At 42.9% G+C, this 144,179-nt stretch overlaps 1 protein-coding gene across 3 annotated transcripts; it reads left to right on the forward strand.

Moving 5' to 3' along the window:
• The first annotated feature begins 13,443 nt into the window (after positions 1-13,443).
• Positions 13,444-115,217, forward strand: RMDN2 (regulator of microtubule dynamics 2). Of its 3 annotated transcripts, none has more exons than XM_075596477.1 (11): positions 13,444-13,576; positions 15,610-16,376; positions 38,168-38,366; positions 53,151-53,253; positions 55,082-55,142; positions 89,639-89,714; positions 94,346-94,423; positions 102,831-102,929; positions 107,970-108,023; positions 108,146-108,226; positions 114,683-115,217. In XM_075596477.1, the coding sequence occupies exons 2-11, from the start codon at positions 15,943-15,945 to the stop codon at positions 114,734-114,736; spliced, it is 1,239 nt and encodes a 412-aa protein (XP_075452592.1). In that variant the 5' UTR covers positions 13,444-13,576; positions 15,610-15,942; the 3' UTR covers positions 114,737-115,217. The 3 variants fall into 3 exon arrangements, with proteins under 3 accessions (XP_075452592.1, XP_075452593.1, XP_075452594.1); XM_075596478.1 differs by lacking the exon at positions 13,444-13,576 and adding an exon at positions 13,598-13,939; XM_075596479.1 differs by lacking the exon at positions 13,444-13,576 and adding an exon at positions 13,598-13,836.
• Positions 115,218-144,179: the final 28,962 nt, after the last annotated feature.

Here is a 144,179-nt window from a genome sequence, read left to right on the forward strand (position 1 = left end):
CAACACAACGGTATCATCTATTTATTTTTTTATTTTATATATATATATATATATATATATATATATATATATATTAGGTGTATTAGTATTAGGTGATACATTTTTTATTTGGACAAGCAATTTATGACATAGGACAAGCTTTTGAGAGTTCTCCTCTCTTCCTCGGGTCAGCAATACTGATTAACAAAGGAGTCTATGGCTAAAACACAGGTTAGAAAAGCAGACAAAAATGAAATGAAAATGTGTTTAGAGATGATGACTTCCAGTGATCATCATTTTTTAGTATCAATTCCCACAATACTGTGACCATTAGTTGTAATTGGTTCAATGTATATACACCTACATTCTCTCTGAGGAGGCATTATTGTCTCCTATTGATACCACTTTATAATATAATCAAGTCCTAGTATTAATTCCCGAAATATTGTGGCCATTAGTCGTAATTAGTTTAATGTATACACACTATATATATTCTCTATGTTAGTTGATTCGTGGAGGTACTATTATTTCCTATTGATATCATTTTAGAAGCGTGTATGGTGCATTTCCCTTGTTAGGCCATTTCCAATATAGGAACCTGTGATTGGATATTTACTCTCCAATTGAAAGATCAAGACCAGGCTTTTTTATTGTAATTGTTTAATTGTATAATGAATGCAGTTTAGATATATATACCAGACATGGGATTGAGGCAGGTACACTCCTGAGAAAGCCGAACCAATCTCAGGCGAAACGCGTAGAGCTTTACCACCCACAACGTGACGCAGCTGTGGAAGAAGGCACCCTTGTACTCTACGCTTACACCTGATGTCCACTGTGAAGCCGCGACCGGAAGTGTTGACATTGCCCCGCGACCGGAAGTAGAGCAGTGTCTCACGCAAACGCTGGTGGTGATCTGACTGGAGCTCCAGAGGGAGGTGGTGCGTTGAGAGACGGTGTGGGCTTTCGTCCAGGCCGCGTAACTTATCTTTTATAAGCTGCAATGCTGTTTTAAATCTGATACACTGTGAGTGTGCATTTTATAAGTTTATATTGATAAAAGGAATTGTTGCCAGATCTGTGCTATGTGCGTTCTTCTCCCTCTCTCGCTGAGGTACATCCCCTGAGTGACGGAGGCCAGCGGTATTTCTTCGTATGCATATTGATCTCTATTGCCTGAAAACTCCCATTTTCTTGTGAATAGGAATAACACAGGAGCCAAGACTGATAGGAATATTCCCAGCACTGTTTATACTATTACACTTACAGTGTTTTTTTATGTTTTTTTTCCCCTATGCTCCCCCTGGATTGTGTGATACAAATTAGTATTAGGTGATACCTTTTTTATTTGGACAAACAATTTATGACATAGGACAAGCTTTTGAGAGTTCTCCTATTTTCCTCGGGTCAGCAATACTGATTAACAAAGGAATCTATGGCTAAAACAGAGGTTAGAAAAGCAGAAAAAAAAGAAATAAAAAAAAAAAAAACAGAGATGTAGATAAGGTGGGGTGAGAAAGGGATGTCTGAATACATTGGAAGGGTATTAAAATGGTGACAAGGAACAGCATGGAGGGGAAAGTGGATGCTGGGGGGGAGGTGTGGATAAGAACATTGGTAGAGAGGCAGGCAGGATAATTACAAACAATTGTGATAGTGTATGAGAAACCCCATATCTGCATTAAGTCCTCTTGTTTTGGTGTCAAAGAGTCTTATCATTCTGAGTTAAAACGTTTTCCGTTCTTGGGTGTGTTTAAACATTCCATTGAGGATTTTGATTTTTAATTCATTTATGGAATGATCTGGTTGAGAAAAATGAGGTCCCACTGGCGAGCAGTATCTTCCTTCTTCAAGGTTTTGTATATATATATGTAACAGCTGCTATCACCAAAGCGACAGCAAAGAAACAGCGCTCAAATTTCATCAAAGCAAAAAGTGTATTGACAAAACACATCAGCACAAAGATAACCAACGTTTCGGAAGTGACTGCGTGAGTTAGTTGGACTGGGAGCCGGCGCCGATCCACCACTGAGTGTGAGAGACTCGTGTGAAACTCTCAAATGCTTTTTTATGACTCACAAAGTGTGAGTGGGATACTTATTTAGTTCCTTTATTAGTTTTAAAATAAAAGGTTTAACACTATATTGTTTTTCCTTTTCTTTTCCCTACCCAATCCTTGTATGAGATCCGTCTGGAAGACACAATCCCTATACACAGGTGCACCGCGACTGCTGTGAAGCACTGTGAAAGCAGTGACTTTGAAAAACGGAGAGTTTCCAGCAGAGACCAAAAAGATCACCAAGCTGAGTTCCTGATCACTGAGTGGATAAACAGCTGATATAAATCCTAATTGCTGTAAGTGCATATCTCACCAAATTGATACTCTGATAATCTGACGTATTACCCTGTGATGGTTCTTTTTCTCTTTTTTCTTTCTCTCCCTGCTTTTCTTTGCGCCTAGGTCGTTCTTTCTCATGCATTTTATTTCGGCAACTGTGGAGCCGTGGACTTATGTGGCAGCAGACGTAACAGGGTCAGTTAGTATTTAAAGGGTTAATACCTCTCGTTTATAAATTGAAGTTGCAGTTTTTTTTACCAAATACTGTTTTGATATTTTGTTGGGAGTTGCGCTGTATGTTTCTTGTATATTACATATATATAACAGTGGAAGACAAATCACCAAAAAATCTACTCGCCACACAAAAAAAAATCTACTCGCCACCTACTACCAAACGTGTGCTGCTTGGGCCAATATTTACTCGCCCGGGGGTTAAATCCACTCGCCCGGGGCGAACAAATGTATAGGTTTGTCGAACACTGTATATATATATATATATATATATATATATATATATATATCTCAGAAATAATATAGCAGCGCAACACAGCAACTGAAGAGAAAGGTGATTTATTGGTCGTTGATGCTGACAAAAAGCCTGCATCATCGACCAATAAAATACATGTTTCTTCAGTTTCTGTGTTGGATCACTTCAGTAATATTTTTCTGTTTTATACCTCTCTCCCTTTACCTTGCACCACAAACGCCATATTTTTGGTACATTACTGTGTGTGCGGTCATCTTTTGTATATTTTTCTTATGCGTGCGTGTGTACGTTTATAAAAAAAATTTTATTAATAAAAGTATTTTTTTTTATGTGGTTGTTTCCTCCCCCCACCCCTCTTTCTGTGGCTGGTTTCTTCTGTATCTTTTATGTGTTATTCTGTACAGTACTGTATACAGGCATACCCCGCTTTAAGGACACTCACTTTAAGTACACTCGCGAGTAAGTACATATCGCCCAATAGTCAAAAGGCAGGTCACGCATGCGCCTGTCAGCACGTCCTGAACAGCAAAGTTGAACTCCCTACCTGTACCGAAGCTGTGCACAAGCGGGGAGACTATAGAGCCTGTTACACATGCGTTATTTACATCAGTTATGCACGTATATGAGGATTGCAGTACAGTACATGCATCGATAAGTGGGGAAAGGGAGTGCTTCACTTTAAGTACATTTTCGCTTTACATACATGCTCCGGTCCCATTGCGTACGTTAATGCGGGGTATGCCTGTATGCATTTTCGGTATGTTTATTTTAGTTTAACAGATAACATAATTAGCTGATAACCATGATGTTAGCTGACATGAAAAAAAGAAAAATTATATTCATTGTTATTTTATTGTTATTTCAAGGGTGATTGAATCTAAGGAAGCTAATTACACTTCATTTTTCTAAACACTTGTAGCAAATGTACCCCCACCCTCCAGGAGATACTTGTTGCGACTTTAGGTGTTATGGTGCAGCAAATCTGAGAGGGTTCAGGAGAGCTGAGTTGTCTGCGGTGATACAGTATGGAGACCAGGAAACGCTTTTGATGATCACTGACATTCCTCACTCGGTGCTTAGCACCTCCAGCTGTAGTGGGCTCCAGGGTGTCCAGAGATCAGTCCCCACTAAAGCACACTTCTTTCCTCCTGCCCAGCGACTGACACTCAGACAGGAGTATGATGGAAGTAAAGGTGTCTTTATTCAGCAGTCACTGTAGATCTTCCTTACAGCGGTGCATAGGGTCATCAGAGGATCCCAGGCCTCTGGATGGTGCTGGCTCTCATAGTGTGGAGCCTTAGATCTTCCTGAGCCAGCCAGCCATGAGGGCCTGGCTGGCCTCTCTCTCCCACAGGTTGAAGAGACAGGCCCCACACTTCCACTCGGTTGGAAGGGTGGGAGAGAACTAATTTTGGCACTGCCCCTCTGAGGAACCAGAAGGGGAGGCTCAAGGTCTGTACCTATACCTGATAGGCTATACACAGGCCATGAGTCACCACTACACTTCTTTCACTCAAAGGAGCATGAGGGGGGGGAGGTCAAAAGCCCACAGAATGGCCTGTCACAGCCTAGCCTGATAAGGACCTACGTGACAGGGGGAAGAGATAGGCAGAGTAGACTAACCATGTTACACACTTTTAAATAAAAGGCAATAAACGTTGCTTTCCCTGTTATCTAAATGTTGTCAGTGAACTTTACCAGCTTTAAAGTATTCTGGCACGGTCGGACGCAAAACTACATTTGCGAAGCTACAGTGTGTTCTGAACAAAGCATTAGGTCAATGCCATGAGATTGCTACAGTACTGGCTGTTGACGTACATATGAGCCTACCCATAAAGGGAAATATTTAAAGATTTTCCTTGTTCCGCATTTATGCAAGAGTAAATTCAAGCAAAGAATTGATTGTCAAGATGGAACTAAACCCACATTCATGTGACATAAGTACAGCAGGGCCCCGGGAATACGGCGGGTTCCGTTCCAGGGGCCCGCCGTATTGTGAAAATCGCCGGAAAACGGATCCGGCGATTTTCAGTTCTGTGCATGCACAGAACGGCGTTTTTGCCGTTCTGCGCATGCGCGGCCTACGGTCTGCGCGCGCAAACTATGGTCTGGGCATGAGACAACAGTCTACGCATGCGCGAAGGGTGCAACAGCACATTCTCCGCATGCGCGACTCGGAATTAAAGATGGCGGCCCCCTTCTCGTTGCCGCCGTATCAGCGGATCGCCGAAAAGCGGGGAGCCGAGAAGCGGGGCCCTGCTGTATAAAATACAGTATGTAATACACTATATAATGCAGCAAATAAAAGTACCACTTTAGTGTACATTTGCATGTCTCAGACAGATCTGCAACCCTGTCTTTCCCCATAATCGCTTGACAAACCATGCTTCCACTGCAGCCAGGGATTCTGGGTAATGACATACAAATGAGCACTCAGAGTGAGTCACTCTTTACTTCTTCTCCATTTTAACATGGATCCCTATAAGCTTATGTCTGATTTTCAGCACACCCTGGGGTTTGAGAAGTGCATAGCCAGTAAACGTACTCACAGACAACTGTTTCGAACTTTTGGGTTTCATCAGTGTTAGATTGGTTACTGGCGATGCAACGTGAAGCTGGTAAGTGGGTATAACCAAACATTAAAGAAATGATGTACATTTCTGATTCATCCTCCATTGTACTTTGCATGAAAAAAAGCTGTGTGTGCTGTGCACGCGCATAGTAAGTGAAACTTCTTTGACTTTTGTCACAGAAATTGACTTATAACGCGCGTGCTCGGCACACATGTGTCAGTGTGTCAGTCAGTGAGTATGTATGTGTTTGTTTGTGTGTGTGTCAGTCAGTGTATGTATCTGTGCCGGTCAGTGTATGTATCTGTACCGGTCAGTGTGTGTATTTGTGTCAGTCATTGTGTGTGTGTGTGTGTGTGTGTCAGTGTATGTCTCTCTCTCTCTGTGTTGTGTGAATGTCTCTCTGTGTCGGTCAGTGAGTGTATGTGTGTCAGTCAGTGTGCGTGCGAATGTGTGTCAGTCAGTGTGTGACAGTCAGTGTGCGTGCGCCAAAGTGTGCGTGCGTCAAAGTGTGCATGCGTCAAAGTGTGCATGCGTCAGTGTGTATGCGTCAGTGTGTGTGTGTATGTGTTTATTGGCAGCAGTACCAGCATCATGAATGTTGAGCGGGTGGGGGAGTTCACAGTGGGGGGGAAGGAATAGGCACATCATTCAGGGGCGGTGTTCGGTACATCACTGGGGTGTGCGTGCGTGTGTCAGTGTGTGTCAGAGTGTGCGCGTGCGTGCGTCAGTGTGTGCGCGTGCGTCAGAGTGTGTGCGCGTGCGTCAGAGTGTGTGTGCGTGCGTCAGAGTAAGTGTGTGTGTCAGTCAGTGTGTGTGTGTGCGTCAGAGTAAGTGTGTGTGTGTCATTGTGTGTATGTGTCAGTCAATGTGTGTATGTGTCAGTCAATGTGTGTATGTCAGTGTGTGCGTGTCTGTCAGTGTGTGTGTGTCTGTCAGTGTATGTGTATCTCTCTGTGTGTACCGTACGTCTCTCTGTCTGTGTCCTGCCCCCTCTCTCCTGACTCCCCCCACCCCCGACGGAGCTGCGGACCCGGGGGGCTCAGTCCGAGTCTTCTGAGCAGATACCCCCCCACCCCCCGGCGGCGCGCTCAAGCTCCCCCCTTCCCCACAACCCGGCGGCGCGCTCAAGCTCCCCCCTTCCCCACCCCCCGGCGGCGCGCTCAAGCTCCCCCCTTCCCCACAACCCGGCGGCGCGCTCAAGCTCCCCCCTTCCCCACCCCCCGGCGGCGTGCTCAAGCTCCCCCTTCCCCACAACCCGGCGGCGCGCTCAAGCTCCCCCCTTCCCCACCCCCGGCGGCGCGCTCAAACCACCCTATTCCCAGGCTGTTAGGAGCGGCGCCGGCCTCCCTCCTCCTGTCCATCGGCATGGCAGCGGGCGGGGAACGGCGCCGCTGCCAGCCACTTCTGCGCATGCGTGGCGCGCGGCATGGCAGTGGGCGGGGAACGGCGCCGCTGCCAGCAGCTTCTGCGCATGCGTGGCGCGCGGCATGGCAGCGGGCGGCGGAACAGCGGCGCCGTGGCAGTTAGGAGCGGCGGCTATCGCCGCCGCATGTGAGCAACTGGGTGCGGGTGTGTGGTAGGGTGAGGGGTGTGTGGGAGGGTGAAGGGTGCGGCGGCGATTAGGAGCGGCGCCGGCGGCTATCGCCGCCACCACATGTGACAGGGGGCGTGTGAGCGGAGCGGCGTCCATTACGTGATGTCACTTCCGTTTCACATTTCGCCCCCCCATCTATCCAGTTTTATCCCATCAGAGGTGCCACTAAAGAAGTTTCACTTCAAAAAATAAGCAGTCCATTTAACACGAGTGTAGAGTTACAAATGCACCTATCTTATACAAAATTGAGTCAACACTCCATAGTTTCCTGAGTTTCCCCGTTACAGCAGCTTTGGAACCTCACAGAAATCTTTGTAAGCTACAATTTCTCCCAACAGATTTTTATTAAAATATTTAACATTTTGTTTTTTTTCTTGTTTTTAATACCTAGAAATCATAAAATAATAATATCCAATAAACACAAAAATTGAAATACACAAAATATTTTGTAAATCTCCAAAACATTATAAGCAGACATATCTGAAAGATATTACATAAGAAGGCATCACGGATTACATTGTAATTTAGCCCCTAAGTCTACATTACTACAGTTTCAACCACTATTTAAAGCTGCAGTTCAGGCTCCCGTTTTTTTTAGTTTTTTTTTTTACTTCAATAGTTTCAGTTGTGCAATCTCTACTTACCTAAAAAAAACTGCATAGCTGCCGGTCAATTCATTCTCCGTCTATTGATTGGTAAAGTTTGGCGACATCTTTAAATATGGGGAATGTAAATCGTTGCTATAGGAAGAAGCATGCTTGTTAAAATAGAATACAAGAAAATTGGTCTTTCAAAGTTGTTTTTTTTTAAACAGAAAATGCTAAAAGTATTTTTTCTTACTACAGAATTGATTTATTAGAAAAAACACACATGCAGGATATTGCAGGAACTGCAGCTTTAAGAAATAAATCATTCAAACATACTTCTTATATCTGTGGCATAAAGGAACATTAAGCATTTATCAGATGATGGAATTTATTTCACCCAATAACATATAAGCTTACACTATGCATTTCTCATTACTCGATTAATTCCGGCTTGCAGGACACAGCTAAAGCTTCGGTCAATGCTCTGAGAATGATAAAGAGAATTGCCCATCTCCTGGCAAAAAAAAGACCTCCCCACTAGAGTTGGGCAAATTTTTTTTTGGCGGATGTGGATCAGCAGCGGATTGGCCGGTTTGTTTGGTCTGTAGATTTCAGCGGATCAATCTCGAAAAGAGTGATTTGCGTTTTGTGGATTTTTTATGAGTATTGCCAATACACTCCACGGAATCCGGAATCCGCTGACGGATTTGGAGAACCCAATCTGCGGATTCAGCAATCCGTTCACGGATTTTTAAGAATCCACCGAGTTGCTGATTGGATTCTACAAATCCATCAACGGATTGTATCCAATGGCGGGTTTTGATGAATCCGTGCGGATTAAAACCGACCAAATCCGGTTGCGGATTTTACATTGCGAAACGGATTTTGGCAGGGAAAATGCGAGAAAATGTGGGAAACGAATTTGGGCGGATTCGCCCATCTCTACTCACCACCGTCACAGTCGCCCTGGTCCTTTCTCGACTGGACAGTAATAACGCTCTCTACGTAGGAATGCCAACGTACTTTTTTTCTACTCTCCAAGCGATCCAGAACTCTGCAGCAAGACTTATTGGTGGCACCTGGAAGTTCGACCATATCACTCCTCAATTGAGAAAACTTCACTGTTTGCCCACCAAGCAAAGAGCAATATTTGAACTCCTCACTATTGAACATCGGATGCTCAATGACACAGGACCCCTCTACCGCCAAAGAAAATGTAATTTCCACGATCCCAAAACCTTCTACATAAAAATACCCAGATTCAAAAGCACTAGACGAGGTGGTCATGCCCCTTCGGTACAGGGAGCCGGGGAAGGGAATGCCCTCCCCATATCCATCAGAAACATCAAAGACCATCCCACTTTCAGAAACGGCTCAAGACTTGGCTCTTTGAAATCGCCTTTCCGAACCCTGATTGAGTCTTTGCTCCACCTGGGGAGTTTTATTGCATAGGAGCAGAGTTCGTTCTATCTATGCGCTATACAAGACATTGAGATAGATACAGTAGATAGATATTGTAATGTTGAAGGACATATCTTAGGATTGCAAAACAAACCTGTATATGTGCTTCGAAACCATAAAGTGCTTAAACTCTATCTTTACATTTGTGAAATGTTATTCTTAGTACTGTAGATGACTAGTGGTTTTAAAGTAGTAGGTTTCAAATGGGTCATGTTGGGGTTGGTTGGTATGCACTTGCTTTGAGTAAATTCTTCCTGCAGTAAAGTGGTTAGTGTTCTTTGTAACAGGAAGTCATCATCAGGACACATGGGCTGTACTCACAGCCATCAAGGCCCAAGGATAAGCAAGTTTCAAACATGTAAGAACAAAAGTGTAGATGGAAAAATTGTGATTTCAAAGCTCGGTACTTCATACGATATTTCAGAGCATTATGTGAAGATAGGACGATTTCAGGCCTAAGTAATAAAGATGCTATATTGTCTGTATACATATATATTCAGCATGTAACTAGTTAAAATAAGTAATTTAGTATTAAGTTAGAAATTATATTGGAAAATGGTTAGCTGCCTCTGCAAAAATAAGAAGATAAATCAGTCTGAAGACAGGCAGGTGTAGAAATGTTGTATGTGACTTAAGAAACTTGGTATGCTAAATGTCTGCCTAGTTGAATAGTATATGACCACGAGTTTGGAATCTAAGGTTAGTTAAATAGCAGAAACAAAAAATGATCGAGTGGACAACCGCTTGCTGTGAAAAGAAGTTGGGGAACTCACCAGATTTGAAAGTTAAAACCATCTTTAATGAAAACTACATAAAATGACAAAACTTTTCCTCCCACATGTTTCACGCCCACTATGGCGCTTTGTCTTGACACAACAACTCCACAACTTCTATGCCAATTTGTGAGTATGTTGAATACTAACGTTCACAACCTTAAACTTACGATGGAGGTGAATGAAACGAATTTGAATTTTTTGGATTTAACTGTCTCTAAACAAGCGGATGGGAGACTAACTACTACTATATTTAGGAAGAGTATAGCTACAAATAGTCTCTCACGCGCAGACAGTCATCACCCTGGGCATATAATCAGAAACATACCCACCGGCCAATACCTGAGGTTGCGCAGGAATTGCTCAACCATACAGGAGTATAAACAGCAGGCGGTTGATATGGACCTGAGATTTGCCGAACGTGGCTATTCCAAAAATTCAATCAAAAAGGCATTTAGAAGGGCAAGAGACGCATTACGCACACAGCTTTTGGGCGATAGATAACAAATGGTGTCACAAGATAACAAAATTATCAGATTTATTGGTGATTTTAATAACCAGTGGGATGGATTACGTGGCATTTTTAACAAACACTGGCACATCCTGATGAATGACTCCGATCTAAGACAGGTGCTGCAAGAGAGGCCCACCATGACCTGTAGAAGGGCAAAAAACTTAAAAGATAGATTAGTTCACAGCCATTTTACAACACAGAAACAGAGAACATGGTTAGGTGATAGGCGACCGACGGGTTCTTATCCATGCGGTTGCTGTCGAGCGTGTCCTTTCATGAAGGCTACTAAGAGTTTCCCAGACAACTTGGATACTAATGTATCAAGGACTTTATTAATTGTCTCACAGTAGGGGTGATATATCTTATCACCTGTAGATGTGGCGTGCGATATGTGGGTAAGACACATCGAGCATTGAAGGTGAGGGTCCTTGAACATCTTGGATCCATTACGTTTCAGACGCTTTATCCAAAAGGACTTAATGAGGGGTACATCTACTCCCCCTTTCTGTGATACCCCCACCATCTCTGTTTTACTGTTAGGCGATATATATTCCCCTTCTCGCGATCCACTCAGGCAGACCAGCAGACCTCCTAACCAGGAGTACTATGATTAATAGTGTTATCAGGGGATCCGGGTATACAGTTGGGGTCTTATACTCCACATGACCGTTTTGACTCCTAGAGGCGGTCATATAATGCTCATACATTTCTACATCCCCATACACCTACTGGCTGACAGTGAGCCTATTTTATAAGAAAAATGAGAGGGTATTCCGTACGGATACCCAGACATTTACTCTATGCACCACCACTAGTAGGGAACAACCTCTATCTGTACCCTGCAGGATCTTTATTAAATCCATGGCATATTGCTTTCGTTAATTATATGAGGTCAATATGATACTCATTACTGCCCCTCATATTGCAAACAGCAAGAGGGTCCTCAAAAAAATGTGATACACTTATTTTATATGTAGACTATCACTGGCACACAAAGTGTTAATTTCGGCCTAAACCGTAGCCAGGATTCATCTGCACGATTCACCTCCCGTGGTGCTGATTGGCCCGTTTGCAAAGCCACTCCTCCGGCCGATTTACATAAAGCACCAGTGAGGTGGCTTTCTTTCCACTCCTCCTTACCTTGATAAAGCGCAGGCCCGCGAAACGATCGTAGGTGATTTTATGATGTCACATCCGTGACTTCATCAGAGAGCGCGGGGCTGAGAGTAATGTGTGAGCAGCAAATAACACGGATGCCAGGTTGTATACTGCTGAACTAGGGTTGCTGCAGTGTATGATAGCTTGAACTGCAGACTTGTCTTGCTGACACTTTAATCTATGCACTGATGATAGATTGTATCTTCATTAGAGGTTATAGTGTCGGGACCCTATATATGGGGGGAGCTTGATACTGTATTTGATACTCTAAGCATGGATCTACAGTATACCCCCACAAAAAGGATGCAGTAATGGTGTGCCTGTATGTACCCACAGATTCTGGCAAATATATGTTCTGACAACTTATGTACTGCAGCGTAAACTCCCCTAGGGAGGGACATCACGTGATAGCCTATATATATATATATATATATATATATATATATATATATATATATATATATATATATATATATATATATATATATATATATATATATATATATATATATATATATATATGTTGGGCGTGTTATAAGTCCTATTTGTGACTGAGTCATTTGTACACCTCATTTGGCACGAGAGATTCAGTGCCTGATAAGAGGGTTTATACATAGGATTGTTATGATGCATTAACAACAATTTAGATATTTGTTAGCTGTGTTCTCACAGTAACCTATATAGGATCACATTGCTCACTCCACTCCCTGTACCCACTCCCTGTTTCTTTTAATATTTGTATTAGTCTTTGCATAAATGTTTATTAAAAGTATTTTAACTGTATTTCACTAAATGGTGTATGGGGTTTACCCAGGGATTGAATTCTTCCTAACCATTTATTAGTATAGGGGAGTGCAAATAGGAATTCTTTTGGGTTATTCTTTAACCCTCTCCCGTTTTGCTATATGTACTTGGTTCCCGTATGCACCCCTTATCTACACACATATTATTTATGTATATTTGGAGAGCGGCAATACCCTCTGTTTCATTATATGCTCTCTTAAACATGCAGTCTGTCTTCTCAGTTTTTAAAAATACATTTCATAGCGTAGCCTTTTAACAAACCTTTTTTATGCTGGCTACAAAGCTTCTGCTTTTTCAGTTTCATTTCTATGTTGTGGTTCTTATATATTGTAAATTGTCAGCTTACAGTACACTGGCGACACACTTTATTCGAGCTCGGCTAGTCCCACGAATTCGGGTATACCCGGGTGTATTGAGGTTTGTGACTGTTTTCTGCCCGAGTGCATTGAGGTATTTTCCAAGCAGGGATTGAAGCATTTTATTCCCGCTGGCTGCAATACTGCACAGTATATATATATATACTGCATTACAATTCATGAATTTATGCCATCTGGTAGACACGCGAAGCATTGCAGCCTATTAAATCCTAATCATTATTATTTAACAGATCAGCCGCCCGTCAGCCAGGCATGAACCCAGGCTGGGAAGGCAAACGCAACGGGGCTTGTCAGAGGTGAGGAGCGGCGCATTCCAGATATCTGCCAGGTACATACTGGGTATTTGCTCGAATAAAGTGAGTCGGTGCAGTACATGCACTTTTACAAAAGCTGTCATGTCTACTCATAGAGCAATGACAATAATGTATGTGCAATGATATGCTTGCTAATAATTACAACATCTGATTGTTCTACACAATAAGCTAAAACTTCACTGTCAGCGCCCATAAAAGAGAGGTCCTAATGCAAGACATGCTGATCTTCTCAATTTCTATGTAGGAGGGTATTGGATTTGCACTACATGGATCCTCTATGCTAGAGAGATGTTCATATTTTACATGCAGAAAAAAATCTCAGAAGCTTTTAAAAGAACCCTCTGACTTGCATACAGAGCACAGCCACTGGAAACACAGGTTTGCATTATGCATCAATGTCACCTATGATATGAAACAGTTAACCATACAGTGCACAGCAGCAAGATAAGTAAAGGCTGCAGCTCAGCGTGTCCTCAGTGTTGCAGAGGGGCGGAGCCTTCCCTCTCCCGGAACTAATGTTATGTGAATCCTGTGTGCCAGCTGAGGCCGTGTTGACTTTTCAGTGCACAGCGAGATGTCAAATAGGACCTGCAAGTCTGGGGAGCCCCAGGGAAAGGGTGAGAGAGCAAGAGAGAGAGAGTGTGCGCGCGCTGTATATAGTACACACAGTACATAAACAACGCCATATTAATATGGTGGTAAGGGTTTGACACCTGAATACAATGTTATGTGCTCAGCTTATTAAGTGGCAATTACATTTCATTTTTAACTCGTGATGTGCTTTAAGAGATAATGCCAAAGGGAGAAACTTCTTTGTGGAAGGATGTGATAAAGATGACCCCATTGATCTTGGTGGGACAATTGATGTATAGCGAAGGTGATTCTAAATGTGAGGGGGTGATTAAGTTAGTGTCTCAGGAAAACTGCTTCTTGCAAAGGGGGTATTTGTGCTGCCAGTGAAGGTGACTCTCACAATAAAGGTGAGATGTATGGGAAGGGGTTAACAATACATCTTTGTGTATGTTAGAAAGGTGGTGCATTTGTCTGCAATTAGGTTTTACAGATGTTGACTTTACAGCAGGGAGAATAAAGCTGCAGTATCTGGTGGTGATGGTGCCCATGCTAGGATATTTACACCATGGTCCTTTACCTGCATACAGGGTAATCATGGCTTTCGGACCTGGCGCTGCCAGATGAGAAGTCGACCCATGTTTTTTTTTTAATGCGTTCTTAGATTTGGCAAAGTGCATGGCAGGAATAGAAATCTCAGAAGTACATTGTGTTTATCTTCAAATTCAGGTCACTATACTGTAGTAGTAAGAAAAAAACTTTAAATACTGCACATTTTGTTAACATAATATTGTGATAGTGTATTCTGTTGTATTTTTAATATATGAAATATTTTCTATAATAAGTTTGTTAATATTGTGGGGCATGCTGTATTGAAACACTGCTGCCTAATTCATATAATGCAAACACTGGGGGTATGCACAAAGCAGTGATAAGTGTTTTTAAGTGAGATAAATGCCTTTATTTCTCAATATTGCGTGCAGCGCGATTCACAAAGCAGTGATAACAATGCAGTATCGCACTTAAAAGGCTTTTTATCATCAAAACACAGTCATTACTAAAAAAATTGCGCCATAAAGCATTTATCTAACTTAAAACACTTATCACTGCCTTGTGCATAACCCCCACTGTCTTGTGTAAAGACTATTATTTTAAATGTATCCTTATTACTAAAGCATCAAAATGAGATGTTGCTTTATTTATTAACACAGGTGTAAATAGCAATGGATCCACTTTAGTGGGCCATGTTTGGGTGATGATTTGCGCCAAACTGTATAATATATATTCTGACCAGAGTTTTGTTTGAAAGACTTCTTTAATATATGGATTCTTATTGCACAGTGACATGTCACTTCTAATTACTGTATAGATTTAGTACAAGAAAATACAACTTACATGCACTCGTAACCACTCCACGTAATGTAAGGAAATAAATACATACAAATCTCTGCCATTTTCTTGGGGTGTACATTCTAGCATACATTTACCCACATCATACTGGTTTTCTTCAAATCATACATTTGAGTACATAACCTCATTTACTAATATTTATTTCCTTACATTACGTGGAGCGGTTTCGAGTGCATGTAATTTGGGGACTTTCTGACCCACCATCTGGATTTAGTGACTTTCAGTATTTTCTTGTACCATATATATTTCTTCCCCTAGTGCACCATCCACTCTTCACTTCTATTGGGAGTGCTGGTATCCACTTTGTTTGTAGCTGTATAGATTTAGAGCTGATTTCTCTTATGGTTGTTATATAATCATTTTTTTTCCCATCCTCTTTAAGGTTTATTAAACATAGATCAGTGAAAACAGATTTCTATATTACAGACACCATTTAACCTTTAACCTTCAAATGTGTTTTCTGTGCCTCAGTGGTACACATTTTAAATAGGCAACTATAACAATATCTGGAGTTATATATGAGTTATTTGTTTTTTAAATTTGGCATAGTGTTTAATTTTTAGTTGCCAATGATAAAAGCCTCCAGCTTTGAACAAGTTACGTTTTCTACTTTGACACACTAAGAATTGGTTACTAAACAACTTGTCTCCTGACCTTTCTGACTTTGCAGGTTTAATAAATGCTTTGAAGCTACACACTGGCACTGTGACTTTGAACCTTTGACAAGTGAGATGCTGCGTTACTGAGGATTGACACTCCTGTGTTTTCTAAGACAGGTGCTCGCTTGACAACAATCTTCATAAGCAAAACATCACACGGTGCAACGTTGTCTAATCAATTTAAGGAACAATGTGGCCTTGTACTCTACATGAGCTCTGTCATTCACTTCTGTCTATCCATTAATAAACCACTGGACTGAAAGAAAGATGTTAGTTATGTTGCGTTGAAATAAAACTTCAATTTTTTTTCTTCGAATAACTTGAAAAGTGAAGTTACAAGAAAAATGTCTCACTCCGAGAGTAAAGGCTTGTTTTTGGGGATGCTGGCTGGAGCTGCGGGGATAAGTTTTGCTTTTGTGTGTTGGAAAAAGCTTGGAATACCTGGATATTTCATAGGTTTGCCTGAGAGGTCTTCCGTGAAAGACTCCAGTACGTTTCAGAACAACCAAGGGGCAGTCATGGTTCTGCAAGGGAGACAGCTTCAGATGTTGGAAAAGCTGAGCAGCTTGCTGGAAAGTGTGAAAGAGCTAAAGGTGGAGGTGCAATATCTAAAGGACACTATCCCTAAACTGGAAGAGCAAATACGAGATGAGCTGAAAGGGAAGAATGATGTCCGTAGGATCAGCCCCCAGCATAGAGCAATTAAAAGGAAGAAAAGTGAGACCAACAAGGGTGCAGTGGAATATCCCAGCTCTGAGGAGGCAGAGAGTGAAGGAGGGTGAGTCGCAATCTTAATATATAAAATCGAAAGGTTGGTACTAGCTGTGGTGAAGGAGGGAGTCAGGAGAGAAGGGGGGAAGCCTGAACAGCTGTGAAGAGGAGGGGAAGGGAGTTGAGAGGGAGGATGGGGGAGGCAGAACATTACATCACGGGCAACGCCGGGTATATCAGCTAGTATGGTATAAACATGGAATAAACCAGCTGAAATAACTTGTGCTGTATTAATGTATGACCTCTTTTGAATCGATCATTCCCTTAAATATAATATACCAGCCTTCAGATTCTTTATATTAACCAGTGATGATTAAAGGACAGGATCTGTTCATTAATACTGCTACCCCCTGTTTCTGTTTTTTTAGAGTTATAACCTGAATAGTTTGTTAGATGGATCTCAATCTTAGCGTTTCTTGTGTTCAGTATATTTAAGATGTCTTCTGAAGTAATGCGATGTCAAGGATGTAGATTTTTATGCAACATTGGTACTCTTCTTTATTTATTTTTTTATTTTTTTTACTCCTTTTTATGAGTTCACACCTCCAACATTGAAAGAGGAAATCCTCAACATTACCTTATAATATATTGCTCAATTTTCTGGAAGCTCTTACTCAACTTGTAAAAAATCGGTGGCCGTGGGTCTAACACCCACAGCTTGGCGTACCAACCTAGGACCACCAAACCAACAATGTTCATGGCATCCAAAATATTATTTTCCCTCCACTCCACGATCAGAATTAACAGGTAAAACATAACAAACGAGGAATAGCCCCACATATAAGACTGGAGAATTTAAAACTTGGATGTCTGAGTACTGAGACCACTGTAACCGTCCATAACCAGCAAAAACTACTATCTTGCTGTATGCTCCATTTTTGAATAATCAAGAGAAGTGATTAGGAATGTTTTTGAAATTGGACTGGATCTTTTCTTCAAAGGAATAAAATATATGTTTATCTATGTTTTTGCAGTCATACTAATTGGTATAGTCTCATTGCAGCTTGTCTTATATTAACATACAGTATACATGAGATCCCAGCCTTCCGTGCACCTTTTAGTCGGATTACATTATAGGTCAAACATTTGTTGGTATAGTTCAACTTTTGACAGTTGCAATAATCTTTTTTTCTTAATCATAGGAATCAAATCAAATGTCTTAAATGACTTTAGTAGCAAAGACACAAAATATAACTTATTCTTATTATTCTTCATCTTTTGCTCATTATTCTTCAGTTTATTCAAATATCAACAGAAAAATCCTTGCTTGCTAAATTGTGAGGAGTTGATACTGAGACTCAGGAAAACTGCCGACAAACTAACGTGTCATTAACTTATGTTGCTATAACAAAAATCTGCAAAAAATGCAATGTTTACAGCACTTTTCTATCCATGAGCATCTGACAACCAAGCAAGAAACTGGAAAGAAAAGGGCTTATTTGCACAGCTCTCTGGTAGTATGCATTCTCCACATCTACGTATGCAGCTCTTTCAAAACAGGAAGTTTTTGCTCTTCAATTCTGTATCTCGGTTGGGGGCCTAACTACATTTTGTCTGCCCCCTCTTAGCGAATATACTCTCTTCTGGCATTCACTGTATATGTACTGTACATCGTTAATAATTTTGTCTTGCCTATTTTCTTGAAATTTGCGGTGTGTACTGTACTATATATTTCCTTGTCTGGAAAAGTTGTAGACCTCTCAATGTGAGAAGAGCTTGGCAGTGTAACCTTTTGTCTCTAACATTATTATGGTCCCCTTGTGCTTATCCATGCATAGGACTGTGACTGTGCTCATCTCTGATCAGGAAGCGGACCCGCAGGGCTGAGGTAGGGATGCCAATTAACCGACCAGATCCCAGGGACAGAGTCCTGTTAGAGTATCCGTAGCCGGTAAGCAGGGGAAGGGTCAGGGCAGGTGGCAGAGGGGCAGAATTCAGGGGACAAGTAAACGGTCAGGGCATTCGGAAGGCAATATCAAAGTTCAGGAGGTGGCTTGCCATCAACCACGATGTCCACAGCAGCCAGGTAAGGGCAGGTTCCAGCCAAAGCCTGGACAGGAACCCTTACAGTATACCACCCCCCCCCCCTTTCAGGAGAGACCTCCGGGCGATCAGAACCTGGCTCACTCAGTGATCTTGGTGACTTTAAATTGTTTCGGAAATGTCTAGGACAGGTACAAGACTTGCGGAAATTCCGTTTGAGTACCCTCTCTGGGGCAGAAAGCAGTGGTACTGCTTGTCTTGATACGCAGAATGCATCATAATATGCCTCAGGCACAGATACAATCCTCTTGTCGAGGTCCAGTTAGACATCGCAACTTATCTGTGACAGTTGAGGTGATGAAGTAGCTTTCTGCCGTGGGACTGGGCATCAGCAGGAGGCCAGCACCCTGGGGCAGATGGGCTTTGGAATGCATCAATACAAAGACCAGGGAATCCGTGAGCAGTAAACTTGACTTTGACGTGGGAGCCTTGGAATCTGCCGTAGATACATCAGGCTCTGAAAGAGGATCAATGTGCAGAAAACTTGTCTCTACCATGGGGCCATCAGAATCTGCAGAGGAGGCACCAGTCACTGAAGGGCAATCAGAAAGAAGTACACCTGTCCCCACAGTGAGAGCTCAGGAAATAGGAATGGGTACATCAAGCTCTGCAGGGAAGTCCAAGAGTGGTGCATTTGTCTTTGAAGGAGACCCCATACAATCAGGAAAGGATATGTCAGGCGCTGCACAGGGATCAGTAAGCAGTAAATCCATCTTAAAAGCGTGAGCCAGGGGCAAGTCCAGCAGCCAAGCAAAGCAGTTGCACAACCCTAGGGCTCCGTGCAGGACTGCGGGGAATCGGCCTCAAAAAAAATGCACAAAACTCACCGGAAAGTCACAAAAAGCTGTCACACAGCAGAGGAAGACCCTCTCCGTGTGTTGTGCGGCCCCGTAGTGACGGATCAGATGTGCAGCGTGCGCAGACCTATGGGCAAAAGACCAGATCCCCAGAGTCTCCCCCGACACTGAAGCCAAGATGGCCGGCAGGCACAAATGAAGGGGGCCTGACTCGGTGGCAGGTTTCCTGAGACTCCGGTCTGCAAGGGAGGTAGGGGGTGAGGCAGCGAGGAGCCGCCTTGGCGGGAGTCCCGATTCGGCGCCACAGAGCGCAGGCAGCCACCGGCTAGCGAGGCTGTGGCCGGGAAAAGCGGAGCAAATGGGGGGCGGCGATTTTGGGAGAACACTGTAATTGAATACTGCCAGCGAGCACGGGTTGCTGCTGAAGAAGCTATACATACCTTCTCCACTAAACAATACTCATATAATAGCCAAAAAATACATGCAGCTACCTGTGATATGGAATGACGTCACTTCACTAAGTGTTCTAAATGGGGAGACATCCGGTGACGTCACCTTGGATGGCCGCCTACGAGGGGAGCTCGTGAGAGCTTCCAACTTAATCCAAAGCAGAAAGTGCATCTCCCGGAAAAAAACAACAAACCTTACATCCATTAGAGGAAAATGCTTATCAGTTTACCGGCAATGGGTGGAAAAACTAAACGCTGCAGAATCAAGATTTGTCCCAGTTCTTCACTACAATGCGGTGAACTGCGGAGCCTAACCAGGACTCACAAGATTGGGCCGCCGCATGCGCGCCTTTGGAGCTCCCCCGCAAGCAGCCGCACAAGCTGCAGGACAGCACAGTGTGCAGAGAGCTGACTGTACAATATATGGAGAAGCTCTTCACGCAGATGAGGCAGAGCTTCCAGGAAGACCTGGCCGCAGCTATAAATGGCCTTAGGGCTGATATCAACAGCCTGTCTGAAAGAACGGATGACATAGAACACAAAATGGAGGATATCCTCCAAACACAATCAGCGGCAGAAGATGAAATAAATAGACTGGGACATGAGATCAACACACTGAAAGACTACCTTGAAAACCGGGAATGCAGGCAGAATTTCCAGAGACTATCGCAGCTGAATTTCTGCGCCCATATCTGTGCAAGCTATTCTGCCTCCAGGTACTGGACCTGAGCACCTAAGAGCTGAAAATGGACCACGCTCACAGGGCGCTAGGCCCCAGGTCAGAGGACCCCAGAAGAAGGGATGTTATTGTGAGACTCCACTCATACACCACTAAAGAGTGAATAATGTTTGCCGCGGAGTAATAAAGGACCTACAATATGAAAAAGAATAGCTACAGATATTTTGTGACTTGTCTAATGTCACTATTGAAAGACGCCGTGAAATGAGGCACCTCATCCAGCTCTTGAAAGATAACATAAAATACTGTAGGGGATTCCTGTTTTAAACTTATTGTGCAAAGAAACGGGAAATTTAAATCTATATCTCATCTGGGAGAAACGCATCTGTTCCTTAAATCCATTGGCCTACATGTACCAGTGTGAGGATTCAGGGGTCACGACGGCCGCAGCATGACCTCCCCTCACCTCACGTTGTGCCCGCTGCTGCAGGGCATCCCCCACGCCGGTCCCGTCTGGTCCCCGTGGTTGGGGGACTCCCTCCTCATCCCCGGATGGTGGCCGCTGTTCCGAAGGCGGCTGGGGCTATGGCGGCTGCTGCAGCTCATGGGCGCGCGCTCCCCCTCGTTATGGAGTGCGCGCCGGATCTAGTTAATTTATTCACTGCTCCTGCAGTGAGGCCCCGCCCCAACACACAGCCTACAATCATGCCCTAAGACTGCTCACCTGCATTCTGCATATCTAGGACAGCGCCATACACTCCAAAAGGTCTGCCTCCTCTTCCTATTCGCCAGCTGCACTATATAATGCCTGTCTTGCCATTCCCACATCGCTCAACATAGTCTCTGCTTACGGACGTCTATTCTGGCTCTCCCTTTGCTCTTCGTTATTCAGGTTGCGACCCGGCTTGGCGGACGTTCCTCTCTGGCTCTGGACCCGGCTCCCACTTGACCTTGCAGCTTCTCTCATCCCTCGACTACTGCTTGGACCTCGACCTCCCAGATCTCTCTCTCCCTGACCTTGGCTAACGGCAACGACTTAGTCTCTTCGGTACCGGCAAGTATTGCTACACCTATTCACACCTGGCCTGGCAACGCCAAAACACCACACTCCGGACACGCTCCTTCTGCTGTGGGTGCGTGCACATATACGTCCCCACCTCAGTATAAGGGACGAGTCTGGTCTGCGGGCAGCACCGGCGTAACATTATGTCGAGCCCACAAGACGCAGACCAGACTGACATGGCCTCCATGATGACGGCAATCTATCAACAAGTCCAGGCCCTAACTGATCAAATGGCTATCCTCACTCAACAGGTACAGGATCTTTCATTTCTGCACCACCTGTGGCCACACCGCCGCTGTCGGCAGAACCAGTATCCGCCGCGACCTCAGGCCCGAAGATCCGGCACCTAAACCGTACGCGGGGGATCCGGACGCCTGTCGGTTTTCTCAATCAATGCGACATCCAGTTTGAGATGGCCCCTCAGCAGTATTCCACTGGTCGTAAGAAAGTGGCATATGTGTTCAGCCTGCTCACAGGGAATGGGCCTCCCCGATTTGGGAACTACGTCCTCACAGATCGTATGATTGTCCGATTGACTTGGTACCTGGATACACTTTGCCCAAATCCAAATCCTACCCCCTTTCTCTGCCGGAGATGGAAGCCATGGACGAATATATTCGCGAGAACTTGAAGCAGGGCTTCATACGGCATTCCACTTCGCCTGCGGGGGCTGGATTCTTCTTCGTTAAGGAGGACGGTGTATTGACAACAGACTGAATTGACTACAGGGGACTGAACCGCATCACGGCGAAGAACCGTTACCCACTCCCACTCATCTCTGAACTCTTCGACAGACTTCAAGGTGCTAACCTGTTCTCCAAGCTAGACCTACGCGGTGCATATAATCTCATTCGCATCCGAAAAGGTGACGAATGGAAGACCGCCTTCAACAGCCGTAGCGGCCACTATGAATATCTTGTGATGCCCTTTGGGCTATGCAACGCTCCGGCGGTATTCCGAGACTTTATCAATGACATTTTTCGGGATGTCCTTAACCTTTTTGTTATTGTTTATCTGGACGACATTCTCATTTTTTCTAAGAATCTACAGGATCATATCTCCCATACGAAATTCGTACTCTCCCGCCTCCGAGAGAACCGCTTGTTTGCCAAGATGGAGAAGTGTCTTTTTCACCAGTCTTCCACCTCTTTTCTTGGGTATATTATTTCCAACAAGGAATTTGCCATGGACCCAGAGAAACTTAAAGCCGTAGTGGACTGGCCACAACCCGATTTCTCTCAAATCCATTCACCGGTTTCTAGGCTTTTCCAACTATTACCGAAAATGTATTCGCAATTTTTCCACCATCATTGCTTCGATCACAGCACTAACCCAAAAAGGAGCCGATCCTTCGGCCTGGTCACCTAAGGCAGTCACGGCTTTCAAAACTTTGTAACAAGCGTTTGTCTCTGCTCCCATCCTCCGACACCTGGACACCAATTTTCCTTTTATCCTGGAGGTAGACACCTCGGACAGCGGGGCCGGCGCAGTCCTATCCCAGAGATTTTCTCCCCAGGAGAAACTCCACCCTTAGGGAAAAACCCCCAAGAAGTTTTCTCCAGCTGAGCGGAACTATGACGTCGGCAATAGGGAACTTTTGGCTGTCAAATTGGTCCTTCAGGAATGGAGGCATCTTCTGGAGGGGTCTAAAGAGCCGTTCACAATTCTCACGGACCATACAAATCTTTTGTATATCGAGAGCGCCCGCCGCTTGGGCTCCTGCCAAGCCCGCTGGTCGTTATTTTTCTCTAGGTTTAATTTTATTTTGTCCTACATTCCCGGCACCAAGAACGTCAAGGCGGGTGCCCTCTCCAGACAGTAGTTTTCTCTCTTCAGAAGAATACTGAGTCCATCCTTCCCAAGCAAAAGATCCTCGCGGTCACTGCTTTCAAGAATCTGGAAAAGATCATCAGATCTCAAGAACACCTTCCTAGTGATCTCGAAGTTCCGAAGGATACGTTGTACGTAGACTCCAAATTTATTCCTGAGATTCTGGATTGGCGCACACTTCCCGTTCAGCAGGACATCCGGGATTCAAAAAAAACTCTGGACCTCATCCGTCGCACCTTCTGGTGGCCCAATATGGCCAAAACCATCCTTGAATTTAATCTGGCCTGTCTGGTATGTGCACGCAATGAGATACCTCATCAAAAACAACATGGTCTTCTTTTGCCTTTACCCATCCCGGAGCGCCCTTGGTCCCACATATCCATTGGCTTTATTGTCGAATTGCCTAGGTCGAATGGCATGAACACCATTCTAGTAGTGGTGGATCGGTTATCCAAGATGGCACATTTTATTCCTCTCAAAGGATTACCCTCCTCACCCGCCCTAGTCAATATTTTCTCCAAAGACATTTTCTGGATCTATGGCATACCCACATCCATCGTATCGGATCGTGGCTCTCAATTCGTTTCCAGATTCTGGAGGACCTTCACCAGAAGACTGGGCATTGCTTCCTCCTTCTCTTCGGGATATCACCCTCAATCTAATGGACAGACCGAGAGGGTTAATCAATCTCTCGAAGTATTTAAGGTGCTTCGTCTCTGACTTCCAGGATGTCTGGGCGGAATTACTTTCTTGAGCTGAGTATGCCTTTAATTCCTCCAGGAATGAATCCACTGGTGAGACACCTTTCTTTATTAATTACAGCTTTCACTCGGCTCGCCTACCTATTTCCAATATCTCCTCTGGAGTTCCAGCTGTGGATGAACACATTTCCCTCCTACAGGACTCTTTTGCTAGAATTCAATCGGCACTTCAAAAGGCCTCCCTGTCTTATAAAATCCAGGCTGACCGCTGTCGCCGACCTGCACCCAACTACAAACCAGGGGACAAGGTTTGGTTGTCTACTAAAAATATCCACCTCAAAAACCCTTCCCCTAAATTGGCACCTAGGTTTCTGGGGCCATTTCCTATCGTGGAGCAGGTAAACCCGGTGGCCTTCCGTCTTCAATTACCTCAAAGTATGAGAATTCCTAATGTTTTTCACACATCTCTCTCAAGCCGTTCATTTCCAGTCCTCTCTTTCCGGACCACACTCTGAGACCAGACCCAGTTATCATACAGGGCAACGAAGAGTATGAGGTCCAAACCATACTGGATTCCCGCCTCTCGAGAGGTAAGGTTCAATTCTTGGTCCATTGGAAGGGCTTTGGACCCGAAGAGAGATCATGGGTATCTCTTAAAGACATTCATGCACCTGGGCTTCTCAAACGTTTCCGAAAGAAGTTTCCGTCTAAACCATGGGAGGATCGTCCTGAGGCCGACCCCTGAAGGGGGGGGTACTGTGAGGATTCGGGGGTCACAACGGCCACAGCGTGACCTCCCCCCACCTTATGTTGCGCCAGCTGCTGCAGGGCGTCCCCCTCGCCGGTCCCGTCCAGTCCCCGTGGTTGGGGCACTTCCTCCTCGTCCCCGGATGGCGGCGCTGTTCCGCAGGAGGCAGGGGCTATGGCGGCTGCTGCTGCTGCTGCTCAGAAGCAGTGAATAAATTTAACTAGATCCGGCAGCGCCATAATGAGGGGGAGCGCGCACCGGATCTAGTTAATTTATTCACTGCTCCTGCAGTGAGGCAACGCCCCCAACACACACACAGCCTACAATCATGCCCTAAGACTGCTCACCTGCATTCTTCTCTAAGCAGCCTATGCAGGACAGCTCCATACACTTCTCCAGGTCTGCCTCCTCTTCCTATTCGACAGCCGCACTATATAATGCCTGTCTAGCCATTCCCACATCGCTCGACATAGTCTCTGCTTACGAATGTCTATTCTGGCTCTCCCTTTGCTCTTCGTTATTCAGGTTGTGACCCGGCTTGGCGGACGTTCCTCTCTGGCTCTGGACCCCGGCTCCCACTTGACCTTGCAGCTTCTCTCATCCCTCGACTAGTGCTTGGACCTCGACCTCCCGGATCTCTCTCTCCCTGACCTTGGCTAACGGCAACGACTTTGTCTCTTCTGTACCGGTACCGGCAAGTATTGCTACACCTATTCACACCTGACCTGGCAATGCCAAAACACAACACCCCGGACACGCTCCTTCTGCTGCGGGTGCGTGCACATATACGTCCCCACCTCAGTATAAGGGACGAGTCTGGTCTGCGGGCAGCACTGGCGTAACAACCAGAAAAGGAAAAAGAATCTGAAGAGGACCAAATGCCTTCCAGCATGCCAGAAGTGACAAGACCATCTGAACATCTGGCCAGTCAAAAAAGTAACAAGACGGGTCTGAAAACAATGTTTAACACCTGTTGGAAGACCCTTTAAGTCAAGCTTGGGCAAATTTCATCCAAATTCCTGTTTCCCGACCTTTTTATAAGCAGTTTTCTTCTTGTTCTGATTTTATCTCAGGAGGGGCGAGATCCACTCCAATGTGGAAATTACAGACCAATATTATTACTTAATACAGATGTATAACTCCATAGCAAAATTCTGGCAATAGATTGAACGGGATCCTACCAAAGCTAATACATATTGATCAAGTGGGCTTTGTCTCGGGCAGACAGGCCTCGGACAATACCCGCAAGATCATAAACATTATAGACCACGTGCACCTTTCCGATATAAAAGCGATACTACTAAACGTAGTCACTGAAAACGCATTTGATAGAATACAATGGTTATTTCTGGATCAGACCATGTTAACATTTGGATTTTAGGGCCCATTCCTAGAGGGCGTTGGAGCCCTTTACCAGAAGCCCACAGCGTACGTCAAACTTTCAGGGGGAAATTCGGACCCAATTATGATCACAAACAGGACTAGACAGGGATGCCCCTTGTCGCCACTGTAATTTGCCATATCAATTGAACCATTAGTGGCCACAATAAGAGATAATGTCAATGTCCACGGACGTCCCTCCCAAATCTCCAGCTCTTCTTAGATCAATTTGGCAAAGTCTCAGGCTATAAAATCAATAACGATAAATCCGAGGCCCTAAATGTAAGTCTCCCAGCTCTGGAACTACAATTGCTACAATCAAATTTTAACTATAAATGGAGCTCTACCCACATTAAGTATCTGGGAATTAAAATAGCGAGTTCATATGAATCCCTGTATCAAAGCAACTACCCTCCCCTTTTTGAGAAAATTTAAAAAGGATCTCCATACATGGAATAAATTCCAAATATCTTGGAAGGGAAGAATAATTTCCGCCAAAATGAACATCCTACCAAGATTACTATATTACTTCCGAACGCTCCCAATAATTATACTCCAGTCTGAGCTGAAAAACATACAAAGCCGAGTACTCCAATTCATATGGAGATACAAGCGACTGAGAGTGGCTAGGTCAGTAATGCTAGCCTCAAAAACAAAGGGAGGACTCGGAGTCTCAGATATTATTAAATATTGCCAAACAGCTCAATTTAAACAAGTAGTGATTTGGAATAATGATCAAACAACCTGCTGCTGGCTAGCAATTGAATCATTCTACGCAAAACCACTATCCCTCGCAGTGGCTCTGTGGTCCCAAGAGTCCAGGGAGACAAGTAGGAAAGTTTGACCTAGGATCAATGAGGTGCACGTAGAACATATGGTCCAAAAATAAAGTAAAATATGCATTTCGGACTTACCCTTCCCTGCTAACTCTGATCTTGAACAACCCGGACTTCCCTCCGGGATGCTCCCAAGGGCAATTTACCCAATTTCTAAATTTAGATATTCAATTAGCCGTGGATTCGGTGGAAAAGGGGAGGGTTCTGTCCTACCAGGATATCCCAAAAAAATATAAATTGCAAGATTTTCACCTCTTCAAATACTTCCAAATCAGACATTTTCTCTCATCAATTTCTCAGAACGGGAGCTTCCCTAACCTATCAAAATGTGAAAAGTATTGAAAAAAGGCACCTCCCAGAGAGGATTTGTATCGGGTATATACATGGGGATTGTTACAGCTTAGCAGATCAACAATAAGTCACGAAGGGAATATGAAAACAACCAATAGATCTGGAAATACTCAATTCATATATTGAATTTATACAGACGAGATACCGAGTCCTCTACAACTTGCCTTAAACTGGCCCGGTTACATTCTGGGTATGTGCTGGGTGTAACCTGGCTAGTTTAAGGCGTGTACCTGGGTCTTTTTGCCGATTGCCACTGGTTTGTGTTAGAATAGTCTTAAATGTGAAAATTGATGTTTATACCAATATTTCCTGTACCTGTTGTATCGGTTTCACTCTGACTCTCTCTTTGTAAAGTATAATTTGTGTATGTAGCGATGGAGGGGGCGTTGGCCGGTAATAAAGGGGTTACAACCCAGCTGACCACCCCCATCATCGTATGGGAGGCGAGGGGTTAACTTATGTTTATTTGTGTTTTTATGCCCCTGCCTCAGTGCAAAGTGTGTTTTCCCCCTGGTTACATGTTTTCCCCCCTTACAGTGTATGCACCAAACACATTCACTGGGATCAGGTCGGGAGGGAAAGGGTGAATTGTATTTACATGTTTATGGCCCTTTGTTCCCCTTCCTGCCTTTTTAATCCCCGTTTGAAGCCCGTCCCATAGGTTGCCATTGGAGCTCCATGCAAGTCTATGGAGAATTCAAGGGTTTTGGCCTAATATCAAAGAAGACCAGCAGATGGCGCCCGAGAGGATGAGCGGAATTTCTCCATTGAAGTGAATGGCGTAATGCCTTTTAATGGGGATTCCTCGAGTCCGCTCTCCAAGAAGTAGTTGGCTGACAGCCAAACCGCAATCTCCGAAAGCGGATACAATTTCAATAAAAGAGCTCTTGATCGCTAAATTGGCGTGGGAACTTGGTCACGGCCAAGTTCATTCATATTAAAATTGTAACTCCGGTTCTAGGGCAGGTAGCGGTCCACTTCTTTTTGCCCCTAGCTCAGGGGAACCTCTTTACTCAACCCCAACAGGGTCTGACGGGCAATGGCCACGGGAAAGGGTCGTGGCCGCAACGAGGGTTGCCCCATTGACCGTAATGGCGGAGAAAATCCGCTTGGTTTTAAAACACCAAGTGTGAAAGTGCAAAAACCTAAAACCCAGACCTCCGGTTCGGTAAGCACTAAAGGGCTGGGATTTGGCCACCAGGCAGTCACTGCTCCAGCATGATTGCATGGCAATTTCCAGCCCTCTCCGATCAACCGAACAGAGTATGGGCAAATGTTTAAAATGTGGTTCTGCCATTGACTCTAATGGCGGAGAAATGCAATATGTCTAACATGTGGTGTTAAAGTGATATATTGTTATCTCCGGTTTGGTGGGTCCCAGCGAGCTGAAAATTGACCACCATGTAGAATCCCCTCTGGTATGAGGGTATGGCAATGTGTAGCCCGCTCTGCCCAACCGAATGGAATATTTTATTATATATAAAATATTGTGAATTCACTGTATTTCATGCCTAGTGTAAAGCCCGCAAAAGCTACTGGCCCATACAGTATGTTAATGGTCAGGGGGCGACAGTATGTCTACACAAAGGCCACTGATCAAAGGCTCATCCACAAGGTTTGTATATACAGGGTGGAGAGAACGCAGGACATGGCCTTTCACATGAAGTGCCATAATACACACCTTTCGGCAGGTTTCCCTGGCCCAGATCCCCATCTGGCAGACTTAGCGATGCCAACTCTTTTGAGTGGGTTTAGGAAAATGGGAGCCTGACTAAGGGATTGTGCGCATGTGCCAGCTACCTGGGGGCAGGTAACAAAGTGCTTCCCACGTTAGCTGGCAAAAGGTGATTGGTTCTCAGTTATTGGTTAACAATTATCTGTACCCTATGTTAGGGTATAGAGCCCAAATCACATTAAAACGATGGTAAGCTCTATGCCCAGGGTTCGTTCATGTTCGTTCTTCGTTATTTCATCTGAATGATGCCTGGTGAATTGCTAATCTGAATCCTGATTACTTCATTGCCTCATCCCTACGTAAGTGTATATATTCTGTGTGTTATTTGTTCAACATTGTTGTTCACCTTATTTTAAGGAATACACTTTCTTTATCATATCACAGTCACATTCAATTCAACCCAGTTATTTCGTGTATATTATAACCCTGTAAGCTATCGTGACAGTGTATGTCTCAAAAACTGCAATAAAGAGATTGAAACAAACAAAAAAAAAAAGCGTGAGCCCACGAATCAGTAAAAACATCAGATACTGCAGGAAAATCAGTGAGCGGTAAACCTGACCTTGAAGTGGAAGTCTTTGAGTCAGTAAGCGGTACCTCAAACACTGTGGAAGAATCAACAAGACATAAACTTGCCTTTGGAGTGGGAGTCCCAGACTCAGGAAGGGTTACATAAGGTACTGTAGAGAAACCAATGAGGGGAAAGCTATCCTTTGATGTAGGAATCTTAGAGTCAATAATAAGTACCCCAGAAGCTGCTGAAAAATCAGCGATACCTAAATGTGTCCTTGGAATGGGAGTCCCAGAGTCCTCAATGGTTATAACCGGCACGGCAGAGCAATCAGTGAAATATACTGTATGCTTGTCTCTGAAATGAGTGTCTGAGAATAAGCAGTGGTTACACTAGGTACTGCAAAGAGATCAGAGAAAGGTACGTTTGTCTCTGAAGTGGGAGTATGGGAAACAACAATAAGTATACCAGATACTGTGGGTATTTTTATGGCATGAACTTTAGAAACAAAGATGGGGGTATCCAACATTGCATGGAACCCAGCAGTAGGGGTACTTGTCTTGGAAGAATCAGAACTAGGTATATCTAACCATGTGGGGACATCAGTGAAAGGTCTGCTTGTCTCCTGTAGTGGATGTCTGAGAATCATCAATAGGTCTACCAGATACTATGGGAAACTTTATGGCAAGGGCCTTAGAAACAGTCAAAGGGACCTCAGACATTGCAGGTGAATTAGAGAAAGGGAAACTGGACTTTAAGGCAGGAGTTTTAGTATTAATGATAGGTATATCAAACACTACAGGAGAGTCAGAGAAAGGGGAACCTGCTTTTAAATCGGGGGCCTTATAACTAGCAAAGGTTATGTCCGGTACAGGAGGAGAGTCAAAAAAAGGGGAACCTGCTTTTAAATCTTGGGCTTTATACAGTAACTAGCAACGGTTACAGCAGGTACTGCAGGAGAGTCTGCGAAAGGGGGACTTGACTTTGAAACAGGATCCTTTAGATTCAGTGATGGGGACATCAGACATTGAATCAGGAGTCTTAGACCCATCAAGGATTAAAGCACATACTGCCGAGGAAACAGTGCGATGTGTACTTGACTTTGAAACAGGAGCGGTGAAGAATTCATCTTTTGGCTCCTGAAATGCAAGGTTAGCTTGCTGAAGCGGAGGTGTAGATGCCGACGAAGAATCAGCCGGGGGTGCAAGAAGAGGTTGGTTGGCAAGGATTTGCAAGCTGGAGGTGATGGAAGTGATTACAGTGCCCCACGTAGTCAGGAAAGGGTGAGCGCCTATCCAGGAGTTGGTCCCGGAGGGACAGCCCCTTCCCTAACTCAGCGGGGTCCATCTGTGGCCTGAGCATTATGTGACGGTGCTCGTCTCTGATCAGGAAGTGGACCCGCAGGGCTGAGGTAGGGATGCAAATTAACCGACCGAGTCCGGTTGGAGATTCTGTAGTCGGTAAGCAGGCAAAGGGTTAGGGCAGGTGGCAGAGGTGCACAGTCCAGGCGACAGGCAAAAGATCAAGGCAGGCGGATGGCAGCGAAGCCGGGGTCACGGTCCGGGTTCGGCAACAGGGATTCCAAATGAACAGCCTTGCCACAGCAACAGGCTAGCCTCGATCAGGGAAGCCACAGGGATAGGCTAGCCACAGCAACAAGCTAGCCTCAGGAAAAGGGAAGCTCACGAACAAGGAAGGCTCGGCAACTAGAACCCAAGGTGGCCAGGAAAACGTATACAATGCTCATGCAGGGGCTGGAAGACACTGGCAGCTATTTAAGTCCTTGAACAGGTGCAGCCAATAATAAAATTCAGGAGGAGGCTTGTCTGCAACCACAATGTTCACAGCAGCCAGGTAAGGGCAGGTTCCAGCTAAAGCCTGGATTGGAACCCTTACAAGGACACAGCTTTAGAGCAATATTGATGTCGCAGGCTAAAGCACTGGGGCAATCCTCTGGTGGGAGGTACTAGATCCAGAAAACTTCTGTCTACATAACTCCATTGAAATAATCCAGGAAAACCTGTGCAAGACATTGATGAAGTCTTGTGTTTTTGTTTTAATATTGATTGGAACAAATGAATGGCATTGGAATTTAATAGCAGAAAAAAGGGAATGGGATTGGAAAATATGCTATAAAGGATCCTGGTTGATAGTTATAACAATCAAAGTGAAATCAAAGGAATACTCATGCACATCTAGAATCCAGTTTCAAAGCATGTGCATTTGTTTAGAATTTAGATCAACCAGATGAATAGTCATCTAAACTGACACATACAGAGATTATAATGGTGAGGTTTATGTTTCAATTAATAAAGCAATCATCTGATTATGATGATTGTTAAATTGTCTAAAATAATTTCTGTAACTTTCAGTGGTTTTAAATTTGTGCTCGCCAGCAACCAACCTCTCACTGATGGGATCCAAATGGTTGAAAAAGCTCTCTTTCGGTAGGTTTACTGGCTATGCACTTCTTTAACCCAGGCTGTGCTGAGAGCTGTGTAATACGGCAGGCCTAAAATCATAGGGGTCCATGTTAAAATGGATGAGAAGTGAAGAGTGACACACTGTGCTCATTTACATGTCATTACTCAAAATCCCTGGCTGCAGTGGAAGCATGGTTTGCTAAGCGATAATGGTAAAAGACAGGGTTGCAGACCCATCTGACATGCAAATGCAGTACAAATGGTAATTTTATTTACTAAACTTGTGCTGTAACTGTGCAAGCACCCAAGTTTTACAGTATATATGTACTTGTTTCACTTCAAATTTAAGTTATTAAATATTATGGTAGTAAATTGCCACTCCATCATTGGCTTAGTTTGTCTGGAGGTGCACACAAATCCGTTCAATAAAAGAGAGTGAGAGTGCTACCATGTCAACATCATGCTCTGGTCCAAATATCTAATACAGATTGAAATGTCATGCATCAATAATGTAGTTTACTAGTCAACATTCCAATGTTCACACTGCAGTAGGATAAGATGTGTGAACATAAAAATGTTGACTAATAAACTAAAACTTAAGCTGTGTTTGTTGATTTTTTTTGATGGGATTTTTAATTTCAATCAAGTAAATGTCACGTGAATCTTATTTGTGTTTCCGTCCTACGGACGAGAGGGTTTAATCTGAAAATATTTATTTGGTGAATTTTGTAAAAGGAACGTTTTGGCTAGAGTATAGCCAAAAAGAGAGCTCACAATTAAATGAATGGAGGAAAAGAGGGTGCAGTGGCAAACTGCCAAATAGCTGTGGAATTAAGAGGGTAGGGTTATGAATAAATAGGCCAATTTCATAATCCAGGGTAATTACTTTCCTTTTTTAAAAGGGTAGTTTTTACTAAAATGTGTAGGGTATTGAACCATACCACATCTTCCAGTGCTAAAAGACTCCTTAAACAGTATTTACTTGTATGGGTTGTGAGGTGTCTTCTGGCATCAGAAGGTGTCTGATGTCACTACACTGCTTAGTAGATATGGGTGTATCAAAATCTCATATATTTTTATATTGAAGAATCACAGCATTATGGGTAATGTTTTAAATATTTGATCTTTTGATCATATTTAAAAACAAACTGACTGTCTTTCAACTTTAGAAAAGTCTGTCATAAATGCCTAGTCTTCATTTATAACCAAATTGTGAGGTTGTGGACAGGGAGACCACAGAAAAATTGTCTATCACTTTCTAATAAAAAAACATACAGTTTGATGCCGTTCTGTGAATTGATAAACGTTTATCCTTGATCTTTTTGATGATGATGATGATGATGATGATGATGATGAATGACAATTCGCTTAATTGTTAGGAAGATTATGAGAATAGCAAACATAGAGGGGGATTTAGGAAACTTTAATAAGTGAGCTTGATAAAGCTCTGATATCCCTTATCGCTGCTTTTTGAATCTCTCTTATAGTTTATCACGCTAAGGTTCATCTTGAGACACTTTTCCCATGGGTAGATCAAACAGCCAGAGGGTGTTTGATGTAATGGCGTTGTGATCTTAACAGTGTACAGTAGTTTACAATAATCTTGTCAGAACTTGAAATTAAGTTTAAATGCAACATTCCCAAGGCAGTAGCGTTTGCTCTTGCCCCTTAACATTTTTTATTTACCATAATCCATTTTTAAATATTCTATATTATTTGGTTATTGCTAATTATCAATTAAAGAGAGAGGTTTTATATTATTCTGATCGCGTCAAAATAGCAATACAGACCTCAGTGTAATGGTATTGATTAATAAATAATCACTATTTTACTCTATACTATAGGTGTGACTAACGCCATGGTTCTTTTTTTTTTTTGTTGCACATATAGATCAATAAAAGGGTTTATTGCAAAGTAGCTCTTGGCTTCAAAAAGCCCCCCCAGAGCTGATTTTCAAAGCATTTAACAGAAAGAAATTCTTGTCATAACTATTAGTGCTGAAGCTTTGAGGGATTCCTTCCTCACCTGTATCGCCTACCACTGAACACGCACAGTATTTCTAGTGTTTATTGTAGAGTGCTTTTTTTTTATTTCTTCACTCTGCGGCCAACACAACACACCTACTGTACTCTTTAGTCATCTTCATTTGCACCGTTTTTCTTGGAAAACTGAATTTGTATAGCCTGAGAGCATACCAAAAGGATGTTACTAGTTCCTATGTGTGCATTGATTTATGTTCTGTCTCATTTAGGAAGGGATGTGTATAACGAGATGGTGTGAACCACTTTTTACAATCGCGCATTTCATCGGTTTCATCATAATACTTTGATAGTTTTCTGGCAAAATACATTTTTGGCACAACAACACAAATATCATAAAACATTGTAAACTGACTAGTCTGGCCAAGCTTGAGCACGTTAGAGCAGATTTTCGGAAGCAGAAAGGTTATGTTTATATCTGTAACAGCACTGAACAAAACTGAGTTTTAAAGAAACTGCTTTGAGACCATTTTTTCCCGTAAGGAACCCATAGGAGCCAATTGTTAAGGCATCCTATCCGTTTATCATTAGTCGGGTTTAATTACATTCCTAGAATACTGCATAGAATTTGAAATAAAATACTGCCATTATGATATCATTGTAAATGTAGTAATAATTAGGTATTTGTGAATTCTTATAATTCGTTTTTTCTTTGAGGGTAATTAAAGGCTTCTCTAGGTGACATGGCTACCGTGGCTGTGAGACTTTTCTTCTTAGGTTTATAAAAGTCAGGTATAAAGTGTCAGTAAAAACAATCACATTTTTACAGTGCCAAAATAAATTTACCATCATAAAACTGGTACATTTCTATTCTAATAGCATTTTGTGCACGTTTTCTTAGCACAAACTATTTACAGTGTTTGCAAACAATTTATCATATAAATGAGCTCATAATATGGTACCACATGGTGTTCCACTCTTACTGTAATCCACAAATGTAGGACGACTGAAATTTTACAAACTGGTGTAATACATTTCCATTCATTTTTATATTCAGAAATAAAAATAAAAAGTTCACCTTGCTTAAATAACATTGCTGAAATAGATAAAGGCAAGAATAAGTGCATATATCACACATTATTAATTACTTCATAATTAATCTATCCATTTGCAGCAATTTCTATCCCTTAACACAGCGTTTCCCAAATGGTGGGTCGCGACCCGGCACCGGGCCACGGCACCAAAATTGCCGGGTCGCAGCGAGGCTGGCCGCGCGGTGTCTCCCGTCCCCCATGCTCAATTTTAAAAAAAAATGGCGGCGATTCCCCCCTCGGTCCCGCGCGCTTGCGCAGGGCAAGCAGGGCCCGCTCCCTTCCTCCCCCCCCGCTCCCTTCCTCCCCCCCGCTCCCTTCCTCCCCCCCCGCTCCCTTCCTCCCCCCCCGCTCCCTTCCTCCCCCCCCGCTCCCTTCCTCCCCCCCCGCTCCCTAACATTCCCCCTCCCCGCTCCCTTCCTCTCCCCCCCCGCTCCCAACGTGGGATGGAGGAGGAAGTACCAGCTCCTACTGCGGCCCGCTTCCCCCCGCGGCCAGCTTCCCGAGCTCACCTCCTGTGGCACCCTCTCCCGAGCCCACCTCCCGTGCCCCCAAGCCCACCTCCCGTCCCGGGCAGCAGGGGATATCGGGGGCAGCAGGGGAAAGCGTCCGGCGGCAAGGTAAGTCACCCCACCCAGTCACTGCCTCCCACCCAAGTGCCCCTGGCCCTCTCCCTCCCACCCCAGTGCCCCTGGCCCCCTCCCTCCCACCCCAGTGCCCCTGGCCCCCTCCCTGCCACCCCAGTGCCCCTGGCCCCCCCCTCCCACCCCAGTGCCCCATGTCCCCTCCCTCCCACCCCAGTGCCCCATGTCCCCTCCCTCCCACCCCAGTACTGTACACATTACAATTCATTCATTTCTGCCATGGATACGCGAAGAATTGCACCCAAAGAAACAGAATCCATGAAATTCAAACAATAGAATACAGCAGCGCACATGAAAACGGCTCCGTGAAATGTTCGAATAACGGCCGCTGCATCCGTATATAGCTCATGCCAGTGATGTCACAAATTTGTCAAACTTGACAGCCTATGTGTTTTTCCTCTGTTAGGGCTGTTCTATACTACGCCGTGCACGCGCGCGGCAATTTTAGTTGTTGGCTGAGGTTAGTCACCTTTCTATAATGCTATAATGGTACCGCGCGCACGGCAGTGTGCGTGGAACCGGCCGACAGGGGGGAAGATGAAGAAAATAAAGATATTGCTCCGCTACCGCGCTGAAATGTGTGTGTGTGTGTGTGTGTACAATGTTAATAAACAATTTATTAAAGTATTTCTTTATTTCAAAACTTATTTAACACATACAGTGGCGGCCGCCTTTAACCTCCTGCGGCCGTTTCCACGCGATTTTTAAAATCGCGGGCAGATGCGGGCCATCTTCGGCCGTTTTGGGCGCCGCAGGCGCTTTCAATGTTAAGGGCCATTAGCGCTGTCTGGTCAATGCAGCTGACGCGCGGGAACCTCCGTGACAAACGGAGAACATCCCCGAATTTTTACGGGTATCTAGGAGGTTAAAAGGGGTCGCGGCTGTACACACACACACCTATACATACAGTACCTCACTCGCTCACAGCATACACACAAAAAGTGTGCGCGCACGGCCGCACGCACTGTAGAACGGCCCTAACTTAGTTGCTTAAATTGTTACTGCTTTGTAGAGACCGACACTTTTAATGAATTCATGTAATAATAATAACTTTGTCATCTAGCACTTTTCTACCAATTACAGTATAGCGTGCTTTACGCAGCACACAGGATTGTTACAGACACAATCCCTGCCCAGATGAGTTTACAATCTGTTGTTGGTGCCTGAGACACAGGGAGATAAAGTGACTTGCCCAGGGTCACATGCAGCACCAGGATTAGAACCAAGTTCCCCTGGTTTAAATTTGGTGTCATTGTTCTGAGAGTCGGTGTCTTTACTCACTGAGCCACTCCTTCAGCCCATAGTGGGTGTACTAAGCTTTTCCGGGGTCCCAACAAGAAAAGCTTTAATAGCCTGTCAATCCATCTGTTATTTCCAGATTTGTTTCCCATAATCAGACCAGGAATTAAATGGTCAAATAAAAAAATGTTATTGCCTCGTTTAGGGCTTATTCCTAAGTTATCCCCTATCCTCAACATTGGCAGGTTCCTTATTATACAGTATAATTGCATTATTGTCAAGTCTAAGCACATAAATGAGTGAGACTTCAGGATTCTGTGTCAGGCACAAGTGCCTGAGGGGTCGGTAACAAACTACTATGCAACGCTTTGCTGGTCCTTCTGGCACTCGGTACAATTAATCTTAAATGACTGTAGCAATTCTGGCTTCAGGGCTAAACAAACGTTTCTATGCTTATTTGCTTCATTTGCATGTCTTAGCACCTTATGTTCCCAAATCTACAATGGAGAGAATACAAAAACATAGATTGATTCTGCAGAATAATTGACATTTTTCATTTAGCATAGGATGGTTGTTCTTTTTCTCTTAGCAGTGAAATAAAGTCTAGAGGCATACAGTATTTGTTAAGCAGTGCTACTCCATAAGGCTGAGATTATACCAAGAGCTGCAGGGCGGCAGCGCTGTTCTGTGACAACCTGCACTGCGACCGAGCAGAATCTTCATTATACCAGGGAGACAGGGCAGAGGAGGCGTGGTGGAGGTGTGGCCGTGAGCAGTTCGCCCTCATTGGCTGAACCGCTCACGTGACACAGCCATCGTCCGAGAAGAACAAATTTTGAAGTCTCTTCCCAAGCGTCCGCTTTCAAATACGGCGCGCCGCGACTGTCGCCATCGGTATGAGCACTTTAATTGGTTTTATGCTACTTGTTTTGGCGCGGCACCGCTAAATGTGACACCGCGCATGTTTTTAGGTATAATCATGGCCTAAGACACCTTCCAGAATTCCTTGGTAAATATATGTCCCCTTACAGCCCATTCAACTGAATGGGCTGTAATGTGTCTTCCTGCGCAGACCGTGTCTTAAGGAGTAGTAACACTGCTTGGTAACTATGACCTTTTATGGCCTATTCACAGTCTCACAATTTATTCTTGATAAAGATTTACAATACAAGAAAATGTATTACTTTGTTTTCTTCCAGAACCTCCAACATTCTTTGATATTAAAGGACAGCAGCATTATACACCTTTCCTCATCGAGAATTTGATGTCTGAAATACCCTTTTGCCTCTCTTTTTGCAGATACATAACAGCTCACACAGATACAGAAGTAGAATCAGAAGATGAGAGAGAGAGGAAACGTCTCAATGTCCAAAGTACCAAAGTCGCAGAACAGGGAGCTGAGTTGCTTTCGATTCTCCAGAAAGCAGACACTAGTCACTGTGGTTGTGAATCAGATAAGCAGGAAGGATTCAGAATGATGCTTGACAGAGAGGAAAAGGTATTTATGTTAGAGCTGGTGATATAACTAAATCATATGTTAAGTTTCTTTGTTAGTTTAATATAAAAGGAAGCCACATTTTGTGAATATGTACACTTAACAGTAACAATGCTAATGGTACTGTTTTGTGATTGAAAGAGAAAAAAACTGCCAGCTAGGGTAACTATACAGTTATTGCGTCATTTGCTTTGGCCGGGATCTCGAGGATTGTGTCTGACTTCTCAATGTTTTGTCGGCTGCACGCAGCTGACTAGCGAGTGCATCGCGAGCGGGAAAATTTGAGTTTTGTATGTATTGTATTTATGTCTTTAGTTATATAGAGCCATTAATGTACATACTGCACCGACACACTTTATTCGAGCAAATACCCAGTATGTACCTGGCAGATATCTGGAATGCGCCGCTCCTCACCTCTGACAAGCCCTGTTGCGTTTGTCTTCCCAGCCTGGGTTCATGCCTGGCTGACAGGCGGCTGATCTGTTAAATGATAATGATTAGGATTTAATAGGCTGCAATGCTTCGCGTGTCTACCAGATGGCATAAATTCATGAATTGTAATGCAGTATATATATATATACTGTGCAGTATTGCAGGCAGCGGGAATAAAATGCTTCAATCCCTGCCTGGAAAATACCTCAATGCACTCGGGCAGAAAACAGTCACAAACCTCAATACACCCGGGTATACCCGAATTCGTGGGACTAGCCGTGCTCGAATAAAGTGTGTCGCCAGTGTAGCGCTTCACAGTAGTAATACGCGACAATCATAAATAACAAATAATATAAATAACAGGCCATGGGAATAAGTGCTTCAGACATAAAAGTAACATTTAGGAAGAGGAGTCCCTGTTCCGAGGAGCTTACAATCTAATTGGTAGGCAGGAAGAAGGTACAGAGACAGTGGGAGGGCATTCTGGTAAGCGCGTCTGCAGGGGGCCAAGCTTTATGTATCATGTGTATAGTATTAGCCACAGTGCTACTCATATGCTTCTTTAAGCAAGTGTGTCTTCTTTTAGCGTTGGCTGCAATACTCCGTAGCAATGATAAGTTGCCCATATGTGTCTTCAAATCTAAATGCAATTTAAGCCTTCAATTCTGTTATGGTGTTTTTATTTAAAAGTGCAGTAGTAAAGTATAATATAAATATTGATATCAAAAACTATATATATTATATTTCTTTCTCCATTCACTTACAATGTTATGTCAGAGAAGCGCCCATAGTATAATAGTCTAATAGTCACACATCACTGCAGTTAGTGTTTTTATTTAAAAGTACTGTAGTTAAATGTAGCGCACGTTCCCCCACCTCTTGGGAGATAAGGCGACTACTGTGCGTGTGGTGCAATACGTGTGGCTCACAGGAGTCTGAGCCTCCGATGCTGAGAGCCTGGGGTGTGTGTAATAAATATGCTAACGGCGCCTCCACCTGGGAAGGATCCTCACACAGTGGGATAGCCCCTCCCAAGACAATACAGTCAGTAATTGCGAACAAGGTATATGTAACAGTATTTACTGGACAGTAACGTATACTGAAGGAAGCATCAAAACTGGGTCATGTTTGCATAATGCGGGATTTTAATTATCCAGACAGACTGGGGAAATTAGGTTAGCATTACAACAAAAGGAAACAGGTTTTTGGGGGGTTTTAAAGACAATTATAATACCCAAATTATTGAGGAACCAACCAGAAGAGGGGCAGTACTGGATTTGGTAATATCAAACTGTAAGGATTACCGAAGTTCAGCCGCTCCGCGCATCCTCTCGAGCACCACCGTGCACGCGCGGGTTGTGTATGGCGCACATTCCTTACCAGACACGCACAGCATGCACGCGCGCCAAAATGGCGTCATCCGACGCCTGATCTTGGCTACCTATGACTCCTCGCTCCTCTCTAATCCTGAACTCGGCATTGCACCTCGACCACTCTCCACTCTCCAACCTGACATCGGCAAAAGTACCTTCTACGCTCCGGGTATCTCCTACATTGAACTCGGCAAGTATAAAGACAACTCTGATATCTATATCCCTGACCCTGCTGTCAAGACAAACCTACACTCCGGACGTGGCCCCCGTGCCTGTGGCTGGTGTTGTTACTACTCCCATCTCCGTACCGGGGTCTCGTCCTGTTTGTGGTGAGCACAGCGAGACAGTATGCTCAGCCCCACAAACATAGACCCCGCTGAGGTGGGAGAGGTGGTGGCATCCCGTGCCGCCATGTTCTCTAGACTGGAGAAATATCTTGAGCAGTCTGACCGTCGCCTAGACTCCTTACAGTAAGACCTCCAGACCCACTCAATGCAAGTGCAACAATCCTGCACACCCACCTTCTCTAACCCACAACCCACTGTCTAGCCTCACACTGTCTGAACCACGACTCCCCACGCCTAACCGGTACTCCGGAGACCCTTTAGAATGTCGCGGCTTTTTGAACCAATGCCTCATTCAATTTGAGATGACACCTTCCCGGTTCCTGGCCCCAAGGTCAAGAGTGGCATACATTGTCTCCTTGCTCACAGGCGATGCATTGGCGTGGGTCTCTCCTATCTGGGAGCAGAGAAGAGACCTTACTCTAGACATCGAACAATTAACCAAGGAGTTCAGACGTGTCTTTGACACCCCAGGGTGTGAAATTACTGCAGCATCTTCCCTTTTTCATGTTTCCTAGGGAGATCGTCCGGTGGCAAGATACGCCTTGGAATTCCGGACAATCGCCTCAGAGACGGGATGGAACAGAGAGGAACTCGCTTCCGCCTTCTGGCAAGGACTTTCGGAACCCCTGAAAGACGAGCTTGCCGCGCAGGAGCGCCCAGCGGACCTGGAGGAGCTCATCGCAGTCTGCATACGGGTAGACCAACGTCTGCAGGAGAGGAGAGCCGAGCGTTTATGGAACCATCAGGTACCCGCCAGGCCTTCACCTTTCCACTCCCTCGTTCCAGAGACACCTATGACCGAGGTTCCTGAACCCAGGCAGTTGGGTGGCAACAAACTCTCCTTCTCTGAGAAACAACGTCGCCGAACCTCCGGCCTGTGCCTCTACTGCGGCAATCCAGGCCACCTAGCCCTCCGCTGCCCACTCAAGTTGGGAAATGACAAACCCCCACGGAGTCCCAGAGGAACTCCCATGGGAGCACTTTTCAACTCTTCCATCACCAAAGAATCCCTACCCAACAGAATCCTGATTCCGGTATCCCTTCAGGCTCCGGGCCTCGCAGTGAGCGCATTCGCCTTCATCGACTCTGGTTCCGGAGGAAACTTCATTGACCAAGAATTCGCCACAAGGAACAACATCCCATTAGAAAAGAGAAAAACCCCGGTGAGATTGGAGGCCATTGATGGACGTCCCCTGCAGCCGGCCTTCATCATCCTACAGACCGCGGCAATCTCCCTGGTATGCGTACAGACCCACAGAGAGAACATCATCTTAGACGTGATCCACTCACCATCCGTCGAGATCATCCTGGGCCTTCCTTGGCTACAACGCCACAACCCACTCATTAACTGGGCCAAGCAAAGACCCATCTCTTGGAACCAACAATGCTCCACGACATGCGCAGTTCCACCTCAAAAGATCTGCAGCATGAAGACCCCAGAGGAGCCACAAGACGTTTTTCCAGAAGAATACACTGAATTCAGAGACGTATTCGACAAAGCCAGGTCAGAGGTACTACCCCCCCATCGATCCTCCGATTGTCCTATAGATCTCCTGCCTGGTTCTACTCTGCCTAGAGGGAGCTCTTGCCCTCTTTCCCTCCCCGAGACGAAAGCTATGTCCCAATACATCCAGGAGAACCTCCAAAAAGGGTTCATCAGGAAATCCTCGTCACCGGCAGGGGCTGGATTTTTTTTTGTCAAAAAGAAAGATGGTACTCTAAGACCCTGCATCGACTACCGAGGACTAAACAAGATCACCATTAAAAACCGCTACCCACTACCATTGATATCAGAGCTGTTCGACCGTCTACAGGGATCCACCATATTCACCAAATTGGACCTCCGTGGTGCCTATAACCTAGTAAGGATCTGTCAAGGAGACAAGTGGAAAACGGCATTCAACACAAGGGACGGCCACTACGAATACCTGGTCATGCCGTTCGGCCTGTGCAATGCTCCAGCGGTCTTCCAAGACTTTATAAATGAAATATTCAGAGACCTGCTGAACAGATTCGTCATCGTTTACCTGGACGACATTTTAATTTTTTCCAAGACCATCTCAGAGCATGTTAACCAAGTCAAACAGGTACTTCTACGCCTTCGTCAGCACCACCTCTACGCCAAACTGGAAAAATGCAACTTCCATCAAAAATCCATTAACTTTCTAGGATACATCATATCCGATTTGGGGTTCTCCATGGATCCCTCCAAACTGAAGGCCGTCATGGACTGGTCGCTTCCCACGTCCCTCAAGGGCATCCAGAGGTTCCTAGGCTTTGCTAATTACTACCGAAAGTTTATCCACAAATTCTCTTCCATTGTCGCACCCATCACGGCTCTCACAAAGAAAGTAGCTGACGTTGTGTCCTGGCCACCTGCAGCTATCCAGTCCTTCAACACCTTAAAGAAAGCTTTCATCTTTGCACCCATATACTGATCCACCCCAATCCCAGACTACCATTCACATTGGAGGTGGACGCATCAGACATCGGAGCCGGTGCCATTTTGTCACAGAGAGTATCACCGTCTTCTAACCTACACCCATGTGCCTTCTTCTCTAAAAAATTCTCATCGGCACAGCAAAACTACGATGTGGGCAATAGAGAACTACTAGCCATCAAACTAGCCTTAGAAGAGTGGAGACATCTACTGGAAGGGACAGAGAGTCCCATTACAATCCTCACCGACCACAAGAACCTCATGTACTTGGAAAGCGCTAAACGACTTGGAGCCCGTCAAGCCCGCTTGTCCCTATTCTTCTCTCGTTTTAATTACATCATATCATTCATACCCGGTTCCAAGAACGTAAAGGCAGACGCCCTTTCCCACCAGTTCGTAACAGAGAATAAAACCGAAGCCAAATCAGAAACCATCCTGCCTGCCAGGTTCATCATCTCCGCCAACACATTTGACATAATGGATGACATCCTGCGTGACCAAACTAACATTCCAGGGGTCTGGAGGTCCCGGATGGATGCCTCTTTTCAGCACTTCCCTTCCGCAAAAAGATCTTGGAATGGGGACACTCATCAAAAACCGCCAGTCATCCTGGTACCAAAAGAACCACAGACTTAATCACACGGACATTCTGGTGGCCTGGCATGCAAGGCGACATAAAGGAATTCACCAAGGCATGCACCACATGTGCAAGGAATAAGGTACCCCGCAGCAAACCGCAAGGGCTCTTGAATCCTCTACCCATCCCAGACCGTCCCTGGAGGAAAATATCTATGGATTTTATAGTAGAGCTGCCAAGATCCAGAGGTATGAACACTATACTTGTAGTCATAGATCGCTTCTCGAAACAGGCACATTTTATTCCACTTAAAGGCCTGCCGAACTCTCCCACACTAGCAGACATATTCTGTAAGGAGATCTTCCGTCTCCACGGAACTCCCACGACCATCGTATCGGACAGAGGGTCCCAGTTCGTCTCGAGATTCTGGCGGGCCTTCACAAAGAAATTGGACATCTCCCTGCATTTTTCTTCCGGGTACCACCCGCAGACAAATGGACAGACAGAAAGGACCAATCAGTCCTTGGAGCAGTACCTGCGTTGCTTCATCGCGGACACTCAGGATGACTGGGCAGAACTTCTCCCGTGGGCAGAGTTCGCCCATAATTCCCTGAGGAATGAATCCACAAAGGTCTCGCCCATCTACGTAAATTACGGTTTTCATCCGGCACGACTGCCCAACTCTTCCCCGCCTTCTGGGGTTCCTGCAGTGGACGACCGGATCCAAGCACTGCAAAAATCATGGACCAAGATCCAGAGTAACTTAAAAAAGGCTTCCGTCAGACAAAAGACCCAGGCAGACCGCTACCGTCGCGAAACTCCAGAGCTGAGACCGGGAGACAAAGTATGTCTGTCCTCACGGAACATACGCCTAAGAGTCCCCACACTCAAACTGGCCCCAAAATTCTTGGGTCCATTCAAGATCTTGGAAAAAATCAATCCGGTGGCATACCGCCTGCAACTCCCCTCTTCAATGAGGATTCCATCCGCGTTCCATATTTCACTACTGAAACCTGCATACCGCAGCCTCCGCTTCCCTGATCCATCTCCTGCACCACCGGGTCCTCTAATCATACAGGGCCAGCAGGAGTACGAAGTTCAGGCCATCCTAGACTCCAGGCTGTCTAAAGGGACTATCCAGTATCTCATTCACTGGAGAGGATATGGTCCCGAGGAACGATCCTGGATTCCACACCAGCAAGTCCACGCACCCGAACTCATCAAAGAGTTCCACCTGAAATACCCCCTGAAGCCTCGCAGGGTTCGCCCGGAGGTCTTTTCTGAAGGGGGGGGGGGTACTGTAAGGATTACCGAAGTTCAGCCGCTCCGCGCATCCTCTCAAGCACCACCGCGCACGCGCAGGGTGTGTATGGACCACATTCCTTACCAGACGCGCGCAGCATTCACGCGCGCCAAAATGGCGTCATCCGATGCCGTGGACTCTGGCTCCACCCCCGGATCATGACGCACACTGACTACGCGCAGAGCTTGCATGTGACACGTGCACCACGCCCCCAAGCTACGTGTCAAGTTTCATTAGCTGTACTAACAGCTGCACCTGCTCATAGATGCATTCTTTAGCCCTGGACTTATCACAGCTACTACAGAGGCCGCACCCCCGCTCCAACCCCCATGGGGGCTGGCTGATCCAGCCTATATGCTCACCAATGTTATAGGCACATTGGCTGAGCATAGATTCATGTTACTCTGTGTTTACCCTTGCTGTTCCTGCCTTGTCCCTGTCCTGTTGCTTTGTTCTAGTTTTTGATCTTCTGTGTACTGAACCGGCTTGCTTTGACTACTCCAACCTCTGGCGCCTGATCTTGGCTACCTCTGACTCCTCGCTCCTCTCTAATCCTGAACTCGGCATTGCACCTCGACCACTCTCCACTTTCCAACCCTGACATCGGCAAAAGTACCTTCTACGCTCCGGATATCTCCTACGTTGAACTCGGCAAGTATAAAGACAACTCTGATATCTATATCCCTGACCCTGCTGTCAAGACAAACCTACACTCCGGACGTGGCCCCCGTGCCTGTGGCTGGTGTTGTTACTACTCCCATCTCAGTACCGGGGTCTCGTCCTGTTTGTGGTGAGCACAGCGTGACACAAACACTGTAGAAGTTATTGTATGTCTTTATTTATATAGCGCCATAAATGTACATAGTGCTTCACAGTAGTAATAACAAATATTCAAGTCCTGAAACATTTGGGTAACAGTGATCATAACATGGTCTCATTTGAAATAAATTATCAAAAAACAGATTACTTGGGTTCAACAAAGACCTTAAACTTTAGAAAGGCAGATTTTAATAAACTGAGGTCTAATCTATAAGTAATACACTGGGATGATGTTTTTGCAGGGAAAAATGTAGAAGATAAATGGGCAGTCTTTAAATCATTGTTAGAAAAGCACACTTATCAGTGTATACCCTTGGGTAATAAGTATAAAAGAAATAAGTCAAAACCAATGTGGCTAAATAAACAGGTAGGGGAGGAAATGGACAAGAAGAGGAAGGCGTTTAGATTCTTTAAGTTAGAAGGGACGGAGATATCGTATCAGAATTATAAGGAACTAGCTTTTGTACCCGGGGGATGTATTATTGAACACATGTCCACGACCCCCCACCCCCTCCCCCTGCTGCTGGCACATCTCCCTGCCCCCCCCCCCCCTTGCTTCTGGATGTAATGCGGGGTGAGATTTGTCTCTGTGTGTGTGTGTGTCTGTCTGTGTGTGTGTGTCTCCCCCCGCTGGCGGCACATGTCCCCCCGTTGCTGGCAGCATGTCCCCTCGCTGCCAGAACATCTCCCCCCACCTGTTGGTACTTCTCCCCTTGCTGGTGGCAAATGTTTCTGCCCCCCCCTGTTGGTACAGCTCCCCGCGCTAGCTGGCACATCTCCCTCCCCCTCCCCCCCCTGACACATCTCCCCCGCACATCTCACCTCACATCACACACACACAGAGACACACACACACAGCCCCGATCCAGGCAAGGACACGCCCCCTCCCTTAGTAGCCACACACCCCGCTCCTGCTCTAACATTTTTTCTGGACTGCCGAGGGAAACTTAGAATGTCCATAATTTTGGAGGTGAGTAACATTGGAATCTCAAAATAGTTGCGTTTACCTACAAATCCGCAGCAGAATCCCCAGTGAAAGTTTTGTTGTGCTACGTGGTGCCGTTTCTGAGATTTCGATGCTTCGGACATACAAAGAAACAAACAAACAGAATCCAACTTAGAATTATAGTATAGATGTAACAAAAATTGCAAAAAGGCAATCAAATTAGCAAAAATGGATAATGAAAAAAGGATTGCAATAGAAAGTAAGATCAACCCTAAGAAGTTCTTGAAGTACCTTAATAACAAAAAAATGAGAAAAGAAAATATAGGACCCTTTCATTTTGAGATGGGTAGGCAGATTATTGGAGATAAGGAAAAAGCAGAGGTATTAAACAAATTCTTTGCCTCTGTGTTGACCAGGGAAGAATCAATTTCAATAGTAATGCCGCAGGAGGAAGTCACAACCTCCATATTAATGAACAATTGGTTAACTGAGGAAGAAGTTCATAAGCGGCTTGAAAAATTAAAGTAAATAAGGCACCTGGCCCCGATGGCATACATCCAAGAGTTCTCAAGGAGTTAAGCTCAGTAATACCAAAACCATTATATTTTAAATTCAAGGACTCAATTTCCACAGGCTCAGTACCACAAGATTGGCGTAAAGCAGATGTGCTGCCTATATTTAAAAAGGGAGCTAGATCACAACCGGGAAATTACAGACCTGTAAGCCTGACTTCAATAGTGGGGAAACTACTTGGAAGGTTTAATATGGGATAATATTCAGGAATACCTAATGGAAAACAAAATTATTAGTAATACAGTAGTCAGCATGGATTTATGAACGATAGATCATGCCAAACTAACCTTATTTGTTTCTTTGAGGAGGTAAGTAGGAATTTAGACCAGGGTAATGCAGTTGATGTGGTCTACTTAGATTTTGCAAAGGCTTTTGATACGGTTTCACACGATGTTGGTGTACGAAATAAAGAAAATTGGACTAAGTAATAATATATGCACCTGGATTGAAAACTGGTTAAAGGACAGACAACAGAGGGTTGTCATAAATGGAACTTTTTCAGGTTGGGCTAAAGTCGTGAGTGGAGTACGGTTGGCATCGAGATCAAAGTCTCCATCTTTGCTGATGATACTAAATTGTGTAAGGTAGTAGAATCAGAGCAGGATGTAATTTCTCTTCAGATGGACTTGGAGAGACTGGAAATGTGGGCAAGTAAATGGCAGAAGAGGTTTAATACAGATAAATGTAAAGTTATGCATTTGGGATGCAAGAATAAACAGGCGACTTACAAATTAAATAGGGATAAATTGGGGGAATCCTTGATGGAGAAGGATTTAGGAGTGCTTGTAGAAAGTAGGCTTAGCAATAGTGCCCAAAATCATGCATAGCTGCAAAGGCAAACAATATCTTATCTTGCAATAAACGGGCAATGAATGGAAGGGAATTAAACATAATTATGCCCCTTTACAAAGCATTAGTAAGACCACACCTTGAATATGGAGTACAATTTTGGGCACCACTCCTTAGAAAAGACATTATGGAACTAGAGAGAGTGCAGAGAAGAGCCACAAAATTGATAAAGAGGATGGACAATCTAATTTATGAGGAGAGGCTAGCTAAATTAGATTTATTTACATTAGATAAGAGGCGTCTAAGAGGGGATATGATAACTATATACAAATAAATTGGGGGACAATACAAGGAGATTTCAAAAAAGAACTATTCATCCCACGGGCAGTACAAAGGACTCGGGCCATCCCTTAAGGTTGGAGGACAGGAGATTTCACCAGCAACAAAGGAAAGGGTTCTTTACAGTAAGGACAGTTAAAATGTGGAATTCATTACCCATGGAGACTGTGATGGCAGATGCAATAGATTTGTTCAAAAAAAGGTTGGGTATCTTTTTAGAAAGGAAAGGTATACAGGGATATACCAAATAAGTATATATGGGAAGTATGTTGATCCAGGGATTAATCCGATTGCCAATTCTTGGAGTCAGGAAAGAATTTCTTTTTCCCCTTAATGGTTTTTTTTTGTTTGCCTTCCTCTGGATAAATAAGTAAGTATAAATATAGGATAAAGTATCTGTTGTCTAAATTTAACATAGGTTGAACTTGATGGACGTATGTCTTTTTTCAAACTCATCTACTATGTAACTATGTATAATAATAAATATGCAACATAAGATAACACACAAAGTATAAAGAGCACCTAACACAAACCCCCAGTGAATGTCCCAACAGTACTTTGGGTGCTAGTGACCAATACCTTGATGTCTTTTTCCCCAGTGTCCAGCCCACCCAAAGTGTAAGGAGTAGCGCTCTCGAGTTAAATGTTGGTGCACTTGTTGGGATAGGTACCTGCTGCACCCGGGCGCGCTGGTGCTATACTTGTAATCCACGTATGCCGAAAGGTGGTCCACGATGTCTCCGCCTGGATGGTACCACTGTTAGGAATGTCCAGGTAATAGGTGTCTGGTCCCAGAACACCTTTGAACAGGAGACTGCCGTGTCCTGTCTCGGCACAGACTGTCTTACTTAATAACTCACTACCTCACTATCTTCTAACTTACTAACTCACTAACTCACTTCTAAATGACTAACTTACTAACTCATAAATTACTAACTTACTCCTAAGGCCGTACTTATAGTGCCGGCGACGGCGACGCGAATTCGCCCCAAAACAAAAGCATTGCCGCCACCGCGTGCGCTTATAGTGCACGCGACGACGACAAGCGACTGAGCGCCGTCGCGAAAACCCGCCGCCAGCAAAATTTGATTTTTCAAATTTAACAAATCAAATTGCGGGAATCCCGCCATGCCGCCGACCGGCGAAACATAACTTTCGCCGGTGGCGACAGCGACGGGTGACGTCATCCATCGTGTCGCCGTCGCTGTCGGCGGCACTATAGGCAAAGCCTAAGTTACTAACTTACTTCTAACTCACTAACGTCTATATGACTAATTCATAAATTACTAACTTAATCCTAAATTACTAATTTACTCCTAACTCACTAACTTCTATATTAATAACTCATAAATTACTATTTTACTCTTAAGTCCCTCTCAACTGCTTTAACTGTCCCTCTCCTAACAACTGCCAGCGCGAGCTTACTTGCGCTAAAACTACCTCTTTCCCTGTCTACCAATGCAGCCGCCCTATTGGCTAAGCTGCGCTGCGTCATCCGGCCATTCTGCGCATGCGCGAAGTTTCTCTTGTGCCGGTGCCAACCCCAACATGGCCGCCGGACTTGACGATCTTCTGCTGATGCGCGACTACACTGTGACGAGGCGCTCGCCACTCCGGCGGCCCCCACTCCTCCAAGCCACATTGCACCCACGCCACCCGCAGCGCTCCCACTCGCAGCGGAGACATGCAGAGGTGAGGGGGACTAGAGAAGCTTAAGGGGAACCTGGGCCACATTCTCCCCCTTGTGAAAAATACCAACTTCCTCGCTTGGGATAACATACATGGATACCATTATAACCACACAAAGTTATATAATAAAAATGCATTAACTTATATACAACTTATCGCATGTCACAACTCTACATGAGATTGTACATCTGGGTAAACATAACAATTGCTGCATGCATTTTATTCCAAGAGCCTCATAGTGGGGTGCCCCAATTTGGTCGTAAGCTATCCTTGTTGGAGGATACCGGGATCTTTGGCTCCGTCGGAGCTGTTCTTTAGCAACTCCCTCGGGGGAGTAATAACTATAGTCCTGAGGTTCAACCTCTTCCCTTGAGGGGAATAATGTCTCTGAACAGTCTTTTTGGGGTACAAAGCGTGGGGTCTGTGGATCCAGGGGTGACTCGTTGGAGCAATTGAAGTCCCCAAGGAGAAGAACAGGGGAGTCTAAGGAGAGAAAGAAAGAGAGCCAGGATTCAGAGTGAGAGAGAAAGGCAGAAGGAGGATGAGTATAGGTAGGTGGGCGATAGATGACCGCCACGTTAGATAGGGAGAGGAGAGAAGATCTGGACAATGTGAGCCTCAAAGGAGGGAAAAACAAGAGAGGGAGGAATAGGAATAGGAATAGGAAGGGTTCGGTAACGGCAGAGAGAGGAGAGAAGGAGCCCCACGCCTCCACCCCTGCCATTAGGGCGTGGAGTGTGAGAGAAAGAAAGGCCACCATAGGAGAGAAATTGATTAACACACACTCCCAGCTAGCTCAAACTCTAGATCTATAAGATCAATTTCTGACTGGTAACAGTTGTAATGGAGGTAGGTGGCACCTCCCCCCAGAGCTCACTCCTCCTCACCTTTTTAACTTGGGAGGTCTTTTCACATTGCTGCAAAGAACATGATCTACTATGGTTGCTTCGCCTCATACAGAGGTAAAAGGAAGGGTTCACAGTGTAGTGTAGGACCTGCATTAATTTTGGTTATACCTTGACGTGGTATGCAGGCTTATGACGCTTTTGCCAAAGGGTTTAACTAAATAACCAAGTAAATATTATTATTATTATTGAAGTTTTGAAACTTTATACTTATTACTTTATATGTTTTGTCAATTGGATGTAGCATTGGGCACCCCTGTCTTTTGTTGTATACATTTGCCACGCCCAGTAGCACTCTTTTTGACATAAATTCATGACGTGGTGGGTGTGGGAGTTTGAGCTAGCTGGAATGTGTGTTAAATATATTATAAAACACAATTAAATTGTAGTCAAAAACTGTTTAGAATATATATAATAAAAGTAGTATTTATAAACCAATATATAATAAAATTTATAATTTTGTCAGCTGCAACCACCCACACGAACCCAAACCCAAGAACACAGTGGCTTAGACCTGAGGCTGCACCCCTATTTATACTCCTCCCAAAGCAAATGTTAAAATGAATGTTCGACATTCAATTTGTTTGATTCGATTGCGAATGTCTTCACAGATGGCCCCTGAAGCAGACATTCGCACCTTCGTGGGGCTGCCATGCACAAATAGTTTGCACGTGCTAATATTTAAAAAAAAATTATAGAGGTGAATGTGCCTATTTGATAGCAAGCTGTGACTATTCGCTGGTTTCCATCCTGCTGTTTTATCATTCTGTAACCATTCTTACCCAGGTCTGAAGGAGGTCACATTGGATTAACTATAAACATTGGCAGTGCTCTCGGGCCTTTGCAGGTGTAAATAAGTAGATAGGAAAAAGATGGGCACCAGGAACGTTTATAATTGAAAAGGTGCTTTATTTGACAGCCGTCAATAATACTCCACAGACTGGCATACTGGGTACTTGACAAAACTTGTGACAAACAATAGGATTCTGCATTTCATCCCCTGATAACTCTCACTCCTACACTGGGGAAGAACTTAACTTGTTACCTATAGTAAAGGATTCATTGGCAGTCTCTTGCACAGAGTTGGTAATGCCCCACCACTTGTGGAATGGATCTTTCAGGCATACACTTTGAACTTATGGATTAGCAACCCGCTATTATGTATTGCATCCTTCCTCCATACCTATTAGATCAGGAATGCGCCAGGAAGCATACTCCATAGTTACTATGCCGAGAACTCCTATTAAGAACATGCTGCATCCTTATCAATAGTGAGAACAGTCATGGACTATTACTATGGTCGCTTACTTAGATAAGGGAATGTTTCTTAACTTCAAAATAATAACAGGTTATACACACAAACCTATTTACAGGAGTTATGGTGAGGATCCCAGTTAAAACTCTGAAGAACCTGTTTCTAGAACAAAGGGTGGAGCTATATATACCCTCTATGCTCCCTATGATTACATTATTGATTATAGGGTAGAAAAAGGAGGGGCGAATTAGTTACGAAATCATGCACACCTGAAGGCTGGAGACTGCAGGCTCACATATCCCCTTCAACATCAATATCTTGTCAATGTAGAATTAATTGGGCATCCAAGGTAGTCTCAATAACAGTACTTTTTTCTTCTCATTAGACGTTTTGCAATGCTATGTCACTTAATCCAAGGAGGTGTAGTTAACCACAACTTCACAGACATTACAGTAAGACTTCTTTGAATGTCCAAGCCATTCTTTGTTGTCAACAAGTGCCTAAGTTGTTGAAGGGCACATTTAAGGGCAGATTTTCTTCCAACCTTATAACCTTTATTTCAAAAAATGACTACAGTACGTCATTATTTACACAGTCAACTTTGACCTATTTGAGACATTTCCTTCTTATCTAATGTAAGATCCACATTATCTACCCATCTAATGCATTTTGAGCATTAATTTATACGAACTTTGTAGGCAATAGCTGCACTTGTGATACAAAATGTGAGTTAGATCATTGTAAAGAAAACAAAATGATGGCAAGGGTGTTAAACATGCAAAAAGTTCACCACAACACTAAAGTATATTTGATTAAGATTTTATTTTTGCTACGAGTTAGGTTTTTTTCTTTTTAAACATGCTGGTATTGTTTAGCGACTTATTCACTTTCTTACTTGTTTCTGGATATACATACAGTAGCATACCACCCATTTTTAAGGGTATAGCAGTCACCATCACTCTTTAGAATGTGGATGATTGATATTTTCTTATCTTACCAGTTTGGAAACAAGGTTGAGTTCCTGTGGCGACTGGCCCGGGCATATGGTGATATGTTTGATATGACTGATGATGTTGAAGAAAAGAAGAATTATGCAGATAATGGTAAGTGGGAATCTCACACTGAACTGTGTCATTGTAATTCCATAATGATAAAAAAACATCACTCCTGTTTTAGTAATGGGACCAATACAACTAATAGCACCCCTTAACATTTTACTAGACAAATTATTTTGTCAGACAATACTCAATTCAAGATCTTTGTTGATTCGTTGTTTGACATTGAGCAGCACAAGCACAATTGATATCCTAGATTTCCCTCATGAATAATATCTGTTCGTTTAAAAACTGATTACAGTAGGAATCCAACATAACATTGGTTATGACATTCATTTATTTTAACTCGCTGAAGCTAAACTCATGACATTTCCTTGACAGTCTTTAAAAATTAATCACAATTAATAATAGCAATAAATAATGATGCCATCAAAATAAATGCTATTGTTGAGTTGCAATATACAATACATTAAGAGCAATATCATGTTTTCACCTATTTTATTGAAATATCTTAAATATAAATAAACTTTTGATTATGTTTGATTATTACATTTAATTTATTGCCATATACTCTTGCAATATGAAGGAGGAACTCCCCAGTTATCATGTTATACTAACTGCTAGAAGTTAATATTCGTAGCCAATGTAAATGGGTTCATTGTTACCAAGGCTGCTCTTCTTAAGCATTGTAATTGGTTTCCATGCATTCTCTTTGCGGGAAGACCTCTTGCCTAAGGTGATTTAAAAGCCATACAATCTTATGCACATTTTAATGCATTGGATGCAATAAGAGTACTGCAGTATTGTAGTGTACATTTGTAATGAAAAGATACTAGGAATTAGAAGAAAAAACGTGTTTGACAAACCTCTGAACTGAAGTACAGTACTGTATGCTATCTACCTGGCAAGATAAGGATAAGGATAAGCAATTGTATAGAGTAGAATATTGCTCAGTTTGCTTCTTGGATAAGAACCAGTATATGGGAGACAGTTTTTATAGAATGGGACATTACCGATCATGCCATAAATGAAACTGTAAACTGCAGTATATGATTCAACAAAGTATATTATTCTACATAACAAGTATATAAACTAATACAATTATCATACAAAAATATGTGCATTTGTGAATTGATACTGTGTGGAATGTATATGCACTGCATGTGTTTAGACAAAAGCACACAGACCTGGAAACAGCAGTGTATAACATTACATGTCATAATTTCCACAGCTGCACTGTGGTACTTAGCACCCTTTAGGGATACAGTGCCATATTTACTAAGCGGTGCTGTTTCATAAGTTACATTCTGGGGTCAGAAGACACCTTGCAGCCCATTCACTTAAGTGGCCTTATTTGTTAGTGATGTTTAGTAAATATGGATCTCAATCAATACCAAGTGGGAAGTATTTAAGAAGTACTGGTTATATTGGCAGAACATCTGGAGGGACCTGCAGTATTGGCAGCTGAGTGCATACTTCAAGGTGCGTTCCCTTCCAGAACCAGAATAAACCTATTACTTTGGGTATTATGAAATCATTTTTCAAAGGAGGTCTGTAAACATGCTAAGAAAAAACATGGGAAGGGTGTTCCTTATTTTATGTTCTGTTTGTTGAACTGGACCATCCATAGGAAGATTTCCTAATGTTTGATCCTCTTGAGAAGAAATACATTTTAAAGAAACAAAAAAAGTATTTGTTTTTTCAATAGTAATGAGTATGAAAGGATGCTAATTAAATTACATTGTTAACTTGTTTACAAGATATGTTTGTGACCAAAATGAGACTGCCCATTTAAATGGCTATAAATGTATAAGTGAAAACCCTGTCCATGCTATTAAACTCCATATTTACATGTTCCTTTTCTGTTACCTTGCAGGGAAAAGTGTTGCTGGAAAAGCCATTCAATTAGATCATTCGAGTGGTAGGAGCCACCAATGGTAGGTGTGAGTAATAAGTAAATATCGTATTTATTGGCATGTTATTAGATGTCTAAAGCTCTGCATAAAATGTATTGTGTTTTTAAGGATACGTGCACAGTCCTCAATCTACAGTACATTATGGCTAGCAGCAGTGTACTGCACTGTGACAAACAGGATCACTGCTTCTGCATCGTCTGGAAGAGTCTGCCGTGTTTAATTTTGCAGTGTATTGCTGTCACGGGAGACCAGGCAGTTTACACCTTTTTACCGGGATCATTCATTGAGCAAAACAAGATAATGACTTAATTGTAGTTTATTCGCTTTAAACCGCTTACACACAGTGGAACACAAAATACAGAAACACACTTACTGGGGGTCTGGGTTCAAAAAATAGACTCTCCTAGGTGCAGGGAACGCTAAAAAATAGTTTTTCCCTGACCCGGGACTTAGCCCAAAATCCTCTGGTCTCTTCTGAGAACTTGGACTTTTCTTGACAAGGTGTTAGTACCAAACTCCTGGAACTAAAATTGGCTTGCAATCCTAGCCGTGACCGCTACGTTCGATTCTGAGAACTTCTGCACAAAAAGTGGGACTTAGAATTTGGCAGTCAGACTTTTCAGGCTTGAAATCGAAGCCGGTTGTTTTGCTATTCGCTCAGAAGCAACTTTGAAAAGCCCACCCGCACTCTTACTAGTGGGGATCTACAATCTGATTGGCTCACGGTTTCTTACAGTATTTCGGAGCTTCATTCACAAAATATTACAGCCAATCATAGCGTGGGACCTTTCTCAGTATCCAATCAGAGCAAAGCCGATATGAAAAGCCGGGTGTGCGGGAAATCTGAAATTGCCATGGGACATGCGCAAGTTTGTCACCTCTATCACTGACTATCTCATGCCACCCACTGGGTCAGGTTCCACCAGGTCTGGCAGAACAAATGACAGCCTGGACGTCTGCCATTGTTCCCAGGACGTGGGTACTTGAGCCTTTCCCTGCTACCCAAATGTCTTTCACACCTCCTGCATCTTCTGGCTACTTTGAACTCCGATTTCCAGCAGACTTACTGGCACCAACTTGTTAGCCCAGACAGTCTGTGTGGGCATTGATTCCGAAAGTCCCAAACCTTACAATACACAACAGTACATTACAATGTATTAATAAAATATACCTTAATACATCCCTAAGTCCTTGGGTCTGGGGAATAGAATAGAAAGGTGTACTTTTATTTCTATTAGCCTTTATTCCCCACACACCATCTATGGGACTTAGACTGGACTCTGAGAGTCCCCTCACAACCTTATTTACGGTTGGAGCACCCACAAACCCAATACAGGTTCTGGGCATTAACTGGGGTACCCCCCTTAACCTAGGGATCCTTTCATCCCTGTGTCCCATTTTACCTTTCTGGCCTATGCTGAAGCAGGGACTCTAGAAGTGAGTCGCGCAAGCATTTTCAAAGGGAGCTATTGCTGGGACAATGTGCCTTCATGTATTCGAGAATCAGGCATGATTCCCGGGTACCTTTTCAGGAGAACCGATAACTCCGGACCCAACTACCTAGGCACATTCTGACAACAATTCCTCCGCAAAATCCCCCTTGAAACTCATGCCATAGCAATCCCAGCACGCTGACATGCCCAGAAAGATAAAAACACAAAAAATATATTTATTACAGTTCATGCATTTGAAAGATACAATGTTACTGGGTCCAAGAGCTAACTCTTGAACCCTTATATATACGGATCAGAGATAACCATAACCGGGCTTAACCTTTTATTTGAGAGCCCAAACCTTAGTTGTATGTATACTAAGGGTAATATTATAATTACTTCCTGGTGAGGGGGGAGGAGAGACAATTCCATGTAGTTACTTTAACAGATTAAATAAAGATTATAAAGTACTTAGTAGGTTTTGATTCTTTTTTTTCCAACTTTATATTTTATTCACTTTTCAAAGGTACAGCCATTGTGATATGCATTATAACACTTTCAATTTGTTCTGTAACACATCCGCACCTTTTTATGTGACAAGACGACTTCACATATAAACACACTGAACAAAGACTCGAGGGGGGGGGGGGGGTGACACATTAGGAAAGAAGGGAGGGAGGGGGGATTGTGATCCTTTTTTAATGGACCAACATAGCAATCGTACAATTTATTCTTGTGCATAAGTTTTTGAGACTCTAAGCACTTAGTCATATTAGTTATGGGTAACAAAAAGACAATGCCTTTCTGGATTATCATAATATATCCCAGAGGAAGTTACAGCATGACGCTGGCAGGCAGATCTGTAACTTTCTGTGATGGGCAAGCAATACACACAGATCTGTCTATCTTGTTTATGCAAGCATTGGCATACTTGCCAACATAAGGAAACATAGGAAGGGGTGTATTGTAACAATATTGCAAAGAAAGAAATAGCAACATTTAGCAACAGCGTTTATATGTGGGAGAAGGAAAGGGAGACTTTGAATGTAACCACCAAGCAGTGTGCATGTAAGACTGGGTGGATAGTAGTATTAATGACTGTAATGGAGAAGGGGACAATAGGGCTTGGGTTTGGGAGGGAATAGGAGAAGCTCTGTCTTAGCCATGTTAAGTTTGAGCGACAAAGGGCCATTGAGGTGATTTTGCTGATATACTGTGTAATTTTTTTACTGGACTGCACGTGGAAGGTAATGTGTAGATACATATACAGTAGTTGTGTATCATCAGCATAGTCTATGTGGTCGCCCAGGGCAAGGCTATATAGCGAGAAGCGTAAGGGGCCTAAAACTGAGCCTTGAGGTAAACCTAGAAAGAGTTCCATAGAGGTTAAGGAGGAGTTGGCATAAGAGACACTGAAGGAACGGTGAGAGAGGTAGGAGGAAAATCAGGAGAGGGCAGTGCCACATATGTGAAGAATGCATAGATTTGTTCAAAATCAAGCTCAAGTGCCAAAAAATTGTCTGCAGGGGATAAAAATCTGCTGCTGGTTATGCAGAAATTCTTCAAGTTAAATGCATGCGATCTTTTCATTAGTTTAGGAGTCGCATGAGCTCAGGTTTTTGTAGGACTTAATATGCTGGCGACTGTAAGTATAAAACATGCCAGTCTTGTGAGAGGAATGCAAAGCTAATCATAATGAAAATCCCAGCTAACACACAGGATTCTGGCAGATTGAATGGATATTTGTAAATCTTAATCTCAATTGCTTTTATGACATATGTAGAGAATGTTCAGTGATGCATGCGCTCTAGTGACGGATCTATTATATAAGTCTTTATTATATAAATTCACAGCACTGGTACGGGGGCTACAGAATAGATAAACACAGTTCTTCAGTGGTATGCCGTCTTTATGGGCACCAATAATCCCTGAAGGGGCAAGGTACCGGGAATGAACCCACCACAAAGCCCCTCATTAGGATGATCCCTGGATCTAGCTGAACCACATAAATAATGGAAACTGTAACTCACATATCAGAAGTGCCCCCCGTCCTGTATCCATGCTCCGGCGTGCTGTCACTGTTGAAACGTCCATAAACCAATCCAGAGAGAGTTTGACGCACAGCCAAAAGGAGTGGGTCCACAAGATCATAAAAAATAACAAGTCCTTCATTCGTCCATATGCAGAAACAGAAGTAAAAACCTCCTACATGTTTCGTGCCCCAGCACTTTATCAAGGAGTAGTACTCTTTGATAAAGTGCTGGGGCACGAAACATGTAGGAGGTTTTTACTTCTGTTTCTGCATATGGACGAATAAAGGACTTATTATTTTTTATGATCTTGTTGACCCACTCCTTTTGGCTGTGCGTCATACTCTCTCTGGATTGGTTTATGCTTTTGACATGTTCATAAACTAATTTTATAAAACAAAGCATGTTGGAAAATTGTAATTATCAATGAATGCATATTGCAGAGGATCAAAGTACCCATCTTTAAAAATAAATAAATAATAATCCATTGTCTACTACTGTGACACATGCATTTCATTTTATTTACTTCACTTTTAAAAACGTATCTTTTTTTCTAGTGTAACGGTGTTTCCCCCAGCCTCTGGGAAATTCTGCCATTACACGTGTGTGGTGCATACCTGCTGGCTTACAGTAGATCTGAGTCTCCGCCGATGTTGTTGGGGAGAACAGGACAGGTTTCTGCGGTACATTGTCTATTCCTGGGTACACAGCGCCTCCATCTACTGCAGGCTCCAGATGTATGGAGGCAATTTCCTACATTAGAACACACTCCTCTCCCCCCAGTAAGATTACACACTAGGCAGGAGGTATAGATAACTGGAACATGTTTATTGGTTCTCTGCTGACACTGCCCAATACAGTTCACTGCAGGTCTCCAACTTCTGGATGGTCCCTGGACCTCCACTCTGGGCCAAGGGCACCCGAGGCAGTCCTTTCTCTTCCCTGCCCCTCTATCAGGAATAGGGGAAAGGTAATCACTCACTCTCCCCCAAGGGGAAGAGGAACAGGAGATGCCAATGCACAGGCAATCCTGTGTGATACGTGTCTCTCTCAACGGTAGAGGCACTGCTCAATTTGGGTGATGCAACTCCTTAAGTACAGTGGGAGGAAGGTACAAGGTCTGAACCCATGATTGGGTATAACACAGGCCCTGTCCCACCTCCACCCCTGTCACTCAAGGGAAGCTGACTCTGTGGGGAAAACCCATAATTGGTCCTGACACTGCCTGCTCTTACCAGGGCTTGCATGTCAGGGGGGGGGGGGGGGCAGGCTGGTAGCCAAATCAGGCATGGCTAAACTAGCATATTTAAGTGTTTTAAAATGTGTATTTTATAGTTCAGATGTTTGGTCATTTTAAAAGGGCACTAGCCCTAATAGGCATCGATTGGTGATTGTCATTGTATTGTTAGGAATAGTTGGGGTGAACTTGCAGGCCATGTGCTGTGGCATATGGGAATTAACTTTCAAGATAACCAGACACTAAATACATCAAGTCTGCAGTTAAACTACGTTCGCAGTATTTGGTTCTGAAACCCCTTTCATTAAAATGTAATAATAACAACTTTATTTCATATACTGCTTTTCTCCCAATGGGACTCAGTGCTTCAAAATTACAGTGCACGGTACATGTTTTTGTTTGTTTTTTACAGACAGTCTTTTGCCCAGATGATCTTACAATCTATGTTTTTAGCGCCTGAAAGACTTGTTCCTTTGTTAAATAATAGCTTCTGTCTGATGACACTTGTGGCAGTAATTATGTTCCCTTGCACTGCAAAGATAAATTGATGACAATATGCAGTAACAGTAAGTAAAGCATTGAATTGATATCCTTCTATAGCCATTCCTATTTGACAACAACAGACATGAAGAGGATTTCTCTTATTCAGAAATGGAGTTTGGTATGTACTACTGGGTTGGACCACCTGAATTTGCTCAGATCATAGTAAATGGAATTCTGGTGCTACCAAACGCACATCAAACCAGCAAATGATTTCAGTTATATAGATTTAGGACAACTCCAGAATAAAGAAATGTATCATGTGAGTAGCAGGTAAATGGAGACTAGTGTATAGTGTATCCGGTTGGCATATACATCCAGCAAGTACTGACACAAAAGAAAATCTCCCATCCTCTATAGCAATTAAGCGCTTGGTAGAGTAATAGAAAAACTAACAATTTATGGATATCCAGTAAATCCTGTGGAGGTCCAATGATGTGCATCCGTGGAATGGAACATCAGTAGAAATGAATGAAAGACGGAGCAGCATCCAGGGTAAAAACAGATCCAGTGGGGGCTCACTCATAAGTAAAATAGTCGAATTTATTGGGTCATACAAAAATAACCTCTAGAGAGGCAGCATAACACAACGCGTTTCGCGCATAGCGCTTCATCATGGAGTAATATTGTGAGTTAAAACCGGCATATTTAAATGATTAGCGAGCGAATGACATCAGTCGCCAGGACCCGCCTCCATATCCCTGATCATAGATTTGTCTCCCTATTGGTCTGGTAGAGATTCAAAGCAAATAAAGCTTTAATAGGTAGGGACACGGAAAAAAGGGTTTCTGAGACCTCTGATGTCACGCACTACTGCATCAGGTATACACGCCCCCTCTGAGTGGGTATGTGAACCCGATTGGTTAAAATAAGAAGAAAAAAACTGTATTAAACAAAATGATAAAACAAAGATACATTAACCTTATATCATTCAGATTAGCCGAAAATACAAACAAACACATATAAAAGCAATCCTTTATTCATTAGACAGTTTAGTAGGCAGTCTAATTCATTGTCACCTAGCCTGTTCTCTTCTCAGATGTCTACACGCATCCAATCATCCAGGGGCTCTTATAATTGTAGCCATTGCAAAATTTGCAAGTTAATGAAACCTACTAAAATCTTTCAGTCCACGGCCACAAAAAGGACATACAGAATCCATCACTTCATCAACGGTATGACTTAATTTGTTGTTTACTTACTTACCTGTGGGTGCGGCAAACAGTATGTTGGCTGCACCACCAGAAGTCTTAAACTTAGAATCATGGAACACGTGAGGCTTATTAATAAAAAAGACATGAACCACCCTGTTCCAAAACACTTTTCTCTGTAAGAAGGGGGATGTGAATAACCTCACATTTAGTGGGATAGAATTTATTCCCCCCTTTGTTAGGGGTGGTGGTCGAACTAAAAGGCTGGATCAGAGAGAGGCATATTGGATCTTCACATTGTGTACCCAGGTCTCGGCTGGTCTCAATAGAGACTGGGACCTGGGTCACTTCCTTTGATCCTCTGGATCTCTCTTCTGATCCAGTTCTTTGTTGTTGCCTCCTCTTTTCTTATCATTTATTATATTGTTTTATGCATTGAGACAATTGTTTCAAAGCATTATGTTCCATTTTCTAGCAGTTTAGAATTAAAATATATATTGTATTGGTCCAGATGGGTTGTTTAAATTCACTACTTAGTGTTTAAACTGTAATGTTAACTCCCCCTCTGGTATTTATATATGTATATTACATGTGTATACAGTTATGTGAAAAAGAAAGTATACGCTCTTTGAATTCTATGGTTTTACACATCAGGACATAATAACAATCATCTGTTCCTTAGCAGGTCTAAAAATTAGGTAAATACAACCTCAGAAAAACAACAACACATGACATATTACACCGTGTCATGATTTATTTAACAAAAATAAAGCCAAAATGGAGAAGCTATGTGTGAAAAACTAAGTACACCTTATGATTTCAATAGCTTGAGTGCGTGACATCGGAGCTCCCAGAAACCCTTTATTCCGTGTCCCTACCTATTAAAGCTTTATTTGCTTTGAATCTCTGCCAGACCAATAGGGAGATAGATCTATGATCAGGGATATGGAGGCGGATCCTGGCATCTGACATCACTCGCACGGTAATCATTTAAATATGCCGGTTTTAACTCACAATATTACACCATGATGAAGCGCTATGCGCGAAACACATTGTGTTATACTGCCTCTCTAGAGGTTATTTTTGTATGACCCAATAAATTTGACTATCTTATGAGTGAGCCCCCTCTGGATCTGTTTTTACGCTGGATGGTGCTCCGTTTTTCATTCATTTCTATTGTTCAGATCATAGCCTGTTAATGACCCTGATTTTTACACCATATTAAAATAATTGCAGGCAGCTCAGCTTTAAACATTTACTCAAGTCTCTTTTCCCTATGGCATGTTTATTAATTCGTGTTTTTGTGAGCTAGATTACTGGTTCGGATTGCTGCAGACCTTATGATAAATGTTTCAAATATTTATCTAGGAACCATCACAAGCGAAATACTGTGTTCTGCAATAACTTAGTTGGCCAAGACTAGAACTGTTTACCCAGCAACTTTTCTGGACATAATCAAGTAGTTGCTTTATTGGTACTAAATTAAGTAGCCGTACATCTTACTTTGCAACTGCTTTCATGATTGCTGAGACATTTGCATCGCCTATTTAATTGAAAAGCAACGATATGGTAAAATTAATTTATCTATCTATCTATTATACATTTTAAGTTATAGACAAAAGTAATAGACAGCACTCACACAAAGTAGATAAATATACACAAAGCGGGGTGCCACAGACTAGAGAGGGCCCAATCCCTCTCAAACACAATAAAGTACTGAAGAAAATCCAGCACACCCTAATAATAGATACAAAGTCACTGGTATATAACCAATTTGAAAATTTAATCAGTTCACAAATAAGTCAAATAACTGACAACGGCACACTAGGAAAACAGATAACATATAGGTAGGGCCATACATTGGATGTACAGGAGGATAAGGGATAAAGGAAAAGTAGGATGGGACAACGAAGGGTAGGTGAGGTGAATGGTGGAAGGGGAACAAAGAAAACAAAAAAAGTGGGTCACAACGGGGGAGTATAGGGGGGCAACGTTTCGGGACTTGTCCCTATGTCAGGCCCGTTCCCCTCAGTCCCAAGGGGACAAGAGGGTACTTCCCCAGAACCCACAACAACAGAACTGACCCTAAGTAAAAACAATAGAAGACCCTCCACAAATTCTAAGTAATATTCTAATTAAATTCACATACAATATCCCTAAACGAATTGGCAAAATAAATCCACAGTTTAACTTTTGTATAGATATATTCAGGGACAAACTACATGCAAACAGCTACAATGTATTAGCGAACTAGCAACAACTGAGAACACCAGAGAACAGCAAAGAGAGGAGGCAAATCAGGAGTAATGCAAACCAGACAGTCCTTAGTTAATAGGACACACGAACCACGAGCCTGCTCCTCACTCTAGAGTGTTTTTACTTAGGGTCAGTTCTGTTGTTGTGGGTTCTGGGGCTAGGGAAGTACCCTCTTGTCCCCTTGGATTAAATTTTCAAATTGGTTATATATCAGTGACTTTGTATCTATTATTAGGGTGTGCTGGATTTTCTTCAGTACTACATTTTAAATTATGGTGGGTGAAAAAGGCAACAAAATATACATACATGCATGCATACATGCATACATACATATACATTTTAAGTTATGGTGGGTGAAAAAGGCGACAGAAAACCTCCACCGTTAGCATATAGCCAATAAAGAATATCACTTGTGAGCACATTCACATGTCTTAGACAGCTTTTAAGCACAGCATGGGACTAGCAAAGCAAGTACAGCCAGTATTTACTTTGCTAGTCCCATGTTGTGCTTAAAAGCTTTGTGAACGGCGATACATCAGATTAAATGGGCTCCATGTGAATGGATATTCCAGGCAAAAGGTGACACATTGTGTGCTCATTTGCATGTCATTTCCCAGAATCCCTTGCTACAGTGGAAACACTGTATGCTAGGTGATAATGGTTGAAAGGCAGGGTTGCAGACCTGTCTAAGACATGTGAATGTGCTCACAAGTGATTATTCTTTATTGGCTATGTATGTATGTATGTATGTATGTATGTATGTATGTGAGTGGTCTAATGGCTTTGCATCTCATCCCAGCCTCTGTCTAAAAGCTGTGTTTAAAACAGCATGCATTGGCTTGAGGATTGGCTTGTGTAATACGAGCTTGAGACAAAAGGTGGCACTGAGTGCTCATTTGCATGTCATTTCCCAGAATCCCTTGCTGCAGTGGAAGCGCTGTATGCTGGGTGACAATGGGGAAAGACAGGGTTGCAGACCTGTCTAAGACATGCAAATGAACATACAGTAATATTTACAGTTGCTTTATATATATGTATGTATGTATGTATGTGTATATATATGTTTGTGTGTGTGTGTGTATGTATGAATATATATATATATGTGTGTGTGTATATGTATGTATATATGTATATATATATATATATATATATATATATATATATATATATATATATATATTTATATATATATATATATATATATATATATATATATATATATATATATATATATATATATCACTATCTACCCCCACTTTAAGTTTGCTGCCGTCTTTGATCTTTCTTTTTCTGTATTATAGTAGCTCCTACTGTTCATATTTCTTGGCTGTTGTCTGCAATAACAATGTCAGAAGAAAGAGGAAAAAAGTACCCTCCTGTGTTGCACTCAATATCACCACTTAATAGCTACACATTAAAGCATACCTTTTCATTCTCGGTTACAAAATTCTATGTTTTTGATCCAGATATGTGTACAAAATACTTAACTCTGGTCATACTTGAAAACAAGAGGGAACTCTCAATGTATTACTTAAGTAATAATCCCCTCAGAACAGGGCATTACTGGCCAATAATGCCCTGTTCTGAGGGGATTATTACTATTATAGGCTAAATGTAGGCTTATTTAAAAAAATAGAAAATATTTATCATAAAACAGACACTTTTGTAGTCATATTGATTTTTATGAGCATGATAGTCTACATTCTTTTGCTTTTACTGCATGTGTTTATTAAAAGGAAATTGTACATACTTTACAGTAGGGCCCCGCTTCTCGGCGCCCCGCTTTTCGGCGATCCGCTGATACGGTGGTACTAAGAAGGGGGCCGCCATACCTGCGCATGCGCAGAACGGGGAAGTCAGAGGTCGCGCATGCGCAGAAGGTGTGGTTGCCGAGGGTGCGCATGGGCAAAACGAAGGTTGCGCGTGCCGAACAGAGGTTGCTCTTGCGCAGAAGGGGGGTATTGCTGGTTTGCACATGCGCACACGTCGTAAATCGGCGGTTCCGCATTCCGACGATTTTCGCTTTCCGACGGGCCCTTAGAATGGTACCCGCCACATGCCCGGGGCCCTCTTGTACACACAGCCCCCCTCTATATGAACACACACACACACTGCAGCCACCCTCTATATACACAAACACACTTTGCAGCCCCACTCTACACCCACAAACACACAGAGCAGTCCCCTGTAAACCCACAAAACTGCAGACACACACATACCAAAACACACTCTGCAGCCCTCCTCCACCCTCTACACCTACTGACGACACACACACTGCGGCACCCCTCTAAACCCACAAAACACACTGCAGACACACAGACACCAACAAAACAGACTGCTGCCTCTACATCCACAAAGCACACCCCAGCAGCACCTCCTCTACATCCACTGCAGCTCCCTGTAAACCCACACAATGCAGACACACACACACACACACACACACACACACACACACACACACACACCAACAAAAACACTCTGCACCCCTCTTCCACCCACAAAACACACACAGAAGACACACCCACTGCAGCCCCCTCCCCTCTACAGCCACAAAACACACACTGCAGACACACAGCAACAAAACAGGCTCTGCTGCCCCCCTCTACACCCACAATACACTCAGCAGACAGACACACAAACCTCACTCTTCTGTGCGGAGCTCACTACAGGCAGGGTGGCGGTGGAGTCAGTGCCTTGCTGCTGCCCCTGTCCAATCAACTCCCCTGACTGAGAGCTCTTCTCACTCTGTGTGGATGAGAACTGAAAGCTGATTGGCTGAAAAACTTGGCAGGGTTCCAAATATTCTGGGCCATTACTAAATGGATAATGCCCCGAATTTTAACCAATCAGAGTGCACGGATTTCAATAATGCCCAGAATTGACCAGTTTTGGCCTATAATTCCTGGTAAAACATTTGATAAATAAATGTGTGTAGCACATGTACCCCCACCCTCTGGAAGATACTGTTGCGGCTACAGGTGTCAGTGGTGCAGCCATACCAGTGAGGGTCCAGGAGAGCCGAGTTGTCTGTGATGTAGGGGAGACAGGACAGGCTTTTGATGATCTTGATGTTCCTTTTACTGGTGACAGCAGCTCCAGTGGCTCCAAGTTGTCAAGAGTCAGCCCCATCAAAGCATAGTTCTGTGCCCCCCCCCTTTACCCAAATGGACTGAACACTCAGGCAGGGGTAAATAAAAGCAAAGGGGTTTATTTGGCTGTTGCAGTCACTGCAGTTGTTATACACAGCGGATGCATAATGGTCAGAGGATCCCAGGCCTCTGGATTGTGCTGGCTCTCTGTTAATAGAGGCCTCTTGATCTTTCCTGACCAGCCAGCCCATTAGGGACTGACTGGCCTGTCCCTCTCCCAGCCGGGAGGAGACCGGCCACACACCTCCACTCCCTAGCAGGGTTGGATCCGCACTCCCTACAAATTTGCACATCCTCCCTGAGGCATCAGAAAGGGAGGGCACAGGATCTGCACCATGATAGATTGCACACAGATTCCTATGACACCACCACTTCTGTCACTCAGGGAGTCAGAATGAGGGGGGTAAAAAGCCCACAGGATTGCATGTCACAGCCTGTAGCTATCAGAACTTACATGACAGGAGGCAGAGTGGTAATCTGGTCCAGCCATGTTACACTCTCCCCTGGGTGAAATTTCCATGGCCTCACTGGAACAAATTTGTTGCACCATCCATCACTCTGGAACCTGCAAAATAATAACATTATTCAGCATGGATAATACACGCAACCATATACATTTACAGTAGACACCCAAATCACCCACTTGTGAAAGCGACTAAATTCTAACTCTTCCTTTTTGAAGAGTGTGGGGGAACTATTGTAATACTTGGGATCAGGCTTTCTGATCGCTTGTCCCTCAAAATCCTTAACCCAGACGTAATAAAACTTGGTTTTACCAGCCTGCTGACGAACCTCTACTCTGTCCATAAAAATGCAAGTCCCTATTAGCCACTCCCGCATGATGGAACAAATATTGGACTCAGTCACGAACTCCTTATGGTCTTAGATTGGAGATAATCAGTGGCAGCCAGCTTTAGCTAATCATGCATATGGTCTTCTATTTCCAGCATGATCGGTTCTGGGACACAGGGAAAATCATAGCCATGAGACTGACGGTACCGATTTTTTTATTTCCCGGTCAGCTCGGCTAAGCCTCTATTTTACGGACAGTTCCTTGGCCAGGTAGGACCCAAAACTCAGGCTCATTAGGATCCACCTCCTGGTATAATATAAAGGGGCCCTTGGGTGTCCAAACACCCAGATTTCTCTCCCAACCTGTTGTGTATGGCTTCTGCTACCTCCTCTGAGGAAAATTGGCCTTCCTCCCACCAATGGTCAACTATAGGGCCGTTAACCAATACAAACCTTGTCCTGTTCATATTAGGGACATATCCCTGAAACATAGGGTCCCACCACTTAAGGGGTTCCCCGGGCAAAGGCTCAGATCTCTGATCGTGGATCCTGGCACACTCATGAGAAAATATACCAGATGTACTGGACTGCTGGGATTGTGACCTAGAGGACACCCTAAAAAATTGGAAAGAGCCCCTAGACGTAGTTCTTCTTACACATCTGGAAGCAGATATATCACCCTCCGAGTCCTCAGAAGGACTATCCCCCCTTCCAAAGGACCAATCCCTTATTTGAGGTGATAACCCAGGAGACACTGGAAAGCACAAATGGGGCAACAGTAGGATCAAGATGTTTAACCCGCACAGGGCTAGGAGTCACTGATGGGGTCAAAGCATGGGCAGGAGGGGTTAGGGCCGGTGACTGGGGCCCAACAGTGTCCATGGCCTGTCCATAAGTTGTGGACTTACCCCTACCCCAAGGAGATGGCATTGGGGCGGTATCAAGGGCATGGTGACCTCTCCTTTGGCACTGGGACTTCAACACCCGGTCCATCAACCAGAAGGGTAGGATCTTATATTGGTATAGCCCGCCTGGTGTGGAAAATGCTGTTTTTTCTTTAGCGGCCTATGTTAGAGGTACCTGCCAATACCCCTTAGTCAGATCGAGGGTCGTTAAGTATCGGGCATCACCTACCCTGTCTATCAGTTCATCTACCCGGGGCATAGGGTATGTATCAAATTTGGAGACTGCATTTAGTTTCCGACAATCAATACAGAACCTGATCGAGCCATCCGGTTTTGGAACCAACACGATAGGGCTCGACCAATTACTGAATGATTCCTCGATTACGTCGAGGTCCAACATTTTCTGTACCTCCTCTTTAACGGCCTGTCGCCTAGCCTCAGGTAATCTATAGGGCTTAAGATGTATGACCTTCCCAGGCTCTGTATGGATGTTGTGCTCAATAACCGAGGTTCTCCCGGGTACAGGGGAGAAAACTCAGGCATTGTGCACAAGAAACTCCTTTACCTCCTGTTTCTGAGGGCCTGACAAGGTGTTAGCAATTTTTACTTCAGGAACAGAAGGTTCCCTAGATGGAACAGTCTGAACTACAGTAACCAACGCTTCCCTCTCTTTCCAGGTCTTTAAGAGATTCACATGATACAACTGTTCTGGCTTCCTCCTCCCGGGCTGATTAACTCTATAATTGACCTCTCCTACTCTTCTAGGACTTCGTAGGGTCCCCGCCATGGGGCCAAAAATTTACATTCTACTGTAGGTACCAGCACTAACACCTTATCCCCCGGCTTAAACACCCTAAGTCTGGCATTCCGGTTATAAGAGTTCTGCTGTGAACTCTGGGCTTGCTGCATGTATCAGCAAAACAAGAAAAAACACAAAAGCGCACCAAGATGAGAGATAGATATTGTATTAGCAACAAATAATAAAATTAGTTGGGGCTGTCTCTGTTCACTCTCCTGTCCTCCACGTGTGGTAGCGTGGTGCAGAGTGTAGCACACATGTGCAGGAACCGGGGCCTTCAATAGGTGTCCTTAGGTGTCATTGCCTGAAGAAGTTTACTTTGTTAAACGAAACGCGTCGCGACTGTTGTGGCTGGTGGTTTTACTACCCACCACCAGTACACACTCAAGTGTACCGTTCCTGCTTATTTCCGATCGTTTCTATGCTATCAAAAACGGACAGGCATCCTAAGGACACCTATTGAAGGCCCCGGTTCCTGCACATGTGTGCTACACTCTGCACCACGCTACCACACGTGGAGGACAGGAGAGTGAACAGAGACAGCCCCAGCGCGCGGGTCTGATCTCTCAGAACTGAGATTACCCTTCATACTTCCTATGTGATGCCCTACTCCTGTGATAGACACCAGAATCGGGGATTATTAAAGACATTTTATATGTAAGTTACTAATTTTATTATTTGTTGCTAATACAATATCTATCTCTCATCTTGGTGCGCTTTTGTGTTTTTTCTTGTTTTGCTGATATTGGTATCACCATCGGGGTTCCGGTGGAGACCACATTTGGAGGTGGGGGAGACACCTCATAAACACAGAAGCAGCAAGAGAACTGAGAGGGACCAACACTCCAAGTTTAAAGAGCCAGAGCGCGGACTGAACTTTTCATTACTTGCTGCATGTATTGTCGCACAATTGGCAACACTGCTGCAATGCGATCCTGCATCTGTGAAATATGTTCGATTATGCTACGGTGGGGTGTTGACTCTGTTTCCCAGGTCTCTTTGAGCATATGAAGTATACCTCGTGGGTGTCTCCCATACAACAACTCAAAAGGGGAGTAACCTGTAGAGGCCTGAGGAACTTCTCTTACGGCAAACAATAAATACGGTAAGAGAAAATCCCAGTTTTTACTATCTCGGTCTATGGCCTTCCGTAACATATGTTTAAGAGTCTTGTTAAATCGCTTCACTAGGCCGTCGGTTTACGGGTGATAGACCGAGGTGTGTAAATGTTTGATATTCAACAATCTGTATACTGTAGCTCTTTCGTAACCCGGGACATAAAAGGGGTTCCTTGGTCTGTTAATATTTCCTTGGGGATCCCGACCCGAGTAAACAACAACATTAATTCTTTGGCTACAGTAGCGACATTGTTTATTGCAGCAAAAGCCGCCGGCTACATGCGTCTGGGAAGCGGGTAGCCGCGGCGCGTGGCGGCGCACTGTGACGTCACAGTAACATGCGCGCCCGTCTTCCCCGTCTTCCCCGTCTTCCCCAGGCTTCCCCGACACCCCTGGAGATCAAATGAAGGTAAGCGGGGGTGCGGGGAAGCAGAGGGGCAGAGCCGGGTACGGGGTCGGGAAGGGGGGTAAATTGCGCGCGAAGTGGAGGGGGGGTGCGTGGGGGAAACGCGGCGGCGCACGGTTGTTACTGGCGGCAGCTGGGGTAGATCTCGGCGTGCCGTCGTGATTTAGTGCAATAAACAATGTCGGTGCTGTATGTCTTTAGCAGATGTATTCCGGAGGGGAACCGCTTCTGGATATTTTGTGGCATAGTCTACAATGACTAGAATGTGTTGATGGCCCCGTGCTGACTTTGGTAATGGGCCTACCAGATCCATTCCAATACGTTCAAAAGGAACTTCAATAATGGGCAAGGGTATTAACGGACTACGGAATGATTTTACTGGTGAGGTCATTTGACACTCTGGACATGTCTCACAATAACGTTATACCTCTTGTGTAGACCCGGCCAGTAAAATCGCGCCTTTATTCTATCAGTGAAAACAAAGAAAAACCTGGCGCCAAAAGTTCATTGGATAATCCTGTACTCCTCAGGGGATCAGCACACTTGCTTGACAGGCCATATAGGGGAAAAAACACAAACAGACACAGATCATAGTGCAACACTGTAGGGTTAAAACAGGTCTACACTAATACACACACTGCACATATAACATAGAGACTCCTAGTGACTATAAAATCTATTTATTAAATAAAAAGAACTATGCCATAAAATGGTTTGGACAAATGAGAACACCGCTGGTCATCCAGATATGAAAAATCAGAGCCCTACTTACAAGCAGCAAGGCAAATACAGGCAATGCAACAAAGAGTCTTCCGGCTGCTGCTGATGTCTTTGCAGAGATGTGATTCCTGCTGCACCGTGACTCTCGTACTGACTCTCCCTCCAGGGGTTAACAGGAACAGTGGCAGTGTTGGAGGCCTGCTTGTGGGGCTCACAGCTCTCCTCCACGTGAGGCTGCTCTCCTCACTTCCTCTTCCGGTTACACAGGCTGTCTCAGCGTGCCTGCACGCGAGTGTGCACGTGCCCTTAAAGGGACAGTACAAGCGTCCTGTATGCCAAGAACTAACGGCTGCAATGGGGCTCAAATGTGACCAAGTGTCCCAAAAAGTCCAATACCAAGCTCAAAGTGACTGTGTCACCTGCCCTACGCGTTTCGTGGATGTTACTCCACTTCCTAGGTCACATTTGAGCCCCATTGCAGCCGTTAGTTCTTGGCATACAGGACGCTTGTACTGTCCCTTTAAGGGCACGTGCACACTCGCGTGCAGGCACGCTGAGACAGCCTGTGTAACCGGAGGAGGAAGTGAGGAGAGCAGCCTCACGTGGAGGAGAGCTGTGAGCCCCACAAGCAGGCCTCCAACACTGCCACTGTTCCTGTTAACCCCTGGAGGGAGAGTCAGTACGAGAGTCACGGTGCAGCAGGAATCACATCTCTGCAAAGACATCAGCAGCAGCCGGAAGACTCTTTGTTGCATTGCCTGTATTTGCCTTGCTGCTTGTAAGTAGGGCTCTGATTTTTCATATCTGGATGACCAGCGGTGTTCTCATTTGTCCAAACCATTTTATGGCATAGTTCTTTTTATTTAATAAATAGTTTTTATAGTCACTAGGAGTCTCTATGTTATATGTGCAGTGTGTGTATTAGTGTAGACCTGTTTTAACCCTACAGTGTTGCACTATGATCTGTGTCTGTTTGTGTTTTTTCCCCTATATGGCCTGTCAAGCAAGTGTGCTGACCCCCTGAGGAGTACAGGATTATCCAATGAACTTTTGGCGCCAGGTTTTTCTTTGTTTTCACTTTCACTTTCTCTGTCAGTACTGACAGTATTACTAGGCAGCCTTTATATATATATATATTTTGCAATTGTCACACTGGTGTTTTAGTCTTTAGCGCTTGTGCACATTTTTTCTTTTTCACATTTATTCTATCAGTGGTTTTCTTTACCCCTAGGTGTCCCCCCAGGATATGGCTATGGGCCAGGTCCAACACCTGACTTATAAAGTGCTTTGGCACCAGTAGCTGCTCTAACCTATCGGGGTCTTCTCTTTCAACCCTATACAATAAGTCATTGTTGTAGACAAAGTACGGTGGTGATGGTGTAACCTCTGGGTTAACTGGTACCCCATTTATGCTCACTACTGTGGCTTTGGCGTTTACTAGCGTCAAATCGTCTAGTTGGGCAGAGGCAAACTTTGGGGGAGCAACCTGTAAATCCTGAAAATCTAGTTCTGGGGGGTCCTCAACCTCAGGTCCTTCACATACCATAACCTCTAACGGAGAACCAGGGTCTACTGGATCGGGAACCTCAGACCTCAAGGGCACATCCTCAACACAATCAGACTTTCTTTCCCACAGTTCCCAAAACCACGGGAAATCCTGACTCACTAGTACCTCATACATTAGATTCGGCACTACCCAGACCTGATGATGTACTGAGCCGATGGGGTTTTCTATGTACACTCGTGCAGCCGGGTAAGTGCGATCATCCCCATGGATACAGGTTACCTGTAAGGAGACCCCTGGTAGAAACCCAGACTTAACTAGACGTGCAGCGACCAATGTAACTGTACTACCAGTATCAAGCATTGCACTTACAGGTATCCCATCTACTTTGACTTCACACATCCTATTCCTCTCTAAATGACCCGTCTCTATAACAGTCTGCTTAACAGCAGGAACCCCGCCCGAAAAATACCCACAGAAATGTCACATTGCATTCGGTCAAGGTTCATAGGGCAAACTGCTGCCGATGTCCAAGTTCATGACATTTGGAGCACTCAGTGTACTTCCCAAAACTGGGTCGGGGGGTTTTCTCCAGTCTATTGGAAGGAGTGGGGCTAGAGTCCCTTCTACGGGCCGTGGGATTTCCAACTCCTTTATGGGAGTCTGAGTCCCTGTGGCCCATTAGGCTGAGGAACAATCTTACCGGACCTCCTGATGTGCGGGGACCTGCGATCGGGGAACTCGTCAGGACTTTTATTCCGGGTCATCTGCTCAGCAGCAAAGTGGCGTTCCACTATAGCGAGCAACTGCTCTGCGCTTTGGGGGTCATTCTGGCTGACCCACTTCTGGACGGTGCGAGGAAGACCCCGCAGGAAACGGTCTATGATGACCCTTTCGACGACGGCGGCGGCTGTACATTCGTCAGGCTGGAGCCATTTCCACGCAGAGTGGATGAGGTCGTAGAGTTGGGAGCGTGGAGCCTTTTCTGCATCGTAATGCCAGGAGTGGAACCGCTGGGCCCGAACTGCGACAGTGACACCTAGCCGTGCCATAATCTCAGCCTTCACGGTTTCATAGTTTTTCGCTTGCTCTGGCTCCAACTCATAATAGGCCTTTTGCGAGTCACCCACTAGGAAAGGAGCAATCATTCCAGCCCACTGCTCAACTGACCACCCTTTGCGTACTGCGGTGCGCTCGAAAATTGACAGGTACGCCTCAACGTCATCGTCCATCGTAATTTTCTGAATAAGGTGCGATTTTACCTGGTGAGCGACCTGTGGGGCCACGCTAGTCTGGGCGGTAATTTTCTCCTCCAACACTCTGAGCTCCTGGTGTAGGCGAAGTTACGCCTCGTGTTTCTCTTCTTTTAGCGTCTGATGTAGGGACAGCGCCATCTGCTGTACTAACGCCGCAGTACTTTCAGTTTGTGACTTTGTCATCTGTTGTAAACTCTCATTATTGGATTTTGACATCTCCTGCAAACCCCGCAATAGGATAGCAGCATTTTCTGTTTGTTTGTACTGAAGCGAGGTCAGAAATGCCTCCATTTTCCACTTTCACTGCCTTGTGGATTGCCCGCATTAAACTCCACCAATTGTGATGCCCACACCACGTTGCAGTCTCTTTTATCCAGATCAAAGGCAGGAAAATGTATTGTTTGTGCACAGGAGGGTTTATTTACAAGGTACAAAGCAGGAACAGGGTTAACTCATAACATAAAACAGAAACAAAAACCTAACTCCTTTCAGGAGTTCTGACTAACACAGCTTAGTCCCTAACTAACAGTGGGAGAACTAAACTCTTTCCCCACTTTAGACACTGTACCTGCAGCTTCCCTTTGCAGTCTCTCACAGGGCTGTCTGTGTATGTGCCTTCAGATTAGCACAGCAGCAGCCCCAGGAAACTGTCTGTGCTGCCTTTTACCTTGTAGCTAATTAATTAGGGCTCAGGTGAGAGGGAAGGGAACACACCATGTAAGGTGCTGGGTCCTATGTACCTCCCCTCAAACACCTTTTGCTTCAATACATCACTATATATATATATATATATATATATATATATATATATATATATATATATATATATATATATATATATATACACAGTGTTCGACAAACCTATACATTTGCTCGCCCCGGGCGAGTGGATTTAACCCCCGGGCGAGTAAATATTGGCCCAAGCAGCACACGTTTGGTACTAGGTGGCGAGTAGATTTTTTTGTGTGGCGAGTAGATTTTTTGGTGATTTGTCAACCACTGTATATATATATTTCGAATATATAATCGCCGCGCTTCTCCATGTAAGGAGCATGCACCTGATGAAGGGATTGGCCATACAAATGTGAAAAAGAGACAGTGAATCCCTGCGCTTCTCCCTTTTCGATAGCAATAAATGGGGAATCTATATGATAAAGGAGACTTTTGGTTTACATCCTTTGATCAAATAATGCCAAGCCTGCTAACCACGTCACGGTAAGTCCCTATAGCAGGTCCCTACGCTAAATGCATACTAATGTTATGTGAAATTTTGGACAAGCCACCTGGCAACCCTACCTATGCAGTTTATGCAGCACACATTTAAAGTTTTTGATGAGCCAGGTTGAGACTGGCTAATTGACTTTAGCTACAATTAACCATCTCCCTGCTGGACTCATCAGCTACAGACAGGCTCTATGTGTGCGGCCTTTTTAAACCGGGGAAAGACCCTGTCACAAACCATTTGTGATATTCCTCTGCTTCATGTTTTAGTATTTTACCCATAATCCGTATGCTAATATAGTACTATAAGCCTGCCATTCCTGCCACAGCTCTAAAAAAAAAAACATTTTTAAATTCCCAATACATAGCTAGTATCAATAAAGCGTGCAAGTGTTTTGCACACACCATCTCTGTTAACACAAAATAACTTTCAAGATTTAGGGAATTTAGTTGACCATCCCTAATCTCACCCCTGTTGAAGGCACACAGGCTGTCTGATTTTTAGCTGTAAAATGTTACATTTCCTATTTTCGCCTTGAAAATATTTCTCTCCTCTCAATGCAAGTCAAGGGAAGTTTTAGAAATCTCTTGCATTTTCAGTGCCCATCATCCAGAAAGGAATGATCACATTGGCTAATATGGTTGGAGGGGCATTTTATATCAAAGGAAGAAAACAAGAAATGGCAAGAACCATAGACAGCTCAACGAAAACAATCAAATGGACAAAAACAGCATACAGTAGCAGTAGAAAAGAGGAAATACTTCTTTCTGACACCAGAGGGCAGTGTGACATTTATTTTAATGTAGCCTGTTAACCCCTTCAGTGCCCTATAGATGCACAGCGTACTGTACTTAATGAAGGGAGGCAGCCTGGAGGCCGTTGTGATGTATACTGTACGTCATTAGGATTTGCTTGTTTTTGTAGGGGTCGTTCACAATCTGACTGCAGATAATCAACCGAAGTGTAAAAGATCATGAGTGGTCAGAAGAGCTATCACATTATGGCTAGTGCCGGAGGGACCGTGGCTACAGAGGTGGCAGATCCCTCTGGCACTGCAAGGGTTAGCCATGTGGCATTAACACAGAGAAAATGGATGACATTGCAGGTAATACAGCAAAAACTTGGTGCAGAAAAATACTGCAGCTTTCAGCTAAAACTGCATATTTCTGTACAGAGACACAGTCAGAAATTCTGGTTGGGGGCTGCAATTTTTACCAGTCCTCCCCTTCGGCATCTCAATGTCATGTGACGCGTCATCATGACGTCATGTGACGCGTCATCATGACGTCACTGCGTCATGTGACAGTGTGTTGTCTTGGCAACGTGTCGGCATGTGACGTCACGCCACCATGACGACGCAGCATCACATGACGATGCAACGTCGATGAGGAGGGCTGCACTCACCCCTGGCAATCCGTTTAATTGCTCTGGGGAAGAGCACCGTGCCTCTGTAAGCGCAATACCAATTCTTGGGGGTGCAAATGTACTCTTGCACCCCCCTTGTTGGCTACTGTTTCTGGACCCATTAACCCCTTTCCACCCAAAATAATGTAAAGTAACAGTATGCATTAAAATTGTATGACAAGTGCGAGGAAGATGGAAGATTAAAATATAACTCCTAAAACTTCTTTTACATCAAGTTTCTCCTCTTATTTAATAATACCAAAAGTCTCTTGATGAGCTTAGTGGGAGAACATTATGGTTTACTTATACATTTAAACTCCCAATTTTGCATCTAGACAAAACTTTTGTGAAAACCCCTCATGTTCGCTGTCCCACTTTTATTTGCTTCAATGGAGGGTGGCTCAGTGAGTAAAGACACTGACATTTTAAACAATGACAGTGAGAGTGAAGCAGGGGAACTACTGTCTGCTCCATGTGACCTTGGTCAAGTCACTTTATCTCCCTGTGCCACCAAAAATATAGATTGTAAGATGATCTGGGCAGGGACTGTCTAAAAATCCTATGTGCTTATTGCCGTGCACTATATTGTAATTGTGAAACGCGTTGAGTCATATTGGGAAAAAAGCGCTATATGAAATAAAAAATAAAAGTTATAACTGTTTCCAGGACATTGAACTGCTGCTGCATTCTTTCATTAGTCGGGCACCAGAGCCAAACCAGCTTGTTAATGTAGATTACATGATGGGTTATTATGCTTTTCACAGTTGGCCTTCTAGACCTACATTTGTAAAGCTACCAATAAACCCAACATGTGCAGTGTGTCAGGATGTTTAATGCTACAGTCATTTCTTTACTGAGCAGAAACAGTGATGAGTGAGTGTTTGCAGTGCATTAGGTGGAGAGTACCGTATTTTGCTAGGTCTTGTCACTGTTTGTGCTGTTTAACCCGTAGTGGCAAGATCAATTCATCGCCATTAACTATGGAAACCAGAAATGCACACCTGAAAAAGTTTTGAAATATTCTGCTAAAATACAAATAAATAAGAATAGCATGTTAGTTAGCTGCTAGTTTTGACGTAGCACTTTTCCGAGACATTTTGCAGGCACAGGTCCCTGCCCCGGGGAGCTTACAATTGTTTTTTTGGTGCTTGAGGCACAGGGAGATAAGGTGACTTGCCCAAGGTCACAAGGAGCGGACACTGGGAATTGAACCAGGCGCCCCTGCTTCAAACTTAGTCCCAGTCAGTGTCTTTACTCACTGAGCCACTCCTCCCCATACAGTAAGATAATCATAGAGCTTGACACACACTAACAGCTTCATAGAAATGTTAGTACATTTATACAGTACCATGTCAAATTCAGTTCATGTACAATACCACATTTTCACTTGTGCTGTTGATTAGGAGTTTTTGTGCTTGGCTAATAGCAGATGAATGATCATGCGTGTTTGTTTGTAGAATACATGACAATCCCTTCAGACCACACATTGTAATTACAAGTAAACCCCTTGGCCTTAACCAGTTTTAGCTAGCATAATTTTCTCCTCTTGTCACGCAAAGAGAAACAATTTCTATGAGATGTTGGATAATCCTGTTCGGTTTTCATTGTTTTCTTTTTTAACGGCAATCCGTTTAGTTATGGTATGTTGAGTTTATATGATTAGCTCCTGCAGAGTAAGAAATTCAGAAGTGAGGTCGGGGGAGTTTCATTTAGAGGACAGCTCAAGTATTGGAAGGGTCATCATACTTTGTCCCAGCTTTATTTTAGGATACTTCAAAGGAGCACATTGTTAATTAAAGGGCTGGAGAAGTGCTTGAGTGATTAAAGGCACTGACTCTGAAACCAATAACACCGAGTTTGAAGCAGGGGATCCCGATTCAGATCCCGGCGTCGGCACCTTGTGACTTTTTCTCCCTGTATCTCAGGCACCAACAAATAGATTGTAAGCTCTACGGGGAAGGGACTGCAAAAATTATATGTACAGCACTGCGTACACTGTCAGAGCTAAAAAGCAAAGCAAAGCAAAAAAAATTAAGTTTTCAAGTACGTATCTTTGGTTGATATAGCCCCATAGCCTAACTATGGTTCTAATCCTGGGGGAGGGATTTGAATTTGATGACCTTACAACAGGAGTGCAACAAACACCAGGTGTCCAATTTAACCCCCTCGTCATGTTGCAGTGTTGCAAGTCCTATTTCCCACCTCGCGAGCCCCCTCTATTTCCCTTCCTCTTCCCATGTATTTCTCTCCCTTCCGTCTCACTGGTCACTCTCCCCCCTCCATCATTTACCCTTCCCCTCCCCACTCTCACTCAATCCCTGCCCCCCACCTCACATGTATTTCTCTCTCCTCAATCTCGTTCTTACTCCCTCTTTTCCTCTCACCCCCTCTCTCCTCTCACTCACCCCCTCTCTCAATTACCCCACTCTCACTCAATCCCCCTCCTCACACTAATTCCCCCTCCTCACACTCTTTCCCTCCCTCTCACACAATTCCCCCCACATAATATATACCAAAAAAATAACCCCAATGCAAAAAACTTCCCACCCCCAAATATATTTTAAAAAATTCCAGGCCCCCCAAATATACAGTATACAACTCCCCCAAATACATACAAAAAAAACACCTCCACAATACATATGAAACCACCCAATACATATAACCCCCCAATACATATATAAAAAACCCAATACATATTAAAACTCCCAATATATATAAACCCCCCATAGATAGAGCTCAACCATGTTATAGTGCGATCTGCTACAACGCGGATCCGCATATAACGCGGTCTGAGTGTGGCTCCCGATTTAAAAACATCTCCAGGTTTTTTTTGAACGAAATGGCCGCCGCGCGATAACTTACCCGGCATCTGCAGCTCTCTCCTCTCTGCAGCTCTCTCCTCTCTGCAGCTCTCTCCTCTCTGCAGCTCTCTCCTCTCTGCAGCTCTCTCCTCTCTGCAGCTCTCTCCTCTGTGCAGCTCTCTCCTCTGTGCAGCTCTCTCCTCTGTGCAGCTCTCTCCTCTCTGCAGCTCTCTCCTCTCTGCAGCTCTCGCCCTGCTTCATCAGGCTACGTCCACGTGCGCGGCGCACATCACCAAGTTTTTGAATTTTTTTTATTTTTTATTATAACATTCAATGCTTTATTGCTAACGGACACACACACAAACACACACAAACACACACATCCCCTCCCTCCCTCTCCACTAATAATTTTAGTATACAATGCAGGAATCGAACCCATGAGCCTTCATACACTAATAAGGATTCTCTACCACTACACCATAGGATTGGTGTGATGTCATATACTCTATTATCATGTTGTGTGTGCGTCCGTCCGTCCGTCCGTCCGTCCGTCCGCAATATAGCATTGAATGTTTTTAAAAAAAAAATTGGAGGTGTTTGCCACGCACGTGGACGCATCCTGATGAAGCAGGGAGAGGAGAGAGCTGCATATGCCGGGTAAGTCCTCGTGCGGCGGCCATTTCACGATCCGGTTAACGCGATCCCAGTTATAACGCAGTCTCATTATGTGGACCCCGAGCACCGCATTTTCAGCTTGATGTAAAAACAAATACATACTGTATAAAACAAACAATACATATAACCCCCGTAACCTATAAAAAAAATACATATAAAAAAGACCCCAATGCATATAAAAAAAGCCCAAATGCATATTACAAAACCCCCAATACATATAAAAAAGACCCCAATACATATATAAAAAACATACATATAAAAAAAAAAAAACATATATAAAAAAATCAATACATATATAAAAAAAAAAATATATATATATATATGCCCAATGCATATTAAAAAAATCCCAATACATATAAAAAAATCCCTCAATACATATAAAAAGAAACCACGCCGAGCTTCTCGCGCGGGCCGGAAGTAAGCTGGGCTGAGCTTCCAGCGTGCACCGGCATCAAGTAGGCCCAGTGAAACGCTGATGTCAGAAGCGTGGAACAGAGTGAGGAGAGGCCCACAGCTGGGAAGAGCTGGGGCCCGATGGCCATGAGAGGTCGGGCCCAAGTGCTTTGTCCAGCTGTCGGTCCTCCGCAGCCACCAGGCCCGGGACACTTATCCCAGCTGTCCCCCACTGTCGGCAGCCCTGGACACACATAGGGTTTCCAGGTGTCCAATATTGAACCAGACAGTCCTGTATTTGGACACTGTGCAGTAATAAATTAGAGGCAATACTGAACATGTATGTGTCCGATATTACCTCTCTGGACATAGTCACCTGATCGGCTTGGATTTCTCTGAGCAGGGATAGAGCAGGTCTATTGGTATGGGTCTCGGTAATGCAGCCAATCAGGAAGAGGTGTTGGGGGCCAATGACAAGAGGAAACAGCATGGAGAAGTGTGTGTGTCGCGAGCACGTCGCACCTTTCACCATTGTGTCCAGTATTTTTTGAGAAGCCATCTGGCAACCCTAGACACACATGACAGCGTAAGTTGGGGTAAACCAGCCAGAGCTTTATTAAAGCAGTCTGGTCCTTCAGTGAGATGTCAAGTCATAGTACTGTGGCTCAGAACTGATTAATCATGCCCAAAACCAGTTCATGTTAAACCGCCCACTAAAATGTGTATGTCTAACTACAACTATGCACCTCTTCCACTATCTAAGCCTACAAAACTGCAACACTCCTTACTACCTACCTCAAGTTAACTGTTGTCAGGGGTGACCCAAGCCCTGCCCCCAAGAGTTATGTGACCTATCCCTTGTATAACCTGTGGGGCCTGTTTAGTTTTGGAATTATATAGAGCTAAACCTTTAATAAGTTATATTTTTTAGGTGGATTTGTTTCTTTTTGCTGTCAGGAGATATCGTGTGTAAATATGAAAGTTTTCCCTGCACCGCTCATGAAAATGATAGAGATAAGAGTGTGATCATGCACATTTTCTTGGATCTTGGATAAATTACTTTGGCCCCTAATCAATAAGGTGAGAAAGAGAATAATGAACAGATAATGATGCATTAACTTCCATGCACTTGAATTTAAATGAATGTATCACTAACTGTGTGTTATCACACTTCTCTGTCACACATTATTGTGTAAGGGGCATTTTCTCCTTTTAATCTTAAAAAAAATGACCGTTAAAATGGATATGTTTTAGGTGTACAACATACACAAAAAATGAAAGGAACAGATCGCTACAGAAAGTTCATTAAATATATTCAATTTTTATATAACGTATTTGAAGTTTTTTAAACTTGTTTCAGTAAATATTTGATGGGGTTATTTATCAGTATCTCTGCTTCAAAACTGGTGTGCAGTATTAATGCACACAGCATCTGAGATGTCAAACGCAAAAATCCATTGAAGACCATGAGAATTTCCTCTGGGTCCATATACAGGATACAGTATATCTTGAGTTCAGATAAATGATTACCATACAATCAATATTTGTAAATCACTTCCCTGAACTTTTATTTTAAAATCCTTGTTGCAACCTGTACCACAAGGTCTCTTTCAAATGTGTCGTCTTTTGCTCCGAATAAGCCTGAAACTCTGGATTACACCGAAACCTTTGAAAACATCGAAGAAAGAGTGGACTTTTGGAAATTGAGAAGAAAAAGGAAATGCATGCTGTGTGCTCTGTATAATTTTAAGCAGAGTTTGAAGAACTGGTTCTTTAATGAATGAACTCTGCTGACCCTGCTAGCTGCTACACCCCCTTCTTCTGAGCAGTCCTTGCACGCCACTGTTACAGCTGACAGGAGCACCAGCAGGATTAGCCAGATTCTTTTCAGCGCTCTTTGATCACAGTCTGCATCTTTCCCAACAATGTTTGACAATCTAGGCAAGACTCACGCAAGTCCAACCACTGTGTTTACTTTTCAAAGGACTGTGAGATTGCCTTTCACTAGCAGATTAATTATGGACATATAATTAGTTTTATTCACGTTTGTATTCCTCCCGTTGGCATCCCCAGAAAATAATGCAATTCAACCAGGGATATAAATCCTTCAGCCGATGCTCACTGTACAGCAGCTTTCTCATTTAAATGGTTTGTACTCTGCAAACACAGTGGGATCATTTAAACCATCAAAAAATCTGTTTTTGCGAGATGAGAGAGGGGCCTCTGCCCAGTTCCCATTGGGTAGAACACCATGTATGAGTGCCTTAATTGACCACATTATTGGAGAGGGTGCAGGCTGAATAGACATAGAAACAGAAAGTCTGTGACTGGGAGGAGGAATGTTTGCCTTTTAGAACACCACTTGCCTATTGATAGCCTGCAGTATCTAAAGGAAGTCACTAAGGTATTGTTAAACAATTGAATAGCGTAATGCTCATTCATTTATAGAGGTGATCGCCCAAACCTTGCCATAAAAAAGTTTTTTTAGCGCTTGTCTATATTTTGTGAAAAACATAAGAATGCAACATTTCATGCTCAATTTCTTATGCTATATAAAATATGTATTACCACTTGTGTAAGAGGGGCCTTCAATGCTGTGCAGACCCATTTGACAATGAATTGGTTAAAATACGTCTTTTAACCATTTTGTATAAACTGGAGCTGCCCTTCCGTCCTCTGCCCTTTCATCTCTTGGTCTTTGGACGAGGAGAGGGAATGAGCTACTGTAGTGATGAAGGAAACTATTGAATGACATACTGTACGTGCCAATTTTTAGTGTTCTGTCTTAATTTTGAAATGAAAATTTGACATTTTCTGTACAGATTAATTCATGTTTAAGGAACACTTCCACTGTACATTGGTTTGTTTACACAATTTGATTGTGAGCTACTGAAAGTTGAACGCTTTAGGCTTTTGATTCTTAAAATGGTTGATAAACCATTAAACACCATAAATGAGTAATACATGCTATATTAAAATCAAGCCAGTGATTATCCTTCTTAGCCCATTGTTGCAATACAACTATAAATATATTTATCTTTTTACTCTTCTTACACACTGGTCTGAGCCTTAGTAGTCCAGGTTGAGTACAACTTTTTAGGACCTTGTTTTTGACCAGTGTTACTTCTACCACAGGGAGCTTCTGATAAAGAGTTTTTATTTTAATTAAATTTGGTGAACAACAGATTAATGTCCGGTCTGGGATAACAAGTGTCTTATTTTTTACAGTATGATTTTTTTTTAAATTCCTAATAAAATTAACGAGTGGAAGATTTTTCTAATGTGCATTTCCTTAAAAAAAAAAATTCTACAACTATCTTAAAAAAAACTTTATAAATCATTATAAGGGTTGAAAAATCCACTAGTTCCCTCGTCCAGAAGACGTGGAAACTAAGACGAGTACAAAATAAATCTAGCTGCCTCTAAGTTTAAATAACTAATCACTGAGCTGTGATTACACCGCACACTTCATGGCGCAATACTGCAAGTTGAGTGCAGGCAACGTGGCTGTGACTGACCTCCGTAGCCTCGACACTAACACCCCACAATCCCTTGCTGCTGCCACTGCAGCTTGACTCCTTTAAGCTCAAGGCATTGTCAGGCACTAGTGTCAATGCTCCGGTGGTGAGGGACATCCGCACTGCTTGCATGCTCTGCAGTTTCGTGCCTATATTCAGTCTCCTTGCTCCCTCCAACTCGGCGCTTAAACACATACTGTAAGTAGGGTTGCCAGGTGGCTGTTTTTTAACTTGACTGACCGTATTTTGCTACTGTATCCGGTTAAAAATTAGAGGTAATACCGGACATGTATGTGTCCGGTATTACCTCTCTGAACGTGCTGTGGCCAGCGCGAGAAGGGCTGACGACAGGGGGGAGAGCCGAGACAGGTGTCTCACGCCTGGCAAGCGGACAAAGTAGGCTCTCTCCAGCTGTTGGGCCTCCCTCACTCACGCACGCCAGGCCTTTCTGACGTCACGCACCGAAAGTAAGCTGGGCTCAGAGAGGGAGGCCCGACCTACGCCAGTGTCAGAAGCTTGGCGCTGGACTGAGAGAGGGGATCCCCGCAGCTAGGGAGAGCCGGGGCTCACGGAAACTACAGGACCTGCAGCCGGGCCCATGTATGGGAGGGGGGGGTGTATTTTTATATGTATTGGGGGGGCTTATTTTTATATGTATTTGGGGTGTATTTTTATGTTTTGGGAGGGGTGTATTTTTATATGTATTGGGGGGGTTTGTATCTTGCACCAATTTGCACCATTTCATATTCTATTTCGTAAAAAATTCTGGGAGAATGCAATTTAGAAAAAAATGACATAATGGTCTGATCATTTATAAATAACATACCTCCCCACCGACTTTTTGAACGTACAGGCATACCCCGCATTAATGTGAGCATGTATGTAAAGTGAAAATGTACTTAAAGTGAAGCACTCCCTTTTCCCCACTTATCGATGCGTGTACTGTACTGCAATCGTCATATACGTGCATAACTGATGTAAATAACGCATGTGTAACAGGCTCTATAGTCTCCCGCTTGCGCACAGCTTCGGTACAGGTAGGGAGCCGGTATTGCTGTTCAGGACATGGGGACAGGCGCATGCGTGAGCTGCCATTTGCCTATTGAGCGATATGTACTTACTCGCGAGTGTACTTAAAGTGAGTGTCCTTAAACCGGGGTATGCCTGTATTGCATCTTTCACCATTGTGGGTTAATTAAGTGGGGTGCTGCAGTTTGTGGGTTTATTATATGAGGTCTTTTATTTAAGTGTATGACAGTAATTCATGTATAACTTGCGGTCGACTAGTGACCTTTTACCTTGACTGATGAATATTAGCGTCATAATAATATCATGAGATATTTCATATTTTAATCAATCTCGTTCTTCAGGAGTTAGGCTAAGGCCCCGCTCCCTCTGTCAGCGCGCCAGCACTGCAGACAGGCCGGGCGCTGACAGACACAGACCGCGATATGCGGTCTGTAGGGAGCGGGAGCCGGGGCTGGAGTGGGAGGGAGGGGGGGTGTTTAAGCCTATGAGGTGCCGACCTGAACACTTCCTCAATCACCCGAAAGCTGAGAACAGAGAGAAGAAGATGCCTAATCACCCATATATGTTGGTTAAAATACCCGGCATTCAAAGCAATGCGGTTTAAGCAGAGGGACCCGCGGTTTAAGCAGAGGGACCCAAGGGACCCGCTACCCCCCCCCTCCACACGCTGACACACACACACACACTGCTTTCCCTCCACACTCTCCTCCCCGCTCCCCGAAGCCTCCCCTCCTCCCCTCCTTCCCTCCTCCCCTCCTCATTGGCTCACAGCCACACCATGTGACGCGTCGAAGCTAGGGATCACAATTCTCTTGTATCCCCTAGCGGCTGACGCGTCACAGCGTGTAGTGAGCTGTGCAGCCAGGGGGGACCGGCTCGGGAGGATTCCCCTGCTGGTGGGGAACTCTCGTGTGGCCGCCAGCGCCGCCGGGCGCAGCGGGTCCCAGCCCTAACTGTGGTTAGAGTTCGATGTAAAAAATACAAAGAAATGTTTTTTTTATGGCCTGTTGAACCCTTGACCAGGCCTAGTTTAATGGACTGATAGAATCTACATACTGTAGTTACATAGTAGATGAGGTTGAAAAAAGACATACGTCCATCAAATTAAATCTATACTAAATTTAGACAACAGATACTTTATCCCAGGTGAGCGCAAACTGTTTTCCCTGCGCCCCCTGCCGGAAATTCCCCTCTCTCCACGCCTCCCCCCCCCCTTACCTTGGCTCCAACGTCGGCGTCATGACGTCACGCTGCCATGGCAACGTGTCGTCACATGACCTTGCGGCATCATTTGATGCTGCGTTGCCATGGTGACGCGTCTAAGAAACAGCTGGAGCCATGGTAAGTGAGATTTACAGAGGCCTTTGCCGCTTCGACGGCACTTAATTTAAGTGCCTTCGGGAAACGCGCAGGACCTCTGTAAACCCCACACCCCCGCAGTCAGTCTCGCGCCACCCAGTTTGCGCACCGCTGTTTTATCCTATATTTGTACTTACAGTATGTTGTTCCAGAGGAAGGAAAAACAAAAACCCCAGTGAAATATCATCTAATTATATCTCATAAAGGGAAAAATAAATTCCTTCCTGACTGCAAATATTGGCAATCAGATTACTCCCTGGATCAACATCCTTCCCATGTTTACTTATTTTGTATATCCCTGTTTAACTTTCCTTCCTAAAAAGATGCCCAACCTTTTTTTGAGATAGCTATTGTATCTGCCATCACAGTCTCCATGGGTAATGAAGTCTACATTTTAATTGCCCTTACTTGTAAATAACAGTTTCCTCTGTTGTTGGTGAAATGTCCTTTCCTCTAACCTTAAGGGATGACCCTGTGCTGTTTGTACTGCCTTTGGGATGAATAGCTGTTTTGAAAGCTCCTTTTACTGTCTCCGAATATATTTGTATATAGTTATCATATCCCCTCTTAGACGCCTCTTTTCTAATGTAAACAAATCTAATATAGCTAGCCTCTCCTCATAAATCCGAGTATCCATCCCCTTTATTAATTTGATGGCTCTTCTCTGCACTTTCTCTAGTTCCATAATTTATTTTCTAAGGAGTGGTACCCAAAATTATACTCCATATTCAAGGTGTGGTCTTACTAATGCTTTTTTAAAGGGGCATAATTATGTTTACTTCCATCCATTGCCCGTTTAATACAAAATGAGATCTTGTTTGCCTGTGCAGCTGCTGCATGACTGTGCACTATTGTTAAGCCTGCTGTCCTAAATCCTTCTCCATCAAGGATTCTCCTAATGTATCCCTATTTAATTTTTAAATTGCCTGTTTATTCATGTTTCCCAAATGCATAACCTTACATTTATCTGTATTAAACTTCAACTGCCATTTACCTGCCCAAGTTTCCTGTCTATCCAAGTACTTCTGGAGTGAAATTACATCCTGCTCTGATTCTACTACCTTACACAATTTAGTATCATCAGCAAAGATAGGGACTTTGCTCTCTATGCCAACCTCAAGTTCATTAATAAATAAGTTAAAAATCAGGGGGTCCTAGTACCAATCCTTGAGGTACTCCACTCATAACTTTAGCCCAACCTGAACAAGTTCCATTTATTACAACTCTCTCTTGTCTATCATTCAACTGGTTTTCAATCCAGGAGTCCAATTTGCTTTATTTTGTACATTTATCTCTTGTGTGGAACCGTATCGAAAGCCTTTGCAAAATCTAAGTAGACCACATCGACTGCTTTACCCTGGTCTAAATTCCTACTTCCCTCAAACAAACCAACAAGGTTTGTTTGGCACGACCTATCCTTCATAAATCCATGCTGACTATTACTAATAATTTTGTTTTTCATTAGGTATTCCTGAATATTATCCCATACTAAACCTAAGTAGCTTCCCCACTATTGATGTCAGGCGTACAGGTCTGCAATTCCCTGGTTGTGATCTAGCTTCCTTTTTAAATATAGGCACTACATCCTGCTTTGCACCAATTTTGTGGTACTGAGCCTGTGGAAAGGAGTCCTTGGATATTAAATGTAATGGTTTGGCTATTACTGAACTTAACTCCTTAAGAACTCTTTGATGTATGCCATTAGGGCCAGGTGCCTTATTTACTTTAATTTTATCAAGCCGCCTATGAACTTCTTCCTCAGTTAACCAATTGTTCGTTAATATAGAGGTTGTGCCTTCCTCCTGCGGCACTACTATTGCAATGGATCCTTCCCTGGTAAATACAGAGGCAAATAATGTTTTAATACCTCTGCTTTTTCCTTATCTCCAATAATTTGCCTACCCATCTCACACTGAAAGGTGTATAGGTGTAAGGTATATTTTCTGTTCTCATTTTTTGTTAATAAGGTACTTAAAGAACTTTTTAGGATTGATCTTACTTTCTATTGCAATCCTTTTTTCATTATCCATATTTGCTCATTTGATTGCCCTTTTGCAACTTTTGTTACATTACTTATAATTCTGATTTGATGCCTCCGTCCCTTCTGACTACAAGCATCTAAATGCCTGTGCAAATGGTGACATACTGTGCAAGATATACTGTATTGCAAGAACAGAAAAATGTGTAGTTCAACAGTTTTTTTTTTTTAAATCTGTTTTCATCTGTTGAATATTACATTTAGGAGTGAGGAAGCACAACAATTTATCTTAGTACACTAACAGATGACAAAACTATTTTTTTATTCCAAGGTATTCTCTTTCAAAGATACTGTACTTTAGGCTGCAATTGATACCAGAAAGAAGGGGGTAAGATGGTCCGTGGTTCACAGCAACTTCAGCAGCCAACGCATGGATGTCTAAAAAAACTTTATTGATCGCTAGCAGCAAACATCAGGCAACCACTCTAACATGTTTCGTCCAGGCTATGGACTTTTTCAAAGAATGCAATTGATACCACACTGTAGTACTTTAGTATTTAGAGTTCCAAATAATGTTTAAGTGGCACCGTACACACTATAGGATGCCTCTCAGTTGACAGACAGGCTTGGTCTATCATATCAAATATGGATTGTGAAACCAGATTAACAAAGGACTGAAAAACTAAATTATACCAAGATTTTTCTAATCGGTGTTTACAACATGTTCCCAGTGGACTGTAATTGTTGATTAATGTATTCAATTAAATCACAGAAATGTACAGTTGTTTATTTTTTGTTTCTTTTTGCACATTATAAAATAAATTACTATATGTATATTCCAGGTTTGCAATAATGTGTGGCTACATGTCTGAGTTTGAGAGTGTACAGAATAAAATCAAGAATGGGTATCTATTTAAGGTATGTTGTTTTTTTTTTTTTACTCTCTCTAATAAACTTTTATTTAACTTCCCTGTAACCTGACCATTCTTAAATGACATCTCCCATCCCAATTTGGATATGTTGAGGTGTGAATTTGGATATATCGCCATTATATTTTTATACAAATTAGTCCATTAAGTTGATAATATTCTTGATTCAACTTTGATCACAACTCTAATTCCCACAAAAAAACGACATTAAGGTAATATTACGAGTTAAACTAAAATTGGGTGGTTCCTTGACACATAACCACACCCCAAGGTGTGCTTTGTCATTACATTGTCTTCATCCGTATTTATATATTTTTAAAAAAGTTTAAAAGACTTTCAAGTTTCACATAACCAATGCCTTCCGGGTTGAGTAACACAAGAACATGTTCAGTATGATGTAAAGATCACAGCAAGTTGTGTTTTTTTCACATTGATTTAAAAATAAATCTGTGTAACAAAGGCATTGAATTATTTGACTTTTTGCCTTTCGAATGTAGCACACTATATTAATATAATGTGCCAGAACAATGCTTGCAACACTTGTCCAGAACTTAATTTTAGGTAGAAATGTGTTTTTATAAACCTTCATTTCCCAACATGTATCATACAAATTCAATGGATTTTAACAGATTCCAAGGTGGTTTCTAGTGAATAATTGTATGACTGAGAAGTACAAAGACCTGATTTGGGATTTCCCTCTCAATTAAAATATAACTACACTGCTCTGTGCTCTATAGACAACATCCCCATGTCCAACCATCTTGCATGTATCGCTTTTCTTTGGCCCAAGTTAGAGCTCTCATAAAATTAATTCATTGCATGTATTATCGATCTATTATTGATCTATCACAAGACTATATGAGAAGGGTGTGCAGAGATTCTCTGTGGGGAGGGGTGGCATTTACAGATGCCCCGCGCTCTTCCCGAGGGCATTTCATTTAAATGTTGAGGAAGTGGCGCAGGCCTCTAACGTTCCTTACCTTGGCTCAGATGGCTTCTGGCAATGCGGCTTGACGCCGCAGAGTCACATGGCGTTGCGACGCCATGGCATTGTGACGTGAGAATGCCGGAGGAGGGGGCGACAGCCGGCAGGGGGGCGTGGTGGAAAAAATTGTGCACCCCTGCTATATGATATAGATACATCTATTATTTTTACCAATTTTTTTAAAGAACTGACTAGATAAGCTGGGAAGGGAAGGCCAACATGGCCAGGCGGTAACCCACCCATTCCCTCCTAAACCCTAAGGGAACTAATGCCAGTGATATGTTTAAGGGGTTACGTCTAAGTGATTTGTGCTTATTTATTTTTTTGTTTAATCTGATCAAATACCTATTTTAGAAACATTTTTTTTCCCCAAAAATATTTTTATTAGGCAGATATAAAATATACATACATGGGTCAATATACACAGCCTAATACAGAAACATTTTTGTATTTTTTGGGGGGAGAAAAGTGGCAAAACGTGTTGCCAAAAGGCGGTGGCCTTCTGAAAAAGGAGAGGCCAGGGAAATAGGTAGAGGGGGGAGAAAGAGGGGGAGGGGGAATGTCTACCCTGGTCACTAAGTGTCCACCATGGGCGGGCTCTTACTAAGCACTGATTGTCACAGGATTCCTTTTCCCGGCGTTCTATCTTCTGGGCTATACCTTGGCGAATTAGACTCGTTCTATAAAGTTATCCATGGTTCCCAGATTCTATAGAAAGCTGTTGTGTTTTGCTTAAGGAGCGCAGTTAGTTTTTCCATAAGCATAACCTCGTTTATTCTTTTTTTTTTTAGCATTCCTTTGTAGGGGGGAGCTACTTTCTTCCAGGGGGGTGCTACCTCACACCTTGCCACTGTGAGAATAAAGGAGATTAATTTCCTTACTGGGCGGTCAATTTCTTTCATTGGCCTAGCCAGTAGGAAGGTCAGTGGATCAATAGGTAAATCGAGGTTGGTAGCCTCTTTTAATAAAATTTTAACCATGTCCCAATATTTCGTAATTTCTGGACATGACCACCAGATGTGGGCCATGTCCCCCTTTTGTTCACAGCCTCTCCAACAGAGATCAGATGCCAGAGGATAGATTTGCTTTAGTCTCACTGGAGTGGGATACCAGTAAATCAGTATTTTATAAATATTTTCTTTGGTTGTGGTGCAAATGGAAGTTCCTGAGGCTGCTTCCCAAATATCGTCCCAATCCTCTCTGTTGATATTTATATTCAGGTCCGCGGCCCATTTCAGCATATAGTCATGAGTTGGAGGGTCCGCTGATGTCTCCAATTCAGTGTAGATTTTTGATATTAGTCCTTTTTGGTGAGAGCTATCTTTGCATAGTCTCTCGAATTTAGTGAGAGAGGGAAATTCTGGATTAGGGGATATTGTTTGGGTGAAATGTCTAATTTGGAGGTATTTGAATGTTTCCAAATGTAGTATATCATATTTAGCACGTATGTTTTGGTAGCTCAAGAGTTTCCCTAGGCTCAGAATGTCTCCGATCGTCTTGATCCCCTTCAATTTAAATTGATCATATAATTTAGTCGCACATCCGGGAGGAAATTTAGGATTATTAAAGATTGGCGTGAGTTGCGAGCTGGTGGAAGCAAGTCCGAATCTAGTCTTAGCTTTCAACCAGACCCCCATGTGTGTTTCATCGCTCCCAGCTTAAATTTCTACAGGTGCATATCTTCTCTATCCAAGTTCCAAAGGCATGCTGGCAGAGAAGGCATTTTAGCATATTGCGATTCTGTTTCGAGCCAGCAACGCTGATCTGGGTCTGCGTTCCACATGGCCGCTTGTTTTAGTTGGGCTGCCTGATAATATTTAGAAATATCTGGGACACCCATACCCCCCTTGCTCTTGATGCCATCAGTACTGATCTTGCGACTCTGGGTCTTTTGCCCAGCCAAATAAAATTAAATAGTATATTTTGGATGTTTTTTAGTTCAGAACCAGGAACGTAGACTGGAAGTGTTTGAAAGAAATATAGTAATCTAGGGAGTATATTCATTTTAATCGAGATCATTCTTCCAATCCAAGAAATCTGGTAACCTTCCCATTTATCCAGGTCTTTTTTAATTTTTTCAATCAGGGCTGGGTAATTGTGTTGGTATAAAGATTGGTAGTTCTTTGATACATTTACTCCCAAATCTTTGATGTACAAAGAACTCCATCTATAACTGAAATTCGGTTTCAGCAGTTTCACTTCTGGTTCTGAGAGGCTTAAATTGAGGGCTTCAGATTTATCGCTATTTATTTTATATCCAGATATTTTGCCAAAATCTCCTAGTTCCCTTTGAAGGTTAGGAAGGGAAGTTTGGGGTCTGGATAGGGTCAGGATAATATCGTATGCAAATAGGGTAATTTTGTAATTTGTTTTTCTAATTTATATGCCTTGGATGTTTATGTTATTTCGTATTTTGGACGCTAGAGGTTCAATAATGAGAGCAAAGAGGAGGGGGATAAGGGGCAACCCTGTCTCATTCCGTTTTTGATTTGGAACCTTTCAGTGTTCCCTCCAGGTAGTCTAACAAGGGCCGACGGGTTTTGGTAGAGCGCCCGCACACCTTCTAGATAAGAATCTTTAAAGCCGAATTTCTTCATAGTATTATCGAGAAATAGCCAATCAATTCTATCAAATGCCTTTTCAGCTTCTAAACTCAGTAGCATTGCCTTGGTGCCTGTGAGGTACACATGATCAATTATGTTAATTATCATACGAGTATTGTCCGAGACTTGACGCCCCGAGACAAACCCCACTTTGTCCAGGTTTATTAATCTGGGTAAAATTGGGTTTAGTCTATTTGCTAGGATCTTGCTGTACAATTTAAGATCATTAGTCAGGAGGGAAATTATTTTAGAAACAATTTAAAGTTATTATATAAACATAATCCCCATCGTCAATATTTAAAAGCTTCAATAAAATGTGCTGTAAGTGAAAAAAGAAGAACATGGTGAGCTGACAATTTGGAAGGGTTCGCTTTCCTCGGGCTGCTCCTTTGTCTGATGCCATTGTGTGTTCTGCAAGTGCTTGCACTGCCAAAGCCCCCTTCTATCGCCCCCCCTGTGTTTATTGGTTCTCGAATAAGGACAGGGTGGTGTAAAGGTAAAGAAAACGCCTGATTGACAAACAACTTCCCTATTCGGAGGCCTCTAAGAAATGCAATTTGTATTTTATTTCCCAAAAATATAAGTAGCCAAATTGTTGCAGTTAGACGGTTACATTCTTGACAAAAATAAAAAGCTTGTTCACTTTGACTGTTTAGGTGTGTGTGGAATATTTAGACGTCTTGGTTGAAACAATTGTAAGACAATAAAACACTGTCCTTTACATTCCGAACATGGTGTTTGCACCTGCCACACAGTGAGCCATTTTATCAACTACACCCAACATTTTTGATGGTGATGAACCGGTGATAAAGCAATACAAGTACTGTATATAAAGTACTGCAGTTTAATAATGTGCTTCAAACAAAAGCATTTTAAGAACACGTTGAAAAACTGCATTAATTGATGTACAAGTATTGAAAAGGCACATTGTACTGTGCTCTACATAGAGGTAGTTACAAACCAGAGTATATTTTGTTTAGCATAACCAATGTAAATTAAAACTTTGATTTTTTTATTATTATTATTTTTTAGGAGCACTTAGACAAAGCAATCGAGCTAAATCCACAGGACCCTTTACAATATTACCTTTTAGGTAGATGGTGCTATGCGGTAAGTGATTCTCTATTTTCCTTTAAACATATTAGACTAATGGAACGATAAGACTATTGTGGGAAGGATATATAATATACATATGGATATTTTACACAAATGAATGATCAAGCACAACAGAAAAAAAGGAATATATTTCAAGACTAAAAGGTATAGGTTTATTATAAATGATTGGAATAATGAGGAATATTTGAAAAGGAAGAGTTCACATTTTAATTGCTATAGGAGTCAATGTTTGTGTCACACTCCACAGGTTCTTCATAAGTAGACTTTTTTTAGTCCCATATGACCATAATCATTTTGTGTTTTAAATTATCTCACACGCATTTATTTCGTATGGAATCTCTTTCATTATATATTTCTCCGGGTGTTCACTTTACTCAAGAATTGGAGATTCTTGTTTTCCGCCCACGTAGTGTTAGTATGTATATCTTTATTTGTATAGCGCCATCCATTTACATAGCACTTCAAAGCAGTAATACACGTGACATAGTAATATAACAAGTAATAGAAATAAGTGCTACAGACCTAAATAGAAAAATGAATCCCTGCCCCGAAGAGCGTACAATCTAAGTGGTAAGTGGAGAGAACTTACAGAGACAGTAGGAGGGTCTTATGGTAAGTAGGTCTGCAAGGGAGCAAGGTTGTCACATCACATGCTTTTTTTCACCACTTTACTCCATGTATCTCATGCACCTTTTTTTCTTGAACAGCATGTTTGAAGAAAAAAAAACAGACTACTCAGATCTGTCCAAGCAAATATATTATTTAAATACATATCATATCTATACCAAACGACTTTGTTTTTTGACAAGCTGTTTTTTATGCCAGCTGACAATTCTCTCTTCAGTGTGTCTACTGGTAGATGTGATAATAACTATTTAAACATGCTAACCTCATTAAAGCCTTCAGAAATTACACGGTTCTTCAGCTACACATGAAATAATTCCAAAATAAGCAACCTTTCCTAACTTCATAATGGTATTTTTTAAGTGTGATTGGAAAAAGTGATCTGTGCATCATAGACAGACATTTTATTTCCCTCTGACTAATGAAATGTCCCACTGAAGCCTCATTTATTCCTGCAGAATGCCTATGTGTTAGTAAGGGGTACAAAAACAGATGCCTATATTTAGCATCAACAGGAACAAGATCAGCCTGCATCACACCCAGACACCTACATTTGACTTGACTCACACGTACAGTAGTTGAATTTGATGAATTTCCTTAGCAGTGAATCACCAGAGCAATAAATGTGAAGTCATTAGAAGGACTGTTTCTGCCATTATGCAGTCACTTCTTTAGTACTTCCTTAAAGCAGCAATGTTACCTGGGATATAGAAATATATATTGTGAGTAGGTTTTCTGGCTATGCATCAAAACACAGGCTGTGCTGAAAGCTGTGTAATGCAGCAAGCAAAAGTTTATAAGGGTCACATGTAAAGATGGATTTAAGGCAAAAGGTGACACTGTGCTCATTTGCATGTCATTTCCCAGAATCCCTTGCTGCAGTGGAAGTGCTGTATGCTGGGTGATAATGGGGAAAGGCGGGGTTGCAGACCTGCCTAAGACATGCAGATGAGCATACAGCTATATTTATATATATATATATATATATATATATATCCAATAAAGACACACACATAATTGGAACAAAATTGTGTCCCTGTACCCCCCCACCCTTCAAACCCACCTCCCACCCACCCCCAGAGCTGAATTGTGCTAAAGGGGACCCCAGATTCTGAGACAGTTACCATAATAGTTGCCAGTGCTGGTGACAGGCTTCCTCCTGTGGAAACAATATGGTCCTATTGGTCAAACGGCGGTGACCATATTGGATTCTCCACGGTGAACACTGGCAACTATGATCTCTGTAACTAAGGGGTAACTGCAGCTAAAAGTAAGGAGATTTAGCTCCAGGTGGTCAACTAGTTCTTATTATGTAAAGAAATACATATCTGGTTTTCCTGGGATCGCTACTTTAAACCAGTTTAGTTTATGTCTATTTTTGCTTTTGCTTGTGTTAAGTAGTTCTTGAAAATGATTCTACCAGTGCTCTCATTGTCTTCATCCACTCTGGTGTTGCTTTCTTTGAGAATATGATCATTTTAAAGAAAAAGTGTCTTTGCTTACTTCATTTTTATTGGGCTTTCAGGAGCAAAACTCTTAAAAGAGCAATCCATGCAATATCCTACATGTGTTTTTTTTTTTTTAATTATAATAATAATAAATCAGTTCTGCAGTATTAGATAATACTTACTAAAAAAGTTAATTCAACCCTTAATGCTATTTTTAATGAGTTTTAATATACTGAGCATCTTTTGATTTCTAGAGCAGGCTTTAACCCATTTCCCCTGCACTGCAAGACATTTGTAACACTTTCCTGTTTGTGATAATTTGTTGCCAATATTCCCAGCAGTTTGAGCTGCTAACTGTAACAATAGATAATGTTACCGTAGTAATATAAGAATACATTGTTGCTGCTGAGGTACACTGACTGAAGGATTGATTGAAACTGAAAGGCAGCCATTAAGTGCACCTGGAAAGCCGGATCTTTGCTGATGTTGGATTATGGGAGAACAAATTGATCGGCAGCTTAGGTTATTAGTTTTCATTAAAGGCAATCAAAGGCTGCATATATTAAAGCAAAAAGAATTGAAAACAATTAATTGTAAGTCCCGCACGGACTGCCTCTTTAATGGGGCTGTGCTTCCTCAATGAATTAAGGGCAGTGGCATAGGAATGGGTTACATTTAGTTGTCAGTGTTACATGTGGTTCCTTAGGATGAACTAGTGCTCTTCAAAGGCAATGTGGGGGAATAGTTACTCCCACTACGATAAGTACTGAAGAAAAAACACCCCACGGGACTCATATCAAATCAACATGGAGTCAAGACGACCTTTCAGAGATGCTTTATTGATGCAATAACATGGCACTCACCTATCTGACAATGGGGTTAACCTCCAAAACATTTTTGCATCAATAAAGCATTGTTGAAATATGTTCTTGACTCTCTACTGATTTGATCTGAGTGCCACAGAGCATTTTCTTATATTATTTATTTATTTATTTTATTTATAAAATATTTTACCAGGAAGTAATACATTGCGAGTTACCTCTCGTTTTCAAGTATGTCCTGGGCACAGAGTTATGATGCCAAATACATGTTTACAAATACAGTTACATAAATGAGCAGGGTATACATTATAAACAAGACATTGCATCCACAGTTAAAGATAATATATATTATGGGCGTATGAAACATTTACAGACCAGATTAAAATGTGTGACAGCCTTAGATTTGAAAGAACTTAAACTGGTGGTGGATGTAATAGTCTCTGGTAGGTTGTTCCAGTTTTGGGGTGCACGGTAAGAGAAGGAGGAGTGGCCAGATACTTGTTGAGCCTTGGGACCATGAACAGTCTTTTGGAGTCTGATCTCAGGTGATAGGTGCTGCATGTGGTAGGGGTGAGGAGCTTGTTCAGGTAGCTGGGTAGCTTGCCCATAAAGAATTTGAAGGCAAGACAGGAAAGGTGAACTTTGCACCTAGACTCGAGTGATGACCAATCTAGTTCTTTGAGCATTTCGCAGTGATGTGTGTTATAGTTGCATTGGAGAACAAAACGACAAATTGAATTGTAGAGGGTGTCAAGTTTGCTAAGGTGGATTTAAGGTGCCGAGCCATATACTATGTCTCCATAGTCAATAATTGGCATTAGCATCTGCTGTGCGATATGTTTTCTGACCAGGATACTTATGGAGGATTTGTTCCTGTAAAGTACCCCTAGTTTGGCATAGGTCTTGGTTGTCAGGGTATCAATATACAAATAAATGTAAAAAAAAAATGACCCACTGCCCTTTAATTCATTAATGAGACATTTGCTCCACTTGCTACATGATCTTGTGACAGAAAGTTTCTTCTCAAAAAGTTGTCCAAAAAATATAGCTTAACTGTTAGTAAGGCACGTTTCTATATATTTAACTGGATGAATACTTTGTACTGTATTGGTATTTATATTAATATTTGATAGTGACAACATTTACATTTTGTCAGCCAATTGTTGGAGACCATGTTTACTATACTTAATCTTATTTTGGAAGAATTTAAGGAGCTGTTTGTAATATTCTGCTTGTTGAATTATTTTCTAGAAAGGAGAGTTTTGTTTGACTTGCTTGTATATAGTTTCCATTGCTTAAGCAATGGAAACGTCATGTCTGGATAACCAGAGTTAGACAGAAAACCTCTTACTGTATGTATGTTGGCCTTAGTTAATGTTACACTACTGACCCGCCATTAATTCAGGGTGTGGTGTCATGTTTATTTGCATCTGCTCATTTACAAATTTCTGGGGTTTCATCCGGGGGGAAATGCAGAATGACCTGTGGGAGCTGATCTGTTGTCTCAGCAATTTCTTATGTAGCGCTGTTTCCCCCCTCTCTGGAAACATGTTTCTGCTTCTACTGATGTCTTGGTGCGTGCATACCTGCGGGGGTCCAGGAGAGCTGAGAGTCCGCGATGGGGTGAGGACCAGGACAGGCTTACGTTGATCCTTATGTTCTTTCCATGGTGATACAGCGCCTCCAGACACGGCAGGCTACAGCAGGGCTGTAGGCAGTCCCTACCATGACAGTTCTTTGTCTCCAATACCTCTGGCTGATAGACCGCAACTGAGCCATGGGGTATATAAATGAGGTCTTTATTTGTAGCAAACACTGCAGATGGTAAACAGCATTGCATATAGTAGAGTAGGGGTCTCAGATCCCTGGATGGTGCCGGCCAGCAGTTAATGGTCGACGCCTTGTGCCATGCACAGATCTTGCTCTCCCAGCTCCAGGAGGGGTGGAGGAGGACTCACACCTCCTCTCCCTAGGAGGGATGGAGGGGAACTCACACCTCCTCTCCCTAGGAGGGATGGAGGGGAACTGACTCCTATAATTTGGAACATCCTCCCTAATGCAAAAAGGGAGGGCACAGGGTCTGCACCAGGATTGGCTGCAGCACAGACCCCATGACACCACCTCTCTTGCCACTCAGGGAGGCTGTGTGAGGGGGGTAAACCCCACAGGATAGCCTGTCATTGCCTGTAGCTACTGGGACTTACATGACAGGAGGGGCAGAAAGATAGCTGGACCAGCCATGGCTATACTTATTACTTGAAACTTGCTACCCCCAAAATCAATTTTGTGGGATTTTTTCTCATCTAAATCTAATATATACAAATCTCAGTCCCCAGAGGGACCTTCTTCAGGGGTATGTCTGCATGATGTACTGAATAAACACCATTTTCTTCTACTCCCTGTGCTGGTATTTTGATCACTGTGGTAATCATTAATGACTTCTATTATTTACCTTTAACTTGCACCACCTACCCCTCTGCTAAGGTATTCTACCTAGTATGTGAAAAAACATTTTAAACATGGTTCCCTACACTGATGAGACCCATTAAGGTCGAAACAGCTGTCTGTGGGTTGGTTTTCTGGCTATGCATCTTAACCCTGGCTGTGCTCAAAGCTGTGACCATGCAGCAAGCTTAAGCCTATAGGGAACCATGTTTAAAATGGTTTTTGAAGCAAAAAGTGGCACTGTGTGCTCATTTGCATGTCATTTCCCAGAGTCCCTCGCTGCAGTGGAAGTGCTGTGTGCTGGGTGATTATGGTGAAAGGTGGGGTTGCAGACCTGCCCACGACATGCAAATGAGCATACAGTATATTTCCATTTGCTATATGCTTTGCTGTGGTGGGTTTTTGTCACTTTTTTTACTCACCATAACTTAACTAAGTATATATATATATATGAAAAATGGCTAAACACCGGGTATAATGCCAAAGAGTTGGCATTTGTGGTACATGGTTAAGGGAGAGAGGTATAAACAGGAATAAATTACCAGTGATCCAATATACCAGCACACAGCAGCTGAAGAAAAAATTGATTTATTTGTCCATGATGCAGACAAAAAGCTTGACATTTTGGTCCCCAGGGGTGACTAACTCAAAACTAACTAAACAACTCTAATCCAGGCCCTCATACCTCAGTGTCCAAAAAAGGAGTGCAAACTGATGTCTATCATTGATGTCCCCTAGTGCAATGATGTTTGCTAAGTGCGCACCATCTATACTATCTAAAACCATAAAGTGTATAGCAATATATAAAAGTAATATAAAGGGTTCAAAATAAACTTCCCAGGCAAGTTTGAAATGCGACACAAATTGTGCACTCACATAAAACCCTCTATCCATATAAACATATTTGTACCCTAGTTGAAGTAAAGCAATAAAAAAGAATCATTGTAAAGGAACCGTGCAGGTCACAGAATAGCTTATCTGTAATATAAATATGATTTTTAGGCTCCTGAAGGTATTACAGTCAACATCCATAAACCCCTGATAAAGTTACTAAGCGACAAAATGCGTTTGGCTAAATAGAAGCATACTTTGAACTTGGATGTCACCATGCTTGTGTTAAGGGAGGGTGGACCCCGATTAGGGGTAGAGAACATCTTTAATCTATGCCGGACCACCAGTTGTTTGTCAACTCCCGTGGGTATCACCGTCCAGCAAGACAAGGATTTAACCATCTGAGACCATGCTGGATCTTTCATGTCTTTTTACAGATAAACTGTTACCCTTCCTATGCATTGTAAGGGCACATGCACAAATTGAATTCTTCTATTGAATGACCCATTTTTGTGTCCTTTTTACTTTGTTCCCTTTCATCCATGTGTCTTTTATATATTTTTTGGTTATGTTACTGTCCATTACCTTTGATATGGCACATTTTGTAAACATTGAACCATACTCTATGTTCAGTTATATTATATTAAATACGGATCAGACTATGGGAGTTTGTGCTTCTTTCTGGTTTTGTACTGTAGCTCATCTCTGGACCTGGTCGGTGTCATTTGAAGCTGCAGTCGCTCCCTGAGATCCCTTTTGAAGAAAAGTTTCCCTCTTTCTAAAAACACTCGGCAAAGGAACTACCTTTGAGACTTTGTTCTCAATAAAATATCAGTAGTAATCCAACAAAAAAAAAATATATATATATATATATATATATGAGCACAGAAGGTAAGTCAGCAGACACACACTGTTAAATGTTCAAACCTGAGCAATGTTTCAGACTTCCTGGCCTCTTCATCAGGCATAATTGCAATGTCCATAAGCCTGACGAAGCGGCCAGGAAGCCTTGAAACCTTGCTCAAGTTTGCACATGTAACAGTGTGTGTCTCCTGACTTCCCTTCCCTTATGTGTTCTTATATATCGTATTTGTTATATTGTTTTGTTGCTGATTTTTGATTGATTAAAGAAGAAACTTGGTGAGACCAAAAGGAAAATGTGAGTTCATCCTTTTCTTTTCTATATTTTGTTGAATGCTGAGCCAATATTTTATTTTTATATAGTTGTATGCATCCAGCGGTATGGATGCAGGATCTTAGCACCTCTATCTAAATTATACAGATTCTTTTTTTTATCACAACGAAGTCTCCCATCAACTCTGAAGTTTCTGGGTTCAGCGGTAATTATTCTCAATGAAAGAAATACTTGTTTGTTATTAACCCTTTATATTACCTTTGTATATTGCTATGAACTTTATGGGTTTAGATAGTATAGATCAGGGATGTCAAACTCACTTCATGTTCCTCTCCAGCTTGTTCTTCACATACTCCCCTCCTCTCCAGCTTCTCCCCTACATACTCTACTTCTCATCTGCTTCTCCTATACATGCCTCTCCTCACTTCTACATGTTCCCCCTCTTCCCCCCCCCCACTTTCTTTCACTCTCCTTCGTCTTTCTTACTCTCTATCCACTCACTCTCACTCCTTGCTTTCTTACTCTCCCCCTACTTCTTTTACTCTCCCCCTACTTCTCTTACTCCCCCTCCCTCTCTTACTCTCCCCCCTCTCTTACTCTCCCCCTACTTCTCTTACTCTCCCTCCCTCTCTTACTCCCACACTCTTTCCCCACACTCTTTCCCCTCCAATCTCCCCCACGCTCATTCCTCCCCACTCTTATTCCCCACGCTCATTCCCCCACTCTTATTCCCCACCACTCTTTCCCCCCAACTTTCTTGCCCCCCCACTCTCATTCGTCCCCCCCACTCTCCTTCTCCCCTACCACTCTCACCCCCCCCCACTCTCATTCCCCACTCTCAAGCTGAACTGTTCACCACACCTGCAGATGTCTTTACAGCATGTTGAATAAGGACGATCATTTCTAAAAAATATATATATATATATATATATTAAACCATTGGTGCTATTTATCAATCACTGCATAAGCCTTCATCGGGAGTATAAAATAAATATAGAGCAATTAGATTATCCTATTTGGTAATTCTGGATCTTTTTATGTCCTGGTTTTTGATAAATTACTTAATTAGCTGGTGGCTTGTTTTCTATGCTTTACAGGTATCCCAGTTGTCTTGGATTGAAAGAAAAGTTGCTGCTACTCTTTTTGGGAACCCTCCAACTGCAACAATACAGGAGGCTTTGCAGAATTTTCTTAAGGCAAATATCCATCTTTTATCGAGTGTATATCTTAAAAAACCAAAACTAATTGACTTGTGAAATGGTTGCCTCCATATCTGTGTTCTTTTCAGTTTAGATATTTTTCAATCTATATAAAAGGCAGTGCAAAGTGACAGGAAACCCATCAATGCCAGTGGGACTTACTAAAGTACACAAGCGCATTAGTGCGCATCAGTGAATGTAGGAGATTGTGCTACAACTTCTGTAAAGGTTTCAAGTAACTGGAGCTATTCGCTGAAAAAGAACATGCTGCATGAAAACAAAAACTGCGTAACTGTATGAACCAACATTCTAAGGTTCCTTTAACTACGAAAATGGAGATCCAAAAGACAATTAGCTATTACTCAGTACAACTGCATGACTCTTATACCTTCAAATATCTAACACACCCTGCTATCAATAATAGAGCACAGCGTGGTCATTTTGAAGAATGGGGATCTTTTTCCTAATATGGTCAGAGGTTTTAGTCTTGCACACCTTAAATGCTATAATGTTAGCAATATACTTGCGTTTAAAGTACCGGTGCTCTATGGTTCAGGAAAAAACCTGTCTGTATTCTCAGGATACATGTAAGTAAGTAGAAGATCCAGGGCACTTCGGATTTGCAAAAAAGAATTTATTCTCTTAGTGGCACACACAACGTTTCGAACTTCAATCAGTCCTTTATCAAGTGACTGGCCTAAAACATCTAGGAAAAAAATCTATTTTAAAAATATAAACTAGAAATGGTCCACAAACTAATTTTATTTATTGAGCTGAAATTATATTTTACAGGACCTATGATATATAGATATCATATTCTAATTATTTCCCCTTAACTTATTTTGCTACTAGAGCCACATGGCTGGAATATCAATAGCCATTTAAACTGCTGTTAAAAGCTGATGAGTAAGAGCCATTCAGTCAACAAAGTAACTTTTATAACACCTAATATTTATGATGCTATATTGGATGAAGAAGAGTGTCCTATCTGCAGGCTTTGTAGAAACCATGAACATGGTATGTTGGGATGCTGTACAATGTAGCCCTACATACTTCTAAGCGTCTAAAACTCTTAGAGCTCGGAAATCCACAAATAATTACAGATGCTGAATCCAAAATCTGACACTGTTGTGTACTGGTGAAGTCAAACATCAATAGTAAAAAACACTGTTGTTGGCTTTTACTCTAATTGGTTGTAACTGTAAATTAGAACAAATATATTCTCAAATTGACATTATTAACCTACACCTTAGGATTTTGAGGCATTGCGCTGGTCCTCCAGCAACCAATTATAGGAGAACAAACTTCAATTATATTGGTGAATAAGAAGGGTTTTACTAGTTTTCTCAGGACCTCAGACCCTCTTTCAATAACATTCTCTATGGAGTGGTGACAATCTTATCTTTTTTATTTATATATATATATATATATATATATATATATATATATATATATATATATTATATATATATATATTATATATATATATTTTTATTTTTTTTTCAATAAAATCTTCATACAGTTGTAGAAGTTTTAAATCTTCTATATATTAAAGGACAGGAGCCCATGTTTGAGCTAATTACTGTTTAGATTGTTTATTTTTAGAGCTTGGCGTATATAGGGATGCTTTTTTAATTTCATAATACAGTGCAGCTACTTCCGCATGCTTATTTTTAGGGAGAATGGTAAAAAATGTAAAAGTCAGCTGTAGGGTTGTGATTTTTGCCTGTTAATATTTGGGCTAGGTATGTTGTAAGAGACCCTACCACCATGACTAAACACTCTGAGCATGCACGCTACTTCCCCTTCCTGAAATCGCATATAGAACAACAGTGTTCTGACTTCATAACTGCAAATGTCACAGCTTCCCACAGTCATGAGGCCTATGTTAAGAAAATGTCTCTTCATTACCATATTGGGTCACATTATTTCCTCACAGCAGTAAACCTATTTGTGGAAATGCCACTGGATGACCTATTACAATTATGATATCCCATATTGTCCAGCTCCACTAATTCATACAACTTCTGTTGGGGAGTGCCTACAAATGTATAATTAGTATTAATAATAAAGGTGTAGCCAGCTTCTTTGCGCCTGCTGGTCCTCTGTCCCGCAGGTGAGACCTCTTCTTGATTCAAAACATGGCCACTTCGCTTGCTTGTGCGATGTGTATGTCCCGCTGTAACGTGCCTCCTGGTTCAATAACCTTGGATGTATCTGCACATACAGTATATGTTGTGTTTTTGTCTAGCCTTACGAGCTGTGCAACAGATCAAGGATTTCAGGTAGCTGCTGTCAATGGTTGGAAAGCAAATATACTTCCTGTGCTCATTTACACACCCGCCACTAAAATATTTATAAACTTTAAACATTCATACTTTATTAACCGCCTGGAATGGGCTATGTGAGGCATGTAAATACAATCCAGAGTATTCTTGTGTTCTTTGCATGTACAGTAACAGAGAAACGCATGTGAGTAAGGATGTGTAATTGTTTAGTGGTTCACATTATCAATGTGTAGACCACTTACTGCAGGAATCAGAAATGGTATTCTATGTATATGTAACGGGTATTCCACCCCACCCAATCGCATATATAGTGTGGGTGCGTAGAACATGCGGTGTTACCGGTGTGGTGCGTATACCTGCAGGCTCACAGGAGGTCTGAGCCTCCGCTAGTGAGAGCCTGGGGTGAATCCTCTGGAACGTTTCTTGTTTCAGCGCCTCCACCTATGTAGGATTCTATGGAAATGTAGAATGACCCTAACATAGGAACCCACTCAGAAACCACATACACCAGTATTATGGATAACAGGTTTACTGAATGAACAAAGGATAACTATTACATCATACTTATACCATCACAACATTATAACATCCCCACACGGTGCCCACAGCCCAACCCTTGTCCCGTGGTCAGCGCTGCCACTATGTGTTAATAGAATGTTATGATCTGTTGGTGCACTTATAGAGTACCTGCCGAGTGCTCCTGCACTCGGGCCTGCAAGGAACTTCACAAAGGCTCTGTCGTTCTGGGATCCCGTCTGATCCGGTCCGGTGAATCCTTGCTTGGGGTCCGCCAGGGGCGGTCCCACCCTGAAGATAGTCTTTGTCTTTGAGCACCGACTTGGGCCCAAATCTCTTTCAAGGAACTGCAGCATCCGCTGATCCCTATCTAAGACTGGCACTACATGACACGGTCCCTAACCTAGGGCCTGTCCCTGTAGCACCACAAACTGGGGAGTGAGGACCTCTCTGGGACCTAAGGGGTTAATAACCTGCTCCGTTCCCCTTACTCTTCCCAGTCCTGACTCTCCCTAACACTAACTAACGGGGTTGCTACGCACTACAACCTACTGAATGCGTACAGCAACTTGCTGCACACTAACCCTATGCCTTCTTGTCAGGCCTCACAGCACTGCCCGCCGTGACCCTGACAAGACAGCACACTAACGCACTAAGGGCAGCGTCCCTATCTTGGGCCGTCCCTCAGCGCTTACCCACTAACCTGGTGGGGAGTTGGGGCCTACCTTGGATGTAGGGGACCTTACGCGATGCAGGAGCTTCACTCACTCCCTGCACCCTTCCTTCCCCTTCTGCTCCGCTGCTCCAACTAACTGCGTAGCTGCAGCCCAAACAATGTATCTCTTTCCTCCAGGGCAATCCTTCAGCCCTATTGGCTCCTATGAGGCACCTGGTGCCTGCCTCGCTATGCCTCATGGGAGTTGTAGTCCCATGGAGCCTAAAAACACATAGGGGCCGCGTGCGCTCCTTTCCTGTGCCTGCACTAACCCCTAATGGCCGCCGCAACCTCTCCTGTGCCTTCCCTACCCTCACGCAACTGTTCCCTGGCTCTAGGGTACCTTCTGCGCATGCGCGAGCTGTCTGAGCTGCCGGGGGCTTACTGCGCATGCGCGAACTGAGGCGCAATGGCGGCGCCCTTACCACCCGGCTCCGAGAGCGCCGGGAGTCCTGTAACGCGTGTGCGGCCTTGGCAACCGGCCGCACGCGTCCCCGGCAACCCCCGAGCCGGGGCCTGACCGCCCTTACCCCTGAGATCGCCGCGCGGTGCCGCCATTTGACTCGGCTGCACCCGCGATCGTCAGCAAGGTGAGGGGGGTGCTGACAGGCTGGGGAAACCTGGCTACATATAATTACATACAGGTGCAGCACGTGATGTTTCCTCCAGATAACACAACCCCTGTTACAACGCAGAATATCACAGTTTTCAATAAGATTCAATGGTAGTATTGGTGCAGAATATCACATCTCCTCCCACCATATTCTGAGTTAACAATGAAACTAGCTAAATCTGTACATTGAGAACGTACTGGATGTGATACTCCCGCATCAGCTGGAATATGTTGTTGGTGGTGGTGCTCCCTGGGTAGAGTATATGCATAAACTAGTGGAATAAAAATGAACCCAGTATGGGCACTCTACCACCTTCTGGATAATTTATGAGTATTTCAAAAAATTATTTATTGCATAGTATCCAAAATTTAAAATAATGGGTTTTAAAACGATAATTAAATGCAAGGATGAGCCTATTCAAAATATAGATAAAGTAAAGTAACACATATATTGCTTTACTTTATCAATATTCTGAATAGGTTTCGGAGTTATCTATTGGTCCACCTACTCATGAAATCATTATGACTGATCCAGAACACCTATTTAGTGTTTGTAGATAGGATCTTCCTTGCATTTAATTAACGTTTTAAAACCCATTATTTTAATTTTGGATACTATTCAAAAAATATATATTTTAAATACTCATAAATCATCCAGAAGCTGGTAGAGTGCCTATACTGGTTTCCTTTTTCCACTAGTTTATACATCTGCACATTGAAAATGATAGAAACAGTATATTCCACTTCTTATGTGCAACAACCTTATTTGTCTTTAGACTTCACTGGCTTCTTTCCATCCTGTTCATACCATGTGTGTTGTGCCAATAATACTTTGAGAACAACATTTCATACACTTTTTTTTGCCTGTAATTTATTGTTTTAATCTTACGCACATTCTATTCAAGGCTGAAGAAATGCGCCCTGGTTATTCCAAATACAACTATGTGTTTCTGGCAAAGGTAACTAGAACATTTTGTTTTAAAATCTGATATTAGCAATAAATGCAGTATACAGTAATTTAAGAGTTTGTGGTTTGCATGGTTTTGCTATTTTTCATCATCGTTCTGTACTTTTTTCACAGTGCTACAAAGATCTTGGCCAGAAAGTTGATGCTTTGAAGTACTGTGATGCTGCATCAGCAATTGTATCTGTCACCAAAGAGGTGGGTATTATGATTAATGTATAACCTAATTCTGCAGCATGGACACTTTATTCATTTAAACAAAAAATAAACAGATCCCTCCCATTGTGATACCTAAGCATATAAAACATTTGTTCAGTATCTGTTCTTTCATAAACCGTATGAACATTTGAGTGTTTGCCAAATGAGACCAGCACTTTAAGCATTAATAAAAATGTTTAATTGTTTTTCAATCTAACAATAAGCTTGCAATAGCTAGTAATGTACGAAAGAAGACAAAGCTCTGGTTGTGTCTCAGGTCATTCTTACCATGTGTGTTGTGTGCTGTATGTAACTAGGACTAATGAAATACACGAAGAGATGGACTGTCTGATCTAATAGTTGCACCTTGTTTGCTGCACACGGTGTTCTGCACCAACTCTGCGGACTGACATTGAGCTTATGATACCACCTTAAATGACAGAAATGTCTGTAAAATGTTCAACTTTAACTTTTTAACATCTACTAATGCTCCATGTTGCAGAATCCTTTTGCTTAAGATGTGATCAAGGATTTAAGTTTCCATTTCTACATTAAAAACTTTCATCACCACAATTAACATTTCTGCTTGAATAGAGCGACGCAGCAATCCTCCTCTGTGCAAACTGAAACTATAACTAAACACTTACATTTACAATCCCTTCTCGGTAACTTTTTTTCACTATACACTATCTTGTGATAGAGGAGCGTGGTGATTTTTTAAAATGCTTTTTCGACCTTGAGTTAGATATTTTTAAAAAGGGAATGTTTTTTAAAGTTTGTCGTACAGTTATGGACACCACATGTGGGGCCATAGTGAATGGGCTCTACGATGTCTTCTGCTACCAGAAGAGGTCTTATGGCAGAGAACCCCTTACAAAATATGGCACATGCTGCTATAGCATAAACAATTACAATATCTCATCGTATTGACTCTAAATAAGTAATTGATGTCAGCATTTACATTTCATCACTGCTTGTAGCTACTTTTACATCATATTTCGGCAACCCCATAGATGGCTTTAACAGGAAACCATGAGAAGATCTTTTTGCCTTTATTATGTATGTTTTGGCACCTTCAGACATTTTAAAATAATATAGAGTGCTTGTAAATTGGTGCGTGCGACATCTGTGTCAACCATTCAGCTTACAGACCGGATACAGTAGGCATACCAGCTAATCAGCATCCTGCTTACAGACTGGATACAGTAGGCATAGCAGCTAATCAGCATCCTGCTTACAGACCGGATACAGTAGGCATACCAGCTAATCAGCATCCTGCTTACAGACCGGATACAGTAGGCATACCAGCTAATCAGCATCCTGCTTACAGACCGGATACAGTAGGCATACCAGCTAATCAGCATCCTGCTTACAGACCAGATACAGTAGGCATACCAGCTAATCAGCATCCTGCTTACAGACCGAATACAGTAGGCATAGCAGCTAATCAGCATCCTGCTTACAGACCGGATACAGTAGGCATACCAGCTAATCAGCATCCTGCTTACAGACCGGATACAGTAGGCATACCAGCTAATCAGCATCCTGCTTACAGACCGGATACAGTAGGCATACCAGCTAATCAGCATCCTGCTTACAGACCGGATACAGTAGGCATACCAGCTAATCCGCACCCTGCTTACAGCTGGGATAGAAACGGTCATATTGGCCAGTCATCTTGTATACAAGTTCTGCCAGTCATTTCGTATGTTCATTGACCTTGTTCATTTATGTATAATATATAGTACTTACTTTATTACTATTCTACTTATACTCGTCAAGAGTCCTGTAAAGTATAATTTATTTACAGTACAATACCTCTTGAGTGACACCCACATGACTCCCTGTATTATTGCTAATGTTAAAGACTTCCTTTACATCCTCCCTACTTATTTTCTGTTTTAATATCTCCAACAAAACCCCATATTTATTGCCTTTTCTGTGCATGCATTTTACCTTGGGAGTCTAATCTATGTATGCTATGGTCCTTTATTACTGCTACAGCATCACAATTTCTATTCTACTAATAATTGAGCTATATAATTGTTCATTTGATGAACACGATTTTGCGTGGTACCATCTTACTGTATATTGTTGCTGCAGTAAGTTCCCTGCTCAGAAATCTACTTTGCCCTGTTTTATTTCACATGCAATTTTCTTTATCTATAGCAATGGTATATTTTGTGAATAGTTAGCACTACAGGACAACCTGCAGTTTGCGCAAATGCAACTGCAAGCTTTTTTTTTTTTTTTTTAACTAGAGCAACATGCTTTTACTGCCTCTTTTGATTTACATCTAGCCCTTCTTCTCTCTTGGGAAAAAAATAGCATTGGGGTTCATGGAACAGTTTAGTCTGTTAGACCATTTTCAGGCAGGGGCTGGCCCTATAGCAAGGACCCACAACAGCAGAAGTCTGACCACTGTCACACAGCGGGATTAGACATTGAGACCTGTCAGAATGTCATGATCTGGCATGTAGTGAGAATACATCAGTTGCTTGAGTGGTTGCCAATAGTAAGTCGGTACAACAAATGAAGGAGTAGGATTCATACTTCAGCTAATAGAATTTAATGTCAATGTATTGGGATCTCATAGGTGATGTGATTAACTATACTCCTGGACACTAATGCAAGGCACGAGTATTTAGGCATCACTAGTTTTATAATAATGTACTGTACTAGTAAATGAGATGAACGTTTCTGTTCATAAGACTCCAACTATATAATTTTTTTCCCTCATCGGTTACGTAAGTAGGGTATGATTTTATATACGTAGCAGGATTTTTTCATTCTAAAATGAACATTGCTAATAATAGTATTTGCATTTGCTTTGTTAAATGCCTTTTCTTAATGTACTAAAACTAGAGGCCTGTTGGAGTATGATTTAAAAAAAAAAAATGCTTTATCACTGTGGTCACATAAACCTTTTTCACTGAAATGTACAGTAGTTCTGTAGTATTAACGTTGTGTGAAAGAGCTTAGCAGATATGGATGCAGCCTTTTAAGCTGCTGTTATTTTTATATGAATATAGAAATGAATCAAACCATTCTCAGTCCTATTTAAAGATTCTTGGACTCTCAGTCTTACTAGTAAATTATAGTGAGAAATGTTGGCACTGTGAGCCAAGTCTTCTTGGGTGGCGTTGCATTTTATAGCCACGTGATATTTCAGAAGCTTCTAAAAACCCATGGCTGTTAAATCCAGACTTTGACTCTTAGAAATATTTTAAACTTAATATTGTTTAACATTGTTGTTTAATGGCATACAGAAGCTATATTTCAGAAGCTGTTCTCAGCACCTTGCTTGAGAAATAATAACTTGTGATTTAGGAAAACAAAAGTTGAAAGCTTTTGAAATAATGTTCCATTGTGGTCACAGGGGAGTGATTCATAGAGCACATTTATAACAATTGATGTGAAGAAATTCTGTGTTTGAACCGTACAGTATATGTTCATAGTTTGGGAAAGTACCATATTAACATACTTTTTTATATACTTGTTTTTTTTGGTCAGGTGTATATCCTCAAAATCTATATATTTTTTACATATAAAGATATCATATACAGGTACAATTTTTGTGCTGCATGTGTTCAGGCACATGTACTTCTAGTCAATATTACACCCAAAATGTAAAATAATTTGAGAGCATATCTCTGCTACAGTACATGAAAAAAGGAAAAGTTAAGCATCAAAAGGCATAATAGAAGTTGACACAAAGTCTTTCAGCATGATAGTATCAGGGATCACATGAGTTTACATTTTTAGGATTGCGTTCAACTGTGGAAATTGTATAATTTGCACTATTACAGTATGCTGTCTCTAAACTATTTTCACCAGCCGTTTCGTGTGGAGATGGTAGACCGCCTTGTACTTGCAAACTATGTTAGTGTGCTCAACCATTTAGTTGCAGTTACTACAGTACAATTTAAGCCCTGTTTATTGCACCACAATTATCAATCAACTCTGCTTGCAGTTATGTTAGTGTGTTAGTTAGCATTGCATAGCTAGCGTAGTTAGACATGTAGTCATATGTATGCCAAAACATGCTAAACAGCACTTTTAGTCCGTGTTACCTGACCCAACCTGCAGTATGTAAAGAACATGCCAATTTCCAGATTTGTAATACCATACTGTATGTATGGTATAGTATAAATAAGGTATATAAAAGGGTGGTTTCCATATACCAAAGAGGCCTGTAAGGTCACCCTAACTATTCATAGTTTCATTAAATGTTATACACTCTGTACTTTGGACTTTAAACATTTATTTAACATCAGATTATGGATCTTATTTACAAAATATTGCTATTCTTTAAGACACCTTATGGCTAATTTTTCTCGAATGGGCTTTGACGTGTTCTCTGGGGCCAAATTTCCTATTGAAAATCGTTATTTGGAAAACATGGACCTATGTGGTACGTGCATCTAGCAACAATATGGATTATCTCACCAATTCTGATGTTAACGCCATTGTGTTAAATGGGAGTTGATGCCCGAACAGGTGTGATAACACATACCGACACTTGATGCCTGTGCCCCTATTTGTTAAAAGTATTTATTTTTAGCAGGTACCGGTATATTGAAATAAATAGCAACAGCACAAAACTTGCTCTTAGAATGTGTCTATAGTGGCTGAATAACAATAGTGACTTTTGTATACACAGACCACAAAGCACTCTGTATAAAGACAAAAAAAATTGTGCAATTCTGGGGCTAACAATTGCTTCATGTGTATTAAAGAAAATAATCAAATTGCTTTTTTGAAACCCACAATGCAGATTTTTTTGCCCAAGAATTGCACCCCTTTGACTTGATACATAAACCTGAAAGAATGTGAAAATTCTGTTTAGCCTCCTAGGCAAGATAAATTCAATAGGCCTAGCATGTAGCACTGATCACCGCTATCTAACTAATTGTATGGAGCAGTAACACGCTGGCTTAGTTCTGTTTAAATATGTATAATATATAATTTAATATACTGTATGCTCATTTGCATGCCATTTCCCAGAATCCCTGGCTGCAGTGGAAGCACTATGCTAAGAGAAAATGGGGAAAAGTAGGGTTACTGACCTGTCTGAGACATGCGCATGTGCTCACACGTGATATTTTTATTTGCTATAATATATTTATAATACTGAATCTGGATATGAAAAGTTTCCCTTCACGGACAGACAGTGATATATGTTCTGAGATTTCAGGAGAAAGCTACCTGAGTGGTCTAGGGGCCACCACTAAAGTTTTTCATGGTGCAGCAGTGTCTGAGAACTCCTGAATTTTCTGGATAAGTTGTTTTTCCACTTTACCCTCCATACAATCCAAATAGAGTTAGCGCGTTACACAATAACTACAATAGGCTATAGTCAAAAGGCATCTCTATGTAATGTAAGTCAGTGTCCTTAAACACTGGTGTCTACTTTGCTGTTATTAAGTGCTTAAACACAACTGTAACACATTTATTTGATTTCTCTTTTAAACTTGTATTTTTATTAACATTTTCAGCAATAAAATCGGAAAGGTGTACAGAAATGGAAAAAAAAAGTGTGTGCCGAGTGAAACTTTTTTGTCTTGTCGCAGTAATTGAATTTGTGATGGTGATGTTTTTAATTAAAAATCAAAACACAATTTTAGTGCCAAAATGCAAAGAAGTTTGACTTAGAATGCATGTTTTAGCTATTTGCACTTCTATATTTATAGTAACTGTGAATTCCTTGTGTCAGTCAGTGTGTACGTGTGTGTGAGTTTCAGTCAGTGCGTGTGTGTGTCAGTCAGTTAGTGTCTCCTCTCCCTCCCCCGACGTCACTGACGGCCTCTTCTTCCAGTAGTGACGTCACTTCCATCATGGCATTTTGTTACAACATAAGGGATTTTTCCTATCAAAACTCTGTAGGTGCCAGCAAAGAAGTTTCACTTCAAAAAAGGGGGGGAAACAACCATCTTATACAGTACAGTACATAACTTTTCATACATTGTAACACATTTATTAATTGTAACATACTGTAAATCTGTATTTGTTGATCGGGACAGCCCATTGTTTTTTCATACATTTTTCTATATCAAAACTACACTAAATCTAATATGCAATCTAAACTTTTAGAAAAGGTTTTAATATTGTACGTCGTTTTTACCTATGTTACATATGCTACGGCTGTGGAAATGCAGTGGCTTGTTCAATTTGTTATCTTGTTTGCATATCCTTAAATTGGCAAGATCCTAATTAAATGCTTTGACGACCGTAGTAGTAGCGTACTTTAATTTGTAGAGTAAAATTATTCTCTGTTTTCAAATACCTGAAATTCTTCTGGATGTCCTAAAATGACCTACATAAGTGGTGTATATGGATTTAATCACATTTCTCTTGAAATACAGTACTTAAAAAATGTGCAAATGTAGCTTAAAGAGCATTACAGCACAGCAAAGATGTAATTTAAACTCTGATTTCTGTATTTGTTACCCGTAGGATAAAGATGCCCAGAAAGATTTGGAAGTCTTACTTGCATCCCTGAGGCCGTAATAAGAATGCTTTCCAAGTACTGTAACAGAATATTCAAACTGTTGTTATAATAAAATGATTTATAAACACACAGATAAAATATTTACAAGAACCAGTTGACAGACTACAGTACACTGTAAAAATTGGACCAATTCAGTATTGTTTCATTTGAAAGCATGGTTTCAGAATGGTCAACTTTCTATATACAGTACTGTACACAAGGTCTAATACAGGGATGTTTTTTTCTTTATTATGTTTAATCCTTGTTGACTGACATGACTGTAAAAATATAATGCCTCTGTTTAGATTGAGAGATTTTAAGGGTAAATAATGTGAAATTCTGATGAAGCATTCATGTTTTCAATGTTATCTTCAAAACTAGTTTTAAATAAATGTGTACAATCAGGTATACACTGTATTTATTTAATAAAAAAAATACTTAAGCAATAATTGCACAACTTGTAATAAAACTGGCACAATAAAATATTTTGGTTGAAACCGTGACGATTCTGTTTTGGGGGTCATTGGGAGTGTTGATATGCAAGGGATGGGGTACATTCTGAACATACGACTAAACTAAAAGTAATTAAAAAAAAATTCTGCTATAATGTTATTATTTTGTTTGATTTAGGCATCGAGGTAATACTATGGGCTCCCATAAAAAAAAAAATGTACGCAGTAGGTCCTAACAATGAATTGACAATATTCCACAAAATAAATGGCTGAGACTTTTATGTCCCATGCGCTTTTTGGGGAATAGTGACCATTTAGTTATTTTTTTTTCTTCCTTGGCACTATTTTTGTAGGACACATATGTTAACAGCCCAAAACTCTGTGGACTATATTCGCTAAGCGGTTTTCTGCCACGAGACACCTTCCAGCACCGGAAGACACTTGAGAGCCGATTCAAGTTAATGAGCTCTACGGTACGGAGAAAGAAGGTGTCTTGTGGCAGAAGACGGCTTCGTAAAAATTGGGCCTATATTTGATGGGTTTACTTTGTTCACTTTTAAATAACAAATGTTTTTTTTTTACATACGCTATAGATTTTTTTTTATTGTACAGTTGTAAACATTTGACGTTTCATGTCAAACACTTCACTTATTTGAATATTGAAACAATTTTATGTATGAAAAGTTCAAAATGAATACAATGCTCTAACACACAGGTCCATGATGAATTTTAATAATTTCAATGGAAGAAAATGCATGCGTAAAACTGAACCTTAGAGAAATATATGGTAAGCTATGTTGCAGGTCTTTTCTGTTTGTTAAAAATACATTACATTTGATGCTCATCGGGGATAATTTGGTTGAAAAAAAGATTAATGTCCATATGTCTACCTTTTTTTTATTTTTATTTAAAATTAGGCGGGATACTACTCCTATATTCAGTGATATTTTCTGTGACGGAAGAGCATGTTTCCTCCTTGAAACAGCCAGCCTCATTCAGTTTAAGGTTTAAAAGATAAGAACTCATTTTATAATTATCAATGTAGAAATATACACATACTGTACTTGTAAAAAAAAATAATAATAATTGTTCAATGCTGCACACCTATTTCACACTATTTACGATGTCATAAATTGTGAAATGTAAAGAGTGAGTGCTTTCTACAATAAAACGTACAATGTAATATTGGAAGTGGCTTTTCTACCAGTACATGTTTCATTAACATTTAATTCAGTACATCACAATCTACATAGGCTCTTCAGCTGTAAATTAAACTGGAGGTATAAGTGTATTTATTTATGTGTGTGTGTGTGTGTGTGTATATATATATAAATAAATAAATATATATACGGTGTGTATATATATATATATATATATATATATATATATATATATATATATATATATATATATATATTCGCGCACAGACACACATATGTATGTAAAAAAAAAAATCGGCGCTCCTACAAAACCAGAGTATTAACGAAGTGTACTAATATGTACAGTGGCGAGAAAGTTTGTGAAACCCTTAGGATTTTCACATATTTCAAACCTAAAATGTTATTAGATCTTAATCTAAGTCCTAATAATAGATAAAGATAACCTGATCAAACAAATGACACAAAACCAGGATAGTTTTTCAATATTTATTTATCCACAAATGATTCAACATTCATTATTCATGTGTGAAAAAGTATGTGAACCTTTAGATTCAGTACCTGGTGGCGCCCCCTTGAGCAGCAATCCCTTCAACTAAGCATTTCCTGTAATGGCTGGTCAGTCTCACATCGGTTTTGAATAATTTTGGCCCATTCCTACTTACAGGACTGCTTCAACTCAGGGACCTTTCAGGGTTTCATGCCCACAAGGATGGCCACTACTTAGACCTGGTTTTCACTAAAAACTTCTCTCTCCGATTTCTCCATTTCCCCTTTTCCTCTCTCTGACCATCACCTCATCTCATTCTCTCTCTCGCTTCTTCCCTTCTCCACCTCCATCTACCCCCCGGTTCTGCAGAAACCTACGCTCTATTCACTTACCTGACTTTGAGTCCACTTTACGCTCCTCCCTCTCCTCTCTCAGCTCTGCTACAGACCCTGACAACCTGATCAGGAACTACAACTCTGTCTTGTCCTCGTCTCTTGATCTACATGCCCCGCTTTCTCTCTGCCGCCCTCGCCCTTCTAACCCTAGACCCTGGCTAAATTCCCACACACGCATGCTGCATTCCTCCACTCGTTCCTCTGAACGCCTCTGGAGGAAATCTCATACTCTCGCAGACTTCCTTCACTACAAATTTATGCTATCCTGTTTCAACTCTGCCCTCTCGCAAGATAAACAAGCCTACTTTTCTTCACTTATCAACATGCACAAGTCTAACCCACGCAGACTGTTCTATGTCTTTGATACTCTACTCAAACCACCCTCAGCTGCCTCTCCTTCCTCCATCTCCGCTCAGGACTTTGCTGACTATTTTAAGGAAAAGGTGGAATCCATACGTCAGAACATCCCCTCTGTTTCTTCCTCCCATCCTACACCTCTTCCTACACTGGCGACACACTTTATTCGAGCTCGGCTAGTCCCACGAATTCGGGTATACCCGGGTGTATTGAGGTTTGTGACTGTTTTCTGCCCGAGTGCATTGAGTTATTTTCCGGCAGGGATTGAAGCATTTCATTCCCGCTGGCTGCAATACTGCACAGTACATATATATATACTGCATTACAATTCATGAATTTATGCCATCTGTTAGACACGCGAAGCATTGCAGCCTATTAAATCCTAATCATTATCATTTAACAGATCAGCCGCCCGTCAGCCAGGCATGAACCCAGGCTGGGAAGGCAAATGCAACGGGGCTTGTCAGAGGTGAGGAGCGGCGCATTCCAGGTATCTGCCAGGTACATACCGGGTATTTGCTCGAATAAAGTGTGTCGGTGCAGTAACTCTCCTCCTGCCTTCCTTGACTCTTTTTCCACTGTCTCAGAGGAGGATGTGTCGCTGTTGATCGCCTCTTCTCCCTCTACCACTTGCTCTCTTGACCCCATTCCCTCCCATCTCTAAAACCTCCTGGTCCTACTATAATCCCTATGCTCACACACATTTTTAACTCCTCCCTCTGCTCTGGAACCTTTCCATCCTCCTTCAAACATGCAACAGTTATACCATTACTCAAAAACAGCAAGCTTGACCCTACCTGTCTTTCTAACTATCGACCTGTCTCCCTCCTGCCTTTTGCCTCTAAACTACTTGAACGTCTTGTATTCTTCGCTTGCTCCATTTTCTCAACACCTATTCTCTCCTAAACCCTCTACAATCTGGCTTCCGCACTGCTCACTCCACGGAAACAATCCTCACTAAAATAACTGACGACCTCCATGCTGCCAAAGACAGAGGTCATTACACTCTGCTCATATTACTCGACCTCTCTGCAGCATGTGACACGTGGACCACCCTCTTCTCCTTTACATTCTCCATACTCTTGGTATTCGGAACAAAGCTCTATCCTGGATCTCATTCTACCTCTCCCATCGTACTTTCAGTGTCACTTCTGCTAACACCTCCTCCTCCATTGATCTCTCTGTGGGGGTACCCCAGGGCTCTGTCCTGGGACCTCTTCTCTTTTCTCTGTACACACTCTCTCTAGGTAACCTAATAACATCTTTTGGGTTTAAATATCACCTCTATGCTGACGACACACAAATGTACTTTTCAACACCTGACCTTACACCTGTTGTACAAACCAAAGATTCTGAATGTCTCTCTGCTACATCATCCTTGATGGCCCTCCGCCGCTTTAAACTCAACATGGCTTAAACAGAGCTCCTCATACATCTTCCCAAACCTGGCCCTACTACCTCCTTTCACATTACTGTTGGAACTACGATCATTCACCCAGTAGCCCAAACATGCTGCCTAGGGGTCACACTCGACTCCTCTCTCACATTTGCCCCTCACATTCAAAACATATCTAAAACCTGTCGCTTTTTCCTCCGCAATATAACTAAGATACGCCCTTTCCTCTGTTGCTCGACTGCTAAACTCAGGCCCTCATTCTCTCCCGTCTTGATTACTGTAACCTCCTGCTGTCCGGCCTTCCTGCCTCTCACCTGTCTCCCCTACAATCTATCCTAAACGCTGCTGCCAGAATCACTCTATTCTTTCCTAGATCTGTCTCAGCATCTCCCCTCATGAAATCCCTCTCCTGGCTTCCGATCAAATCCCGCATCTCACACTCCATTCTTCTCACTTTTAAAGCTTTACACTCTTCTGCCCCTCCTTACATCTCAGCCCTAATTTCTCGCTATTCACCATCCCGACTCTTGCGTTCTTCTCAAGGATGTCTTCTTTCTACCCCCTTTGTATCTAAAGCCCTCTCCCGCCTTAAACCTTTTTCACTGACTGCCCCACACCTCTGGAATGCCCTTCCCATCAGTACCTGACTAGCACCCTCTCTATCCACCTTTAAGACCCACCTTAAGACACACTTGCTTAAAGAAGCATATGAGTAGCACTGTGGATATTCTGAACACATGATACATAAAGCTTGGCACCCTGCAGACACACTTACCAGAACTCCCTCCTACTATCTCTGTACGTTCTCCCTACCTACCAATTAGACTGTAAGCTCCTCGGGGCAGGGACTCCCCTTCCTTAATGTTATTTTTATGTCTAAAGTACTTATTCCCATGATCTGTTATTTATATTATCTGTTATAGAGCTGGCCTAGCCCGCATGGGTGGCTACAGCTATTGACCAGGGGGTGCGGCCCCCCCCCTCCCCCCCAGCTAGGCTGTTCCTTGTTCACTTGTTCCTTGGCGTTTCAACTGTTTGGACACTCTCCTCTCTTCTCCTGTGTTTAGTAGGTTTTAAGTGGTTTTGATTTGGGCCCCCCTCCCGGGGTGAGGGATTTTCCCTTCCCTCCTCGTGGTGAGGGACCCTCCGGCTCCCCCCCGTTTGTTTTTGCCGGTTTTGCCGGTGCCCGGGGGGGGAGGGGGGGATTGCAAGAAGGCTGTTGTTTTTGTCCTGCGTGGGACCTCCCTTCCTTCCTCGTGTTGAGGGACCCTCCGCCCCCCCCCCGTGTGTTTTTGCCGGTTGTGCCGGTGCTCGGGGGGGGGGGGGGGATTGCGGGAAGGATAGGTTTTTTGTCCTGCCTTTTGTTTTCATGCGTTTTCTATTGGTGGCAGCGGCGGGGGGAGGAGGGAGAATGACGAGGAGAGTGACTCCTACCTGGGGCTGTTGCGTGAAGAAGGCGCACCGGCTTGGAGGAGGAGGTTTGCGAGTTCGCCGTTTGCGAGCCCTGTTCCTGTCCTCCTATTATGGCCGCTTGTGTGGCTGGGGGGGGGAAGAGAGGCTCGCCCAGCCCACGCTTAGCCGTGCGGTTGGGCTAATGGCAAGGGAACATGAGTGTCATGTGGTTCCGCCTCCTGACGATGATCAGGGGGTGGGGTTTTTTTTGGGGGGGCTGGGGGCAAGGCTGTTGTTACGGCTGGGGGAGGGGGCTGTTGGTGGTTTGGCTGGAATGGTGGGCTTTTGCCCCCCCCCCTCCCTCCTCCTTGGGGAGATATTGGCCCTCTTCCTTCCCCCCCCTTTTTTCTTTTCCACTCTTTTAAACAGTGGGAGGTGGTCAGGTGGGGCTGTCCATTTAAAAAAAAAAAAAAAAAATAATAATGAAATAAATAAATAAAAATGTATATTAAAAAAAAAAGGTTTTTAAAAAAAAAAAAAAAAAAAAAAAAAAGCCTTTTGAGGTTGGTCTTGGTTGTGGTTAATGGAAGACAATGCTAAGGTTTTTGATGTCATGGGTGACACCATACTTAAAAAAAAAAAAAATGACAGCAATGGTTGGTTGGATGTTAGCGCTAATGGATGGAGGTGGGGGGTGTTAAGGTGCTAAAGATATAAGCATTAATGCGGGAATTTTATGTTATTACAGCTTTAGAGCGGTTTCTAAGTCTATTCAAGTGAACTGGTTTTCGTGAAGATCGGCCAGGCAAGAGTTCAAGAGTAGTTTGCTGGCAGGATTTAGGTGGTGGAATTAAACCAGTGTTTGACGAGCCATTGGATAAAATTACAGCGTTAGTAGCGATGTCCTTTCAGGTCAGCACCATGCAGCTTTTGGCGGAGGCGCACAACCATGAGGAAGGATGGTTTCAAAAACAGATGTGTGCACTAGTGCTGAAAGCTGGGAGTGATCAAGGAAGTTTGGGCAGTCGTGAAGACGCGAGAGGACAGGGCGGTTCCCATGCTACCTGCGCTGAGGCGTGGCCATCATCAAGTGATGAAGGGGGTCCTAGTTACGGAGCACGGGAGGCGTTGGTGGTGCAGAAGGGTATGTCATGGCGGAGTTTTTGGAAATCACAGCCTATTTGGTTGAAGGCTGGGTGACTTTTGGGAGGAGCCTGGGTGATGGGTCCCCACATGAACAGGTGTGGGACATTGGGTCCCTGGAAAAAACAGGGGTGGGACATGGGTTTCCACGAAAACAGGTGTGGGACATGGGTCCCTACAAAAACAAGGTTGGACATGGGTCTCCACGAAAACAGGTGTGGGACATGGGTCCCTACAAAAACAAGTGTTGGACATGGGTCCCCACGAAAACAGGTGTGGGACATGGGCCCCTGGAAAAAACAGGGGTGGGACATGGGTCTCCACAAAAACAGGTGTGGGACATGGGTCCCCACAAAAAACAAGTGTTGGACATGGGTCCCCACAAAAAACAGGTGTGGGACATGGGTCACCACAAAAACAAGTGTTGGACATGGGTCTCCACAAAAACAGGTGTGGGACATGGGTCCCCAAAAAAAAAAAAAAAAAAAAAAACAAGTGTTGGACATGGGTCCCCACAAAAAACAGGTGTGGGACATGGGTCCCTGGAAAAAGCAAGGGTGGGACATGGGTCTCCACAAAAACAGGTGTGGGACATGGGTCCCCACAAAAACAAGTGTTGGACATGGGTCCCCACAAAAACAGGTGTGGGACATGGGTCCCTGGAAAAACAGGGGTGGGACATGGGTCCCTGGAAAAAACAAGAGTGGGACATGGGTCCCTGAAAAAAAAAAAAAAAACAAGGGTTGGACATGGGTCCCTGGAAAAACAGGGGTGGGACATGGGTCCCAACCTTAAAAAAAAAAAAACAAAAAAAAAAAACAAGAGCATGGATGGAGGCGAGCAGTAGGTGGCTAAGTGTTCCCTTTCTCCCCTAAAAAAAAAAAAAAAAAAAGAGGGGGATTTTGGGAGGGGGCCGACATGCTCGCCATAGCCGGTTACTGGTGAAAGGAAGGCTGGAAAAGGATGGTTGGTAATAAAAAATAAAAAATAAAAAAAATAAATAAAAAAAAAGAGGTTGGGGGGTTTGGTCCCAGCCTAGAAGAGAACGTAGGTAAAGGATTGGTCCTTTTAAAAAAAAAACAAAAAAAAAAAAAATTAATTCAGGAATGAAGGTTAGCTTAAATGGGGGTTTAATATTTGCTTCCTCATTTACAGGTAAATCTGGAACGGCCGGGACGCGGTCGACCTCGCTTCGTGGCGCTGGTTCGTCGTCCACGGCTCGCAAGCGGTCCGGGCCTCGGGTTGAGCTTGCTGTCAGAGGCTTAGAGGACAAGAGTCTTGGGGCAGGTCCCGACAGGCGGTTCAAAACACCGCCTGGGGACTGGGGCATCGAAGGGTAAGCGAAAAAGAGTTGCTTGTTTGGGAAATAAGAGTGTTACCTTGCCGGGCATTGTTAGCTCCCCTGGGCCACAGGTGTTGGAGTTGGGGTTAGCGGGCGATGCTGAGGCAAGAATGTTTAGTGCGGTGGTTAAGGGCGTTCAGTTAGCTTTATTGCCGATGACAACGTTATTATCCACTAAGCAAGCAGTGGAGGCATGCAAGTCAAGTGAGCGGCAGGGGGGGTCAGATTCAGTGCTTGACGGGGGGAGCAACCGTGGAACAGTTGGTGGAGAGTTGGCTCAGGTGTCTTTGGGTGTGGAGAGGATGTGGAAAAGCGTCTTTTTCCTCGCACGTTCAGTAATTGGTCGCAGGCATTTGGGATTTTGGCGGGCGTTGCGGGGGAAAAGGATCCGCATTTATGCTCGGCGCTTTTTAAGTATTCAGGATACGATTAGAAAAGCGTTTCAGAAACACGGGGGGTCGTCCTTTCGTGGGTCAAATAGCCTCAAAGGGGTCTGGCGGGAGCATTTTCAGGTGCGCACATCAGGGAGAGGGCGTGCAGGTGGGAAGCAGTCGGGGGTATGTTGGCGTTACAACGAGTCAAGATGCAATTTTGAGAATTGTAGATTCTAACATACTTGCACTGGGTGCGGGGGTCAGCATCCCAAATCAAAGTGCTTTAAGAAAGATAGTAAGGGTTTCAAGGGAGCAGGACAGCAGGCTGTTCAGGAAGGCGGGAACGCCAGTTTCAGCAGAGGCAATGGCGCCTTGGCTGGAAAAATACCCCAATAGACGGGCAGCTAGCTTATTACGAGAGGGGTTTAAGGAAAGATTCAGGATCCCCTTTGAGTATCAGGAGGGATCGGGGGGCGAGAGGAATTTGAAGATGGTCAGGTTGAATGGGGATGTGGCAAAAGAAAAAATTGATAAAGAGATTGAGTTGGGCAGAATGGCGGGTCCTTTCCTTTCCCCGCCCCTGAAAAATCTTAGGGTGTCACCATTGGGAGTGGTTCCGAAAAAGGAGGCGGGGGCTTTCAGGTTAATTCAACATCTGTCTTACACGAAAGGGTCGTCAGTTAATGATGGGATAGATAGGGACTTATGCTCCGTAAGCTACGCCACTTTTGATCAAGCGGCGGCTTTGGTGGGAAGGATGGGGCAGGGGGCATTGATGGCGAAGGCAGACGTTAAGTCAGCTTTCAGACTCTTGCCGGTACATCCAGATTGTTTTCATTTATTGGGCTGTATGTTGGAAGGGCGTTATTTTGTTGACCTTTGTTTACCTATGGGTTGTGCATTGTCTTGTTTTTATTTTGAAACATTCAGCACATTTTTGGAGTGGGTGGTCCGCAAAAGGGTGCAGGCAGCAGGGATCATACATTATTTGGATGATTTCCTTTTCGTTGGTCCGCAGGGGTCTGATTTGTGCGCAAGGTGGCTTTTTCATTTTTCAGCCATGGCGCGCGAATTTGGGGTTCCTTTGGCGAATGAAAAAACAGTGGCACCCACGACCACTCTCAGTTTTCTGGGCATAGTAATTGATTCAGTGAACAGGGAATATAGGTTACCTCCTGAGAAGTTAGTTGTTTTGGAGTGTATGATAAAGGATTTCATGCTTCTTAGGAAGGCCTCATTAAGACAGTTTCAGGTTTTGATGGGCCATTTGGTGTTTGCAGCTCGCATTATGCCTGTGGGAAGGGTGTTTTCCAGGCGCTTGTCAGCAGCTACAGCGGGGGTAAGGCGTCACAACAGATATTCGGAAGGATTTGGCGGTGTGGCAAGAATTCTTACAGAGTTACAACGGAAGGACGTTGTGGAGGGGGCATCCAGCGCGGAACGATGAGCTGCAGCTATTTACGGATGCGGCTGGGTCAGTAGGGTTTGGTGCATATTTTAATGGAGCTTGGTGTGCTGAGGAATGGCCAGAGCATTGGCGAGGGACTCAGCTTATCAGGAATCTGACATTTTTGGAACTTTTCCCTTTACTAGTGGCTGTACATCTTTGGGGGGACAAGTTTGCTAACAGGGAGGTGACGTTTTGGTCCGACAACTTGGGTGTGGTGGAGGCTGTGAATAATTTTGGTTCACGGTCCCCACCAGTGTTGGTTCTGTTGAGGCATTTTGTGTTACGGTGTTTACAGCTTAATATAGGTTTCAAGGCTAGGCATGTTCCTGGGGTGGAGAACAACATTGCTGATGCATTATCACGTTTGCAGATGGAGCTGTTTCGGAGGTTGGCACCGGGGGCGGAGACCCAGGGCGAACGGTGCCCAGCAGTCTTGTGGGATCTGGTAACGGAGGTGTGATTGATTTAATCAAGGCGTCTCTCGCCCCGGGTACGTGGGGTGCTTATGTGGCTGCTTGGCGAGAATTTCGGGAGGCAGAAAGGTTGGCTGGAGAAAAGATCTCGGAGGTAGACATTTTGCTGGGTCACATGATGAGTTTGAGGGAAAAGGGTTTAGCTGGTGGATCCATAGGGAGAAAGATGGCGGGTATATCGTTCTTCCTTAGGCTGAATGGTAGGGTTGATGTGTCCAAGTGTTTTGTGGTAAGGAAGGTGCTAGCAGGCATGGTTAAAGGGATAACTAGCAGGGATGGCAGAAGACCAGTGACGCCGGTAATTTTGGAAGGTTTGTTGCGGGCCACAGACGTGGTATGCTCTTCCAGTTTTGAGGCAGTACTTTTTAAGGTCACATTCATCATAGCATTTTTTGCAGCTCTGCGAGCAGGTGAATTGGTTTGTGTATCCAAGAAAGGAGGGGGTGGCTTGCAGCGGGCTGACGTAAGTTTAGGAGAAGGTTTGGTGAGGTTGCTGGTACGGAGGTCTAAAACGGATCAGAAAGGAAAGGGAGCGTGGATCTTGTTGAAGGGCTTGCCTGGAAGTGTGGTGTGCCCAGCAAAAGCGTTGGACGATTATTTGGCCATTAGACCAGAACAAGGGGGTCCACTGTTAGTGCACCAGAACGGGGGGGCATTGTCAAGGTTTCAATATTTGCGGGGCTTTTCGGATATGTCTCAAGCAGCAAGGGTTAGAAGGGGGGCAGTATGGAACGCATTCTTTTCGCATTGGGGCAGCGACGGAAGCAGCACGCGTTGGGCTCGCGGTAGCAAAGATACGGAGGATTGGGCGCTGGAAGTCAGACAGTTACCGGACATACATCAGGCCGGATTTGGTAGGGGAGAATGTTGCGCTAGATTAAACACTTTGCCGTTGTTTTTCTTTTTTCCCACCATGTTTTTGCCTCCTCAGATTTCGTGGTAATTTGGATCGTGGGAGATTCAATGGTACGTGCGCGATCGGAGAAGGCAGTTGGGGCAGTTAGTTTTTCAAATAGAGCCAAGGAACAAGCAACTGTCACTTGTTCTTTGGCGTTTCAACTGTTTCCCACCCACCCATCCCTTTTGACTTAAGTTTAAAAAAAAAAAAAAAAATATTTTTGTTTCCATGTTAACATTTTTTTATTTTGCAGATAAATAAGAGTATATATTCAAGACAAGAAAGAAAAGATTATGATGGAGGGGTCAGTGGACCAATTGCTTTGTCGCGGCGGCAGTTGGGGGGGGGTAAGTGCTTGTCCCCCAGAAGTGGCTCGGGGCTGGTTATCGGGGGGTTTTGAAGCGAGGGGGCAGGTCACCGGGACGTACTTCCGGGTGCCCCCTTTGCGTTGCACAGCTCTGAGCATTCTGGCGCGGACAGGTGGTACGCTATCCCCATTGGTGTTAATAAATAAGCCGCGGCCTTTTACCTCCATATATGTGTCCTCTTGTTATTTGTATGTCTTTATGTAGAGGGTTCATAGGAGAGGGGGGGGGGGGGAAGCTCGCGCCTCCTTGGTCATTTATTTGATTACCACATGTTTTACTACTGTGACGCGCTATGTACATTAATGGCGCTATATAAATAGACATACAATACAATGGACAGCTCGCTTTAGGTCCTGCCACAACATTTTCATGGGATTTAGTTTTGAAATTTGACTAGGAAATTATAAAATGCGGAATTTCTTCTTCAGGAGCTATTCTTTGTAGATGTGTTTGTATTTTCTCATTGTCTTGCTGCATGACCTATTTTCGCTTCAGCTCACGGATGGATGTTCTGACATTCTCCTCCAGAATCTTATGGTACAAGGCAGAATTAATGGTTGTGTCAATGATGGTAAGCCGTCCAGGTCCTGAGGCAGCAAAGCAGCCCCACACCATCACACTCCCACTAACATGCTTTACAGTTGGAATGAGATTCTTCTTTTCAAACACAGTGTTTGGTTTTCACCAAACATAACATTTCTCATTGAGGCTAAAAAGTTCTACCTTTAACTCATCTCTCCAGAGAACATTGTTCAAGAAGTCTTGTGGATCATGTTTGTGCTCTTTGGCAAACTTTACAGTAGCTAGGCAGCAATTTTCATTTTAGAAAGCAGTTGTTTCCTCCTGGCTATCCTTTGATGAACACCATTCTTGTTCAGTCTTTTTCTGATACTGTAGTTGTTATGAACACTCACATTAACCAAGACAAGTGTGGCCTGCAGATCCCTGGATGTTACTCTGGGGTTCTTTGTGACTTCCAGGATGATTTGCTGATTTGTTCTTGGAGAGATTTTGTTTGACTGACTGCTCCTGGGTAGAGTGACTGTGGTCTTGAACTTTCTCCATTTGTCTGCCTGACAGTGAATTGGTGGAGCCCCAAATCCTTAGAAATAGTTTTGTTTCCCTTTTTGTCTGATGAGCATCAATAACTGCTTTTTTGAGGTCCTCAGATTTCTTTTGATCGTGGTATAGTGTGTTTCCACACACCTGAATGATGAAGACCAAACACAAAGTTTCTGATCTTTATATACTGTATGGTGGTGCTTCCCAAAGTCATCCCCGGAAGATCTACCTAATTATTTAATCATCTGATTCTAATTATCGCCTTTCATTTACAGAAGCTGCTAAAACTAGGGTTTCACTTCCTTTTGCACATACCCTAACTTTTATGTGCTCACTGTTTATCTAATTCATACATCCTTTTTGTTTCAAAAGACATGGAATTGGGTAATATAAACCCTATTGGATTTTCAGGAATAGACTGGTTTTGATAAAAAAAAAAAAAGGTTATCATGGGAAAACTTTGGCATTTCTGTAATGATTATTGGGATTCACAAACTTTTTCTCGCCACTGTAAATATAAATTGAAATGTGTATAAATGTCAATATGAAGGCTATATTTATGTGTGATATAACATTGATTTGCACTGGTTTAAGGTATTAGATATATTGTAAATTCTGATATACTTGAAATCTACAATAGATTAAATATAAGTGAATGGTGCTCTGGTAAGTGTTCTCTGAAAAAAAAAGCAAGGAAAAAGTGGAGGAAGGGAGAGAAATAAAAAGGGAAACTGTAAACAATCAACGTATAGATAAATCTCAAAATAAAGAGTCTGTATGTAAATCCCAAAATTGTGCCAGAGTAATAGGCTGCTTCTCTTAAAGATAGACCACAGCCATAAAGATTGTTTAAAAAGAAAATGATAAAGTGCACCCTCTACGATAAAAATAAGAAAACAAGTTTTTTTTTTCTTTAATCCATAAAAAGTCAGTGCTCACTTAATCAGACAACGGTAATTGACTCACAATGATTTTGTCAAAGCAACAGCTTCAATCTCACATGAGATGATGGATATTACGGGGCTGCCACAGAATATCTTATTTTTCTTAAGAGAATTGAGCTACTAAATCACGAACTCTCCCAATAGGTATAATAACTCATAGCAGAACATATAGGGAGAGTACAGCATTTGATGTAATAGTCCCAACTTCAATAAAACTCAATAAAAAACTCAATGCATTCACTTTGTGTACAAAGCGCAGCACCATTCAATTTGGTGTGTAATGACCTCACGTGGTGTTGATCAGACATGAGGTAGGTTCAACCCAAATCTGCTGTAGTTATAAATACAGTCTTTTAGGAATAGTCTCTGCTGAGATGATAAACTCTAACAAGAGGATAGAATCCCCTTAGCTCACAACAGTTCTCACCATGTAGAGTCACAAAAAAAGTGGACAACTGACCCACCCCCTTGCGAATGTGGACGTTTGTCCCAACTTCAAGTCCGACAGGGACAGAGAGAGGCACGCAGCAGCTGTCCGCGGCACTGCGGCGAGCTACTTCCTGGCAGCCGGCGAGGTACTGGTAGCTAATGCTTGACGCGCTGGAGACCACTTATCTACGCCGTATATGCCTGTATAGGTCCATGGTGCCCATGGACACCGTGTTTGAAACCCTTGTTGTAGTTGACTGCACAGAAAAAAAACGGAGGCATCGCTAACCAAAAATAGTTTATGAAAATATCTGAGGTCAAAGCAATTACTGAGCAGACAACAAGAAATTAAGTAATCCCAAAATGCAAGATTAAGAACGGAGTATGCAGAGCTGTGCTAGACAATCCACAAATGTATAACTGAAGATATAAGAAAATTTAACTTGTAAGGTGAAGAAGACTATCAGAGATAACAAAAGTTTAAAGAAGATAAAGAAAATCATTGCACTAAAACAAGATGATGTGTGAACAATAAAAGACCATGGGGTCTATGCACTAAGCAGCGGAAAATTGCATTCGCCAGGGGTTTGAATTCGCCATGTTTTTGACGTGTTGCCCTCGCTGTATGCAGGAAGTGCTGAATCCCTGGCGAATGAATGCGCCACCACCATTTGACAAGATGGCGAGTAACCGGTGGCGAGACAGTCTGCCTGGCGAGAAGCCGTCCCCTGCCAAGATGTGTCTGCAGCAGAGAGAGATCCGCCACTCTCTCGGCGCAAACATCGGCACATTAAAAATTATTTTAAAAACAATTTTATTCATAGTGTACATATGCAGGGGGTCTCCGGAGCTGAACCGCATTGGTTTCAGGTCCGAGGACCCCCTGCTTCCTGAGGTACAGGCCCAGTTATGAGGTGCTGGTATCCCTCTGCATTTAAATGTCCTGATCACGTGACCGCGGAATGTAAACAAAGCAGAGGGATACCGGCACCCCATTAAGGGGCCTGTATCTCAGGAAGCAGGGTGTCCCCGGACCTAAAACCAAAGCAGTTCAGCTCCAGAGACCCTCTGCACATCTACACTATGAATAAAACACCCATATCAATAAATAATCATTCCTTACCTTTGCGGCTATGTGCTATGGTAACGAAGCAGCATGAATATATTTTTAATAATAGTGTACTGTGAGCAGGGGGTCCCCTGAGCTGAACCGCATTGATTTGTGGATCAGGGACCCCCTGCTTCCCGAGTTACAGGCCCCAGTATGTGTCATCGGGTGCCAGTGTCGCCGCCATCTTTATAGCGTCCCATACGCGACGTGCCCGCTATAAAGATGGCGACGACACTGTCACCGATGCCCCAAACCGGGGCCTCTAACTCGGAAAGCAGGGGGTCCCTGAGCCACAAATACATGCGGTTCAGCTCATGGGACCCCCTGCTCCCCCACAATATTATTAAAATACATTAATGCTGCTTCATTACCATAGCGGATATCCGCTAAGGCAATGAAGGGGTTAATGCATAATAGCATGTTTATTGGGGACATTTGCCCCCAATAAACATTGCAATAAACAACATACACCCCCTTTGCCCCCAACAGCCCCTATACCCCCATTACATATAGAAAATTTTTGGGATGCACAGCAATGATACTATAGGCCGGCGGTGGCCCTCGGGTGTTCCCCGCAGGCCTGCAGTACCAATTCAGTGCACCCCAAAAAAAAATACAACACATAAATACACCACCCTTAACACATACAGTATAGTAATGTGCAAAATTAATATTATCCACATATGGATAATAGTGAATTTGCCCATTTAAAATACATAAAGAACAATAAATACATACAGCACTCACCCATGTCCGGCTGCCACTATGAAGGCCATCCTCATCTTCATCACCGTCCATGCCCCCTCCGATGCTGCAAAACATGAACAAGAATAAAAACAGGAAGAAGGGGGTAAGATGGTCCGTGGTTCACAGCAACTTCAGCAGCCAACGCATGGATGTCTAAAAAAACTTTATTGATCGCTAGCAGCAAACATCAGGCAACCACTCTAACATGTTTCGTCCAGGCTATGGACTTTTTCAAAGAGTGCACTCTTTGAAAAAGTCCATAGCCTGGACGAAACATGTTAGAGTGGTTGCCTGATGTTTGCTGCTAGCGATCAATAAAGTTTTTTTAGACATCCATGCGTTGGCTGCTGAAGTTGCTGTGAACCACGGACCATCTTACCCCCTTCTTCCTGTGTCATCATTTCCGGCGGAGCACGCTGACGCCAGCTACACCAGAGGAGGAAGCCGCTGCAGAATTCCCTGCACCAACAGGGACGGCTTTTTCGTGAGTACTCCTAACCTCCACGCGGTATTTCAGGGAGATTATTGAGGCGGTTAGTGCCGGGCTGTGATTTACTTGGGGGCGCCCCTTAGGGAGGTGTCCCCCTGTACCTCTATCCGGCTTACTATTACCCAACTCCCTGTTTTCAATACCGGAGGCTTATTGTTTCATTAATCATTGCTGGGTCTCTCTGGGTCTCTCTTCAATCAAGTTGCCATAAAGTGTGTGCACTACCTGTTAGCAGCCTCGGTATACTGGGTAATTCCATATTCTCTAAGAATAAAAACAGCCAATGTAATGTCCCCTAACCCCTTAATCACCATAGCGGTTATTAACTGCTACAGTCATTAAGGGGTTAACCCAGCCTCACCCACCACTCGGGAGGCCTACATACCCTCCCCCACTACCCCCACACCCCGTGAGGCCTAACCACCCTCACACACTACCCAGCCGGGAGGCTTACCCACATACCCTTGGGGCCAATACCCCCTTCCCCCACACCCAGTACCCACAATAAAACAATACACAGCCCCACAATAAACATCATTATATTTATTAAATACATAACCCACCCCCTGTGCCCCCCCATAAATACATGATTTATTATTTTACATACAGGGTTAATACCCCAGGCCCACGGGAGTCCCCGGTGGGCCTGACGGGTCACCTCACAGACCTACAGTAGCCCAGAACCATGTTTCAAACAGGATCTGGAGGCCTGCTGGTGGTCCCCGCCAGGCGCCATGGTCTACCAGGTGGTCTCCGCGGGTCACCGTGGGCCTCAATGGGGTCCCCACGGGTAGGCCCGCGGCTGTCTGGGGGGCCCCGGGTCAGACCCACATGTGTCTGAGGGGCCTCGGGTGGTTCCCACGGGGGTCTGCGGACCCACGGGTGGTCCCTATGGGTCCGCAGTGCCTCTAGATGTGGGGCCACCGGTTCTTCCCCGCAGGTGTCCCCCGTGGACCCGGCAGCCGTTTACCCGTGAGAAGCCCGAGGAGACCGCAGGTGGTCTCCATAGGTCCCCCACAGACCTGAGGAAATAACCCTGTATGTAGAAAAAAAAACATGTCCTATACATTAAATACATGAAGCCCCCCCACCCCACCCCCACAACTCATACAGTACAATAATGTGCAAAATAACTATTATCCATATAGGGATAATAGATTATTTGCCCATTATTAAAAACATTAAGTAGCATAATAAAATAAATAAAGTTCTACTCACCTCATCAATAAGAAGCCCCCTCGCCTGCACAATCCGTGTCCTCCGTTGCCAACAAAATACATAGCCAATACATTGCAATTACATTCTGAAATCAATTAACCCCTTAATCACCTTATCAGATAATAACCGCAAAGGTAATTAAGGGGTTAAGCCACCCTGGCCCAATACCCACCCTTCACCCATTCATTTGTACAGTGGCTTCATCATGCAACTATATATATATATATATATATATATATGATAAACCAATATACAAACCAATATACAAATAAATGTTTAAGGGTTATCAAAAATATGCTCTAATAAAAATACCACTTCTCCATCATCTTCCAATCAAAAGCATCAAATGCCAATCAAAATATTGAATTGACATTGTATACATGATGCATACAATCTATGCACTATGTACACTCTGCCAATCAATGTTAACAATAAAATATTCCAAACAAAATACCATTAAATCCAAACAAGTATACTATTTAAACCAAGCAAGTCACCATATATCATTTAGCATTCATTAATCAAATCCCAAAACAATTAAAATACCATCCATAACAATTACACAATTAACTATTTCAATCGTTAAACAGAACAAGTTACCATCAGACAAAATATAAGTACCAAAAAGAATACAATATACAAAAGCAAGTCTCACCATGACCTAAAGTACAGCATACAACATCAAAAATTACATCTACAGTATCTAATTCCAAAATACATTAAACACACATTTATGCATAGCAGCATAGCCAAACACATTTTAAAGACAGCAAAAATGCATTTCCTACCAAACCATTTATTACCCTTTATGTATATATCGATCTAGACATACATACATACATACATACAGTGGCAAGAAATGATCTTTAAAAAAAAAAAAATATGACGTAAAAAAATTAAAAAAAAACATGTACAAATTAAAAATAAACCATTTGTTTTGTTCACTTACCATTACTTGACCAACTCACTGACTCCCGTTGAACACCTTACTCTCGAACCAATCCACGCACAGGAACCCATAAAATAATAAACCATAAAATAATAAACCATAATAATCCAGGGGTCTTCTATTTGTAATCCATCTTCATCTGTATTCTTCTTTCTTGTAACTTCTTCCGCTCTCTTCCGGGGTCTTCTTACCATCTGCTGCCACGCCCTCTTCTCTTCTTTCTTCCGGAGGTCCTTCCTCCTCGGCGTCTGCCTTCAAAATGAGACGACATAGGTTTTTATAGGCCTATGACGTCACATTGTCGTCATATTGTTCCCACGGCCCTGATTGGGCCATGAAAACCATGTGATTGTGGGGGGGGGAATTATTTTGATGACGTCATTTAAAGGCAATGACGCCAGCCAATCAGAATGGCTGTGCTTCAATTGCCTTTAAGATGACGTCATGAAAAGAAAGATGGCCGACCTCACATTGTACGTTAACCAATCAGAGCGTGGTAAATACATCCCTACTCTGATTGGCTCTAGTAGACCATGTGACAGAGGCTTTGGGGGGAACGGATGTGACGTCATTTAAAGCCTGTCACATGGTACTAGAGCCAATCAGAGTTGGCTGTTTTTATTCTTGTTCATGTTTTGCAGCATCGGAGGGGGCATGGTGGACGGTGATGAAGATGAGGATGGCCTTCATCGTGGCAGCCGGACATGGGTGAGTACAATATGTATTTATTGTATTTATTGTTCTTTATGTATTTTAAATGGGCAAATGCACTATTATCCATTTGTGGATAATAGTAGTTGTGCCCATTACTAGGGGGGGGGGGTATTTTTTTCTAAGTATGTATGTGTTTTGACATTAATTTGGGGGGCACAGAATTGGTACTGCAGGCCCGCGGGTAACACCCGAGGGCCCCCGCCGGCCTATAGTATCATTGATGTGCATATATGTGTATGTTATGGGGGTATAGGGGTTGTTGGCGTAATATATATATATATATATATATATATATATATATAGGATTGGCTTGTGTAATATGAGCTTGAGACAAAATGTGGCACTGAGTGCTCATTTGCATGTCATTTCCCAGAATCCCTTGCTGCAGTGGAAGCACTGTATGCTGGGTGACAATGGGGAAAGACAGGGTTGCAGACCTGTCTAAGACATGCAAATGAACATACAGTAATATTTACAGTTGCTATATATATATATATATGTATATATATATATATATATGTATATATATATATATGTGTATATATATATATATATATACTGTATATATATTTAATTATATTTATTTATATATTTATATAGTGTGGGGCTGTTGTGTGTGTATTTTTTTTATTGTGGGTAGCGGGGGTGGCCGAAGTGGGTATTAGCCCCAACGGTGGTTGTTTAGGGCTAGCGGGGGGCTTAACCCCTTCATGACCGTAGCGGTATTAACCGCTAACCGCTAAGGTCATGAAGGGGTTAAGTGCACCCACAACCCCCCCCCCCCCGCAAGCCCTAAACAACCACCAAGGCCAAAATACCCCGTTCACCCACTCCCGCTACCCACAATAAACCTGGCACGGCTGGTTAACCCCTTCATTGCCTTAGCGGTTAGCCGCTAAGGTAATGAAGTGGCCTTTAAATGCATTTTTCCTGCCTCGGATGCATGCCGGGGGGCTCCGGTGCTGGTATTAATGGTATCAGCTCCGAAGACCCCCGTGCATCAATCCCAGGCAGGAAAAAGGCCTGATTTTTTCTAAGTGCCGTTCCGCTGCTCATCCCAGCCTCTCCCCAGCAAATTGTCAACTTTTTTGGGCGAGACGGATTGCCATGAAAATCTCAATTCTAGAGTGGTGCAAAGCTACTCACCACTACTAGAATTGAGCGGGTTTCAAAACATGGCTAGTTGCGGCGCAAAGTGCCGTTTCGCCGCACCGATGGCAAAAAAAAAAAAAAAACGCCAAAAAACGTGCCGTTTTTTGCTTTTCGCCAAGTTTTCGCCCCTTACTGAATCGGGGTATGCTTTTTTGGCGAAAGAAGTGCCTTTACTGCATGACCCCCCATGTGACTTCCGGTATAGTGCAGCTTGAGTAAGACGCACCTCACACGTGTTCCGGAGCTGGTCTGAACTCATGAGGATCACAAATCTGCAAATTTAAGAAATACATTGTGAGAAAGGTTGCCTGATACCTCCCCACATCTAGATCTACCTTTTAAGTGGAAAAATACCTATCTTTTAAAGTCCAAAATATACTGCAGAAAAACGAACGTGCAGACAAGACAGACAGGAGAAAGGGTGAGGCAAACAAGGCGACACAATACAAGCGATTCCACTGGCCCCCTATTCAAAGGTTCTAAACGCTGTAAAAGATTCCCTGGAAGCCCTCTTTTAAATACTCACCACAACTGAAGGCAGTCATGATAGACATGAAGGAACATATCTCCCAGTTGCACACTAACGTTCAAAAGAAAGAACTCAGACTAGATGAATCCGAGATGGAGGTAGCACAATGGAAAAAGCAAGTAAGCACTTTAATTAAAAAAAAAACAGTTCACTATAGCAAAGCTGGACGATTTAGAAAATAGATTGTGTTACAACAACGTAAAACTTGTGAGATTACCAGTGACAATAAAGGGTCTACTTTTACAAGATTTCTTGGCAAAAGATTTACCAAGACAACTGGGGATAGAAGTGGAGAAATTGCCGCTTTTGACTAAAAGGGCCCATAGACTAGGCCTTTCACGTGGTTAGAACGAGGCAAGGCCCATTGTGGAAATCTTAAAGCTGTTTAACTTCCAGGGCACAATTCAAACAGGAAGAGCATACAAGACGCTCTTCCAGATAAAATACAAAGATTTATTAAATTGCTTTTATTCCAGGACTTTTCAGCAGAGGTGGCTAAAGAGAGAGGGAGAACTCCACAATCTACACTGACTTGATTAAAAGAGGGAAGAAATTCTCCCTAATTTACACAGTGTACTGATTTTTATAGATGCAGGCCAGGAAAAATTCAATTCCCCTAGATAGGCTGAACTATTTATGACCTTGCAGAAGGTTTCCATACAGAATCCACAGTCAATGGTCAGTCTCTTCAACATCCATCCAGCTGGCAAGACACAGTTCCAGAGGGATGATATTTGTTTTGACTGATCTTTACTGGTCTTTATAAAAGTAAGGAAAAGAAGAAAATTAGATTGCTAGAAAGCAGAAACCTAAAAGATGGAGGTGAAGAAGAGTGGAAGACTTAAGTATTATCATTATCTTCAGTATAAAATGTTATTGTATAATGCCGATTACATACTGTATACTTCAAAGGGTACGTGAGAAAGCTCTAATTTTAAAAAGAGTGAGGAAAAGTAGTTCAGACATAGGATATTTTCAATATTTATGGTGATGAATGTGTTAAAATTGGTGAAAAGGCTCCTGATGCAGAGGTATAGACAAAGAAAGAGCGAATTAGTTCACTAAACCAATTGAAGGAGCTAAAGTTAGAGAAAGTTAAGGTTACTAGGAACGGAAGTTAAGAAAGAAATTCTAAGCAAAGTAAATGTTTAATGTATATATGTTTTAGTTAATGTTGTTAGATTTTGGAAAAATGGGAATGTACAGTATGTGCAGTTACCAGAGATGAAAATTGTGATCGAACAGTGTAAGGACTCGGGGCACACGCCGCCCTCGGCGCTGCCCTTCCCTACCTGTACCGCTGGCTGCGACGTCCTCCGTTCCTGCTGGGCACCTCGGCCCGTTCCTCCGCCCCCCGCGGCTCGCACGCACGCCGCCGACTCCGGACTCACGCCCGCTCCGCTTACAGGGCGCACGCCGCGCAACTTAATTTATGCACTGCATCAGCCGGGAAACTCCGCACCCCGGCCATCTCCGCTCTCAGGCTCAGCTCCTCCCACCATTCTCCAGCAACAAACCAGGCCATTGAACCCTAGCCTATCACAAAGGGCTCCTGGGCGCGCCTCTGCTCCGCCTCTTTCTCCCATTGGTCCTTCTCACTTTTTAACCCCGGTGATTCCTCTCCAGCCTCACTCGGCATAGTTCGTCTGCCTTGTGCTGTTACTCACTGTGCCTAGCTCTCTCTCTGTTTCAGCTTCGTTACCGAATCGGCTTGTCTTCCTCCTCACTCTGGCTCTACGACCTCGGCTTCCACACGACCACCGCTTACCTCTCGGACCCCTTGATCTCGGCACCTGGACCCCTACTTCCCGGAATTCTGTAATCCTCGACCTCTGGCTTCGGACCTTACTACGGCACCTTCTCTACGCCTGGATCTGGCAAGTACTCTACTTACCCTGGTACCCCTGGCCTTGTCCACGCAACCAATCCACACTCTGGACACGCTCTCACTACTGCGGGTGCATGGTTACTCACTTTCAGTATTGGGGGTTAGTCTGGTCTGCGGGCAGAACAGCGTGACAAACGGGTGGAAAGGGAAATATCATGGGAAAATCACTGAAGGAAAACATTAAAAAGGAAGCACACTTTAACTTAATTCAAAAAAATTAATGAAGTCCTTTAAAATAGTATCGTGGAAAATAGGAGGGATTAATGTGCCTAGCAAGAGGAAGGTGTTGAGCTATCTGGGGAAAATGAAAGCAGAAATAGCGTTCCTTCAAGAAACACATTTAAAAGATAAAAGAACATGAGTTATTGAATTGTAAATGGGTGGGAGAGTGCATGTTTGCCTAGTTTAAAAGCAAGTCTAGAGGAGTAGCCATTCTAATCAAGAAAAGGTTAAAGATAGAAGACATTGATTTCTTTAAAGATCCACAAGGAGATTTGTTATCTGGGATGTGAAGCTTGTCAAAGAAAAATTGATCCTCTGTAACATCTATGCTTCGAACAGCTACTCCAAAGATTTGTTTCTAAATCTATTAACGAAAATGAGTATTCAGAACGCACAATGGTTTTTGGTGAATATTTCAACTTAATAGACAATAAAACCTTAAACAAGAGTAGTCAGAAACATACAAAAAAGGAGAAAAAGTATCCGGAAATAGATGCGTGAAGAGCATTACACCCTGATGACAGACTACACGTGTATGCCCAGAGCTCCACTAATTTCTGTAATACTTCCTATATGTCCGTGGCTCTGGGCAAGTGTCGACTACGGCAACCAGCTCGTCCGCTGTGAGCTGACTCTCGATTAGCTTTGTTCTGTCTGGGGCTATTCTCGGGGGATGGCCGCGCTGGCCCCACTGATGCTGGTCGGGGACTGAAATCCTCCATCTGTATGGGTAGGTCGAGGTATATGATGCGGGCAACCCGTGGGAAGGGCTTCGGGAAAATGCAGGGCCCAGGGGCCATCATCTTCATTTACTTCGTTGCCAGTGGTGACGATGACTATGCTCCATTTGCAAGTAGGATCCCACTTGCGGCCTGGTGGCTGAGCTCCGGCTAAGCCAGGAAATCGCCTTAAGGAGGTGCATACTTAAAGTGGGGGGGTGTTGACCATGATGTCCCCCACCATGATCTCGTGGAGCTCCACTGACGAACCTCTTGTTTGGAGGGTACAAACATGGTTCCCTAAATTTGGTTTTGTATCTCAGGAACCCCAGGTATGAATCTAAGCAGCGCCTCCAAATGTAGCCCCCTTTCCCTATGCCTAAGGGAAAGGGTTGCCGTTAATGCACTGCACAGGCCAGCTGGATACACTGCCGACTCATATTAATTAATGACATCAGCTCTTGACTACCATTACTCCACTTTCACTTGCACTCTGCCTCTAGCCCTAGATCCCACACTTTTACCCAAACACGCTGTTGCCTAATTTCTCACTCTCGGCTCGCTTCTCACATCACCCCATGACCTCAAACAATAAAAAATTAAGAAACAAATATCCTTATTCTACTCCCTTTCCTCTCCTCAGACACTACTACTCTGTGGCAACATATCTCCCAATACTGGTCCCACCCACATACCAATCTTTTCATATCCAACACAGTGCTCCAAAGTCTCCTAACCCTGCACTGCTGATCATTCCATCCTCATCCCCATTACACCTCTCCCTTCCCTCCAATTTTCCTGCGCCCTAGGTCTGCAACAAACTCACTACATCACATTACCTGTTCATGTTCAACTCTCAACCATCCAGCCATTACAGAAACCTGGCTCACCCCCCCCCCCCCCCCCCCCCACCATAACACTACCTCTCCTGCTGCATTATCCTATGGTACAGATGCAGCCACCAAGATTCAACCATTTCTCGCCAAAAATGTCAAGATTTTGCTCGAGATTCTCGCTAGGTTGACTGCAGCAGACTAATGGCCCATCGAATTAACACAGCAGGAGTCCCTGCTGTGTGAATACTACCGGGGTCTACCTGTCTGGGGATAATTCAGTTGACAGGTTTTCCTCCTGATGGAGCTTATTATTAAACTTCAGATTACATGAGTAACTGAAAACTATTTACATTTTGCGGGGATATGGATTTCATCATAGAACAGACTAACGAATGTAAGGTTCCTCTAGACCCACCCAAAGATTCAGTGTGTGCAGAGATATGCCCACAAACCTCAATGAACTGAATCAACGTTGTAAAGAAGAGTGGGCCAAAATTCCTCCACAACAATGTGAGAGACTGATAAAGTCATACAGAAAACGATTACTTCAAGTTATTGCTGCTAAAGGTGGTTCTACAAGCTATTGAATCATAAGGTGTACTTAGTTTTTCACACATGGCTTCTCCATTTTGGCTTTATTTTTGTTAAATAAATCATGACACAGTGTAATATGTCATGTGTTGTTGTTCATCTGAGGTTGTATTTACCTTATTTTTAGACTTGCTAAGGAACAGATGATTGTTATTATGTCCTGATATGTAAAACCATGGAATTCAAAGAGGGTGTACTTTCTTTTTCACACAACTGTAGTTACATACACTAGTAGAGGAGGTTGAAAAAAGACATATGTCCATTAAGTTCAACCTACCGTATGCTAAAATTAGACAACAGTTACTTATCCAATATTTATATTTACAGTATTTTGATCCAGAGGAAGGCAAACAAAAAAACCTAGTGAAACATTATCCAATGATGTCTCATAAGGGGAAAATGTAATTCCTTCCTGACTCCAAATAATGGTAATCAGATTTATCCCTGGATCAACATTCTTCCCATGTTTACATATTTGTTATATCCCTGTATACCTTTCCTTTCTAAACATGTAATTGCAATTTAACTTTTAATTCTCTATTGTTTTATATTCACAATAAGTCAAAAACAAATTGACTAAAATTCAAATGTATAGCGCTGCTAGTTTTACGTAGTGTTTTACAGAGACATTTTGCAGGCACAGGTCCCTGCCCCGTTGAGCTTACAATCTATGTTTTTGGTGCCTGGGGCACAGGGAGATAAAGTGACTTGCTCAAGGTCAAAAGGAGCCAACACCGGGAATTTAACCTGGTTCCAAACTCAGTGCCAGTCAGTCTTTTTACTCACTGAGCTGCTCCTTTTCACAGACTAGATTAGTAGTTGTAAAATTGTACATACAGAAACAGAATGTTTTGTTATTATTTAAAAAAGAATACAGTACAGCTCAACCCCGTTATAGTGCGGTCCTCGGGGGCCACCCGAGCCGACCGCGCTATAGGCGAGGTCGCGCCAATTTTAAAAAAAATGGCTGCCATGCGCCCGATCGGGAGGAGGGGGGAAGAGGTGGAGTGAGGCGCCGGCAGCCCTACACGTCCCCCAGCAGCCACCGTACTAACCCCAGCATTCCCCTCACTCCCCTCGCAGCCATACTTCCCCCAGTAGCTCCACACCAATCCCCCCACCGATTTCCCAACCAGCCCCGTACCGATCCCCCCTGCCAGCCCTGCACCGATCCCCCCCCCCAGCCCCGCACCGATCCCCGCACCAATCCCCCAGGTACACACCAATTTCCCCCCCAGCCGTGCACCAATCCCCACCCCCCAGCCCCACACCGATCCCCACCAGCAGCCCCACAATGCCCCAGCAGCTGACACCAAAGGTAGGGTGGTAGGGGGGGGGCTTTGTGCGTGCTGTGAGTGTGTGCAGTGTGCTGTGAGTGTGTGCAGTGTGCTGTGAGTGTGTGCAGTGTGCTGTGAGTGTGTGCATTGTGCTGTCAGTGTGTGTGTGTGTGTGTGTGTGTGTGTGTGTGTGTGTGTGTGTGTGTGTGTGTGTGTGTGTGTGTGTGTGTGTGTGTGTGTGTGTGTGTGTGTGTGTGTGTGTGTGCAAAAAAAATGTTTTTTTTTTTTACTATTCGGGGTCCACGCTCAAACCGTGTTATAAGCAGATCGCGCTATAACGGGGTTGAGCTGTATTTATTTTCAATGACAGTTGTCGATACAACAGGGAGGGGATAGGGAGTGATCACAGGACCATACTAGTTGAATGATGTAATCAATACATAGTGAGGTAATTAAATTGTGGGTGCAAACTGTGAACTGAAAAGTGAATCAAAAAAAGAGGGAAGGGAAACACAAAATGAATGTGCCCCTAAAAGAATTCACTAAACTGCACACCTACAACGTGTAAAAGTTAACTTTTAATCAATTTACTTAAAACAAATATTACCAAAGAATTGTGTAAAGTGAATTTAAAAATGAATTAAATCAACGCTATCAAGCACCCATGTCATCAAATGTATAATAATTATGCTATCCCAGTACAACCTAATGATGGTGGGAAGTGGAGGACACAGGATGCTATAAGTCAGGGCATTAAACCCCTCTGGGACAACTGGGAGACTCAATTTTGTCCCTGAAGAAGCTCCTACTTGGAGCTGTTTTAATGTAGTGTTTGTAGTCTCCTGGTTCACTGTGTATAGACCTCAGTATTTGGTTATAAAATTCTATCTCCATAGTCAGTGAGCTTACTATCTCTGCTCTCCATGACATATGTGTTCACAGAGCTTAGGCTGTGAACTCACCAGTTACATTGCTGTGAGTGTGAGTTCCATCTATTGTTAACTCACCAGTATTTTTACTATGAGTGTTAGCGTCATCACTATGAGTATTTGTACTTCATCACACCGACTACTTATTACTGAAGTAGTCAATGGTAATAATTGCAGCAGGATCTCTGGATACTTATTCACTCCATCGTTCGCTGACTTGTATATACATAGACATACCATTGAGTCTCACAGTTGTCCCAGAGGGGTTTAATGGCCTGATTTATAGCATCCTGTGTCCTCCACTTCCCACCATCATTAGGTTGTACTGGGATAGCATAATTATACATTTGATGACATGGGTGCTTGATAGCGTTGATTTAATTCATTTTTAAATTCACTTTACACAATTCTTTGGTAATATATGTTTTAAGTAAATTGATTAAAAGTTCACTTTTACACTTTGTAGGTGTGCAGTTTAGTGAATTCTTTTAGGGGCACATTCATTTTGTGTTTCCCTTCCCTCTTTTTCTGATAAGGTTGTCGATACGCCAATATATATGTATATATATATATATATATATATATATAGTCCATAGCATAACAGTGTTGCACACTAGCCTTCTCAAAATTCTGATGCCTTCACCCTGAGGAAGGTCCCTGTTGAGGACCGAAACGTTGGTTTTGGTGTCCTGCGTTATCTTTAATACAGGTTTTTTCTATACCACTGTGTGCTGTCTCTCTGTCACCGGACCACCGGACCAGTTCTGGCTACTATGGTAACTATACAAGTTTATTATCTGCTTTATGGGACAAGCATCAGAATTTTGAGAAGGCTAGTGTGCAACACTGTTATGCTAAGGAATATATATGTATATATATATATATATATATATATATATATATATATACATATATATTGGCGTATCGACAACTGTCATTGAAAATAAATACCGCTCAACCCCGTTATAGCGCGATCCGCTTATAACAAGGTTTGAGCGTGGACCCCGAATATTAAAAATATATATATATAGCAAATGGAAATATAACTGTATGCTCATTTGCATGTCTCTTAGGCAGGTCTGCAACCCCTCCTTTCACCATTATCACCCAGCACACAGCACTTCCACTGCAGCAAGGGATTCTGGGAAATGACATGCAAATGAACACACAGTGCCACTTTTTGCTTCAAAAAAAGTGGCACTGTGAGCTCATTTGCATGTCATATATATATATATATATATATATATATATATATATATATATATATATATATATATATATATATATATATATATATATATATATACAGTGTTCGACAAACCTATACATTTGCTCGCCCCTGGCGAGTGGATTTAACACTGTGGCGAGCTCCTATTGGCTCAAGCAGCACACGTGTGGTACTAGGTGGCGAGTAGATTTTTTTGTTCGGCGAGTAGAATTTTTGGTGATTTGTCGACCACTGTGTATATATATATATATATATATATATATATATATATATATATATATATATAAAAACACAGAAAAAACAGGCGCACTCATAGCATAAAAGGTATAACAATATATTTATGGAGTCAAGGATTTAGAAATGCACACTCACAAACGTAGCTTAATAAAAAGCATTTTTGAGTAAAACTCAGCCAGCCAGACGCAGGAACCCGGTAGCAGATGACTTTGGTATAGTGTCCGGTGTAGGTACACTGCAGCAGCCTCTATGGATACCTCCGGAGCCCGGGGAACACGAGTGACGCCGCCTTCCTCTCAATCCTACATCACACAGTGAGTACTCAGCTCCAGATACCGCGAGAACTCAGTGACGTCAGTAGATTCAACCGGAAAAAGTTCCCATGTATGCAACGAGTGGACAGCTGAGAGTAATACTTCCAAAAAACGCAATAAATTGCTGTAGCAAGCTAGTGAGTGGAAATATAATAAAACTGGGCAGTAAAACCTCCACACAACACTCTCT

This window comes from Ascaphus truei, chromosome 4 (assembly GCF_040206685.1).
Source record: "Ascaphus truei isolate aAscTru1 chromosome 4, aAscTru1.hap1, whole genome shotgun sequence".
Classification (NCBI taxonomy): domain Eukaryota; kingdom Metazoa; phylum Chordata; class Amphibia; order Anura; family Ascaphidae; genus Ascaphus; species Ascaphus truei.

Bases quoted from the DNA above. Each gene is read 5' to 3' on its own strand.
- RMDN2 (XM_075596477.1), top strand. From the start codon at position 15,943: ATGTCTCACTCCGAGAGTAAAGGCTTGTTTTTGGGGATGCTGGCTGGA. The intron at 16,377-38,167 runs GTGAGTCGCAAT...CTCTTTTTGCAG, and splicing joins GAGGCAGAGAGTGAAGGAGG to ATACATAACAGCTCACACAG. The intron at 108,227-114,682 runs GTGGGTATTATG...TGTTACCCGTAG, and splicing joins TTGTATCTGTCACCAAAGAG to GATAAAGATGCCCAGAAAGA.